Consider the following 144,179-nt stretch of genomic DNA (forward strand, 5'->3'; position numbering starts at 1 on the left):
CATTCTGTACCTCAGCAGCGTCAACTCCAAGAGAACACCTTAGTTGTAGAATTACTGATGTCTTCACCACGTTGCATTTCAATTATTTATAGGTATATCTGCCTTCTTTGAACTCCCTCAGGGAAATGTCTGTGAATCACTTAACTTTATAATGTCAGTAACAAGTATAATGCCTCTCTCATAGCAATAGCTAAATACTGTTGAACAAAGGAATAAAGGAGTAAATGAAATGTTCTATTAAAGGAGACGATTATGGACAAGGAAAACTAAAAGAAGCAATTAATTCTGTTTTTAGTTATTGATGAAAGAATTATTTGATTTCCTTGAAAGATTTTGTTCCTAAACTAAAATACAAAGTGTTTATCTTTTAAAAGTTTTTAACTTATAAAGAAAAAAAATCTCATACCATAGATTATTTGTATGCCCCCAGAAAATAAAAACATCTCTATCTAGTTTACTTTAAACTAAGAACAAAGGCTAAATTGAAAAAATAACATAAAATATTCAACTAAATAATATTATTTTTATTGAAAGGAAAAGGTAAACATACTTGCTTCACTTTTCTCATTGTGTAATTTGTTTTATTCAGTTGCAAAAGAAAGAAATATTGAATAGCCCAGAATTATTCTCTAACCAGACCTTTCAAAATTTAACTTGGTTCTACTGAAAATATTCTAACCAAAGGATTCAGTTCTCTCCCCTAAAGTTCTAGTGTTCTGAGTTTACTCTATCGCTCCTGGACTTCAAATCAATACCCACCAGATATAATTAAGGATGTTCATTCACTCTCCGGAATCAGTAGCCTAGGACTCCTTTGTCCTTACCTGAAAGATCCACAAATAATTTGTTCAGAAACAGAGTTGAGGTTGGCTTGCTTTTCCTGATGAATATTGAACAGGAAGAAAGTAGATGATACCCAGAACAGCAGCAATATTATCTGGTATCTAAAATATTTCAGGAGATCCTGATATTTCGCAGGTATTCTGAGAGTTGCTAGTCTGGTCAGAATTCTTACAAATGTTTACTTATTATTTTAAGGACATTTTTCCTCTATTTTTCCTAGAGAATGGAGCCAAACAAGTACTTCTGAACTAATTGGTCTAATTATCAATTTTTTTTTAAATTGCTTTGAAGTATTCAGATGTGTCTGTGACTTCTGTACTTGTCTTGTGTTTATTTGGGCTTCATGTATTTTAAGGTTTTATTCTGTCTCATACACTAGTCTATGTTCTATTAAACTTAAAATTTATTTTTGTTTTCCTTAGTTATATCCACAGTGCCATAAAGGGTCTATCTCTTAGTAGATACTAAATAAATATTTGATGAATGAACAAATGAATTATATTCATGGTATGGTCCTGAGCATGGAAATAATTTCTTGGTATGGAATTGTTTTTGACTGTTTGGGCTATTATAACAAAATATCATAAACTGGTCATTTTTTCAATGCAGGAATTTGTTTTTCACAGTCTAGAGGACAGTCCAAGGTCAAAGCACCAACAAATTCAGTGTTTGGTGAGAGTCTGATTTATATTTGGCTGTTCTTGATGAGTTCTTTCATGGAGGAAGGAGTGAGGGAAATCTCTGGAGTCTCTAGGATACAAATTCCATTCACAAGGGATTTGCCCTCACGAGCTGATTACCTCCCAAAGTCTCCATCTCCAATAGTATCACATGGGGAATTATATTTCATAATAAATTTGGGAGTAACATTAGCACTCAGTCTATAATAATAGGGAATAATTTCTTTTTAGTGTCTATAATTAATACAGATATTTACAAATTTGTAATCCAGTGTTTGATTTTCTTATTTGGATAAAAAGGTAGGATGTGATGATAATCTCTCATCTCAGCATGAAACAGGAAAAATTGAAACAACATAATTAGCTTAAAAATGTGAAAGAAAAACTGGAATAGTGGCTTGGTTGCTGAAGCTGGTTATGGTCATGCAACAAGGGAATGCAGAGAATAGCCCAAGAATACATAATGATCAATGTCAGTGGGTCTCAGACCATAGTGAACATCAGAATCACCTGGAGGACTTGTTAAACACAGTTTTATGATCTCATCCCAGAGTTTAAATTCAGTCGTTCAGTGGGTTGAATCACATCCCCCAAAAGATATGTCCAATTTCTCACCTCTAGTACCTGTGGATGTGACCTTACTTGGCAAAGCATATCTGGATATCTAATTAAAGTAATGTTTTTGAGAATACTAACATACATAGTTTCTGCAATAAAAGCCCCTTGTTCTCCTTATTTGGAGAGATACACTGCTTTGGGAATTATCCCCAGTGCTTTCCTTACTTGTATTAATAATAAACTTCACCCTTCTATCTCCTGGTTATAGTGAATGACTTTGCACTCACAAAATGGCTGAGTTAGTCAGTTTTTCATCACTGTGGTCAAAAATACCCTACAAGAATAACTTAGAGATGAAAACATTTATTTTGGGCTCACAATTTCTGAGGTCTCAGTTCATATTAGGTTGACTCCCTTTCTTTGGCCCTAAGGTGAGGCAGAATATCATGGCGGAAGGACACAGCAGAGGAAAACTGCTCAGCTCATGGCTGCAGGGAAGCAGTGAAAGAGGAGGAGGCCAGGGATGAGATGAACCCTTCTAGGTCACAGCCCCAGTGCCCTACTTCCTCCAGCTAGATTCCACCTACCAGAAATGCATACAGCTTTTAAATGGATTAATCGGCTGATCAGATGGATTAATCCACTGACAAACTCAGAACCCTTATGATCCAATCATTGCCTAAAAGCCCCACCTCTGAACATTGCTGCAACACATGAGCTCTTGAGAGACATCCTGCATTTAAATCATAACATACATAATCTTACTAAGTCTCAGCTTTCTCATGTATAAAATGCGGATAGTGATACTCTCTCATAGCAATGTTGTAATTATATGATGAGGAAATATATCCATATTTGTCCAGATTAGCAAAGAAAACAGAAATCTCTCTATTCCCTGTAATCAGAGGGAATTTAATTCAAGGAATTGATGAAGCAGGTGACAAAGATGCTAAGAAACAATCTAGGAATCAATAAGAAAACTCAGTTTAGGAATGTCAGGGAGACTATCACCCCTAAATTAGAAGCAAGGAAGGTTTCCAGCACCAGGATCATCTGCTGGAGCTAGAGCCACACAGATTTATCCAATGCAAGGTAAGACAAGAGGCTGTAGCTAGAGGTGTCACTAGCGGTTAGGTGGAAAAGGAATAGGAGGAGAAAATATTGAAGTTTATATCTTCTATACTTCATCTTAACCAAAAGATCAAGAAACAATATTTTATATCTTCTAGACACTTGATCGCTATTCGTGACAATAGCTTTTCATGTGTATATGATGGTCACATATTACTAGCATTTTTACATTCAAAGACTGTTTTCAGTAATAATTTTTAATCACACATGATTAAATTTAAACCCCCTGAATGATTGGACAACCCAATAGTAGTGGTACAAGTAATTGCATATTTTGTGGGGGAGAGATTTGAGTTCTCATTTCCAAAGCAGGCTTAGGATAGCCTGTGGTCAGCTATTCCTATACTTCCTCTCCAGATGTGGTTTGGATCCTGATGAAAGGACTGAAAGTAACAGAGACTTCTCCCTCCTGTTATATTATAAATATAATTTTTCCTCCCTGGCTACTGGTGACTATTCTTATATTGAGAGGCATTATAGGATGCAGAGTAAACTTCATCACAACTTCCCCTGGATGCTTTAAGACTGCTTTCATTAGACAGCACCATCTTAGTCCAGATTTCCTTGGAGAACAATGTCCGAAGCAACTATTATGTGAAACACCTAATGAGGGAGGGGTGAGATCCAAAGAAAGCAACAGTGGGAGGGTAAAGGAAAGGGAAGTGAAGGGAAAAAAGAAAAGTGAGTATGAGTGGACATTTTCAGGATGGCCACAGGTTCAAAAGAAATTTTTTACTTGTTTACTTTGAACATCTGACAAACACTGCATCTTTAGATAGTCGTGTTGCAGTTCACTGGCAGCCACTTCCTTGTCTCTTGTTTTTCACAGGTGAAAGTCTGCCATATGGCAAATTGCTGCTTACTTTTCTGCATTTCCAAATTGTGCTACTTGAACACTTCAGGCAGCCTCTGGAAAGTCAAACTGTAAGAGATCTGCTCAACCTGATCACTGGGTCTGCAATGGTTCCTGCCAAGGTGGACAAACTGGAGGCCATGCAGAGCTTAGCCTTCATACAGGTTGTAAGAACCTAGTTTTATAACCCTGGGCACAGAATGGGCATTGCTGGAGCTACTCTGGCCAAGAAGCTATATCCAAATAAGTGAGGAAGACAGGGCTGAGCAGATCAGAGAAATCATGTAAATTAGACCTGATATACTTGCCAGTGATAAAGGGATACCTGCCTTCTAGTTTTTTTGTTATCCTGAGTCCCTGGTGTTTGCTAAACACCAAAAAAATAATAATAATAACCCCAATCAACAAATGGGCCAAGGACCTGAAGAGACACTTTTCAGGAGTGGATATATAATCAATAAACAAATAAATGAAAAAATGTTCATCATCTCTAGCACTTAGAGAAATGCAAATCAAAACTACTCTAAGATATCATCTCATTCCAGTCAGAATGGTAGCTATTATGAAGACAAACAACAATAAATGTTGGCAAGGCTGAGGGGGGAAAAGGTACACTCATACATTGCTGGTGGGACTGCAAATTGGTGCAGCCAATAAGGAAAGCAGTATGGAGAACTTGAAATCTGGGAATGGAACCATCATTTGACCCAGGAATCCCTCTCCTTGGACTGTACCCAAAGGACTTAAAAACAGCATACTACAGGGACACAGCCACATCAATGTTTATAGCAGCACAATTCACAATAGCTAAACTATGGAGCCAACCTAGATGCCCTTCAGTGGATGAATGGATAAAAAAAATGTGACATATATACACAATGAAATTTTACTCAGCAATAAAAGAGAATAAAATCATGGCATTTGCAGGGAAATGGATGGTGTTGGAGAAGATAATGCTAAGTGAAGTTAGCCAATCCCCAAAAAACAAATGCTGAATGTTTTCTCTGATATAAAGAGGCTGACTCAGAGTAGGGTAGGAAGGGGGAGCATGGGAGGAATAGATGAGTTTTAAATAGGGAGGAAGGGTGGGAAGGAAATGGAGGGGGCAGGGGACTAGCAAGGATGGTGGAATGTGATAGACATCATTATCTAAAGTACATGTATGAAAACACGAATTGGGTGTTAAAATATTTTATATACAGAGAAATGAAAAATTGTGGTATATATGTGTAATAAGAATTTTAATGCATTCTGTTTAATTTTTTAAAATCAATAAAAAATAATAAAATTTAGAATAGAAAATTAAAAAAATAATAATTCAAAGAAAACCACTACATACCTATCAAAAGAGATAACATAAAATAAAAACGACAACCCAAAATGATCACCAATATTTAGAGAAGATGGGTCATTCACATGTTATTGTTGTATGCAAAATATTACAGCCTCTTTGGAAAATAGTTTGGTGCTTTCCTTTAAATAAAAAACTTGTATCTTCCATAGAACCCAGCAATTGAGGTCACATATTGTATAATTTCCTTTGTATAAAAAACTATTGGAACAACCAAAATGTCCTTCTATAGGTGAGTTGTTAATCAAATAAACTTTCAGACATTTATTTCAAGGAAATGAAATGTAATATATGCACACAAAATTTGTTATAGCTATTTAAAGCAGCTTTATTTGTAATCACAAAGAGAAAAAATGAAAAAAAATCTATTGGAAATAGCATACTACAGGGACACAGCCATATCAATGTTCATAGCAGCACAATTCACATAACAAAATTGTGGAACCAACCCAGATCCCTTTCAGTAGATGAATGGATAGGGAAACTTTGGTATATATACACAATGGAACTTTACTCAGCATTAAAAGAGAATCAAATCATGGCAATTGCAGGTAAATGGGTGGAGTTGGAGAATATAATGATAAGTGAAGTAAGCCAATCCCAAATAACCAAAAGCTGAATGTTTTCTTTGATATAAGGATGCAGATTCATAATGGCAATGATGGGGGTGGGGGAGCATGGGAGGAATGGAGGAACTTTAAATACGGCAAAAGGGAGGGAGGGGAAGAGAGGGAGGAAGAGGATAGGAATTGACGATGCAATGAGTTAGACATCATTACCCTAAGTACATGTATGAAGACACAAATGGTGTGAAAATAATTTGTGTACAATCAGTGACTTGAAAAATTGGGCTCTATATGTGTAATATGAAATAAATTGCATTTGTGACATGGTGTATAACAAATTAGAATAAATAAATAATTTAGTAAAAAAGAAAAGTGGAATTTAAAGCCAAATAATAAAAATTATTGTATTTATTGAAATATTTTAAATTAAAAATCGATTGTAATTCAAATTATAAAAGTAATACAAACTTGGTATAAAAAATAAAAATGTATGAAATAGAAAAAAAAAACTATTGGAACAACCAAAATGTCCTTCTATAGGTGAATGGTTAATCAACCTGTGTGGTACATCCATTTCATGGAATACTACTCAGCAGTAAAAAGGAACAAAATGTTGATACCTCCAGAGAATTATAGTGAGGTCACATATTGTATAATTTCCTTTGCATAACAGTCTTGATGAAATTATAGAAGCGGAGCCTGAGTGAGGAATCATTGAACTTAAGACCTGTCATAATCCAATATGATCTCAAAACCATTACTTTAATTACATATCCAGATATGCTTTGCCAAGTAAGGTCACATCCACAGGTACTAGAGGTAAGAAATTGGACATATCTTTTGGGGGATGTGATTCAACCCACTAAACTACTGAATTTAAACTCTGGGATGAGATCATAAAACTGTGTTTAACAAGTCCTCCAGGTGATTCTGATGTTCACTATGGTCTGAGACCCACTGACATTGATCATTATGTATTCTTGGGCTATTCTCTGCATTCCCTTGTTGCATGACCATAACCAGCTTCAGCAACCAAGCCACTATTCCAGTTTTTCTTTCACATTTTTAAGCTAATTATGTTGTTTCAATTTTTCCTGTTTCATGCTGAGATGAGAGATTATCATCACATCCTACCTTTTTATCCAAATAAGAAAATCAAACACTGGATTACAAATTTGTAAATATCTGTATTAATTATAGACACTAAAAAGAAATTATTCCCTATTATTATAGACTGAGTGCTAATGTTACTCCCAAATTTATTATGAAATATAATTCCCCATGTGATACTATTGGAGATGGAGACTTTGGGAGGTAATCAGCTCGTGAGGGCAAATCCCTTGTGAATGGAATTTGTATCCTAGAGACTCCAGAGATTTCCCTCACTCCTTCCTCCATGAAAGAACTCATCAAGAACAGCCAAATATAAATCAGACTCTCACCAAACACTGAATTTGTTGGTGCTTTGACCTTGGGCTGTCCTCTAGACTGTGAAAAACAAATTCCTGCATTGAAAAAATGACCAGTTTATGATATTTTGTTATAATAGCCCAAACAGTCAAAAACAATTCCATACCAAGAAATTATTTCCATGCCCAAGACCATACCATGAATATAATTAATTTGTTCATTCATCAAATATTTATTTAGTATCTACTAAGAGATAGACCCTTTATGGCACTGTGGATATAACTAAGGAAAACAAAAATAAATTTTAAGTTTAATAGAACATAGACTAGTGTATGAGACAGAACAAAACCTTAAAATACATGAAGCCCAAATAAACACAAGACAAGTACAGAAGTCACAGACACATCTGAATACTTCAAAGCAATTTTAAAAAATTGATAATTAGACCAAAAAATCATCTGGGCAATAGAAGATCTACACTAAACTATCAATCAAGCAAACTGACATTTGCAGAACACTTCATTCCAGGGTTGGGGATATAGCTCAGTTGGTAGAGTGCTTGTCTCTCATGCACAAGGCCCTAGGTTCAATCCCCAGCACCAAAACAACAAACAAACAAACAAAACACACTTCATCCCAAAATTTAAAAAAAAAGTACACTGCTTACAGTACATATGGGATATTCATCATGATAGGCCATGTACTAGGACATTCATTTACAAATTTTAAAGTTTGAAACCATAGAGTATATTCTGATCACACAAAAATTAAGTTAGAAATCAGTTCCATAAAACATCTGGAAAATCCCTAAAAATACTTTTAAGATATGGATCAAATAAAAATATGTAACAAAGTTTATGGAATTGCAGGATAATAGTTCATGGGGAAAATATATAGCTTTAAAATAGTTTTGTATGAAAAAAAGGGAGATAAAATGTAAGCCAGAAAAATGAAAGCAGTTAATAAAAGTAATAAAAGGAAGAAAAATGAAGTAATAAAGACAAAAGATAATACAGAAAGTGAACAAATAATAGAAAAATAATGAAATAAAAAGCTGTTCATCAATAAAATTTATACAAATAGCTAGACTGATAAAGAAAAAAAATACAACTACATCAATATAAGAAAAAATGTAACAGGCAGTATACTGTCCTATAGACAGTCAATGCATATATACTGAAGGAATATTACTGTTGAGTTGACACACAAAAAAGAGATACTTGACTCCAAACATCCATACCTATGAATGCAACTTTCTTTGAAAATATGGTCTTTGCAGATGTAATCAAGTAAAAATGAACCCATTAGGGTAGGCCCTCATCCAGTATGATAGCCTTTATAAGAAAAAGAAACCACATGTGAACACAGAGAAACATAAGGAGAATTCCACATGGTGACAGAGGAAGAAATTGATACAGCTACAAGACAACACCCCCAGTGACTGATGGTCAACACCAGAATCTACGAAGTGGCAAGGAAAGATTCTCCCAAGTGTCAGAAGAATTGTACCCAACTGACACCATAATTGTGGACATTGGACCTGCAGAACAGTGACAGAATAAGTATTGTTTTAAACTACCAAGTTTGTGATCTTTGTTAGAGCAACCCAGAAAACTAACATAATTATTTGAAAAACAATATGACAATAAATTTGACAATTTAGACAAAAAGTTTTCAAAAGACAAAACTCACCATAATTGACAGAAATACAATGTCCAAACAGCCTTTAGTCTATTAAATACTGGTATTTCTAATTAAATATCTTCTCCCAAGGGAAACTTCAGGCCCAGATTATTTCATTGGTAAGTTTGATCAAACATTTAAGAAAACACGAATTTTGTCCAACTTTTTTTTCAAAAGAACAGGCTATTCAAAAATATTCCAAATGAATATATAAGGCTAGTGTTTCACCTATATCATAAACAAAAAAAAATGCTTAAAAAGTCTCTTATGAGAATGAACAAAAAGTAATCCTTTCAAAAATATTACCCAAGCCAGGTACATGCCTATGATCCCAGCAACTCAAAGACTGAGGCAGGATGATTGCACACTAGAGGCCAGCTTCAGCAAGTTAGCAAGACTCTCAGCAACATATATATTTTATATATACATATATATAAATATATATATTTAGAGATATATGTATGTATATATATAAATTCTAAGCAAGTCTAGCAATATGAAAAAGGTTAGATTTTATTACAACCAAGTGGGATTTATCAAAGTACAAGTTTTATTTAACATTCAAAAATTAAAAATTTATCAATGCAAATAATCAGATCGTGACTATATTTGTCATATTTTGCTGCTGTAACAAATTACTGAGCCTGGATAATTTATAAAAAATTAATTAGTTCAAAGATTTGGAGGTTGGAAGTTCAAGATTAGGCAGCTTTGTCTGTTGGGCCTCTAGTGAAGGCCCCTTGGCTGTCTAATGTGGTGGATGACAACATGGTAGAAGCATGTGCAAAAGGGAGAGAACACATGATGAGACAGCAAGCCAGAGCATACAGAAGACAGTCTTGTTCTCTCTAACAAACCATTCTCTGGAGAACTAATTCACTCTTCAGACTGGTATTAATCCCTTCCAAGGACACCATCCCCAATGACACAATAAAGGAAGAATCTATCACTAAGCTCTTCCTCTTAAAGCTTTTACCACCCAAACACTGCCACCCTTAGGACCAATAACTTGCCAGCATACAAACTTTTGGGGAACAAACTACTGCCAAACCATAGCAGTGACTTAAAGAGAAAAGCTATGTAATTGTTCCAGTAAATGCAGAAAACAACAACAACAAAAAAAAGTATTAAAAATTCAACTCCCGTGTTACAGTGTCTCACTAATTGAATAAGTGTTTAAATAAAACAGATTTCATATGTGAATTTTTAGGGTTTTATCTTATTTTTTATTTTATTTATTGTGGAGGAGGAAAGGGGAATAAACCAAGGGGCGCTTAACAACCACTTAGCCAAATCCCCAATCTGTTTTGGTTTTTGTATTTGTTTTGTTTTCTGACAGATTCAATGTTGCTCTTAGGGCCTCACTAAGTCGCTGAGGCTGGCTTTGAACTTTTCAATCCTCCTGCCTCAGCCTCCCCTCTATTTATTTTGACACCTTAATTTTGTTGTAATTTACATTAAATAAATTATGTATTTTAAAAATATAAAAAAGTTCAACTCCCATTCATAAGAAAACTATAAAACAAGAATGGGAGGCAATTTCCTCAACCTATTCAAGGAGGATCTCTGACCAAAAAACTACAGTTGACTTAACACATAATAATCAAAGACTAAATGTTTTTCTCTGTAATACTGGGAACAAGACAAGGAAGACTACTATCATCAGTTCTCTAACATTGTGCTGGATGTCCTCACTAGTAAGATAAAACGACAGAAAGAGAAGAAGGAAAGGAAAAAGAAAAATATTCTATGTTCTCAGGTGACAAGATTTGAACGTAGAAAAGAAAAAGTCTGGGGCTGGGGATGTGGCTCAAGCGGTAGCGCGCTCGCCTGGCATGCGTGCGGCCGGGTTCAATCCTCAGCACCACATACAAACAAAGATGTTGTGTCTGCCAAAAACTAAAAAATAAATATTAAAAATTTTAAAAAAAAGAAAAAGTCTGAAGGAATACATAAACGTGCACATAAACTACTGGAATAAGTAAATGTAGCAAGATGATAGGATATGAGGTAAATTTATAACAAAAAAAAATATTTCTACAAACTAATAACATAATTTGAAAAAATAAATACCATTTAAAGTAGCATAAAAACACAAATTTAACAAAATACATGTAAGATCTGTATTTTTAAAATGTAGCACATTGTTGAGAGAGAGCAAGAAAACCTAACTAAAGGAAGAGATAAATCACAGTCATGAGGTAGAGGAAGAAGAGGAAAGTTTGGTCCAGAAGGACCTGTGTGAGGGAATCATAGGAATCTCTGTGCATGGTAAAGGGAAGAATCACTACTGTTTGAAACATGGGTTTATTTTTTTTCCAGGTATGAGTAAAGAACAAAGTGCATATTAATGGAATACAAGTCTTGGAGAACATCAGTAAAGGAATTTTCAGTTCCTTCCTTGTACAACTTAGCTATTCAACTTAGCATATAATCATTTTCATTTTCCTAATAAAGCTGCTTTTCTTTAAAAAAATCATGATCATGAATTTTAACATTTAATATTATTAAGATATCAGATCTATCTAATAAATCTATATTCAATGCAATCACAATCAAAATCCTATCCTTTTTTAGAAAATCCAAAAACCTGAAATAGGTGATACACTTTTGCAAAAGAATAAATTTGGAGGTTTAGTGCACTTGATTCCAAAGGTTAATATAAAGGTGTGGTAACTGAGGCATTATTGTGCTACTGCGGGAATAGGAATATGGATTTCTAAAATGGAATATAAAATCCAGAAACTGACCCACACGGATGGGTCAATTAATTTTCTACAAAGACATTCAAGTATCTCCATGTAGGAAAGTCTTTTCAACAGTGCAACAACTAGATATCTATAAGAAATAACTGTGAATCTCAACTTTTATCTCTCATATACAAATATTAATTTGAAATGAGGATAGGTTAAGAATATAAGTTAATATTTTAAAAGAATATGTTAAACCTATACAAATTCTGGAAACAATTATAGGACAAAATTTCTGTGATTTTTATGTAGAAAGATTTTCAAATATAAAAAAGCATGAAAAATGATAAATTAGGCTGCATTAAAAATTTTAAACTTCTCTTTCTTGAAAGATACCCTTAGGAAAATGAAGAAGTAAGGTACAGAAAATATTCATATTACATGGTTTAGTCGGCTTTTTTACTGCTGCAACTGAAAGACCCAACCAGCACAACTGTAGAGGAGGAAAAGTTTATTTGAGGGCTCACAATTTTAGAGGTCTCGGTCCATAGAAGTCTAGCACCATTCAGGGTGCAGGTGAGGCTGAACATCATCAGGAAGAGTGTGATGGAGAGAAGCAGCTCACATGATGATAGGAAAGCAGAGAAAGAGAGATCTTCACTTGCCAGAGACAAATATATACCCCCAAAGCCATGCCCTCAATTCCCACCTCTCCAGCCACACCCTACCAGCCTTCAGTTACCACTCACTTAATCCTTATCATGGAATTAATTCATTGATTGGGTTAAGACTCTCACAACCTAATCATTTCTCCTCTGAACTTTCTTGCATTGTCTAACACATGAGCTTTTGGGAGACACCTCATATCCAAATCATAACAACATACATCTAAGAAAAGACTTATTTGGATAATCTGAATATTTATATAAAGAACTTTAAAACTCCTTAATTCATAGAGGCAAACCCAATTTTTAAAAAGTAAACAAAACACAAAGAGATACTTTACACAAGAAAATACACATTTTTTTAAAATTTTTGTTTATTTATTTATTTTGAGAGAGAGAGAGAGAGAATTTTTTAATATTTATTTTTCAGTTCTCGGCCGACACAACATCTTTGTTTGTATGTGGTGCTGAGGATCGAACCCGGGCCGCACGCACGGCAGGCGAGCGCAGTACTGCTTGAGCCACATCCCAGCCCCAAGAAAATACACATTTTTAACAAACAAAAAAGATGCTCAATATCATCAGTCATTTGAGAAATACAAATTAAAACATTACAGTGAAACATCACTACACACTCCCCATAATAGCTAAAATTAAGAAGACTAACAATATTGTATCATCAATGATGAAGAGCAACAGGAACACTCATTTGTTGCTCCTGGGAAAATAAAATCATATAACCACAGAAAATAACCTAGAAGTTCCTTATAAAATTAAACATGCCCAATAATGAGACCCCCCAGATATTTCTAGAAACAAAATAAAAACACATGTCCAATGGAAGGAGACCCTCATTGTTATATGAAATTACATATAAGAGGAAGTGAGGGGGAAGGGGAAAAAAACAAGAGAGAGAAATGAATTACAGTAGATGGGGTAGAGAGAGAAGATGGGAGGGGAGGAGAGGGGAGGGTAGGGGGGATAGTAGAGGATAGGAAGGGCAGCAGAATACAACATACACTAGTATGGCAGTATGTAAAAACATGGATGTGTAACCGATGTGATTCTGCAATCTGTATATGGGGTAAAAATGGGAGTTCATAATCCACTTAAATCAAATGTATGAAATATGATATGTCAAGAGCTTTGTAATGTTTTGAACAACTAATAAAAAAAGAAACTAGAAATTATCAAAAAAACATGTCCACACAGAGATTTGCACACAAATGTACATAGCATAGCAACTTTATTCATAGAAGCCAAAAAGTAGAAATACATCAAATGTTTATCAATGAATGAATAAAAATGTGGTTTATCAGTACAATAGACAAACAAAAAGAATGAACTACTAATACATGAAAAAGTATAGATTGTTTCAAAAACATGCTGAGCAAAAAGTCAATTACAAAGAGTACATGAGTCATAAAATGCTGTAATGGCAAAATTAATGTACAGTGGAAGAAAGCATATCACCACTTGCATGGGGCCAGGTGGGTGGTGACAGACAGAAACTTTATAGGTGATGGATATGTCCTACATCTTGGCTGGATAGTGTATTAGAGGTGCATATTTGTTAAAATCCATATTCTTCTTAACTTACAGTGGGTGCATTTTATGATATGCACAGTACAAATAAAAAAAAGTTGATTTTTAAAATGTCAAGGTCAAGAAAAAAAAGACTAAAGAACAGTTCTAGACTAAGTACACTAAATGACAGCACAATTAAATACACTGCATGATCCTGAACATGGAGGAAAAAACTTATAAATGACATTATTGGGACAATTCATAAAACATGAACATGGATTATAGATTAGATCATAGTACTGTATCAATACTAAATCTCCTTATTTTGACCATTGTATTATTACTATATAAGACAAGTTTTTGTGCTTAAAAAATATTTAAACAAAAGAAGAAGATGGCATTTATTATCAAATGGATCAGCAAGGAGAGAGAGAGACAGAAAGGTGGGTGGGGGGTAGAACATAAACCATAAAGCAAAATATAAACAACTGCAACTGATAATTTGGGTGAATGTTATGTGGGAATTCCTTGAACTATCCCTGCAATTATTCAGTATGTTAAAATTTATATTTTATGACAAAATAAAAAATATTTTAAAGATGAAGTAAGCTTTAGATGTGAATAAAACACAACTATATTCTAGTTCTTAAATGTATCATAAAAGCCAGAAGACATTGAAATGATTGAGCCTATTTATCAGGGTTTTTTAATTGATTCTAAGGATGTCTCAGGAAAAAGAAAGGAAGAATAAATCCTCAGTGCCATTACAGAAAAGGGAAACTGCTCTCCACAGACAGGCTCTTCTTTCTCTCTTTTCTACAAAGAAACATGGCATCTGATTTCCTAGTCATGTAATGAAAAAAACATTTTCTTCCTCTTGCAGCTCATCTCTCTCTGCTTCCATAGCAGAAGTCAAAAACATTTATTTGTAAGTAATCACAAATTATGACAGCAAACAAAAACTACAGTATTCCATGTTTACCTTTTATTCTCATCACACATTAAAGCAGATGAAATACCTTACAGTCTTTTTTCACAAATACAGTTGTAGCTATTATTGCATTCAATAGCGACTTCTCTTGTTGCAGATAAAAAAACACAATGTCCTCTTGCAGGAGATATCATTACGGGAAGATGACTACAGAAGAGAAAACGGGGGGAGGGGCAACTCTTTAATTCTGAAGTTTATAATAATATAAATCATGATATAAAATTCTATTGCTTAAATATACAGAATATAGAAATATTAACCATAACTTAATTATGAGATTTTCTTTTGCTGTAGGCCCATTAAATAGAATCATGTCTCTTTATCACACTCATAATCCCCCATGTTATTTTACACTGGCAATTTTGGGATCATTAGACAACATTTAATTTACAATATTACCATGGGATTACAATATACCAAGCATGTTTTTTTTAAAAAAAAAATTATTTGTAGATGGACACAATACCTTTATTTCATTTGTTTGTTTTTTGTTTTTTGTTTTTATGTGGTGCCGGGGATTGAACCCAGTGCCTCACACATGCTAGTCAAGCGCTCTACCACTGAGCCACAACCCCGGCCCAAACATGCTTTCTTATGTCAATCTCGTCAATAAAGTGAAAGACTAAAAAGAATTTCTGTAACACATAACCAGGTCTCATATGTCTATATTTTAAAGGAAAATTAGGATATAGTTAGAGATAAGATTTCTTGATTGAAGTTTTTGTTTGTTTTGTTTCTTTTCCTCCTCCACCCCATATCTAGCAGTTATTGTTAAAACATGATAATTCATTAACTGTCCTGTCTATAGAAGGACATCAGTTTCAGCAAAATGGTGTACTAAGTACCAGAACTACCTTCCAGCAGAAAATAATTTTAAATGTTGAATAAAAAAATTTGAAAACTTTTTGCATAAATTCATGCACTGGTAAGAAGCAAATTTCTATAGAGGCTGAGGCTTAAGTAAAGGTGGAACTGAAAAGGATAAGTGAAGCACTGAGGGAAGATTGTCCCTTAATAGATACAGTAGGCTGAATGATAAATTCTACATCATGGGGATTCTAAATAATGAATGCCACACAAGCTACCTAGTGCTGAGAACTCAAAGGGATATATCTTCAGTAAAAGTCTCTAGGAACTATCTTGAACTTTAGATTTAAGCAGAAGGAAAAAAAAAGAATAATCTCACCTAAGAATTCAAAATCACAAAGCATCCCTCATATAATAAATATTTGATACATTATTTAAAATATTCAAATCTGCTATAGGTTAAGAAACAAATAAGAAAGATAAATGAAACCAAGTAACTTATGAGGCATAGGTAGAACACATAAGATGTTTTGAAGAGATAGGTAAATTAGTAACCTATGAGAAATGTTAGGCGTAGATACAATAAGTAAATCATGTGTGATGAACATAAACAAAAAAGAAGACTAAGCAGACACTAACTATGCACAAAATATACATGAAGCATATCCTCAACATTCACAAGGTCATTCCATCTCCCATTGGTGACACCCATTCTAGCCCTTGCCCAATTAACACAAATTAAACTCATAAAACTGCTCATAAGGTTAATTAGAGAGGTGAAGTTGTAGCCAGGCTTACATGCTACTGTGACTCCCCAGTAGAGAAAATATGTGTGCTGACCACAATAGTTTTTCTCTGTTCAGCCCTCATAACTCAAACCTCAAATCTGGCCCTATAACCCACACTATCATCAGGGAAGGATTCTGCTGCAGAGAGCATCAGGGCATAAAAAGATTGCTTGACCCAGGTTTCAGATGGCCCTCTCCCCATCTTGTGCCTTACTGTATCTATGACAGTCTACCTATATCTTTCCCTTTGCATTGTGCTACGGGTTCTAGGTGGTTTTGATTTACCATCTGATCTGAGCATCTTAATTTTGCCTGTGAGTCTTTCTGTTTTATGACCTCCAGAGCAGTTTATCTAACAGTGTCCTTGGAAAATACAAGTATGTCAAGGTGATTTCAGGTCATTTTTTTCAGGTTTACAACTCAGAGCTCCAATACTTGCCCACCCCAAGTGAAAAGTGGACCAGTTTCAGTGCTGCCAAACATCCAACTAAAGCAATTTTTTTCTTGAGGAAGCCACCATCTTCATCTCAGACCTCAAACAGTTTACACTGCAGCTTAAAGAGGGAAAAAAAATTCCTAAACACCACAAAGAAAATTGTATCATGGCCAGACATGGTGGTGAATGCCTATAATCCCAGTGACTCAGGAAGCTGAGGCAGGAGGAGGAAAAGCTCAAGGCCAACTTTAGCAACTTAGTGAGGCCCTAAGCAACCTCCTTGTCTCAAAATAAAAAATTAGGGGTTGGGGATATGGCTCAATGGTAAAGTGCCTCTGGGTTCAATCCTCAGTACCAAGAAGAAGAAGGAGAAGGAGAAGGAGAAGGAGAAGGAGAAGGAGAAGAAGAAGGAGAAGAAGAAAAAGAAAGAAAATTACATCATGAAAAAAGCCAGCAGAAATAACAGGAAAATACTAGAATTACCAGATATCAAATGTGAAATATGTTTCACTCTGTTTTAAGAAATAAAAGGCAGCTTGAAAATATGAGTGTCTAGCAAGATTATTTAAAAACACAAAAGAGAATTCCTAGAAATAAAAATACAATACTTAATATTTCTAAATAATGAACAATTTTATAGCAGATTAGAACTAAATGTAAACCTAATTGTTTATATACTGCTGCAATTCAAAATGGAAGGTATGCATATACATATGAATGATTGTATCTATATGCAAATTCTTATATTTATGTCAATAAATAGCATAAACAAACATATGTATAAACTAATTATATAAAGAAGTTTCAAATGAATGTTTGGGATATTCAGAATATTCATTATAGCTAAGTCAGATGGTCCAATCATATCACCTTAAAATTTATGATTCATGATTCATGATTTTGAGCCAGGTGTAGTGGTGCACACCTATAATCTCTCAAGCACACTGTAATCCTAGCTTCTGAGAAGAGGATCACAAGTTCAAGGCAAACCTGGGCAACTTAGTAAGACCCTGTCTCAAAATAAATTTTGTGATGGAGGTCAGGGGGTAGGGATGAAATTCTGTGATAGAGTGCTGCCATCAAAAAAGTTATGATTGTTTCATTTTCTGCATCTCATAACACATACTTCTGAGCATCACACTACTATTATTATTAATAACTCTGTATGACACCTCTCTTCCTTTTTTAACTATACTTTCTAAAACACTTTATAACCCATTCTTCTTATTTTCACCAGTGACTTCCATTTGAAAATGTGTTAAATTGTGTGAAATGAGGGAATATTCATTCCAGACATAATCCTTCCAACTCCCCACTAATGGTAGAGTTTGAATGTATTCCAGAAACTCACATTCCAGAAGATGTGTCACTGTCAACCCATTTCCATTTCCTTTCACATTCATCATACGATAATCCAATCCAGTAATTATTTTTACAAGCCTGTTGTTTAAGGAAGGCCTATACAGGAAACAAAAAACATTATGTCACAAAATTCTCATCTATTAGATAAACAAAGAGAATGACAGGTCATACAGCCAGGTGTTCCTGTGACCAGTACTCTGCTAATTCTCCTCTACCTCTCTCTCTTCAATCCTTGCATTTTCATTTTCCAAAGTAATTTTCCACTAGTAGAGTATTTATTTTAAAAGTATAACTTTTATAAATTATTAAAAACATGGAAAATGTAAAAATCTATTTAGCAATAATAAATATTTAAATTGTTAAATCATTTTTGACACTACAAAACTATTCAAATTCCTACTCCAAAAGAATAATGAAGAATATAAAAAAATGATCACCACACAACCTTAAATAAAAGGAATCTTCAAAACAAATTTACTAAAGTAAAGAGTATTATGTGAAAAGGGTGCACATTACAGCTTCAGTATCCTAAGAGAAAGCCTTTCTGTAGTTCAGCACTGAAAGAAGTAAAAGGGAAAAATATTTGGAAGAATCTACTATCTAAAATGTAATATATCAGAGTGATATAGCACTTAATGTTAGATTAAATGACTAAGTGGATTTTAAAATATACATTTAACTATATTTTACCATATCAAACAAAATAATTTCATGACTTGATATCAGGAATTCTTTTATGCTGAGATTTTAAATGATATACACCTTTATATATTCTTATATAAGAACATTAACCAAGTAAATATTGCCTATGTATGCAATGGAAATCATCATGAGCCTAATTGGTAAAACTGTTATCACTTTTATGGTCCTTAAACTCATCTAAACTCATCTCCATTTTGTGGGGCTGGGATTGTGGCTCAATGGTGGAGTGCTTGCCTACCACATTCGAGGCACTGGGTTCAATCCTCAGCACCCATAAAAATAAATAAATAAAGATATTGTGTCCAACTAAACAATAAATGTTTTTTAAAAATCATCTCCAGTTTTCAAGGCGGCCAGAGAGGTTAAGTCATTTACCTGAAGTCACTCAGCTAGTAAGTGGTAGAGATAAATTTGATTCCAAGCAGTTCTAAGTTTTTATTTATTAAACACTTTACCAACCAACCTATATCCCCAGCCCAAAGTTGCCATTTTATAGGGATAAATAACTGTTGGTTTAGGCTGTAATTTATCAAAGGGTTAAATATTATTCAGGGAAGGGAATATTTTTCTGTTACTCTTACAGACTCCTTTGAAAGGGAAATGACTGCAAAGAACCAAATTGCATCCTTAATAATAATGGTTATCATAATAGATTATACAGATAGAATACTTACAGATCATACAGATAGATAGCAGGTTTATAACTTCTTAGCAGGTAGGAATCTCCCAGGAAACTTTCAATTATATAATTTTTGCCCACATAACAGACAGAACACAAAGAATAGGTGAAGGTCCCTCCTTCTGAACTCCTGCCTGTCCTCAGTATCTTAGATCCAAGGGTAAGTGACAGCATCCAAGAGAAAAAAAAAAGTGGATGTGAGTTCATAATACCTGTTCATCTTCATTATTTATCTTCAAAAGGGATAATCCATTGTCTTGGCAAGTTTTCTTACATCCCTCCCATTTTTCTTTGTTCTTGGTAAAATGATAACATTTTACTCCATAACAGGACCAGTGGCCTTCACAGATCAAACCTACAACACATAATGTGAAACTTTAAATTCATTATCTGGTAGTCTGTCAACTAGAGAAATACATTTATCAGTCCTCTATATCTAAATAATATCTCATTGCTATCAGTAATGACAATATGAGGATCACCAAAATTCTGGAATACCAAGAGATATCCATACTCTCATGTTCAATGCAGTACTATTCACAACAGCCAAGATGAAAACAACCTAAAATAATATGTTTACATATGAAAAGATATTGTTCAGCCTCTAAAAAGAAGTAAATTCTTTCTATGTGACAACATGATGATCCTTGAGGATGTTATGCTGAGTAAAATCAGCCAATCACAGAAGAAAAATAATATTTCATGATTCTACTTATACGATATATCTAACAGATAAGAATGCTGGATTCTGGAATGATGTCTAAATATGAGAAACATTTTTTGTAACTTTTTCATTTCTCTTATTTATGTCATAATGTACGGAATTTGTAAATAGTATTCATCTTTTAATAAGAGACAGTAAATCCCACAATACCAAAGTGAGATTACACATGAAAAAGGTCTTTATAAACTCTAAATCCTAAGTAAATATTTAGTACTTGTTGATTAATCAACTCAATTCAAGATAATCAGGTCATTATGCAAGGTAACACTTTACTGCATGAAATTTAACATTTGTATCTCTTGGGTATTTTGATGGCATTATCACAGAATTGCACAAACATCAACCATATGGAAAATCTTGCCGATATACTGCAGGTAACAAGTATTTACACAGGTCATAAATCTATCTACCAAATATCTGAAGCCATAGCAGAATGAAAACACATATATACACAAAAATTATTTTCAAAATAGCATCCAAATAAAAGTCCTTGAGCCCATTTTTGCCTAAATATACTTTTAATGACAGCCTCCATATCCAATGTTAGCAACAGAGTAGGAGTCTGATTTTCCTGCAGGAACAAAGTGCTCTGAATTTTCAGGGTAACTGACATATTTTCACCTTCTGAAAGGAGTAGGAATGTAAGAACAGCAATTGAATTGGGGACACTATATAGGGTTCTACTAATCCAAGTATGGCTTCTGGGGGCCCCAACCCTATACTTGAAATAAGCACACCCAAATAGCTATATCGTATCTAAGAGCAACAAATCAAAAGTTTTTCCAGTAGGCCCAGAGATCACTAGATTATTAGACTTCAAAGCTTCTGAAGGAAAAGAAATAGTGCAATTATTTAAATAATATTATTTAAATAATAATTTAAATCAAGATTTCCTCCATACCTTTATTTTGCAAAAATTCTGAATAGATCTCAATTTTCTTATGACATTTGTTCTCATGATTTGATTCCAAATGAAGGGTTTTATTTTTGAGACTATCATATTCTAAAGACTTATTTATCCAAACTTGTTCCTTTAAGTAGTAGTCATTTTTCATAATGTCGTACTTTTTGCTGAAGTTTCTTAGAATTTCCTGCTGGTGATGTTTTTCTTGAACACACTGAAAAACTAAAATTAACAGCATAGACATAATACAAAAAAGTATTCATAATGAATAAACATTGAAATTTAAGCCAAAAGAAAAAGCTTCATTTTGACAACCAACTCATATTAGTAATTTGACATTTAGAAAGTAACACCTCAGTGAACTGATCATAGAAATGGAATCATCAAATTTCTCAGTATTAGCAACTTTAATGTAAAATAAGAAATAAGCTATGTGAATAAATTTTTGATAACACCTTACCTTTCAGTTTAGTTCATTTTTAATAAATAAGTACCAAAGTAAAAAATCAATCAGTCAATATTTAATACATCTTTTGAGTATGAAAATCTGAACTAAGAAACATGAGGAGGTGGCATAACTATTACTGAAGCAGATGGAATGCCCATAGGACCAAGAAAATAATATTGGAATATGTAATTTTATCTAAGAATAATATATCAATGATTTTCTCTAAAGATAAGACAGAATTTTTAAAAAAGATAAAGTTTAAATTCAAGATAATTTAACATCGGGCTGGGGATGTGGCTCAAGCGGTAGTGCGCTCGCCTGGCATGCGTGCGGCCCAGGTTCAATCCTCAGCACCACATACAAACAAAGATGTTGTGTCTGCCAAATACTAAAAAATAAATATTAAAATTCTCTCTCTCTCTCCCTCTCTCTCACTCTTTCTTTAAAAAAAAAAAGATAATTTAACATCTATATACAGATTTTTTAATAAGCTATTTCCTAATTATATTATTAGAAGAAAAAGCTATAATTTCTTTTGAACAGTTACTTCTCAAAAATGTTTACCTCAGCTTCATGATAACCTGAATACCATGGCAGAATTTCACTCAATCCTCTACCAGAAGAAATATGACCATGTATCAGATTAAGTGTATAGCTCACCACAGCCTCAGAGTCCATGGAATAGGTAAGTAATATTAAAATGACACTGCAATATGTCCAGGAAAAAAAGCCTCACTCAAAGTTCAGAGCCACCTAAGTCTTTCCCTGACTACAGACAGGAACTAATGGATGAAGCATGTTAAAGTCTGTACAATTAGTGTCTAAAGCTCAGTACTCAGATTAAGAAAAATGGATTTCCGTTACTCACTCTTGATCACCAACACTATGACTGTCGTCAACAAAAGTAAACAGAAAATTCCAAGAGTCACTGCAATAAAGTTCCAGGGCACAGAAAACTCTTTAAATGAAAAAAGAAGAAAATAAGCATTACAGAAAAACCTATGGCCCACTACTAACCTTAATGTGAGAGACCATATGAAAAAAGGAACTAAAAATTTTTTCAAAAACATATTATACAAGTTGATTTAAATTGTAATCTAGGAATTACAATTTTCAAGTTTTAGGTTTCTAGTTGACATGCCAATTGTATAAATTTTGCATGTAGGAACAATTCTATAGGATTTCAAAAGCACATCCCTTACAAAAACACCAAAGGCAATAGACACAATTCATATAGAAGACCCCAAGTTGATGTGTACTCCCAGTCCTTGTGATCGTAAACAATCATGTAGAGGAGAGAAAGATAAGTCAGTAGTTTTTTAAATTTTTTTTTTAATATTTAGTTTTTAGTTTTCGGCGGACACAATATCTTTGTTTGTATGTGGTGCGAAGGATAGAACCCGGGCCGCACGCATGCCAGGCGAGCGCGCTACCACTTGAGCCACATCCCCAGCCCCAAGTCACTACTTTTGATAAATTAATAGCCAAAAGTGAATACTCTGAAGCTCAAATGGGATAGAGGGTCATACTTAAAGGAATTTCTAGAAATCAACTTTCTGTTTTCTTTCATCAATTATCTTTTTCTCTAGGCAATACTATATTTATTCTTATGCTTTTGAAGTCCTTGGTATCTGAAGCCTGTATCTCTGATAATCACTAAATCAAAGAAGTAAGTTTTCAACTTAGAGTTTAATTTTGACAATATTTGAAAGGAGAATAGAAATACAGAATCAAAAAATTAGAACTCCTCCCTGATTTGAAAATTTTTGCTGCTTCATTACCATTAAAGTTTGGTAACTATTTAAGATACCTAAAATATCTTTTGTCTGAGTGAAAATATCACTCTTAACATAAACTTTTCATTTCTCTAAGAATTTTATTTCTCTGGAAAATTCAATGTTTCTTCAGACTTCAGTATGTCCTTTACTTTTAAAGCCCTCATAAATTTTTTTGGTCCAATTTGAATCAAAACATCCTATTAGTTTCTCAAATTCAAAAATATTTACTCATTTTCCCATTGTCACAAAATTTTTTAAAGACTTCATTCTACAACTCTATCCTATTTATGGTTCATATTACCAGCAGACAACCAGAAGTGCAAATAGAATTTTTATTCAAATTGCAAAATTTGGGCATTTCACAATAAACATAGTAATTTAGATGCTTAAATATATACCTTTGTCAACAGCTTTTCTAGGACTCTGAGTAGAATCATTCCTTGATCTACTCCGTGATTCTGAAGGAGACTGAAGAAATCTCAGGGTTGAATAAGTCACCTCCTGATTGCTCATCTTTAGAATTAGAAGAGAAGTGTGTTTCACATTAAAAACCTTGCCATATGATGACTTCTATATAAAGAAGAAATGAAAATGTGAGCCTATATAAACAAACCAGGATTTGATGCTGAGAGGTATGTGTACATGTATCTGTGGGTGTGTGTTTATTAACTCCTTTAAGTGCATAAAGCTTGTAGACTGAACCTTATTTATGAAAGAAATGAAACGTCTTTCAAATTTCTGATTAAAGACACTTTACAGAAGAAGAAATACAATAGATCAACAAACATATGAAAAATTGTTCAACATCTCTGGCAATTAGAGAAATGCAAATCAAAACTACTCTCAGATTTTATCTCATTCCAGTCAGAATGGCAATTATCAAAAATATAAGCAATAATAAGTGTTGGCAAGGATGTAGGGGAAAAGGTACACTCATACATTGTTGGTGGGACTGCAAATTAATGCAATCACTATGGAAAGCAGTATGAAGATTTCTCAGAAAACTTGGAATGGATCCACCATTTGACCCAGCTATCCCACTCTTCCATTTATACCCAAAGGACTTAAAATCAGCATACCACAGTGACGCAGCCACATTTACAGCAGCTCAATTCACAATAGCTAAACTACGGAACAAACCTAGATGTCCTTCAACAGATGAATGGATAAAGAAAATGTGTTACATATACACAATGGAATATTAGTTAAAGAAGAATGAAATTATGGCATTTGCAGGTAAATGGATGGAACTAGAGAATATCATGCTAAGTGAAATAAGCCAATACCAAAAAAACAAAAGCAGAATGTTTTCTCTGATAAGTGGATGTTGATCCATAGTGGGGTGGGGGGATAGGGAAGAATGAAGGAACTTTGGTTTGTGTAGAAGGAAGTGAGGGGAGGGGTGTGGTGGTGGGGATGGAAAGGACAGTAGAAAGAGACATTATTACCCTATTCCATAAGTATATAGGGTATATATGTCTTATATACCCTATATACATAGTGTAATAATCTATGTATGATTATATTACTGGAGTGACTCTGAACTATGTACAACCAGAAGAATGAGAAGTTGTGCTCCATTTGTGTACTATGTGTCAAAATGCATTCTACTGTAAAATAAATAAATAAGTAAATTTAAAATAAAAATTCTGTTTAAGTCATTTATGCACCTAGTTAATCACTGTCAGGGTTATTAAAAAATATAAAGAGAAAAATCCATGAATAGATTATGCTCCTATTGGCCCAGCCAATTTTGCTTAAAATGTTCAATATACATATGCAAATATTAGGCCAAATTGTTTCCACCTCAAACCACAAAAACACTTATAAATTGTCAATTCAAATAAAACTGTCAAATCAAAGTATTCTGAAAGCACTTTAAAACTGTTAATTCAAAGCATTCTGAAAAATAAAAATACCTTTGCTTTTTAAAATTTTTTCCATGTTCTTGTAAGAAGACAAGAATGGTATGAATATGCCTTGTATACAATCAGAAATATGAAAAAATATCCTCTATGTGTAATATGAAATGTAATACATTCTGCAGCCATAGGTAACAAATTAGAATAAAAATAAAATTTATCTAGCTTTAAGACCTGCTTAATATACATAAAAAGCTTACACATGATATGGCATACATACAAAAAATACTTATATTGCATGACTATACCAGTGTTTCTTCAAGTATATTGCAGACACCATCAGCAAAATAATTATTCAAGGATTAATATTGCAAATTGTTTTAGATTCCAGTGCCCTGTACAAAATGTCATAAATAAAAATCTCTTGGGTTGAAGCCCAAACACCTGCATTTTCAATCCCAAATAATTTCATGTACATGAAGATTTTCTGAATAATTTTCTAGTGTGTGACAATGACAGAAAAAAGTCTATGTAAAAATAAAATTTGTCAATAGGCATTCATTAGTTAACATGAGTAAAAGATTCAATCTAGTAATGGATATCAATATAGAAATAAGTAGTAAATATTTAAAATTTACTTTGCATCTTAATCAGTTCAATAAGAATACATCCATGAAATAGCAAATACAAAAAATTGCACATGTAACTGTATTCTTTTCTAAGTTTTTTAATGTACAAATTTTTCTAAATTGAATTATTCATGTTTCCTCTAGTTTCCTAAGAAAAAGATCTTTCTTTAAATTCTTCAAGATGGATAATATTTAAATCATTAGACCCAAATTAAAATAAAAAAACTTCCCAAATCCCTCTTCCTTTATTTTGATAGCAAAGAGCAAAACTCATAGCATATTGAGAAAGAGAAAATGGTAAACTTCAGTTTTCATATCTTTCAGAGTTAATGCAATTCTAATGCAATCAATAAATACTTGCCTACCAATCTCAATCTCATGTCCAGCCATTTGTAATTAAATACCATATCTCTAGAATAAGTGGGATAAAGTACAAAGCTCTGAGGAAATAAAGGTAGATGTTACCTGTATTTGTGCCATGTAGTGATGCAGATGGAGGCAACTGAACCAAAAATGAGGAATAAGTAGGCCTTTTCGGTCCTGGATCCCTTAAAGACAGTAAGACAAAAAACAGAAATGAATTACTTCTAAATGACACTCCAACTCAAAAAGTTCAACCCCTCCTCTTGACCAAAGTGATAAAAGGAAATCATATGGTAAAAGCCGATGTTAACGGAAAAGAAAGATGGTCATGAGTTATATATTCCTCCACTTGAATTAACCAACAACTTGGTACTCTGCAAAATATTCAAAACATTCAAAATCAGCATCTTTGGGAAAAACAAGAAAATATATTTTAAAAAATCCAACTACTAGTAAAATGATATGACTAAAAAAAATCTACATATAAATATATATGTATTTGTGAGAAATGTTATATCTAAATTCTTTAGCTCTTAATTTATATTATTAATTAATATAAATTAATTAATTTAAACATTAGTCTTTCTGTTAAAAACTTCCTCTTGTTATTATTTCTCTTACTACTTGGGAAATTTTTCTTTCTTTTTTCATTTATATTTATTGTAGATAAACACATTTTAGAAATTACTTCAAAACATCTACATTCCCATCATAAAAAATTTCGATGTGTATTCTTATAACTTTTATCCATGTTATATTCACTATTAAATTTGATATCTTTCCACACACAGCATTTTTTATCAATTTCTAATAAACAATAAGTATTTCCTCATTTAGAAATATTTATCTAAAACATGATTTTTAAAACCATATATAATTATTTTCAACATGGATATAAAACATTTCAGTAATACATTACTATTGGATATTTAGGTTACCTCCAATTTTTTTTTGTTTGGGGTTTTGTTTTTTCTTTTTCTTTTTTATTTTTTTGCTGGTATCAAAAAAATATTTTGAGGTCAAAGAGTATTACTATCATTTTTATATATACATAACATATATATAACATATATATATACATATATATATATATAATACCATATTATCATTAATCTTACTCTTACTTGAAAAAATTTACCTCTACAAATTTTCAGCAAGGCCTCCCATTTTCACATATGCAGAACACTTAAAAACAATCCATTAAGGCTGGCAATGTAGCTGTCATACAGCACTTGCCTAACAGCCATAGAGCCCTGAGTTCAATCCCCAGAAACTTGAGAAGAGATCCAAAAAAAAGGAGAGAGAAAAGAAATTCATTTCTATAACTATTATTAAGAGCCAGATGAAGTTCATTTCCATTTGATCCGGCTTTTAAAATCTTCTGACTTTGGTTCTATGAAACCAATTTAAATTGTTTTTCACTGTCACTCAGCTTTGCTTCTGACACCTCCATTTCCCCTTCTCCTTTCTCCTTGTATGTGTGTTTACCTAAACTATATGCCATAAACCTAAAAAAAACAAAAACAAAAAAAATTAAAATAAATAAATTGTTTTTCAAATCAAATGATGGTTGCTAATAGAGTGTGGGGATGTGGAGTGAGGGGGAGAATAGAAGGCAAAATGGATTATGGAGAGACAAACCCCATCCATACTTTGTTTAGTTCTAACCAAATCCCTTGCTTATTCTTTTCTTCCTTCACCAACCTCTAGTCAGCACTGAACCATTATTCTTCAGAGGGTCTCCATATTCTTCACTTTGGTCATTCCTCCCATCTTTCCTCCAAACTACTTCAGACAGTATACTATATGTTCTAACCCCTTGGATATAGTCTAAGTTGTGCTACCTGTCTTTTGTGTGTGTGTGTGTGTTTTTTTGTTTGTTTGTTTCCACCTGCCCTACTTGTGTCCTGAGACAATCCTTGGTCTCTGAATTACTACTGAAGTCTGCCACTTGTCATCATGCCCCAGAAGTCAGATAAAATATCTACCAGAGACTCATTTAATTCAATAATGTAAGCAGAGTTTTAAGGGTAAACCAGAATATTGCTGCTTGGCATTTTCTTCTCCCTCGCTAATCCTTGGTTTTCTCAGCCACATAAAGAAGATCCCTAGCCTTCTATCTCAAAGTCAAAAAAGTAAAGAAGGAAAACTCTGCTGAGAAAAGATAGAGAGTGAGGGTAGAGGAAGTTATAGTGGTAACTGAGAAAGTGGCAGAGACACTGTGCATAGCCATATTGAAACCTCCCAAGACTGGCAGTTGTATATTATTATCCCTGCTTTACAAATAAAGAAACTATTATTAAAAGGTTACTTGACCTAAGAACACATTATTGCCAATTCTTTTTTTTTATAAAGATATTGACTTTTTTTTTAAAAAGGGGAGAGAGAGAGAGAGAAAGAGAGAGAGAGAGAGAATTTTTTAATATTTATTTTCAGTTTTCGGTGGACACAACATCTTTATTTTACGTGGTGCTGAGAATTGAACCCAGTGCCCCACCTTGCAATTTTTGGCATCCACAGCCCAATTGTCAATTCTTGACCTATGTTTAAAATAAGTCTTGACAATATAGGACATGGATAGACTATGAATTCAGAATGGACTGCAACAAAGCATGAATTTAGGCATCAGGAAAATGTGTTTGAATACCAGTTCTAGCTCTCTTGTGTTCTCTAGTTCTTAGTTCAAGTCTCTTAGCTCTCTAGGCCTCAGATTCAACACAGTAAAATGGTAGTAATATTTGCCCTCCAAGGTTGCTGTCAGAATTAAGGCATATAAGTAAAGTGCTTGACTATAACCTAGTATATATAGAGGAGGTACTCACTGAATTCTAAATATTATTATTACTTGGATTCCAAGATTCAAATTCTTCCTAGTCATAAAAATTTGAATAAATCACTGAATCTGCAAAACTCAGTTTGTTCATGTTTTATTTGAGTTTTGCCATTTCATAGCCTTGGAAGAATAAAATGAAATTAGCACTGCAGATGGGATTTCTTGGACTTCAAAAAAAGATGGGATTTTTTGTTTGGTTGGTTGGTTTCCTCTCCTAATTTCTATAAAGTGGAAATACCAGCACTGCAACCCAGAAATGCTAATAGACTGCTGTGGTTCGAATATGGTTTGTCCCCACGAAAACTCATGTTGAAACTTGGACCCCAACACACTAGTATTGGGATGTAGAAAGCAGCAGGAGGCGTTTGGGTTATGGGATGGAGCCTCATGAATAATTCATGCCTCTCTCTTTGGCAAGACTAGTTACTGTCACAGCAGGTTGTTTGAAAACAAGTTCACTCCTGGTGTTCTGTCTTCCATGCACTCCAATTGTCCTCACTTTCTGTCATGAGTTGAAACATCATGAGGCCCTTACCAGATGAGACCACCTGATCTTAAATTTCCCAGCCTCCAAAACCGTGAGCCAGAATAAAATTCTTACCCACTCCCAGGTGTTCTGCTATAGTAACATAAAATAAACCAATGCACACTCTTTATCCAACCACATCAAACCTGGAATGCAAGTATTTGTAAGAACAAGGTAAGGACAGCACATAATTTAGGAACTGTAAAACATACAGCAGTATATCACTACTACTTTAGAAATCAGATCAGGAAATTTATATTATATTGCCCCATGAAGATATTGGTGATATTAAGGGGTTTTGCCCATTTTAATTTACATCTACATAGCCAGTGATGGGTGGAGAGTCCTCAGGATGGAGGCTAAAGAAGTCAGAGCACTTTTTCTTATACTTCTTACATATTGCCTCTATGGTGAGTACCATATCTGTCTTATTCACTATTGTAACAGCAGCACAAATAAGAGGCATGATGCCTACCAGTGTGCTTGATGAGCAATGAGATAAATGTTGAGTAAATGACTATAAAATCTAGATTTTTTTTCAGTTTTAGAACAGAATGATACAAGTGATTAGAAAGCTACATTGTGTAACGCTCCCCCAAACTCTTTTTCTTACTAAGCTCTAAATTTCTGAAAAAGGCAATTTTTTTTTAATGAGAAGACAATTAACTTTTGAAGTAACTTCAGTGAGAACTGATTAAAACTCCTAACATGACTCTTGATCAAAGCAGCACAAAACTGGAAGTACTAAGCTGTATTATAACAAAACTAATAAAAGATGAAAAATTGGAAGAATGTTTTGAAAGCTCTAGAACTTCGTCTTTCAAATTCACTTTTGCATAAAACATATACATATAAACATGAATATGTAGTCATTTATTTTCTGGCTGCTTTGGTGCAAAAGCTTTTGGTTTTTGGTTTTGGTTTTTGTTTTTTTGTTTTTTTTAATTTGGGAAACCACATATTTTACCCATTCCTTTCTGGTGATACAGTTAGCCAGAAGCTTTGCACACAGCTTATGGTCACACCTTCAGACCTTCCGGTCACACCCTCAGACCTCAATGGTTTTTATCATTTCACAGCTCTATGTAGTTCTTCCTGTCCCAGGCTGAGGTGAAAGATGTCTACCAGCTCACAGGGAATGATGGTCTGAACTACCTTATTGAGAGGAATAACCACTCCTGACCAAGCTTCCCATTTTGTATACTCATCCTCATGACTAATATTTATACCACTGAAAAATACTGTTTCTGAGCTCTTAGAGTAAAAAAAAAAGGGGCCTCTACTTTGAGATTTCCTGTTACTCTAACCACCTGTCCTTTTTTTATTTAAAAAAAAAAAAAAAGATTTCACTGTTCTAGATTTAAATACTCCATATTATCCTAACGGGACCATGGGACCTCAATCAGTAAAAGTAAACAAATAAAGACACCTTCCGAACTAAAGAATAATAATCAAAGAATGGCAAATAAGGATTTCAGATAGATACTTGGGTTCTGTGCCACTAATGAATAAAAAGTCAGTGCACAGATTGACAGAGAAAATAGTTAAGTACCAATCCATAATTAATATTTTTGATTATTAAATCAGTGTTCAGTAAACTATATCACACAGTGCAGAGAAATGAGACAAGGCAGATACTAAAGACACTGAGCAGTTCTTCCAACTTTACTGTTCTTCACTTGGGGAGTTTTCCAAGGCAAACTCTGAGCTCACCTTCAAATCCTTTTACTTTTGGCATTTTACTATTTGGGGGGATTCTTTTATTCTAGCTCTTTATTCATTAAAGCTAGGAATCCAATTATTAAAATAATCATTAGGTATCAGTGGTTGGATTTACAACACACACACCACATTCACAAGTCTCACCCATTTTAAACCAAGATAAGGTAGTCAAACAATAGGATATCTAAAATGATCTCAGCTAACATTTGTATTCATATTAAAAATGTCCACCTGAATAAACCTAGTTTGATCTGTTAGCCAGCTTTGCATAGCTGTGAGCAAAATATCTGACAAGAACAACTTAGGACTTAAGATTATTTCGGCTCACCATTTCAGAGGTCTCAGTCCACAGTCAACTGCATTGCTCTGAGCCGTACGTGAGGCAGAACATCATGATGGAAGGGCATGGCAAAGAAAAGTTGCTCAGCTGTGACAGCCAGGAAGCAGAGAAATCAAGAGGAAGAGGCCAGCTACAGAGATGACAAACTTTTCCAGGGCATGCCCCCGGTGACTTACTTCCTCCATAAAGGTCTTACCTACCAGTAGTCCACGGATTAATCCACTGATGAGGTTAGAGCCCTCATGATCCAGTCATTTTTCTAAAACCACACCTCTGAACATTGCTGCATTGGGGACTATGCAGATTGTGACATGAGACTTTGGAGGGACATTCCAGATTTAAACCCTAACATTATTCATAAAACGCCTGTCTTGCACTGTTAGAAGCAGAGGCATAGAACATGGAAAGGCAATAAATAAATAATAAAGCGTGGCAGATCATAAATGTTCCCATATTCTCTTGTTTTGTACATGCTGCTTTGGTTGAGCAAAGTGAAAGAACTCTACTCAAGACTATACATGAGAAATTAGAATCACAGTTACACCACATCCAAAAGACACATCCTTATCTGTTATGTTCAAATTTGAGATTCTGTGGTGTTGTGTATGTACATATGCAAAGATTTGTGGTAATGAAAAAGGTTTCCACAGCAACAAAAATGAATATCAGCTGCCTTAAGAGTAAATTACAAAAGCAAATAATCTGAAGGCAATAAGACTACCAGGTGCTGGCTACTCTAAGGCCTTGAATGCCAAACCATCAATTGAAAAAGTTTTATAATTTTGAGAAATATCTGTATCAAGGGAGGAGGTAAGGGGGAACATGCGTTGGCTGACCTAAGTGCAGAATGTAAATCTAATTTCAAATAAAACTAGTGATATACAAAAAATTTAACTTTTAAATGAGCATTGTCTTTCAGCAGCTTATAATCAAGTAAAAGCCAGTTCAAACACACAAGGTATAAGAAAACCATAGATAAAAATACACGCTATTAATCCTAGTCACCTATTCTCTGATCTTGATCTGAGTATGAGAAATCTTCATAGATAGTGGGGATAGAGCAAATTAAGTAAATAAATACTAGAGAGAACTTAGAGAATAGTTCAGAGTTCATATGTTAACTTTTTAATCTAAGGAGTATTTCTCCCTAACCATGCTCAATCTTGAGTGGACTGGCTTATTCAACAAAAGCCTCAGACTGCCATTTTGAGAAATAACCAATAACTGTGAGTACCCTAGAAGTTCAGAGCATTTGTTCCTTTCTCCTTGTGTGGACATGTAAGTGAAAGAGAATTATAACATGTTCTACACTGTACATTCATTAAGGCCTACAATTTGAACAGGAATATTTATTTCCATACAGTAAAACTGAAGATGATGAGTCTTATCTTGCACAATGTAGATAAACTGGCTTTCCACAACAAACCTGAAGAGCCATGCATTTTACTTTATTTGTAGAATATATTTTGACATATTAGACATGGAGTATCACTTCCCATTCTTGTGACTGTACATGATGTAGAGTTACACTGCTTGTGTATTCATACATGAACATAGGAAAGTTATGTCCAATTCATTCAAGTCATGCAATTTTGAGCAATGAAATCAGCTGGTGCACCACTGCCAAAAGTGTAGCCACTAAACATGTGTTTACTTGCTACTTCATCAAAATTAAACACATATCCCACACACAAACACACACATAGACCAACAGCCACTTGATACCACAATTACAAAATTTATAAAACACCAGATTATGAAATCTATAAGATTTATTATAATCTAGAATGACATGTCAGTGTTTACAACATTCTAACTATTTTGTATATTTGAAATTTATTTTAATAAAATGTAAAAACAAATTCATTAAATCACTCTATAAATTTAATTATACTAGGCACATCTCAAGTAATCAATAGCCACACATGGCCAGTTGCTACCGTACGGATTGCACATAAACAGAACATTCCCATTACTGTAAAGTTTCTTAGAACTGCTGTGCTCCAAGCAAGTTAGAAGCCTGGCAAGCCTTCAGAAGCTCTGCCACTATAAAGTCACCAGTCCCTGGAGCAAGTGAATAAAAATAACTATCTTGACAGCACAAATTTTAGATTAGGGTTCAGAGGGAGAAGAAACAGAACACCAGGGACCCAGTTACTAATAGAAATAATGAAAGATGAAGTCTAACAGAAAGCAGTTGAAGGGAACTGGGAAGCATGATTGGAACCTGTGTTCATTAGGAGTTAAATAAGTATATAAACACAAATTTAATACAATTTGTAAAGCTAAAATCTCATTCAGTTCTTAGACACAAACATATGAATAAGAAATAAGGGCATAATCATATGCAGGTGCTAATACACAATGAGGCAAGGAAGGGAAGAATAGAAGTTCACTGGGTTAGACGAAGGGGGATGAAGTGACAGGAGCGGAGATGGAAATAGAAAAGACACTAGAAATGAATTGGACATAACTTTCCGATATTCATATATGAATACACGACCAGTGTAAATTCACATCATGCATAACCACAAGAATGGGAAGTTATGCTCCATGTATGATATGTCAAAATATACTCTACTGTCATGTATATTTAAAAGGAACAAATTTGAAAAATGATAAAAAAAAATATATAAGGACATAATCAAAGATGAGTCTGACTACACTTTTTTTTAACTTTAGAAAATCATTGTTTACACCAAAAAAGTTTAAATGTGAATTATCTTGAGGGATTTGTAATAAATGTATAAAATCCAGAAATTTCTGTAAAAAGTTCTATAAGCACCAAAAAATTAAATCCCACCAGGTATGGAAGAAATAAGAGATCTGTAATTGCCTTTAATAGATGGAAATTTGGCCACATATTTCTACCCTAAGAATTTCTGCCATAAGATATATCAACTAGAACAATTTCTTATTATCTTTAAAAGTGAATCAGAGATATAGTCTCCTGAAAACAAATAGAACAAAATAAAATCACTATCCAGGCTTTGATGCTTTATTAAAACAAAATTTCAACAAAAGTGACTTTTACTTACAGAATTTAATGTGTATGGGATGTCTAACCCACTTGGTCCCAAGTGAAAAAAATCATTAAGTCTATTCATTTATTTTCAATATTCAGTTTATGTACAAGAAAAACGTTTTGTTTCACATTCATAAAAATCCCAGTATTAGAAATGGCAAATAAACCCTCCCTTACCTATCCCTTAATTAAATATACAAACAGCTTCAAAAACACAATTTAAATTGGTTTAATCTTGAAGTGTAATCCAATGAGACTGAAAACTAAACATTTCAAGTCCTGTACCAAATAGTAAAATACTCGAAGGCCTTCAGGATCCCTAAAATATAAAAAGGTGAAAGTTACTTTTTAGTCCTAATGAAACATAATTTTATAAATTCCTTAAACAATATAAAAAATCTGTAACAATTCAGTTAATGGAAGGGAGAAAGGAAGAATCTTGCTGACAACTAAAATGACAAACTGAATGACAACTAAGAAGAACAAACAATTCTATTTTTTCTGTAAGGAAACATGTAAAGTTTTTTCATTAGTATCATATATATATCTTAATATTTATTTTTCAGTTTTCAGTGGACACAACATCTTTATTTTATTTTTATGTGATGCTGAGGATCGAACCCAGTGCCCCGCGCATGCCAGGCGAGCACATGACCACTTAAGCCACATCCCCAGCCCTTATTTTTATATTTAAAGTGTTACCTCCTTATGGAAAGTAATAGCTATGCATCACAAAAACATGTAAAGCAAAAAAACAGAATATTTATAATACTATAATGCTACTACTCTCATGCAATAATGATAAATATTTTAGTGTTTCTATGTATTTTTTTTCCCATAACTAATCATTCTCTGTCCTTTTTTTTCCTTTTTTTTTCTTTTGGTATTGTTTCCACAGCATTAAAAAATAAAACACTTCACTTATTATTTTCATTAATTTAAACATTTTCTCCTTGATAAACATTCAGATTATCCCAATTATAAACGTTTCAATGAGCATCTTGATGTGTAATATAGCTTTTCCAGTATTTGAGAATACTTCCCAAAATAGACACTCAGAAATGAAATTACTAGAGCAAAGATGAATGAAAAATATTAATAGTTTCTGCAGCATATTACCAAAATGCAATGCCACATCCTCACCAACTGTAGGAAAATACATTTTAAAAGTATCTGGTCGTTCTTTGTGAGCACAGCTTGTTTGTGTCCAGTGGTTATTATGCATTCATTCTTTTTCCTTTCCTCAAATAAATTTTTATGTAAAGCACATATTATGTGTCAAGCCCTATAATAACTGAAGATACAAGATTCTCATGGAGCTTACACTCAAATCAGTAAAGCAGACAAACAAGTTATTAAGGTAAGAGGGAAAACAGTAAAAGCACTTTGGGAACATTTTGAGAAAAAGAGGGGAAGGAGAAATGGCCTAGATCAGCCAAAGGCAGGAGACACAAAACTTAGGAAGGATAGGTAGCTAAAAGCATTCTTACACTATACTGGAAAATATATTTTCAAGTATTAAACCCATGAAACAGAGTAATAATATATGAGTTAACAAGGCTGATATAATCCAATAAGGATTTTCCTTTAAATTTTGTAACATTATATGCAGATTTTTCTATAAATAGTTTAAAAAAATCTGGGCATTACTATATAATGTTGGATTAAGATAATATTTGACACTGAAATACCTTAACTTCTTTGATAGATAAGATACCAAGTCTTTAATAACATAAAAATCAGAATTATCTCTGCATAATAAATTGATAGGATACTACTGAAATAGTAATATGGCTCACAAATGGACTATAGTTGTAAAATGAGCCTTTTAATAATTTATTAGATAAATGTAATAATTTATGTTAATTTAGCCAAAATGTTTTAACATACTCACTTTGACTGATTTACATCAATAAGAGAACCTATTTTTGATGTGGTAAAAGAAATGTGTTCATCTCCAATTACAATTTCAAGTTCCTAAAAAAAAAGAGAGAGAACTATAATTAATATAAAATCTATCCCAGAAATATCTGAATTCTTGCTACAAAAAGATCCCATTTTTAGCTACAAGTTTTCTAGCATTCAACAGAACAGAGGGGAAAAAAAGAAAATCTGTCAGGCGTCACTTTCCTTAAAACTAAAAGCCTCACTGACTAGTCACTGACTGACTAGTTACAAGCACTATCTCCAATTTTAGAACAAACCAAGAATTGCTTATAGAAGATACTATAAAATAAATCAATACAGAAATGTTTATTATAATGCCAGTAAACACTAGAGATATAACTGGGCATATTTAGTAAGAATAATTATATAGTCTTAAATACATTTTTATTTTTCTCATTTATTTTTTCTCTTTTTATTAGTGCATTATAGTTGCACATAATGGTGGGATTTGCTACTACATATTCACAGATACAACATAACAATATAATTTGGCCAATTGTCATTTGCCACAGTCTGGCTGGGCTGCGGCCCTCAACAGTCATTCCCTAGTTTCCTTTCCCTTTCTTCTTCCATCCCGCTGGTCCCTTTCCTCTACTCTACTGATCTCCATTCTATTTTCATGAGACACAAACCCCAACACATCTTTCTTTTCTCTTTTCCTTTCTAGTTTCTAAAAATGAGAAAACATGCAAACTTTGACCTTCTGAGTTTCTTATTTCGCTTAACATAATGGTCTCAAGTTCTATCCATTATCCTGCAACATATTTTCTTTTTTCTTTATGACTAAATATGGCTTCTTTGTGTATACATACCACATTTTCTCTCCATTCATCCACTGACAGACACCTAAGCTAGTTCCATAATTTGGCTATTGTGAATTGTGCTATTATAAACAGGCATGCATGTATCTCTGTATTATGCCAACCTTTATTCTTTAGGATAAATACTGAGGAGTGGTATAGCTGGATCATATGGTGGTTTCATTCCTAGTCTTCTGAGGAATTTTCATACTGTTTTTCATACTGGTTATACTAATTTAGAGTCCCAGCAACAGTGTAAAAGTTCCTTTTTCTCCATACCCTCTCCAGCATTTATTATTGCATAAGCCCATTTTTAACATAATAAATATAAATATATTTTCCCTATCTACAAGGTTCTACAAATAAAATACATAACATAAATAATAGCTATCAGTTTGGTACCTAATGTTTCAGGACCTGCTGTTTGAACTTTACATTTTTTGTAATCCCTAAAATAATCTTATAAGTAGGTCTTATTAGCCTTATTTTATAAATATATAATTTATATATATAAAATTCATAAAACATACAAAAGATTTATAACCACTAATAAGTGATACTACTGACTATAAGATTTTTTTATGCTTTATTTATTTTTATTTTTTATTTTTAGAGTGAGAGAGAGAGAATTTTAATATTTTTTTTTTAGTTCTCAGCGGACACAACATCTTTGTTTGTATGTGGTGCTGAGGATCGAACCCAGGCTGCACATGCCAGGCGAGCGCACTACCGCTTGAGCCACATCCCCAGCCCCTGACTATAAGATTTAAAGACTAATACTCTTTTCTGAATTCACCAATTAAAATTAAGAACTGATAAAACAAATACAATACAATATAGTTAGTGGTTCCTAGTGTGTATAAATTTTTCTCTATATTGTTTATCAGCAAATCTAAAACTCATAATTAAGGGGCTTCTCGGTAACTAGTTTCTAAATTAAATTAACAAACAGATGTCACTAAAGAAATTCTAGTTATATATGTAATTAGAAAACCTAATTATGCAGAATTTATGGCACATTCCAAATGGAGAATAAAGATTTATCACAAAATTTTTGACCTAAGGATCCAACAGGTAGTTTATGGAGTATGTCTACTCCTCCCCCACTAACCAAAACCCATGAATACATGCTCAAGTGGGTAGATGAAAAACTAGGTTTTTTTCCCTGAATCTAAAAGATAAAAAATGAAAGTTGCTCATGTTGCTGTTTTGTAGTATACATGTATAAATGCATAAAACTAAAGTCTAAATTTACTGTTTAAAAGTGATAAAATGGATAAAATAAACTCTCGACTATTATCTTTACTTTCCTAAACAATGTTCCTTTAAATAGACGAGTTAAGTTACTGAGTGTCATCATGTTAGATTTCTCCACACTGTTCCTCTAGTCAAAGAAGGTGACATAAAGTACAACTTTAGGAATACACAAAAGTGAAATAGAATGTTTCTTCCTTTCATGGGTAGTATCCAATTTTCCAAAAGTTGAAAAGACTTAATCCAGAAAGCAAATCCTTTTACAGAGTGAAATAACACCTTTAAGAATTCTTCAGATGCCCTTGACAAACATCAATTATTCTGAAGGGAATATGAGAGGCAAATACAATGGTCCATTTGAACAAAGAAACCCATCAAATCTTTTTCTGGAGCATAAAGGTGCAAATAACAACTCTTATTAAAAAGTTATAAATCTGAAGAAAGTGAATTTTATATAGTCATGAGAATCCTAAGTCTCAAATTCCACAAATACAACTTGTACTTATTTCTAATAAGTAAATAACATATAGTAGAAACCATTCATAACAGAATGAAAGCATCATAACTGTGGTTGGAGTGGCTATGGAAAATACTATTCAGAAAGTTATCTAAATTTAGAACTATGTGCTGACTCCTTTACCACAAGGAAATAACAGAGAAAATGAAGCTAAGTGAAATAGAAGTAGACTATTTACCAGATGCCTACTTAAGTGGAAAAAACAAAGAATCAACCAGTAACCAGTATAGAAATAAGAGAAAACAATCATTAACAAAACTTAACATTTATGTATGGGAAGAATCACTAAATACAAACCTGTCGTCCAACCCTGTCAGGGGGAGGCCACAGGGCATCATCTTCTTTTGTAATTTCACTGTCATCAATAATTCTCTTCAGTTCTTCCATTACACTCTTATGTACATATGCCTGAAAATAAATTATAATAAAATTTCATAATGTCCAACTATATCTTTCCATAACTCAACAGGAAATTTTAAAAAAGAGTTACAAATTCTGAATTTTCAATTAGAACACCACAGAAAAATTTAATTGTGATTCCAAAAGAACAGGATGACAATCATTTACTCTCCTCAAGAATATTTTTTTCTTTACTCTCTTGTCCTTTCCTTTAATATTTACTTCTTCCCATCACAGGCCCCTTTAAAATCCTATATTCTTCCTTTGTAACACGGCGTCAAGTACCTCTGAATGGTTAATGGTGACAACACAATATCTAAGAGGTAAAAAGACAAATCCAAGTCCATATCACGGTTAGTACTCTGAACTCTTTTCAGACTATGTTTACATCATGATTATTTATTTTAAATAATGAACAGAATAAAAAGACAAAGTTAACTGTAAAATGACTTAAATGATAGATTCAAATATCTCATTATTTAGATTACTTTTGTTTACAATCATATCTAATTGAAATGGAAATTTTTCAAACTATAAATTGGCTTTTTCCTTAAAACATAGTCTTAGATTAACTTTTGTAAATTCAACAAAGAGGAAAATGGACCAAAAGCAAAAAAATTAAGACATATGAAAATCTTACCTCTTTCCTGATCATGACATCATTTTTGTAATTGCTATTGTTGGCATATCTAAGCTTTCCTGTGGGGAATAGGAAAAAATTCAATGTATAATAGCAAACAATACTAAAAAATAGAAAATAAAAAACTGTGATTTTGAAGGTAAAGACCATTTTACACTATCAATTTTACTACTATTTCCTCCCTCATAGTGTTAGACCCATGCAGGTCATAATAATAAATACTTATGAGTAGCCAAATTTTAAAATATTCTGTGCTTTTATATATTAATATATAATAGGTCACTTTTAAGGCCTATTTAAAAGCCATCATGAATTAGAAAGAGAATCTGAAAAAAGAACATTTCCTTTAAAGTTTAATGTATCCATTTTGGTTCTAAGTACTTTGCCCAGAAAATTTAATGCATAAAACAATTCTAAAAAGTTGGTTTTATTCTCTCACCTATTCACAGTTGAGCAAAGTAAGTTGGCCAGGGTCACACAAGATTAAGATCTAAATCTACTTTCCTTAATGCTTTCTCTTATCTACTAAAATGTTCTCTTTTAATTATTTTCCTTCAAATTAATGTGTACATATTTATAGTAATTATTTTAGAATATGAGTAGGTGCTGGGCATGCTAGCTCTCTCCTATAATCCCAGAGGTTTCGGAGGTTGAGAAAGGAGGATCCAAGTTCAAAGCCACCTCAGCAACTTGGACCTTATCTTAAAATAAAAAATAAAGAGGGCTATGGCTCAGTGGTTAAGCACCCCCAAGGTTCAATTCCTGGTAACAAAAAAAAAAAAAAAAACAGAACTGTAAATAAGATGCACATAAACTATGTGCTATTCCTCAACAAAACTGATCAGTTTATTAGCTGGTTTATATTTAACTGTAATCCATCACAACTTTTTTACTGGCTACTGCCCACAATCCCACAAGGCTACTCAGTTGCCCAAGCACAGCTATGATGTGATCCTGATCCTCTACAATGACAGGTTAACCTAAAGAGATATACCATTTGGGAACTGCAATTTTCATGACTCATTATCATAACTAATGTTAAGTAAGTGAAGCGATGTGGTGGCAGACTAAATGAACGAGAATCACTGTTTTAACATGAAATTTCCCTGATAATACTAGGGTGATTAACTTATGTGCCTAGCTAAGTTATTTGGACAAGCTATATGGTGTCAATAAAAATGCTCAAAGCTGAACTGTCCTATTGCAGGTAGACAGAGTTCAATATACAGTAACATTCTTAAAATATCAAAGACAGTACTGCTGTACACTACATGCTAATGCTACTCTCCCAGTCGGATTTGTTTCCTCCCCTCAGAAGCCAAGAAAATCTCTTATTCCAAAACTCATCTCACGTTGTCTATCATTTAAAGCTTTTTCTCACTCCCTCCGATAGTCCTAACTTCTCCCTATCCCACCCCTCTCTACATTTTTGGTATTCTTAATGCATATGCATGGTGAAAAACTGTATTTAAGTACTTAAAACACGTCCATTTGTTTATATGATGGGCTCCTCTATAAAGACCTTAATACACACCGCCTGAATGAATAAGTAGTCCCATTTTATGCAACCTTGGAACAACACTTGAGGCCGGTTTTCTTAACAATGTTAAAACTTATAAGTTGATAACGATATGGCTTTTGAAGTCCCTTTTAGTGCGCGGACTGTAGGATTCGGACTAATGTAGGTTCAACTTTTCAATACGTGGCATCGTCCGCTTTTCTGAATTAATTTACAGCAATTCTCTTTTATTCACAAAACAACTTAGGCCTTCTATAGCCTTAAGCGACACACACACACACACACACACACACACACATTTTATTTTTTTTCTTCGCCAGGAGTAGTGGCCATTGTATCCCATTCATGCCCGAGGTTCGCTCACTCTACCCGCCTCGCCTCCTCGTCCGCCTCTCATCCAGATTCCCCTTTCCCACCATTGACCCCGTCCACTGCTCACCGTCCGGCCGAAACTCGAACTCGAGAAACTCGTGTCCAAACTTGCCCTTGTGCCCTACGTAGTAGCGCAGGTAGAAATCACTAGCCATAGACATTTTGGTCTCCCGGAAGCCCGCCGAAAGCTTGGCCAACGTGCCGCCTGGCGCTTGTCAGTGACGTCAGTCACACAGATAAGTGCGTCACTGCAGCCGCGTCTCTTCCGCCTCCGGAACTCCGGGAGAAAAGCTTGAAAAAAACTCCTAGCGTGAGAGGCTCTGGAGTGCGGGAGGGAGCTTAGCAGCTGCTAGACCTTCGGTTTACCAAGATCGAAACGCGTTCTTTTCTAAACGAAGTAGAGAGTACATTACATTAACAAAGAGCAGAAGTGTTAAAATGTAATAGCTTTTTTTATGGACTTAGAAGCCAGGTTTATGGAATCGATTTTACTTTTCGGCCCTCCTAATTCTTAAGGCTTCCTCCGTTATGGGTGTGGCTTCTGTGATCTTAAAATAAGCTTTCCAAGAGCCTTTTACTTTTTGAGTCTCACGACCTTTGCGGCATCCTGCGAAGTGAGTGTGACTTTATTTTCCTATAATTGGTGAGATGAGTGAAAATACATTCCAGAAATAAAGTGACAGAACCAGTCTTTAATAGAACTTCTGAGATATCTAATTCTTTCAATAAGGTTTAATTTGTGGTGGCCTGTGAAATTTTGGCAGTTTGATCTAAGGTCAAATAATGGTTTTGTCCACATTTCTTGCCAGGTATAGTTAAATTGGGGAAGTGAAAGAGTGCTCCAATGTGGATTGGTTTTGAGGAATAGGAAAAGACAGTGAACGTTTACGCTTAATCTTCTCTTCAAATATTATTGATCATCCCTCTGTTACCAACACAGAGAGTAATCCTATCTGGTGTCTGACAATCTTCAGTGGAATTTAGTAGAAAATGGTTGTCAGAAGATGTAGAATTCAGTCCCAACACTGTCACTACCTAATCTTGTACAATTCACTACTATCTCTAAGACTGTTTGATCATCAACCAAATGAATAGCACACAGCTTTGCCAAGGAGATCAAATGAGATACTTGACAAAGTAAGCTTTGAACTTTGTGTAGTTTTAGCAAGTATTCTTTATGTACCAGAAATGAACACTAGTAATAAAAAGATAGAGGCATTTACACCTGCAAGAAAGCAAACATGTAAAGCAAACAGTACAAAGGAGCAATTGCTGTTATGAAGAATATGTATAAAACATGCTGGTATATTACAACAGAAAGAAGGTGCCTTTTATTATAGAGTTTGAAGTTTATAAAATAGGAAGTTATCAAAGAAGGCTTATGTAGGGAAGTGTTATTTGAATTGGGCCTTGATAAGTTGTGTGTATGTTCAGTCATCTGGAAAAGTATTTCAGGCCTGGCCTAAGCAAAGGCATAGTATTATAAAAGTACATGTTTAGAGAAAGCCAAGAAATGAAATGTAGTTAGGGAACTAACTAGAAAGGTAGGTTGGGCAGGTTATGTGGTGTATTAATATAAGAAAGTGTTCAGTCCTTAAAACATAAAAAAAATAAAGCATATGCCTTACTAGTAGGGTGACCATTTGTCCAGGACTGAGTAATGTCCTGGGATTTGGGTTTTTTGTTTTTCAAAACTGAAAGATCCCAGGAAACATGGTATGAATTGGACAGCATTTACCATGAAAATAATTCACAGAAATTTGAGCACAAAATTCCACAGTATCTTTGAAAATATCAGTTATAATCCATTTGGATGAATTCTGTGAAAAGCCTCATTCAATATCTTAGATTTTCTAATGTATTTCCTTCAGGTTTTGGCATGTGTACCCAGGTTCATCTTCATGTCTACCTAAAATAAATATAAACACCAGAATTTGAGGCTATGAAATAGAGGTTATAGGATGCACAAAGTTTTTTTAAAAATATTTATTTTTTAGTTGTAGTTGAACTCAATATCTTTATTTATTTATTTTTATGTGGTGCTGAGGAGCGAACCCAGGGCCTCACATGTGCTAGGTGAGTGCCCTACCGCTGAGCCACAACCCCAGCCCATAGGATGCACAAAGTTTTAAGATCTTTGTAAGTGGACCAGTTACTGTCTTTATCCCATAAAAAGTTTAGACTAGTTCTTTATAATCCTGCCTGTTTTTAAAATGAAATATGAAACTATATTAACTCTTCCTATTTTAAGCCTAAAATGTACAAAAATAGATACCTCTTGTGATAAATATTACAAAGCAATAAAGCATTTGTTTTTTGTGATCTGAGAGGGCATACAACAGTGATATAGAAATATTCTGTATAGATACTGAGCACTTAAAATGTAGCTAGTATGAGTAAGGAACTGAATTACTAACTTTGATAAATTTACATTAGCATGTTTAAATAACCACATATGGCTAGTGGCTACCATGTTACAGTTAGCACAGTTACATAAGAAGCTCTTCATATATTTTTAGTTGGCCTAGAAATAGTTAAAATATTTTGTGAGCTTTTTTCAATCAAAATTGCTATTGACTCCAAATTAGAGTACAGGTATTCTTATCACCACAGTTTATAAAAAAAAATAAATGTTTAAGCTGCCTATTTGAAAGCGAAATCCTATTTCTGGGCTGGTGTTGTGGCTCAGCAGTAGAGTGCTCACCTAGCATGTGCAAGGCCTTGGGTTCGATCCTCAGCACCACATAAAAATGAATAAGTAAAATAAAGGGTATTATGTCCAGCTACAACTAAAAAATAAATATTTTTTTAAATCCTGTTTCTGCCTTTGCTAACACAAATGGTAGTCAATTTCAAAGCACCTTGTGAAATAGTTTTGAAGTAGATAAGAAAGAAACATTCCCAACTCCAACTGAAATTGAGACTTAATAGTTTACTCAAATATACAGTATTTGTTGATAAAATAATGATTTCCCAATAGAATTTTTAAGTTTATTACTTCCAGCTTTGTGGGAATGCATCAAGTGAGGGGGTTATGATCAGAGATGTTTGTTTCTTACAATTGTTAATTTAATCTTTAAAATGTTCTGTTGTTGGGGCTGGGGATGTGGCTCAAGCAGTAGCACACTCGCCTGGCATACTTGCGGCCCGGGTTCGATCCTCAGCACCACATACAACAAAAATGTTGTGTCCACCGAGAACTAAAAAATAAATATTAAAAAATTCTCTCTCTCTCTCTCTCTCTCTCTCTCTCTCTCTCTCTTAAAGAAAATGTTCTGTTGATCTTTCCTACATCTAAAATTGTCTTTTTCTATGATATTTTTATGCCTCCTCTGACCTGCCTCTTTTTTTCCTTTTTTGCTTCTCTATTTAAAATGATCAAACCAGTCCAACTACCAATTTTCAGAAGCAAATTCTAATTGTATTGAGATAAACACTAGAGAAAATTGTCTCATGTTTGTGTGTGTGTGTGTGTTTTCAGTACTTTTGATTCACTTTAAGTATTTACAGGAGTTGTCTAGGGCTATCTCAGGTAATAGATCAGAGTACTAAATCAAGAATAAGAGGACTACAATTACAGTAAAGTAGTAGAGCACTTGCCTAACTTGCTTCAGACCCTGAGTTCCATCCCCAGCATCATCAAAGAAAAAGAATAAGGGTAGGATGTGCCCTAAAAGAATATATGAGAGTGTTTTTAAAAAAGAGGCTGTAGTGAAGTATTTTGTATCAGTACTTAATTCCATCCACTCACCTTTCTCTTCTCTTTTCTGTAACAGACTTCCATATGGATTTTAGCCATATCTGTCTTTATACCATTTAATGGTATTATTTTTAAATAAGAGAATCATCATCATGTAGAAATGCCAAACTTCCTATTCCATTGTTTATCAGATATGTTCATGTTAAACACTAGATGCTTTTTCTAGATTATCATGACATGATGATATGTATTTAATTCCATAATTAAAACTAGGAATTTTTGGTAACCTATAACAATATTATATGCTTAAACAAGATAACCTCTAACTCATGCCCAAAACAAATAAAACCCATTAAATTAAGAATAATAGGCTATCTTATGAGCCTTCCATTGTATTTGCTACTTGTTTTTATTTAAGTAAGTATGGTAAAGCAAAAAAAGAAATCTTTTCAAAATTATAACACGATTAATAAAATTCAGTTAATTTACTTTTTATCTTAAGATGGTTGAAAACGTCACTATTCAGCAATTTTAATAGGATGCCTGATTGTTGCATAAAAGCCACTGCTGTTCTGCATGAGCGTGATACATTTCCATTAGACAGTTTATCTAGGTGTATGTTTGCTCAGTTCCTAACTACTGGAATTTTTTTAATCATAAAGCATAGTTTGGAAAAATAGGCTGGAGGAGGGGGCATTCAAAACAATAAAAATCTATATATGGATTCAACTTGATTATATGGTAAATATTTTAATTCCATGATTACTTTGGCTGACAGATCAAAGATACCAAAAATATAATCTCAGAAATATAATATTTGTTTTGAAAAAAACCCAAACAACTGAAAGAAATTCCCGGTTTTCTTGGAGCCAAAATCACTCTAGCCAGTTTTCCAGGTCTGTATCAAAAAAAAAAAAAAAAACAATTAATTTGGAGGTCAACATTTAAAATACCAATTGTTGGGCTGAAATTGTGGCTCAGTGGAAGAGTGCTCGCCTAGCATGCATGAGGCACTGGGTTTGATCCTCAGCACCACATAAAAATAAAATAAAGATGTTGTGTCCACCTAAAACTAAAAGTAGATATTTTAAAGAAATACCAATTATCTGCTTCTTTCCTTTCAACCGAAACAAATACCAAAACATGTCATAAGGCAATATCTTTTATTATATGCTATTTTCCCTTTAACACACAAGCTGTAGCCCCATGTATGTCATTGCAGTTCCTTAAATAAAAACTAAATTTATTTATTGCCTCAGAATTTTCATACATATAATTCCACTCATGAAAAGTTCTTCTCTTTTTTTTTGGCTTTCCTACCCAAACCTGAGGTCTCAGTTTAAATGTCATTTCTTCAAAGGAGATCTTTACTTTATACTCCCTTCTCTTATCCCATACTTTTTCTTCATAGCACCTAATTTGTAATTAGCAGATACCCACTTAACTAAATATATAATGTCTCTTACTTGTAAACTGTAACCAAAAGCTATTTTTTTTCATCTAACACCTAGCCCACTGTCTGTTACAGCAAGGATTAATTTTTTTAATAATAGAATAAATAAATACTTTTGTCAATTTGATGTAAATGAACAATTAAAAGTCAAAAACAGTATTCCACATGGTTTTAACAGTGTGTGTGAAGCCACTCCACCTCCTTTCTCCCTACTGCCATTTACTACCTATTTAAATCCTCTCTACTCACTATGGTATTCCAACAGGGGCAACAGTCGTTCTTCATTTAGATGAGCATTACAATTCCATCAGGATTCCATTTTCTACAATATTTTCAACTGCCAATTATCTTTCCTACAGCAATCTTAGATTTCCTTTCTAGGGTACTCAGATTTTAAAGTCACAGATCACCAAGTTCAACAGAATATCATTGTGATATTTTCAATATTCTGAAATACTAGAGGATTACTATCATCACCTAAAAGCTCAAATAAAAGTGATGACGTCTTGATTAGAAGTTCGTTGGACTAGACAAGGGGAATTAAGGGAAGGGAGAAAGGATGAGAATAAGGAAAGACAATATAATGAATTGGACATATATTTCCTATCTGCATATATGAATATACAACCAAAGTAACTCCATGTCATGTGCAACCACAATAATGGGATCCTAACTGCAATAAGTTATATTCATTCTGTATATGTATAACATTTGAAAATATACTCTACAGTCATGGTACAAGTATATCATGCCATTATCTTTAGGCATGTCCTGCTCTGCAGTATCACAGATTGAGGTTCTCTTCTTGGCCACAGTAGATTTTAGGTTAAAAAATATATATATGAAAGTTCCTAGGTTAGGAAAGGCAAAATAAAGGAAACTATATATATATATATATATATATATATATATATATATATATATATATATAATATATTTATTAAGCGCATATTATATACCAGATACTGCACAAATACTTATTGATCCTCATCACAATGAAGTGAGATAGTCTTCCCATTTTACATGCAAAAAAAATCTTTTTCTGACATTGTAGGTTGTCTCTTAAATTTTCCTATTAACATGAATTTCCAGTTATTTGCTTCTATTTTCCTTATTTTAGAAAATTTGGTAGTTACATATCAGAAAAGCCTACTTCCACTCAATAAATATTAATTTAATAAAATAAGTTTCACAGTAAATCAATGGATCTTGAAAATTAAAAGTTAACCATCCTGTATCATATCACATTCTTGACTAGCCCTTTTTAATGACCATCTGAGCTACTAAGACTTCTTGCTTGGTTTCTACCTTTGTTATTACACACACACACACACACACACACACACACACAACATTATCATCATTCATCTCACTTTGATTTTCTAGGTTTACTGTCCTTAGTCTTGTGGAGAATGGAAAATAAACCTGATGAACAATACTTGTTGGATGTTCTTAATCATAGAACAACTCCTCCAGCTTCTGATCAGAAGTAGTACCCAAACAGGGTTCACTTGACTCAGAATTAGATAAAAAGGGGACCATTTTTCTTATATCTATACTCAAGGAGAACTCAGAAGCTTTCCTTCAAAGTTCTTCAACCCTGCATGTAAGGACCAGGAGTGGGAAATTTTATGTCCCCTCACGCTTCCCTTTGAAGGAGATTTTGGTCCACAGTTATACTATTGAGCAAATAAAAATCTTAAATCTCCTCATCACCTCTTTTATTAGATTTCTATTTCTTCATTTCATTCCTAGTTTCTTTGAACCTTGTAATAGTATAGATAAAAATATTGTTAAGGAGTAAGCAAGCCTAGGAGGAGAAGGACTAGCCTATTTGTGCTATACCCCAACAAACACTGAAGTTTTTTGTTCTTTTAAGTTGCAGATTTTTCAAGCCTCCTTTGCATTGACACATTCTCCACTTCTACCCAGGGTTTTTAGGACTGAGATAGAAAAAAATGAGACTGACAGTATTTCTCAGTTCAAGGGTATGTGGTGTGAAGAGCATCAACCAGCATCACTTCACATTTCTAGCAAAATATGTAGGGAAATAACTAGGATCTATGTCCTTTATCTTCTTTTCCCACTAGAGTGTTCTTGGAGGAATTGGTTTCAAGAAAATAGAATCACATATAAATGTATCCAGCTGGAAGCCTTCAAAGGATGCTGTAGCTGTAGGAAAGGCTTTCTATACTGATACCAGCCACAGATGCATATAGTTCAGGCACCACCAACTCTGGTACTTGCAGAACAGCCTTGTCATCAGCAGTTCTAGCAGCACCTTCTAGGCGAAAACGCAGCTCTCTGGGTAAGGGACGATTGTCCTCACTCCAGCGCCAACAGGACTTCATAATATTGTACCTGAGAAGGGGACAAGAGAAACAGGTAAATGTATAAGAAACATGTCTCGCCAGGTGAGGTGGCACACGCCAGGCAATGTGACACACTTTCGCAGCTTGGGAGGCTGAGGCAGGAGGGTCATGAGATGAGTTCAAAGCCAGCTTCAGCAAAATCGAGGTGCTAAGCAACTCAGTGGGACCCTGTCACTAAATAAAATACAAAATAGGGCTGGGGCTGGGGCTCAGTGGTCGAGTGCCCCTGAGTTCAATCCCTAGTACCAAAAATAAAAAATAAAAAAAGAAAGAAACATGTCTCCTCTCTCAACACATCTTAACACACACACATACACCCCCCCAAAAACAAACAAATAAACCCTGCTATTCTTTGCCCTGTCTCATTCCCAGAGACCGATAATTATTTTCATTTTTTTAATGTCAAGTGTCTTAATGTCCTCTTCTCATTGGGACTTCTTTTGTTTCTTTCCATGTTTTTTTCATTGGTGCCTGGGATTTCTTTTATAATAGAAAAGACTAAAGATTTTTCTAACTACAGAGTATGATGGGACAGTTTTTTTTTATTGTGCATTGTTCATTGTATATTGTAAATAGTGCACACAAAATGAATGGCTAGAACAAAACATTTTTTTTTTACTCTGTAACATGGGGTGGAAGTTTTAATTATTGTACTATATTGCTGCACACTTTATGTTGATCTTTATGTTATTTCAGATATTCATCAAAATGTTATGTTTAAGGTAAGATACTTTGTCAGTTAAATGTTTCCTCTAGTATCAAGGACAACCCTTTACACACAGAAACCTACAGGAAATATTTGGCAGCAGTTTCATTATAGATACCCAGCTAGCATTACTATACTGTGCATATGTGTATATAGTTAAGATATTTAAACTTCATAATCTGCTTCATAGAGTAATTATTTAGAGCTTAAAAATTTTACAAATAATAATCTAGAAATGTTCACTAACATGTTATGTGTGCCGTCTTCTGAAACACAGTTTAACTTTTTCTTATGTTCCATAATAGTCCCCTTTTGAAATTCATTAATAAAAATATTCTGCATGTAATTTTAAATTTTCTTATTTTATGCCTTCAGAGTGGTTTGCCAGTGGTTCCTTTCTGCTGAGAATATTGGATCTTGCTTCTGCCTTTGTAATTTCTAGTCTCTTCCCTTTTTCAGGTTAGTTCTATCATACTGAGAGCTGAGAAAACAGCAGTAGTTTTTAAAAGTTAAATAATGAATAAGAGCCAGTAAACTCTGAATGAATAAATCTAGTACAATTGATTTTATGAGAGCTATCTTTGAACTGAGGCTGGCAGACGATTGGCATTTACACAAAGCAATAATGTACTTAGATTTCATTTAATCTATTTCCTGCCTATTTTAGGAGATCCCTACAGAATTAAACAAATTTTATCAAATTAGATTCCTAATATAGTTCTGGTTTTTCCTCAATATTTTGTGTATGATAATGTGAGTGTATACACACACATACATGATATGTATGCATACATGATATATTAGCAAATGTGTTTTACCTCATGGGTTTTGTCTAAGTCCATGCATTAGCACCTAAAGACAACTGAGGATCATCTGAGCCACTTTGAAAAGAGAGTGATTGATAGGAAGCAAAAAATATTTACAATTAGAGAAAAGCAGACCTTCAAAATTCACTTACATAGTATGTGTACAGCTACTGGGTCTCTTCATGATTTTTCTCCTCTGAAGATACTGTAGAATGCTGGTAGGAGGGACTTCAGGATATGGTGGTGCCCCTGTCAATATGAAAAGAATGAGAGTAGCAAGGGAACTTTAGTGTCATAAAATATGAACTTCAAATAACATTACTTTTCATCCACTTGGGCTAATTGTTAGCAAAAGATAAATCCATAGGGAAAATACTAGATACAAGAGAGTTGTACCCTGCTGTTCTAGTAAGGATGTAGCATAGTGAATTTGGGGAAATGAGAATCTTGAGTCTTTAGGAAAGTAATAAAATAATGCAAAGTAAGAAATAAGACCTTTCCTCCACTCTTCATAAAATGGAAAGGTGCTCCAGTTTCTTAGTTGAATCGATTAATAAGTCTGAAGAAAACATGTTTACACAAAATCAGTGTAGGAATTATCCTTTGGATAAGAAAAAATCTCTTGGAATTAATATTGCTGGATTGAAAGAATGGAAGAGAGCAAAAGAAAGTTAAGAGAAGGGAAGGGAGGGAAGGAGTAGAGTAAGAGGGAATCATCACTTTACAAGACTTCTCAGAAATCAGGCTTGGAAGTCATATCAACCCATTTAATCTTCAGGCCTGTTCTAAAACACTTTCTCAAAAAAAAAATCAACACCCAAATAAACATATTTGTATATTTGCATCCAGTCACACACTATTGGAGATCCTGCTTACCTAGAGTCACCATCTCATAAAGCAGGATCCCAAAGGACCAGCTGTAAAAGAAATAAAACCATCTACTTAACTTCTATTTTTTCTTTCCTAGAGAGTTCACTTAAATATAGAAACCTTCAGTAACAGTACCATAAAGAAGGTAATAAAAAAGAATGAAGGGGTATCTGATAAAATAAACAAAGTAATAATGCATTCCTGGCTAGGTGCAGTGGCTCATACCTATAATCCCAGACGAAGGATGATTGCAAGCTCAAGGCCATCCTGGGCAATTTAATGAGACCTTGTCTCAAAAATAAAAAACAAAAAGGCTAGGGATGTAGCTCAGTTGTAGAGTGCCCTGGGTGCCACAGACAAAGGAAGAAAGAGAGAGAAACATTCCTGTACAATTCCCTTAGATTCTAATTTCTTTGAAGATTGGATGTATATTTCTTCTATATTTAACATGAATAGATGTTTACTATTATTTGTGTGTGTGTGTGTGTGTGCGCGCGCGTGCACACACACAATCACATAAATCCACTCACCCATAGAGAAATTTCTTTTGCATATTTTTTCATTCTTTCCACCCCTTTCCGCTAAGGTTTTAGTCTTGTTCTTAGCACAAGCCAAACAAGGTTATCATATATCCTCTATTTTCTCAGTAAATCTAATTGCCCAAAACTAGGAAAAATATTAACAGAGCAAGCTTTATATGTTGTTGGAATGAGTATTTGCTTAAGCAATATGATTTGAAAGATGTATATAATACTATAGTAAAAATCATTAAATGAGTAATTTTTATGACTAATTTTAGTCATAAAATAGATATATTACCACATGTATCTATTGAAAAGCAGATATTAGTAAAACATTGATGGAAGTTTTTAACCAAAATCATATTAACTTATGTACTAAATTTCCTCTACCACTCATGACACTCATAGCTATTAGGATACTCTACATTCCATCTCTGAGCTTCTTCAAGCACTTGAGTTATATGGTTACCAAAAATAGTCAATTGTGATTCTTTACAAGCCTGTTTACACCAATTGTACATGTAACTGTAATTGTGTACTATTATATAAGCAAATAAATACTATAAAAGATGATGAATATAAATATTATCTCTGTGAAAAGTAAGTTGAATGCCTTGAAAACAATCTATAAAAGTATACTACTAAAAAGAAAGCATTATGATGAGAATAGGGTCATGCAAAGTTGTGGTGAATAAGAAGCACTAACCTTCCACTATTTGATCCTGTCCCTGCCCTATCTTTGACAAGGGGGACTCCAGCTCTGGTACATGTGATCTCCTGGCATTTCCTGGAATTTGCCAGTCTTATCCAAATCTCTAATGAATGACTTGTACAAGAATCTGTCTGTGCCTTATGAAAATCTCTCCGTAAGCCAGATGCAGTGGTGCATACCTGTAATCCCAGCAACTCAGGAGGCTGAGGCAGGAAGATGAAATTCAAAGCCAGTCTCAGCAACAGTGAGGTGCTAAGCAATTTAGTGAGACTCTGTCTCCAAATAAAGTACAAAATAGGGTGGAGGATGTGGCTCAGTGGTTGAGTGCCCCTGAGTTCAATCCCTGGTAACCTCCCCCAAACAAAGAAGGAGAAAAAAGAAAACAAATAAAACTTTGGCTTGTTGAGGTATTGTAAAATTTTGTGGGTGAGAATAGTAGAAAATTAAAATAATAATAATAACAAGTATGCAGTCAAATTGTTGTGCAAATGTTTTTAAGTTTCTCACTGCACTTAGAACCATCCCAAATTGGAACCCAAAGTTAGTCATTAGAGGTGTTATTTAGACAAGAAACAGGACATATGACTTCATTTAGAAGCCCTGTTCTCCCATAATGCAACTTTTCCCCTTCTTCAAAAGATTTATAAATTGTAATGCTGTCATATGTAACAAATTAGAATAAAAAGAATTTTTTAAAATTGATAAAGAAATACACATGTATATGTTTTAAGTTAAAATTAAGAATTGTGGGGCTAGGGATGTGGCTCAAGTGGTAGAGCGCTCGCCTGGCATGCGTGCGGTGCGGGTTCAATCCTCAGCACCACATACAAACAAAGATGTTGTGTCCACCAAAAACTAAAAAATAAATATTAAAAAAAAAATTCTCTCTCTCTCTCTCTCTCTCTCTCTCTCTCTCTCTCTCTCTCTCTCTCTCTCTCTTTAAAAAAAAAAGAGAATTGTGGTCTGAGTATTTTTACTTTAGGGATTCTTTACTTAACTAGTCTTCTGATTAAGTGGGCTCACACCCTTCAGGTTTAAAGCAAAACTACTAGATTAAGTCCTCAGATATTGGTGTGAGTAATCTTTGCAACTTTTTTCTTTCCTAATGTAAGCTTCTAATCCAATACAGAAAGAATGCTTGAAAAAGCATTCAAAGGGGATTGCAAGCAGAGACCAAACATGTACTCTGTATCATAACATTTCTTCTTGAGAGTATTTCTGACTTCTGAGTATAGATCACATTTGTAGACATACTTGACAATACAACCAATAATAATCAGGGAGAACACTCAGGTCATGAAGAGAATATATCCAAAGGGTAGGAACAAACCGTACATGTCTCCTCTGATGCCAGCAGGTCTCAGGAGAAGACGCTCTGGGGCAAGCCACTTGAGAGGGATGGTCCGAGCAGAAGAGATGGCTCCAAGGGCATGTACTTCATAAGCCAAGCCCAATCCACAGAGTTTAGCAGTCAGATCACTTTGGATCAGGATATTCCTGGCTGCCACATCCCCATGGAAAAGATGCTTATCCTGCAGAAATTCCTGACAGCATAGGTCAAAGATGATCAGCTATCTGAAGGTCACTGCTCAGCTTGCAGATAAGAGACTACTAGGAAGCCTCAAAAAGATAAGGGCACTTCCTACTCTAAACAAGTCTCATCATAATGACATCAATTCCAAAGCATGTTAATGGATCAGATATTTTACCTTATGTTTAAGATGACCAAACTGAGCAAATAATCCAAATGACATTAATGCTGGATTTATTTATTTAGTTAGTTTTGTAGTGCTGAGAATCAAACCCAGAGCCTCATGCATGCAAGGCAAGTGCTACTACACCCTCATCCCTAATACAGGATTTTGAAAGTATTAATTCCAAATTCCATCTGCAATAAAATGACTCTCTTTCTGTTAAAATATTTCAACGTCTTATATGTATTCTTTATTCAGCAATTGCTCCTTTGTGCTGATGTTTGCATTACATGTTTGCTTTCTTTTTTAGAATACAGGTGCAAATACCTCTACCTTTTTATTACTACTGTCCAACTGTTTCTGGCACATAAGAAATGCTTGTTAAAACCCATGTCATATTAAATTCAAAACTTACTTTATATACTTTATCTCGTTTGACCTTCCAAACAGTTTTGTGAGCTTAGCCAACCTGATTGCTATTTATCTATTTGGCTGATGATCAAACAGGCTTAGAGATAGCGACTTGTCCAAGGTTAGGTAGTGATACTGTTGGAATTGAGTACCACATCATCTGACTACCACTTTCTAGTAAGTCCCACTGAAGATTAGTTGTCATCTACCAGATATCAACCCAGTTAGATATTAGGAAGGGAGTAGAATTCATAGCAAAATTAAGTATAATACTATTGAATTTATGTAAAATTTTATTGTCTCCCTAAAATAACTGGATTAACTGATTTAGGAAAGTATCTTTTGGATAAATTTAAATGATTACACAAAACTACAGAGTAACTAAGTGATAGTAACTAGAGTAAGGTATTCTAATTCACAGAAAATACAACAAAAACTCTACTAATAATTCTATTTTTTATTTAATGATCCATTTTAGTTTTTATTCTACTAATAGTTCTTGAGTCAAGTTCCAAATTAGAATTGCCAGAAAGCTTTTTTAAAACATAATATTTTCACCCTGAATTCACTAAACCATAATTTAGGACAAGAAATCTGATAACCTATATTGTAAAGAAGTATCAAAATTATTCTAGTGCAGACTTTAAAGCATTTGAGACCCACTGTGACTGATGGCCTAGAATTGCTGGGATCTTTTCTCCTCCGGTACAAATCTACTCAAAGTTGATGGAGAAATCAAGAAGTTGTACATGGCTAAAAAGATAGAAGTTCCAAATTATGATTGCTAAACAAGGATAATATAAAAATTTTAGAGTGAGCTGTAATTTCCAATTGTTGATGAAGAAGCAAACAGTGATGACTATTTCTCTCTCATGAGGTTTTAGAACAAAAAAAAATTATATGGTCATGAGAAGAATTAAGGAATGTGTTGACTTTGAGTTTGTTAAAAGTAACAACAAATAGTATGATATTGCCTGTTATAGGAAATACAGGGCCCTGATGAATGCATTGGTTTCATCAATTAGCCTCATAAGGCACCTCAACAATTAAGGATCATAAGCAAGGTAGATTATAGTCTGACATCCTAACTTTACCAAGGGATCATACCAGCTAAGTGCTCCATACGCTGAAGATAATATTAAATATATGGTGTGTACCCATCCTGTCCATTGAGAGCTTCAGATACAACTCTTGCTTTTTTCTCACCTTCCCAACTTCTTTTTTTCCTTCACTTCCTCCTGATTCTGCTTAGATCCCTGGTATATTTCACACATTAGGGTGGCAAGATATATCAAAGAGTTAAAATGGTAGCTTCACAGAACCTCGATTTTCTGTAGCAAATGCTAATTTTAAACACAATTATCTGAGTGATTTCATAGCATAATCTAAATTTCCTGAATGATTCACATAAAGATAAATATTTCTCTTAAACTCAGAGTTCTAAAACCTTTTTATTTAGGTTGTTTTAAAAGAAAAGAGTGATTCTACTGTCTCCCCTTCACATTCTTCCTCTTTCACTTGTTTCTTATTCTTTTTTAAGTATGTGCACTCCCTATCACATTCATTATCAAATCAAGTTTCCAACCAAACATGTTCCAAACCAGTTTGTCTTGTTTTCCAGATATAAATTTGTACACTTCTGGCTCTGTAGCCTTTCATCCATTCAGTTTCTCTTCCCATATCTTCTCCCAACTTGCTCCCCAAATTTCCCCTTTCACATTAGTTCTTAAAAGTGTACATAGATAAATAAGAATATAAAGCAAATGGGCATATAGCTCTTGGCACTATCTTTTGAATATTAAAATTGAGTAAACTTTTAAAATCTTCCCTGTTCCTTCCAGAAATCCTAAGCTGACTACCTCCTCCCTGGAAAAACCAATTCTGTAGTAGATTATCTAAATGATTTCACAAAGAAGGAACTAAAATTAATTATCAGTGTATGACTATAATTGCCCCTGATCTCTATCTAATTTAAAATATATGCCCCATTTGGGAATCTGAACATGGGAACAATGACACCAAATACTAGGCTAATGAGAAAAATCCCCACCCTTGGTTTTTATTTTGCCTAGTCTTACCAGACCCAAAAGGACCTGTTTTCCAATGTGATAGACTTGCTTTTCTGTGAGATCATAGAGAAGACCGTCCATGGTCATCACATCCTAAAGAGATAGAGAAAAAACATTATATCAAAGTGGCATTAACACATTTGATTTTTTAAAAAGTACAACAGATATAATCTGAAATACAAATATATGAAGGCTAAGGAAAACACACAAAAACAAAGGATAAAAAGTCAAAGAGAGATTGATAGGAGAAGTCTTCAGGCAGAAAAGTATCATGATTTATTGGATTGGAAGACTAATGAAGAATAGAAATGAACCCTGGGTAAGAATGACAAGCATATATAAGGTTATCCACTGTCATGTTTCTGGAGTAGTGTGTCTGTGTCCATGTGGTTAACAGCACATCACCTCAATGCATTCTATCTTTTACAGAAGGCCTATAAAGCACCAATTTCCATGGAATATAGAGTGAGCAAAATAAACATAGTTGTTTCTGCCACTTATTTTGTGTAGATGTGTGACTTATAATCAAATAACCCTAAGTGAATTAGAAGCAAATAATCATAAAGAAATTGGTACAGATGTTTAAGTACCATGAAAGAACTGCACAGAGGGTTAAAAGAGTATATGATAGTAGGATGAAGAGAACTGATCAGTTGGAAAGATGAAGAATAAGTGAATATTACCTGCAGAGAAGAGAAAGAAGTAGTTCTGTGTCAAAAGAAAATTATATGAGAAGGACATTAGAATTCCTTTTTCATATGTGTTCAGTTATACAATATAATCAGTATATTGTAAAGATTTATTAATATTGAATTTGCATGTCAGCAAGTGAGGAACTAGGGAAACAGTGGCCTTCAGAAAGAGGACTATGTAGAGAACTAGGAAAATTATAAGGAAAAGAAATGCCATCTAAGTCTGGAAAATTATGAACATTTTTGGGGGGATGGGTGGGTCCCAGGGATGGAATTCAGGGGCAATCGACCACCAAGCCATAACCCCAGTCCTGTTTTGTATTTTGTTTAAGGGTCTCACTAAGTTGCTTAGCATCTTGCTCTTGCTGAGGCTGACTTTGAAATCTCAATCCTCTTGCCTCAGCGTCCTAAGCTTCTGGGATTACTTATCTCACCGTGTCTAGCATGTTTGTTTATTTTTTAATGTGAGTTTGAGGTATAAAAACATAAAAGCTGAATGCTTTCCTCCTCAATACTAGAACACTAGAATAATGTTAAAGAAAATACACTTAAATAGTAACAACAGAATTAAAATCATCATAACAAAAATAGTTGTTATATAATTGTCATTATAATAATTTTTACATACATAATGTCTCTGATTTTTTGAGCAATGCTCATTCCCATTGAATTTGCATGTCAGCAAGTGAGGATAAATAAATAAATTTAATAAATAAATAAATTTATTAATTAATTTATTTATCTTAATTAGGTATGACAGCAGAATGCATTTTGATTCATTGTACACAAATGTAGCACAAATTTTCATTTCTCTGGTTGTACACAATGTAGTCATACCATATGTGCAGTCATACCTAGGGTAATGATGTCCATCTCATTCTATCATCTTTCCTGCCCGCATACACTCCTCTTTGCCCAAAGTTCCTCTATTTTTCCCATTCTCCCCACCCCCATTTTGGATCAGCATCCACTTATCAATGAGAACATTCAGTCTTTGGTTTTTGGGGATTGGCTTATTTCGCTTAGCATGATATTCTCCAACTAAACTCCAGGATATATAAGCAACCCAATCAATAAATGGGATAAGGAGCTGAACAGACACTTCTCAGAGGAAGATATACATTCAATTAACAAATATATGAAAAAATGTTCAACATCTCTAGTAATTAGAGAAATGCAAATCAAAACTACTCTAAGATTTCATCTCACACCAGTCAGAATGGCAGTTATTAAGAATATAGACAACAATAAATATTGGCGAGGATGTGGGGGAAAAGGCACAGTCATACATTGCTGGTGGGACTGCAAATTGGTGCAGCCAATATGGAAAGCAGTATGGAATGGAACCACCCTTTGACCCAGCTATACCACTTCTCAGTCTATACCCAAAGGACTTAAAATCAACACACCATATAGTAACACAGCCAAATCAATATTTACAGCCGCTCAATTCACAATAGCTAAACTGTGGAACCAACCTAGATTCCTTCAATAGATGGATAAAGAAACTGTAATATATATACACAAGGGAACATTACTCAACATTAAAAGAGAATAAAATTATGACATTTTCAGGTCTCTGACTTTTTGTAATAATTTATTATTCCCATTTTACAGATTTAGAAACTCAGGATCAGTGAAGTAACTTGCCAAAAGTTACAAGCTAGTAGGTGGGATCAAGAGTTCAAACTATAAACACACTGCCCAATATGATAGCCATTAATCACATGTGTCTATTTAAACTTACATTAATCAAGATTAAATAAAATTAAAAACTCGGTTTCTCAATTACACCCGCTACATTTCAGGTGTTCAACAGCACATGTGACTGGGGGCTACCAGTGAACAGAGCAGATATGGAATACTTCAATAACTGCACAAAGTTCTCTTGGACATTGATACTCGGTTACTGTTATACTATTATATTGTCTCCATGTTTTGTCACTTGTGATGCTAATTGATATGTGAACAGCTAATCAACCAGGTCAAGCTTTGCCCCCTAACACCTCTACTCCACTGCTCACCCGGCGACAGGTCCAGAGAAAGCTGAGCAGGTCCCCCTGGGCCACATCCTCCAACACCATATAGAGTGGCAGCCTATCTGTGCAGCAGCCTTCCAGTTGTACTAGGTTCTTGTGTTTCCCCAGGTACTGATAGAACTGGATTCGTCCTACAAAATCCTGCACCTCATGGAGCCCAGCAGGTTCTGCAGAGGATAGAAGAGCCAGGGCAGTGAGTAGTGAGCTCAACCAATTAAGAGGAAACAAGGAGCAAAAAACCATTTCAGATGGTAACTCTCAAGACCTCTCAGAGGAGTAAGTGCAGACAAAAAGTAAATAGAGGACCAGATGCTCAATGTCACTGACACTTTATCAAAGATATCATAGACTACATCTTAGAAATGAATAGGCTTTCCTCTTCCTAAATAGGCAAATTTCTATTCTTATTGAAACACTGGAACTATGTGAGCATTTTGATTAATATTCTTGTTTATCTTATCCTTTTTCTATTTTATTTATTCATTATTACCAGTCCACATTATGAGTATCAGCAAAAGAGAGAGAGAGGTGGGGGGAGAAATGCAATATCAGGAAGGAGTATCAAACAGGAAAGAGAAATTTAAAAGCAACCTCAGAATCCTAGTCCAAGAAACATCTAATATGAAACAGTCTGTTTTAACAGTCTTAGTAGGTAAAGATGAGTTAGGGATATAAAGACCCCGAAGAATATCATTTTTGTCTCAAGCTTCCACTCTTAATTGCCTTCTTCTATACACAGTTGTGATCATAATATTTGTTGGAAAATATCTTAATGTTTGCAAAGCTGTTGACATTTATTGTTAGGGGTTCACAAGTGAAAAGTAAAAAGGGAAGGGAAGTCTAACACTTCTCCTTTTACCTTTTAAAGTCTTGAGGACAATATTTTTGGGCTTAGCAGGGTCCCCTGTACACATCTTGGCTCGATAGATGATCCCATAACTGCCATTATAGATCTGCTCCAAAACTTCTGAGACTTGCTCTCGGGGCACCTGCAGCTTAGACAAGGCAGATGTGGAAGCCCTCAGAAAACTTTCCACTGATGTCTCCTTAAGTGGCACCAGCACTTTTCCTCCACGTCCTGTTGCTTCCCAACTTGGACTCCTAGACGGAGGCCCAGCAGCACTGCCTAGAATAAAGAGATAATATCAACCACCAGTTTCTTGTTCTGAGAACTCCAGAAAAGCCTAGAATGAACCAGCCAGGAAGTTCTTTTAGCAGTTTTACCTCTGGTCAATGGAGGAATATCTTCTGATGCTGCTCTATTAATTGGTATCAACACCAAATTTGTAGAACCTTTATAATAATCCCCTTTACTTCTGGGAAAACTCAGGATGGACCCTTGTAAAGTAGTGATAACATTTTCTTTCTGTCTTTCTCAGGATTATAATTCTATATTCTCCATGAGTATGATATGGAGACAAGGTAGTTCCTGAACAGGTACAAAACCACAGATATTTAAGGGCAGTGGTAATTGCCAGTGGAGACTACCATTTAAGTCAGTCATGTGGCTTCCAAATTTGGAATAAACGTATAGATAACTTCTCTACCATAGCTGTGGCTTATCCTTTCTTCCTCAAATTATCTTAAAAGTCAAATTATTCCATATTTCATTGAGTATTGGTTTAAGTCTTCTGATACATTCTGCCTTCCTTAGCTGGCATGAACTTTCCTCTGGAAAAGAAAGGTTCATTCTTCTCATTAAATTTACCATCACTCATTAACCCGTCCCTTTATTCAATAAATATCACTAGCTATATACCAGATACTTTTCTAGGTTTTGGGAATAGGTGAAGTCATAATTCAACAAGGTTACCTTCTCGTGATCAGGCAGAAAATAATGAGTTAATAAGTGTAGTAGAGGAAATGACGAAAGAAGAAACAGCAGTGATGCTACTTTATCCACAAAGATTTCATTTCAAGAAAGGCCTTTCTGATACAATGACATCGGAGAAAGGTATGGAAGCAATTAGGTAGCAAACCACATTGATGTCAGAAAAAGTACTGTAGGCAAAGGGAACAAGATGTTCAAAGGCACTGAGAAAAGAACATACTTAAAGTATTTGAGAAATAGCAAGGAATCTGGTGCAGCAGAGCCAAGTAGGATTGTTGGAGAGTTGTAGGACATAAGGCAAGAGAGGCTCAGATCATATAAGGCCATGGGAAGAGCTTTGACTTTTTTCATTCTGAGCAAGATAGAAAGTTATTGAGGTATTTCAAGGAGAGAATTAACATACTGATGAATGCCTTAAAAGAATCATCTGGCTTCTCTGAGGAGACACAGGCAGGGCCAAAAGTAGGTAAAGCTGTTAGGAGCATATTACTACAGCCTATGAGAGATGAGATTGGCTTAGGTTAACTATAAAGATAGAGTTGAGTGTATCTGCTTATGGGTTGAATATGTGAAAAAAAAAGAGGGAGTCACAGATACCTACAAGGTTTTAGATGAAAACATAGAAGGCTGGGCTTGCGATTTACTTAGATAGGGAGGATGGTTTTAAGGGCACACTTATAAGGTAATTTCAAGACCTTGGTTTTGCGTGGATGTATGACCGATGTGATTCTGCAATCTGTATACGCGGTAAAAATGGGAGTTCATAATCCACTTGAATCAAATGTATGAAATATGATATGTCAAGAGCTATGTAATGTTTTGAACAACTAATAATAAAAAAAAGACCTTGGTTGTGAACATATTACCTACAAGATATGTATTATATTGAAACTTCAAAGTAGTTGATTTAATGTAAGAATCCAGAGTTCCAGGAACCGTAATCAGAATAGAAAAAGCATTTGAATCTATAAGAATGAAAATGATATCATATAAGCATAAAAGTGATTTTAATTTTTTTTTCTAAAAAAGTACTTCAAGAAAGAAGAAGCATGAACGTGTTTCAAATGCTTTTGTCAGGTTAAACAAGATGGACTTGTCAAAATAGGTACCATTAATGAGCTTGGAAAGAGTTGCTTTGGAGGATGATAGCTATAACAAAAAGTATTATTTGGGGGTTCAAAAGAGAATGTAATAAGCAGAAGGGGTGAGTTTATTCAATTCCTTTGAGAAGGTTTCAATAAAAGTGAACTTATGAAACAATTGACATAAAATTTGGACGAATACTGAGGATCAGCCACTATAGAGTTTTATATCACTGTCAGGATTTTTTCTCCTTCTCTATACTCTTAGCTTCCTCCATGAGCTGATTCTCTTTCATTGCGTGTTCAATGATACTCCACAAGAACCTCTAAGCCTTTCCTACCCAGTACTTCAAAGTCTAGAATGAAGGCCACCCTTTCTCATCATATATTTTTGAGGCATAGAGTAGGGATAGAATAGATCATAGAGTAGAAAGTTATCCTTCAAGGATGTTAATAAAGCCCTGAGCTTTATCTTTTAGACCTTCTTCCTTAAGCCTTAGACATTCACATAGTCAAAATTTGCTAGTTCAGTTGGACAAAGAGTACAGAAACAGGTCTCATGAGGCCTCTATTTCCATTTTTTTTTTTTTTAGTCAACAGGCACATGTGGAGTTCTAACTCCTGACCTCCTAGAGAAGAGGTCTCTCCTCTCCACTCCAAAGAGTCAGCCCTTGTCTCTGCCATTGAAGGTACCTAAACTCTTGGACTTGAATCTGTTGAGATATGGCTCATCTTTTTCCTAATATCCATCTTTCTTGAGCCCAAAGTTTGAGTTTTACCTCGAATTCCAGGACGCTGCTGTTGGGATCTTTGTTCTCTTATAAAAAGCCACAAGATGACTGCAAGAAGGATGAGGAAGAGGCCAACCAGGAGAGTCGGGACAATGATCACTTCATACTGCTGCTCCTGGACCACTGGGCAGGCAATTCATAGCAAGGAAAGAAGATTAAGAAGCCTGACCTGATGCCACACAACTTTCCCTACCCATCAGCCTCAGCCCATCATAGGTGAAATTGTCAGCTCTTCTGCCTTTCACTGTAGTTACATTTAATGTATGTAATAATGGGAGCAACTCTAATCAGAAGCCCCAGTGTTCCTGTTTCTTAACACATCAACTGTGTACTATGCTTTTTCTGTCATTTTCCTACTGAGAGAGAGGATGCCACATCTGAATCTCTGATCAGCACTCTCCCTGCCCTACCCTGCAAAGATAATGAATGACCTCTGTCTACATTCTTTTAATACCACTTTATTCATTCCTACTAGAAATCAAAGCATCTTCCTTCTAGAATCTATACAGACTTTAGTCTCCATAATCCTAAAATCAAAGGTCAGGCATTTGTGGCATCTGAACTTACCACACAATTTGTCGCTGAGACTGCATTCCAGTAACATCCGTGCCATACCCCTCTTCTCACCCATTGCTACACGGCTGCTGCTTCTCTGCTAGGCCCACAGAAAATGCCCAGAATTCAACCACAACTGTGAGTAATTTCCAAGGATTGAATGATTCTGGGGGAAAAAAATGAAGCACACATAGGAATTTTAAATGTCTCTATGGATCACTAGTTCAGTAAATAGCACCTCTCTGAGCCATCCATTTATATCAGTCCATCTGCCTGATATTCAAATTGGAAGAATCCTTCATTTCCCCCTCTGGCATTTTCCCTGTTATACAGCTTTACTGCCCTGATCTAATCTTTTCTTTCATCCTATTGTTACCAAAATTATTTTAAAGGCCCCCTTCCTAACTCTTTTGCTACTATGCTCAAGTACAGGTTCATAGCATCTGTCCTGAACAATTGTTTCTCATGGGTTATGTAAGCAAAATCAACATCCCCTATAGTCTTTAAGTATGTCATGTTTTCTTTAACTCTGCATCACATTTTTTTGTTCAGCATAAGAGTAAGATTTATTCAAGTGCAAATAGAAATATCTCCCACAAGGTGAGAGAGACTCCCAATTAGGGGTTGCTCTTTGCATCACATTTTTAAAACAACCATTTCATTTTTATACAAAATTAATTAAGATAGTGAATAAACAGGGTCAGATGTCAAGAGAGATGAGTTATGTGTTTGCTTTCTTTCTCTGAAACATCTGCACCCTCACAATCAATGAACAGATGGCATATATCAATAAAAACTATTGAATCCCTCCGCTCTCAGGGCTTCAATGAGACTCCTCTGCTCATATCACAGACCTGCTCACATTCTGACCAGGACATATATTAAAGTGTCAGTACCAAGCCATCTTCTCTTTCTCCAATTGTCTATAAACAAAAAGAAAATATATTCAAATGTTTCAAAAATAATAACATAAAATGTTAGAGCTATATTATGTTGTCTTCTATTATTACATTACATGCTGCACTTTACTATTGATACTAATGATCACAGTGTTATTTATTGAGACAGAGTCTCTCTGTGCCTGAAAGATATCTCCCAGCTCCCACCTCACAATTTTTTTTCACTCTTCCTGGAGCTCTATGAGCTTATAAGCAGAGATCATAGGTTAAAAAACACTCTAACAATTCAGGAGACAGGAGTTTGGTTGACAAAAAATTCCAGGTAAACAGGGGTAGCCAAAAGGTAGAAAATTACACCTACAGAGAAATTATTATCTGGGTTTGTACACAGCAAGGTATTTAAGAAGTCAATGAATAGTTGGACAACAAAGTCCACCTCCTCTAGTTTATAAGCCTCAAAGGCGAGAGAAAGATAATTGAGAGTGTCCATGGTTAACAAGACCCTATAGAAGGAAAGGAACTAGCAAAATCACAGAGATCAGTGCCTGGAGAGGGAAGAGCAAAGGAGAGAAATTCTTAAAATTAAACATTAGCTCAGTAGCGTGAATTCAGAAGCTAATTGAAAATTTCTCACTGCTATTGTCATTTTTATTTTATTTTCCTCTTGCTTCATTTTCAGTGTATAATCAGATGTGATTATTTTCATTCAGGGAGCAGCCAGTTTAACAAGTGCTCTATGCATAATCTTTCTATCATGGTACAAATGGAAAAAAAAGGGTCAGTCAGAAGCCAGCTCAGACTTGTGAGCTCTGCCCAGAAACCAAACTACACACCCACTAATACACACTGAAGGAAGTAATCTGAAGCCCTGATTGCACAGTACCCACTCTCTGTACTGCTCATGGTTATACCCCACAAATATAAGTGCATGGCCAAACACACCTTCTGCCAGTTACTCAAACCTATGGTTTATTTCCTGGATAGCCCAATTAATACAGAGCACCCACCGTTAGGTACAGTATGGCCTTCTATCACACTTCCTGAACCAGTTTCTTACCATCATCTTTATTTGTTATAGGGAGTTTAAAGAGGCTAGGCTTATGAACACCTAGCAGCCCAATGAAAATGGGTGCTAGAGCAAGGAGATAAATGTACAGGATAATGAGGTCCACTCAATGACGTTGCTTTCCAGATATTTGTATAATAAGTTCTTCCCAATGCTTACAGCTTGTAGAATATACCAAATAAGTCCAGAATTTTTAAGATAAGCACACCCGACATACCCACTTCTCCACAAAAGCCTACATGGGAAAGCTCACCACACAGAACCCACCAAGCTCATACAGCAGAAGATGCTTACATTCACCACCACTTTTCTCTCTGTAATTCATTTCAGGTACCACATGACATTGTCTACACACTCAATGTAAAGCTGAGAAAAGGTATGCCTTTATGCCAAAATCCTCTAGGGTGACTTTTCCTATAGGCCAGAATCCAGCCTATCTAAGGCTAGAGATGTAATTCAGTGGTAGAGCACTTTCTTAGCATGTGTAATTCCCTGGGTTCAACCCTCAGCACTGGGAAGAAAAGGAGGGAGGGAAACAGGGAAGGAGTATGAGGAAAAAGGGAGGGAAGGAGAAAGGGAAAAGAAGAAAGAGAACAGGGAATCTAGTCAATCTAACTATTAAAAGAAAAGAATGCTATCCTCCTGGCCAACACTTCTGTACAATCTGACAACTAATACTCTGTCCCCTTCAGTGATATCTAGACAGGTTTCCCACTATACTAAAAAAAAAATATATATATATATATATATATATGTATGTTGGCTATTACTTCTTAGCTAAACATAAGTATGTGAAGCATTATCTCACAGTAACATGTATAATAAAATTCAGAGTATTGGAATTAAGGGTCTAGGTAAGCTGTGAAATTGTTTATTCTGATAACTCAAATATGTCTATATATAGCTTTCCACTAGTTTACACATACCTATATCTACAGTGCCAAATCTCTTTCGGCAGGGTTCTAACTAAAACAATATTATTGCCCCACTTGTAGATATTATTCCTTAGCTTTTTCATCTCAATTGCTTCAGGTTTCTCTTAGCATTTTCTCTTAGGTTTATCTCCCCTCTTAAATTGAGAATCCAGAGGAGGAAATAACACAATGAGGAAGGAGATACCAATAGGAAGAGAATGAGAGTGAAATGAGGAATGAAAGCCACCTGAAATATTTGCAGTTGTCTAAAGTCCACAGAAGTTAATGATTATAATTAGAATGGAACTAAATATTAATATTAACTCTCCAGACTTTCATACATATTCACAGTACAAGTGTAATGACACACTGCATTTCTGGGCCTGTTTTAACACACACAAAGATAGTTCTATTTGCAACAGTAACACAACTTTTATTACATACATTTCTGTTCAGTTAGTACAATATCATTTCCCAGACACAATCACCAATTAACCTGTGAGTTTCCAGATGAAACTTATATTCCCCAAATACATCTGCATATCGCATTTTAAAAAATCAAATCCATTCTCCTGAATTCTGTTGTGAAAAAATTCCCCAAATGACCTCAGAATGACATCTGGTCCTGTTCCAGGTGACTCAAACTGTTTTGCCTGCCTCACCCAAGTCTCACCACCTGCTTCTCCACTCAAGGGGATCTGCCAACCATGTTCTCTTTAGACAGACAAGAGACCTACACTCCTAGGTGGATGCAATGCTGGGTCCAGGGAGATATTAATGGTTATGGGCTGTGGGGCAGAGCCCTGCAGGCTAACAATGGGGAGAGTAAACCATGGAGGTGACAGCCCTCTGTCAGTCTTCTTGCATAGCCACTCAACCTGTTCTTCTCCTCCCTATTTCATCCTTACCCATGAGCCACCGAGCATTATTTGCTAACTTGGAAGTGAGATTGAGAAGAACTCAGATGTAGAGCATTCCAGAATTACTTATCTACAACATCCTGTAAAACAAGTTGCCCTTCTGCTGTTTTTAGATCTTATGTGCATATATTGAGCATTTGCACTGTGCTAGGTATTATGTTGGAAAATATCATACAAAGGATGAAAGGTAGAAGCCAAGGGATATATGATTTCTATATGATTAAATTTTAGATCAGCCAGTGAGAAAAATTAATGGGCAAATAAATGGAAGAGCAAGCATACTCTTGCTTGGTCTAGGTCTTTTATTTACAATCCCAATGTTCCTTAAACTATTATACATATGTATTTGTCATTCAAATTAACAAAACCAAAAATGTCAAGAAGGAATTACATCAGAATCCATAAGAATCGTGAAAACCAAATTTTACCAACAAACACATCATAATTTAGGGAAAAAAACACATGAATAAAATCTATCTGTATGTATATTCTTTAAAGTTCTTACAGGACACAGATGATGTCTGCATATCTATCTTCAAAGCATATTTTTTTAAAAAAGTAGAATCAAAATTCTTTCAGTACTCACCAAAATATGGAGCCTTGGATTGTTTTCTCCATTCATTTTCCTGGGTCTGACCCTCAATCCTGTTTCTATCTTCTGCTTTTTTTAGTGAAAAGACCCAATTCCCAGGATTAGCACTCTTTCACTATGAGCAAAAAAAGTCAGGAATGGGCATCAAATCCCAAGGGACAGAACACTGGCCAAGGAATTGGGATCCCTGGCTGGATTCCTCAGTACCCTGGGCTCCAACTTTCTACTAAAACAAGCCTGTGAAGGGACAAAGAGTAAATGGAATGGTCACTGAACTGGTGATCCTGAGAAGCAAATTTGTATAGATAAGGTGTATTATGCCTGAGGTGTCTTCCAGTGTAAAAGAGGTGGAGAGAAGGTTACCTTATCCTCCAGCTCTGTGCAGGCTTGAAAGATGGTGATTGCTCCTGACCTTTACCCTCCCCCACCTTCCTAGAGATCAAGGGCTTGAAATGAACTTCGAAACCTAAGAGAATGGGTTCAGCGATGGTGCCTAAGATTCCTAACCCTGTTTAAATTAAGGACTTTTGACAATAAGGCTGAGGGTTACCAGCAGTTCTTGCTTCTTCTTTTCTTTTGTCTACAGGAATTCCTGAACCCCATGTGATATACAGACGAGATAAGGAAAGCTAATTTGTGTCCTGGAACCTTACAAAAGTTCACTTTGTAGAGAAGTGAAGTAATTACAAAGCAGACAGCCTGCATGACATCTAGGTAGAATGAGACCAGTGCTCACAGATGCCACAAACAGTGTCAGAATTTAAATATGATGATGTAGATGAATGCATTTAATTTTCTCAGGGTATTACACAAATTCAAAAGTTTATTTTTATTATAATCACCATTCTATTTCAAACCTCAAAGGCGCAGAAATACTAAATCTTAAATTAGATATTCTCATGACAATTATTAATTTTCTTTTCCTGTGATGACTAATCAACAATTTCCCCAGGCCCCCATTTTCTCAGCCCAAAATAAGAGCTACCAATAATGGAGAAACCTAGAACACACAACCATTGCCCACCTTAAACACAATCCCCTCCCTCCATCTGTCACCTTCTTCTTACTGATGAACACACCTGCACATGCTGCCTAGGGCTTCTTTCAAACACATTTTCCTTGCTGCTGTGACTTGCACTGTATTTCCAAGGATTGGCTCGCCACTTTGAGATTCATCCTGGTAGTTTCCTTCTAAGGGGCACCTCTGGTTCTTTAAAAATCTCTTGATGGTTTTCCCCATAAGTGAGGAGATCTATCTTGTTTTCTGGTCACTCTTCCAATCTGTCTTAGCACACTTCCCTCCTGCAGAAAAGAAGTCTGAAACTGAGGGCAGGAGGACAGCCTACAAAAGATTTTAAGAGTACATATGTATGCGCACGCGCATGCACACACACACTTTTTAATTCTCTCGTAAATAAGCCCCAGACCAAGCTGGCAGAGAGACAGGAGGACAGGAGATTTCACAATCAGAAAATCAACTCAGCTGCCCTTTACGTCAGTGTTGTTTCATATAAGGTGTGTCCCAGTAAAGATTCTGTATATAGAATATAATCCCAAGTAAACAATAACAAATGCCTGGCCAGATGATAAGGGACACCTTTGAGAACACATTACCATTTCATGCAACATAGTTCAGAGCCAAAAGCTCCCTCTTCTTGGGGAGCTGGTTAGGCCAGGTGACTCTGGGTGAGCACTCCAGGAGCTAGGGGAGGGGGACCAGCACTAACTTGTGCTGTGATAGAAGAGTTTGAAGTTCTAGTGCTGGTTTGGTAGGTGATTCATTGAGCATCTAGAGGCATAATACCTGACCTTGGCACGCCTTTTCCTCCTACTTTAGGGTATAGGAAACCTGAATCTCTCTGAGGGCAATAAAGAAGTACAAAGAGCAGCAGGAAGTAGATCATGCTACAAAAGGATCAGACCAATCAATCAGCTCCCTCAGCCAGTCACCCCACCTCACTTCTTCCCTCCAAATGCTTTTGAACTTGGGAGGCTTCTTTTTTCAGCATCTTCCTACCCATGTCATGGCAGTCCCAGAATCTCAGCAGTATCTATCTATTCCTACCCTTACCCTGCCTATAATTTTCTTTAGTGCTGTTGTAAGAAAAGGGATTTAGAGTTTGACTTCTAATCAAAACTCACTTCTACCATTCGTTCTGATTTCGTATAAGGTGATTTAACTTTCTGGGCCTCTGTTTTCCCACCTGTAAAGTGGCAATGGTGATATCTACCTTCTGGCCCTTCCAGGACTATTGTGAGTTACATGACATAATTAATGTAAAATACATAGTGCCTTGCCAGGACCACTGCAGACAATCTATGTGTCAATCTTTCTTTTAGTCCCTTCCTTCTCCATCTGCTTTTGCATGGAACTACACCAATCAAATAAATAAATAAATATTATATAACATATATAATATTATATAACATATTTATATAATAAAACAAAAAACTCATCTAAATATTTATAGTATTTGTGGATCTAAGTATATGCATTTCTGCATATGGAGAAGGAGGTAAAGTAATAATACAATTAACAAGGATTTTAAAACCTCTCATACTTCAGCTTTGTGTCACTTGACAACTTAAGTTTTGTAGTTGCTAGTCTCTGATCTGGACAATCATGTTGAGTAAGAGATTTACACAAGATGGTTAAAATAGCATAATGCTGTGAAGAAAATGGAAAGAATGCTGTATAGTGGCATATTAACCAGGGAATAACTAACAACACCATTTCTTCTCTGCTTAAATCTCTCAGCTCCTTGTAGCTAGTTCCGCTGATACCACGGATATGCTGGATAATTTCCACATAGTTCCTAATCCAATCCTGAGGGTAAAAAAATGAACCAAGAGTCTCATTCCCTTCCTTCCCATTCTTCTTACCATATTCCCCAATTTGGAAAGATATAGCATGGACCCGCTTTCATAAGATCTGCCAGTTATTCTTACTTCCCCTCAAATTTGGAGTTCTGTCCTGAATGCCGCACAGGTAGGCCTTGTCTTCTCTTTGCCTAAATCGACCCTCCTAAATAAAACTGGAATTGTGCCCTATACTCCCATTATTGAGCTCTGCTATTAATGGAAATACCTCCAGATAAATATAGCCCTGCTAGCCTTGTGTCTGATGACTGACCATTGTCCTGCCCCCATTCTACCTCACTCTCACTAACACACCTCAGACTCATTGACCCTGTGTTCTGCCAACCACACCTAAAACCTTAGTTGAAAATTCTTCCCTGCATTGTCCTCCTCTGCCTAAAGTCTATCTCCTCTGCCAACAGTCTAGTTATTTTACATCATTTACTCTGAGGGGTCTAAGCTTCATGCTAAATCACTGAGCCAGAGGTTTAAAAAAATCATAAGAATTCATTATAAAATGGTTTGCTATGAATGAGAAATGTTTTGCTATAAAAGGTGAAAAGGGAAGGATGTCAAGAGAAGTTTCCCTAAATGGTAAACAGAGACAAAAGACGAGTAGGAACTGACTAGATAAAGACATAGTACAAAGGAAAAGGAAAGACAGCACCCAGGCCTTGAATCAGAGCAGAGCTGCTATGTTCTCAGGTGGAAGGTCACTATATCTGGACAGTAGCAAGAGAGGGGAAACAAGAAGAGATGGCCTATGTCCCCGTAGGCCAGGTGCAGATAATGAAAACTTTAGGTCATGCTAAGCTTTGCTTGTTTTATTCTAAGTGCTGCTAAAGAATCTTAAGCAGAGAGTGACAAAATCTTTTTTTTTTTTTTAATAGTTTAAAAGAACATTATTTTGGGGCTGGGGATGTGGCTCAAGCGGTAGCGCGCTCACCTGGCATGTGTGCGGCCTGGGTTCGATTCTCAGCACCACATACAAACAAAGATGTTGTGTCCGCCTAAAACTGAAAAATAAATATTAAAAAATTCTCTCTCTCTCTCTTAAAAAAAATAAATCAGCTTATGATTGGTGCTGACAGAGGAAAACAAAGTTAAAAAAAAAATAAAAGAACATTATTTGGAATTCTACTTAGCAAGAAGAAGGATCAAATTACATACAACAGTTGGAAGGAGCTTGAGGGCATGTTGCTGAGTAAGAAAAGCCAATCTCAAAGGTTCCATAGTGTATAATTTTATATATTCAACATTTTCAAAAATGACAAAAGTAGGGAGACAGAATAGAATAGTGGTTGCCAGAAGGAAGTGAGAAGGTGTGACTATAAAAGGATCACATGAGAGACTTTCTTTATGGTGACAGACAATTCTGTTTCTTGATTGTTGTGGTGGGTATATGAATCTATATGTGCAATAAAATGTCACAGAACTACCCAGAAAGGTACAAAATACTGAGTGCATGCAAAAACTGAAATCTGAGAATGCTGTGCAGTTCAGTCAATGATATTGTGCCACTGTCATTTCCTTGTTTTGATAAGGCACTATCATCATATAGGTGTTACCTCTAGGGGAAGCTGCGTGATGGGCGCACCCATTTCTGTATACTCAATTTGGCAACTCTCATGAGTCTATAGTTATTTCAAAATTAAAAGTTAAAAATAATATTACTTTAGTATCCATTGAATAATAAATTGAAGGTGATAAGAATGAATACAATAATACCAATTATGAAGCTCATAGTTTCATAAAGGCAGCAAGAACAAATAAGAAAGAGAGATTAGAGCTCTGCAGGAGATTGAACCAACAGAACACAGTGTTTGTAAGAGGTGGAAGGGGAAAAGGAGAAATCAAAAAGAAAGACTCATAGGCATCATTTGTTGTTCTTAACGTTTTGATTTGAGATAATCAGTGTGACTTCCTAATGATAGATATAATCATTTGGAAGTTGTGGGTATAACTCAGTGATAGAGAGCTTGACTAACATATGTGAGGCCCTGGGTTCAATTCCCAGCATGGGAGAAAGGAAGAAGCAAGAAAGTTGATGGTATAGTTTTTAAGATTCATTGGGGAAGTCTGTGCTGGAGATAAATAGTTAGGAGTCATTAGATGGTATTTAAAAGCTTGGAAACTGATGAAAGGGAAAATGAGAAAAAAATGAAAGAAAAGAAAAGGAAAAGGAGAGGGGGAAGGCTAGAACAGAAGGCACAGAGTTCCAACATTTTGGGGTAACATGAAGAAGAAATCCAAAAAAGGAGCACCAGGGAAAGAGGAGGAGAACCAGGAGCTCTCACTGTTCAGAATCAAAGGACAGGAAGGTGTGTCAGAAGAACATGGAAGACAACTGGTCTGACAGGTGATGGGAGGTAAGGGAAAAGATAACCAGTGGATACAGGCAAAATGGAGATCATTCATGATCACAGAAAGAGTGGGTACAGTGCTGCAGTGCGGCAGCAGGGCCAAAGAGTAGGGTGGGTCCAGAAATTAATAGATGGGGACATTGTGGAGGCAGCTATTCTAAGATACTCAAGAGCTTTATGAATGAGAGGATTGAGATGAAGGGTTCATAGAGGGCTTTCACAGTTTATTTGTTGGAAACTTTGGGCTTCTTCAGATTCATAGTTCTCAAACCTGGCTGCATATTAGTGTCTCTCAGGGAGCTTTGAAAAAAAAAATACTAATGCTGGTGTTCATGCCCCACCCCTCCAATAGATGATAATTATTATTGTTATTGTTTGGTTGTGAGATGTCCCCTAAAATCTCAGGTGTGAAATAATGCAAGAAGGTTTAGAGGAGAAATGATTGGGTTATCAATCAATAAATGGGCCAAGGAATTGAACAGATACTTCTCAGAAGATAATCAATCAACAAATATATGAAAAAATGTTCAACATCTCTAGCAATTAGAGAAATGCAAATCAAAACTACTCCAAGATTTCATCTCACTCCAGTCAGAATGGCAGCTATTAAGAATACAAACAACAATATATCTTGGCGAGTATGTGGGGGAAAAGGCACACTCATACATTGCTGGTGGGACTGCAAATTGGTGCAGCCAATATGGAAAGCAGTATGGAGATTCCTTGGAAAACTAGGAATGAAAACACCATTTGACCCAACTCTCCCACTCCTTGGTCTATACCCAAAGAACTTAAAAACAGCATACTACAAGGACATAGCCACATCAATGTTTATAGCAGCACAATTCACAATAGCTAAACTGTGGAACCAAACTAAATGCCCTTCAGTAGATGAATGGATAACAAAAATATGGTATATATACACAATGGAATACTATTCAGTGCCGCAGTCTGGCTGGGCACAAATTAACCAAGCCGCCACAAAGTCTTGTAGGTTCAAACAGCAACTCTTTATTCCCGAACTCTCACCGGCACTCTACACACACTTCCCAGGAACCCACTCCCTCCACCGGCTCTGAGCACAATTCTCTCAGAACCCGTAATCCCCGAGCTGGGTCACCTTTCAACCATTCCCTCTGGCAAAAATGCCAGGAGTCATTCTGACTAAACTGTGGCTCTCAACAATTCAGCAATAAAAGAGAATAAAATCATGGCATTTGCAGGTAAATGGATGGAGTTGGAGAATATAATGCTAAAGGAAGTTAGCCAATCCCTAAAAACCAAATGCCAAATGTTTTCTCTGATATAAGGATGCTGATTCATAATGGGTTTGGGAGGATGGAAGGATTAGACAAATTCTAGATAGAGGATAGGGGAGAAAGGGGAGGGGAGGATAGGCACCATGGAGGTAGTAAAGACGGTGGAATGAGATGGACATCTTACTCTAAGTACATATATGAAGACATGAATTGCTGTGAATATACCTTGTAGACAGTCAGAGATATGAAAAATTGTGCTCTATATGCGTAATATGAATTGTAATGCATTCTGCTTCCATACATAACAAATTAGAATAAAAAATCTAAACAAAAAGAAAGAAATGATTGAATTATGAAAGCCTTAGCCCAATCATTGAATTAATCCCCTGATAGGATTAATTGAGTGGTAACTAAAGGTGGGTAGAGGGTGGCTAGAAAAGATGGGTCATTGGAGGCATGCCTTTGGGGTACATATTTCATATTTTTTTTAATATTTATTTTTTAGTTTTCGGCTGACACAACATCTTTGTTTGTATGTGGTGCTGAGGATCGAACCTGGACCACACGCATGCCAGGTGAGCGCGCTACCACTTGAGCCACATCCCCAGCCCCCATATTTCATATTTGGCAAGTGGAATCTCTCTCTCTCTCTGATTTCTGATCATCATATGAGCTGTTTCCTTCTGCCACATTCCTCCACCATGATGTTCTGCCTCACCTCCAGCCCCAAGGAATAGAGCAAGTTATCTAAGGACTGAGACATCTGAAATCATGAACCCCCAAATAAACTCTTCCTCCTCCTCAATTGTGGTCTTTTGTAAATATCATGACAAACATATTTATTATGCATATTCCTAGGCTTCAGTCCCCTTTCAATTTTGTTACAAGTCTCAGAAGCATAGCATAGCCATATTGAAATCGAATATACCCATTTTGCCATTAATTAGCTGTGTGCTCTAAAGGAAAGAAAGAAAGGAAGGAAGGAAGGAAGGAAGGAAGGAAGGAAGGAAGGAAAGAAAAGAAAAAAGAAATCTTCTATGGAAATCTTGTATGGGGCTGGGATTTGTGGCTCAGTGGTAGAGGGCTCGCCTAACATGCATGAGGCACTGGGTTCGATCCTCAGCACCACATAAATGTAAAATAAAGATATTGTGTCCACTAAAACTAAAAAACAAATATTAAAAAAAAAAGAAAGAAAAGCTTCCCAGGAGATATCAACATACAACTGGGGGGCTGGGGATGTGGCTCAAGCAGTAGCGCGCTCGCCTGGCATGTGTGTGGCCCAGGTTCGATCCTCAGCACCACATACAAAGAAAGATGTTGTGTCTGCCAAAAACTAAAAAAAAAATATTAAAATTCATTTATCGGGCTGGGGATGTGGCTCAAGCGGTAGCGCGCTCGTCTGGCATGCGTGAGGCCCGGGTTTGATCCTCAGCACCACATACAAACAAAGATGTTGTATCCGCCGATAACTAAAAAATAAATATTAAAAATTCAAAAAAAAATTCATTTATATAAAAAAATACATACAACTGGTATTGAGAAGTTCTAAAATAAATTATTCATTATATTCATTAAATGGAGTTTAGACAATGGATTATTTATTTATTTATTTATTTATTTATAATTTGTTTTTAATATTTATTTTTTAGTTTTCGGCAGACACACTTGTTTGTATGTGGTGCTGAGGATCGAACCCAGGCTGCACGCATGCCAGGCTAGCGCGCTACCGCTTGAGCCACATCCCCAGCCCCTAGGCAATGGATTATTCATTTGCTCAAAAATAATTTAGATCCTTGCTTCATCACCATGCAATCTAAATTTTAGTTAGAAAAAGAATTTGTTTTTATTTAAGGAGAGAGAGAGAGAGAGAGAGGGAGAGACAATTTCAATGTTTTCGGCAGACACAACATCTTTGTTTGTATGTGGTGATGAAGATTGAACCCAGGCCCCACGCATGCCAGGCAAGCGCGCTACCGCTTGAGCCACATTCACCAGCCCAAGAATTAGTTTTTAGAAACTTAGAATATTAATATTTAAAGCTGGATACAGTGGCATATGTCTGTAATCCCACTTAGGAGGCTAAAACAGAAAGATTGTGAGTTTAAAGCCAGCCTCAGCAATGGCAAGGTGCTAAGCAACTCAGTGAGACCCTGTCTCTAAATAAAATACAAAATAGGGCTGGGGGATGTGGCTCAGTGGCTGAGTGCCCCTGAGTTCAATCCCTAGTACATATATGTATGTGTGTGTGTGTGTGTGTGTGTCTATGTTTGTGTGTGTGTACATATATACATCCTATACATATTAGTATTTAAATAATATGAAATTGCTAGTGACTTCTTAAGCTTATAATAAGGCATAGAAAAAAATCACAATGATCACAATTTATAGACAAATAAAAACAGTGATTTTAAACGGAAAATATCCCTGAACACATAAAAAATTATTGCACACTTCTTTTCTTCTTCTTCTTTTTTTTTTTTTTTTTTTTTTTTTGTAAACATACAAATCTGCTTCAAAATGATTCCAGGAACTAAGGGGAGGAGAAGTATATGGAGATATTAATGAAACAAGATTGTGTGCAGGTGTGCGCGTGGGTGTAATGTGTATGGGTATTTGCCTAAGTAGAACTTTGTTATTCTATTACAACTTGCTTGCTATCTTAATACATCACACTGGAGCACAGCAGCAGGACCAACCTCTGTCACCTGCCTTTGTCCTGTACCTCCCCTGCCTGAACCTGTATGCATGCAAAATATACTGTTTCCCAACAATTCTTTCTTTGTGGTCTTTTGTAAATATCATGACAAACATATTTATTATGTATATTCCTAGGCTTCAGTCCCCTTTCAATTTTGTTACAAGTTTCAGAAGCATAGCATAGCCATATTGAAATCGAATATACCCATTTTGCCATTAATTAGCTGTGTGCTCTAAAGCAAATTACTTAAATCTCTCCTAACCCTTAGTTTTCCCATTTGTTAAACATGGTTTGCAATATTATCTAATTCAAAGACCCACTTAAAGAATTAAATAATTTCATATACATAAGGCATTTGGAATAATACCTGGTATACCACATATAGTAAATACAAGCTATTACTAATTATTCCTTTAATAATTATAAAAATAATTCTATAATAATTACTTTTAGCATTATTATTATTCTCCTTTGAGTAAGACCTTCATTCTCTGCAATATCAATATCATAACATAATATCACTACTAGAATACTCATATTTCTGTTTTTGACACAGGAATGAGAGAACTATTTCCTGATGTCTAAATTTAATGTAATCTTGCAGCAAATCTTACCTAAGCTTCTAGTATAATTTTTTTCACCCCCCTTGGACCAAGCATCTACTTTTTTATTTTTAAGTTTTAACCTGTCATATTCATTTCTATAAATAGCTTCATAGTTTTTGAATTTGAAAAATGTTATGCTTCTTAAAGTCAATAAGCAAATTTTAGACTTCTTTCTCTAGACTTTAATGTCCAATACTTAAACCAGTTGTTCTGCTTGAGGAGTTTTTACTTGTTATTCTTTGTATTGGGATTAGATTCAGGGGTGCTCTATCACAAAGATATATCCCCAACACTTTCCCCACCCCCCAAAATAGGGTCTTACTAAATTGCCTCCTGTCTCAGTTGCTGGAGTCACTGATTATAGTCATGCATCATCACACCTGGCTTGAGAAATTGTTGTTGTTATTGTTGTTTTTTAAATTCCATTGACAGTTTTCTGAGGAATCTCCATACTGCTTTCCAGAGTGATTGCACCAGCTTGCAGTTCCACCAGCAATGTAGGATTGTATCTTTTCCCCTACATCCTCATCAAAACTTATTGTTGCTTGTATTCCTAATAATTGCCATTCTGACTGAAGTGAAATGAAATCTTAGAGTAGTTTTGATTTGCTTTTCTCTAATTGCTAAAGATTTGAACATTTTTTTCATATATTTGTTGATGGATTGCATTTCTTCTTCTGTAAAGTGTCTGTTCAGTTCCATAGCCCATTTGTTGATTGGATTATTATCATTTTTTTTTTTTTTTGGTGTTAAGCTTTCAGAAAACTTGGAATGGAACCACCATTTCACCCATCTATCCCACTCCTCAGTCTATACCCAAAGGACTTAAAATCAGCATACTACAGTGATACAGTCACATCAATGTTTATAGTAGGTCAATTCACAATAGCTAAATTATGGAAGCAACTTAGATGCCCTTCAACTGATAAGTGGAAAAAGAAAATACGGTATATCTACACAATGGAATATTACTCATCCTTAAAGAAGAATGAAATTATGGCATTTGTAGGTAAATGGGTGGAGCTAGAGAATATCATGCTAAGTGAAATAAGCCAATCCCAAAAACCAAAGGCCAAATGTTTTTTCTAGCTGATGCTGGTTCATATAATAGCGGGAGGGGAACTAGGAAAGAATGGATGAACTTTGGATTGGGCAGAGGAATCTGAGGAGAGGGGAGGGGATATGGGGATAGGATGGTGAAATGAGACAGACATTATAACCCTATATACACGTATGATTGGTGACCAGTGTGACTTTGTATCATGTAGAGCTAGAGGAATGAGAAGTTGTGTTCCATTTGTGTGCCATGTGTCAAAATGCATTCTGATGCCATGTATAACTAATTAGAACAAATAAAAATAAATAAATAAATTCCATTGTCTAGGATATATCTCGAATAAATTAAATCAGAATCAAATTTTCTGGGAATGAGAATTGAATATTAATATTTATTTAAAGACTCCAAGGTAATTCCAATATGCAACCAAGTTGGGAATGCTGCTTTAAACCCTAGTTATCTCCCTTTCTTAATTAATGAAGAGGACATGCATGAGAATCTGATTTAATGGATAAGATTTTACATTGGCAACCATTAATCTAGTGTATTCTTTCTCCCTCTCCCGCTCCCTCTCCCTCCCACTCTCTCTCTCATGCCTTCCCTCTCATTTTTCTATGTAATTTGGGGCAAACTTATCACTTCTGGATTTTATTTCTAATCTATAAGACAATAAATCATTATCCTGCAGCACATAATCCAGGGCATTCTGACTAGACAAATGAGAGAAAACATGAAAGTACTTTAAAGTTTTAGAACAAAAGTATTTCAGAAATCCAAAGTAGAATTACCTTCTCTCTTTTTCTATTCCTGCTCCTCCACATATACATATACCACTCCTGTCTTTTCTGAAGAACTCTGCTTTAAGAAGTTAAACTTTTTTTCTGCAGTAAATGATTGGCGGGTCTATTAAACAGTCAAAGCTTTGGTGTTTTAGAGAATTTCAACACTGTACTCATTACTACCTATTGGCCATACTTTTTCTCCTCTTTTATATTATCACTTATAATTTTTAGGAAGACAAAGATGAATGAATCTAAAGAGAGGTGATATAAGATGTGCACTTTGGAAAAAAATCTGAGATCAAATAAACTTTAAATAATGCTATATTTGTAACTGTGTGATCTACAATAGGACAAGCCTCTGGTCTTAATTTTCACCTTGGCTTCAACTGCCTTCTGTCCTATAATTCATGTTTTCCTCATCAGGATTATTTATCAATAGAAAGTTCTAGAAAAGATATAAGATAAAAAAGAAGAGTCCTCTCCTGAAATTGGCAAAGAAGTCATGAGGCCTCAGCTATGCTCCTGAGTCCATGGCATCCTGTGTGACCCTAACCAAAACAATACCTTTGTCAGAGGGTTGTATGTGAAACCTTATGAAAAATATAAAAAGAAATAAAAATGCAAGACATTATCATTATTTATTGATAGCTCATGGGAGTATCCAAGAAACCAGAAAGAAACATACAAAAATTAATAGCTTTCCTGTGTACCAATAATAAATTTGCTGACAAAGATATCAGAAAAACAATCCTATTCATAACAGCCTCAGAAAAGAAGTACCTAAGAATAAATCTAACCAAAGAGATGAAAGAACTTTACAATGAAAAATATAGAACATTGAAGAAACAATTAAAGAAGACACAAGAAGATAGAAAGATGCCCCACGTTTATGGATAGACAGAATTAATATTGTTAAAGAGGCCGTATGACCAAAAGAAAAATACAAATTCAATGTAATCCCCATCAAAATACCAATGGTATTCTTCACAGAATTAGAACAACCAAAAAAAAATTAACTTGGAGAGTAACAGACCCAAAACAACAAAAGCAATTCTAAATGAAAAAAAGCAATGCCAAAGGCATCACAATACCTGACTTAAAATTATACTACAGAGTTATAGGAAAAAAAAACTGAATAGTAACAGCATAAAACCATCACAGAGACCAATGGTACAGAAGAGAAGACACCGAGAAAAACTCACACAGATATATCATCTTTTCCTTGATAAAGATGCTAAAAATATATGTTGGAGAAAGGAGAGTCTTTTAACAAATGGTGCTGGAACACTGGTTTTCCATATGTAGAATGACTCCAGATCCTTAACTATCACCTGCACAAAAATCAACTTAACAGCTGCTCAGGAGGCTGAGGCAGGAGGATTGAGAGTTCAAAACTAGCCTCAGCAACTTAGCCAGGCACTAAGCAACTCAGCAAGACCCTGTCTCTAAATAAAATATTAAAAAGGTCTAGGGACATGGCTCAGTGGCTAAGTGACCCTGGATTCAATCCTGGTACTAAAAAAAGAAAAAAATCAACTTAAAGTGTATCAAGATCTAGGATTTAGAATAGAAAGTATGCAACTTCTAGAAGAAAACATAGAGTCAACACTCCAGCAAATAGGCACAGGTAATGACTTTTTCAATAGGACCCCTAAAGCTCAGGAAATAATGCCAAGAGTTAATAAATGGGATGGCATCACATTAAAAAGCTTCTATACAGCAAAAAAAAATTAAGAATATGAAGACAGAACCTACAGAATGGAAGAAAATCTTTGCTAGCTAATCTTCTGAGAGAGGATTAATAACTAGATATATAAAGAGCTCAAAAAACTTTTGTATCAAAAAATCAAATAATCCAACTAATAAATGGGCAAATAAATTAAACAGACACTTCTCAATAGAATATATAAATACCCAACAAATAAATGATGAAATATTCAACATCATTAGCAATTAAGGAAATGCAAATAAAAACTACACTGAGATTTCATCTCATACCAGTCATAATGACAGTCATCAAATATACAAGTAATAAATTCTAGAGAGGATGTGAGAAAAGTGAACACTTTTACACTGTTGGTGGTATTGTAAATTAATACACACACTATGGATATCAGTATGGAAGATCCTCAAAAGATTAGGTGTGAACAACCAAATGACCCAGCTATATCACTATTTGGTATTTATCCTAAAGAATTAAAGTCATCATACTACAGTGATACATGCATACCCACAGTAGCACAATTCACAATAGCCAAACTATGGAACCAGCCTTGGTGTCCATTAATGGATGAATGGATAAAGAAAAAGTGGTATATATACACAATGGAGTTTTATTTAGCTATAAAAAATGAAATTGTGTAATTTGCAAGAAAATGGGTGGAACCATTATGTTAAGCAAAATAAGCCAAACTCAGAGGGTCAGGGGGCATATGTTTCCTCTCATACATGGAAAATAGAGAGGAAAAAGAAAAGTAAAGGGGCAGGGATCTCATGAAAAGCAAAGGGTAATCAGTAGAAGAAAGGAATCTGGGGGCTGGGAGGCAGAGATAGAGGGGTAAAAATGCTGGGGAGTGATCTTGTTCAAATCATATTCTTACATTGTGTGCATGTATGAATATGTAACAACAAATACCATCATTATGTAGAACTATAATGCACCAATAAAAAAATGTAGAAAGAGAAAAAATAAATAAATAAACCACCCTAAAAAGGTGGATTCAACCTTACATTTTGAAGTAAAAGACTAAAAACATCTCAGTCAAAAAAACAGCTTCATATCTGTATAAGAGGACAAAGAGTAATGAGTAAACTGCCTGAATTCCACAGGAAACCCCTCCAAAGTTTTTGCTTAATGTGGATTTACATTGAACAACAAAGTTTCATTAAGTGCTATTCACCACTCCTTGCATCACCTCTACATAACTCCCCTAACATGTTTTTGGACCTTTCTCCAGGATCCAGCTGAAAACACTAAATTTAGGTGTTATAACCTTGACCCATGTGATCTCTCTCTCTTCTTCCACTAAACGCAGACTCCATTTATCAGCGTGGAGAAGATTCAGACAATCAAGTGAAGCAATCTGCTTTGGACTCTACCCTGCTCTGCTCCTCCTCAATTGACATTTGTGTTCAGTACAAGTTTTCTTGATAATGCTTTTGCTTCCCACTGTTGCCAAGTACAGTATTTTGAATGTGACTTTAATGAGAAACATTTATTTAGTGCTAACCCCAGGTTAGATTCTGTTCTAAGCACTTAGCACATGAAAAGTCATTTAATTCTCACAAACGAAGAATCTGTGGCACATTGAAGATGGAATTAAACCAGAGACTCTGCATCTAATAGAAAAAAAAGTAGACCCTAATCTTCATCATGTGGGATTAGGCCCCATCTTCCTTAATAAGACCCCTATAGCACAAGAATTAAAACCAAGAACCAATAAATGGAATGGAATCAAACTAAAAATTTCTTCTCAGCAAAAGAAACAATCTGTGAGGTGAACAGAGAGCCTTCCTACTGGGAGCAAATCTTTACCCCTCACACATCAGATAGAGCACTAATCTCTAGGGTATGTAAAGAACTCAAAAAGCTAAACACAAAAAAACAAATAACCCAATCAACAAATGGGCCAAGGACCTGAACAGACACTTCTCAGAAGACGATATATAATCAGTCAACAAATATATGAAAAAATGCTCAGCATCTCTAGCACTTAGAGAAATGCAAATCAAAACTACTCTAAGATATAATTTCACTCCAGTCAGAATGTCAGCTATCATGAAGAAAAACAACAATAAATGTTGGAGAGGATGTGGGAGAAAAGGTACACTCATACATTGGTGGGACTGCAAATTGGTGCAACCAATATGGAAAGCAGTATAGAGATTCCTTGAAAATCTGGGAATGGAACCACCATTGGACCCAGCTATCCCTCTCCTGGGTCTATATCCAAAGGACTTAAAAACAACATATTACAAGGACACAGCCACATCAATGTTTATAGCAGCACAATTCTAGATTGCCTTCAGTGGATAAATGGATAAAAATATGTGGCATATATACACAATGGAATTTTACTCAGCATTAAAAGAGAATAAAATCATGGCATTTGCAGGTAAATGAATGGCACTGAAGAAGATAATGCTAAGTGAAGTTAACCAATCCCAAAAAAACAAATGCCAAATGTTTTCTCTGATATAAGGAGGCTGATTCATAGTGTGGTAGGGAGGGGGAACATGGAAGGAATAGATGAATTCCAGATAGGGCAGAGGGGTGGGAGGGAAAGGGAGGGGGCAGAGGATTAGCAAGGATGGTGGAACGTGATGGACATCATTATCCTAAGTACATGTATGAAGACACAAATTGGGTATCAACATACTTTATATTAAACAGAGATAAAAAAAATTGTGATATATATGTGTAATGCATTCCACTGTCATTCTTTTTTTAAAATCAATAAAAAAGAAAAAGAAAAGAAACTGTGGCACAGAGAGTTTATACTTTGTTCCACATCACACCATTTTTAAGCAGTGAAGATGGGATTCTAAACCAAGTCATTTGGCACTGGAGTCCATGTCCTTAAAATTTGTACTATACTGAACTATCTCTCTAGTAGATCCTCAAAAGCACTTCTTTTTTTTTTTTAATTAGAATAACATTTAATATGATTTTGTTTATTAAATGAGATATAATTCATATACCATAAAAGTCACCATTTTAAAGTATACAATTTAGTAATCTTTATTATGTTCACAAAGGTATGCAACCATTTCCACTACCTCATTTTAGGATATTTTCATCACCCCCCAAAAGATATTTCTACCTCCTACCCAGTAGCAGTCGAATTTTCTTCTTTTTTTCCCCCATACTGGGAATTGAACCCTGGGATGTTTTGACATGGAGCATCATTTCCAAACCTATTTATTTATTTATTTATTTATTTATTTGACTGGTTTTGAGACAGGATCTCATTAAGTTGCTTAGGGCCTTGCTAAATTGCTGAGGCTAGCCTCAAACTTGAGATCCTTCTACCCCAGGCTCCCCAGTACCTGGGATTAACAATGTGCAGCACCATGCTCCACCAGAACTTCATTTCTCTCTGAAGCTAAATAATATTGTAATGTGTGAAAACATCAGATTTTGTTTTTCCATTTATCAGTTGATAGACACATGAATCGTTTTCACTTTTCACCACTAAGAGCAGTATTGCTATGAACATTTACATACAAGTTTTATGTGAATATAAATTCTCATTTCTATTTGGAATTATAATTCTATTTGGAATTATACTTCCACAAAAGTGGAAGTACTGATATGATAACTTTATATTTAAATTTGAGGAACTACCAGTTATTTTCCAGTGATTGCATCATTTCACATTTCTAACAGCAATTCATAATGGGTCTAGTTTCTCCAAATCCTCAACACCCTTTTTTTTTTTATATAGCCCCAGTGGATAGTGTAAAATGGTATCTCATTGTGGTTCTGATTTTCGTGTAGTCTGATGATTAATAATGCTGAGCATCTTTTCATGTGTTCATTAGCCATTTGTCTATCTTCTTTGAGTAATGTCCATTCAAATCATTTGCTCATTTTTAAATCTGGCTACTTGTCTTTTTATTGTTGAGTTCTAAGTGACCTTCTCTACCCTTTTTAGACATATTATTTGATTTTTCTGTTTGTTTTGTGTTGCTGTTGTTGTTTCATTTTGTTTTGTTTGTTTATTTTTCAGTACTGGGGATAAAATCCAGGTGTGTTTTACCACTGACCTACATCCCTATACCTTTTTTATTTTTTATTTTAAGACAGGGTTTCACTAAGTTACTTAGGGCCTCATTAAGTTGCTGAGACTGGCTTTGAGCTTTTAATCCTCCTGCCTCAGCCTCCCAACCACTGGGATTAGAGGTGTGAGCCACCATGCCCAGCTAGACATGCTATTTGCAATATTTTAATCCATTATGCATGTGGTCTTCTCACTTTTGATAATATCCTTCAAAGTTTTGACAATTTTGTCTTGGATTGCTTGGGCTTTTGATGTCGTATCTAAAACATCAATATCATGAAGATTTATACCTATGTTTTCTTCTAAGAACTTTATAGTTTTAGTTGTTACATTCAAGTCTTCTATCCCTTTTGTATTAATTTTTGCATAGGGTATGAGGAACAGATTCAAATTCTTTTTTTTTTTGCATGTAGATATCCAGCACAATTTGTTAAAAAGATTCTTCTTTCCCTAATGAGCTGCTTTTAGCACCAAAACAATTAGTCATAAATGTTAAAGTTTACTTCAACCTCCTGCTTCCCTTCTATTGATCTACAGTCTTGTTTACTATAGCTATATATTAAGTTTTTAAGTCAACTAGTTTAAGTCCTCTACTTTTTCTTTTTGAAAATTGTTTGGGCTATTTTGAGTTCATATGAATTTTAGAATCAGCTTGATCATTTCTGAAAACAAAAACAAAACAGCGGAGTTTTGAAGGAAATTATGCTGCATGTGTAGATCAATTTGAAGAATACTGTCATCTTAGGGGCTGGGGATATGGCTCAAGTGGTAGTGTGCTTGCCTAGCATGCATGAGGCACTGAGTATGATTCTCAGCACCACATAAAAAAATAAAATAAAGATATTGTGTCTACCTAAAACTAAAAAAATAAATATTAAAAAAAAGAATACTGTCATCTTAACAATTTCAAGTCTTCCTTACCTAAGAACACAGGATGTTTTCCCTTTTATTTAAGCACCCTTTTAGTTTCTTTCAAGGAAGTGTTAATAGTTTCCAGTATACGGGTCTCATGTAGTTGTGGTTGATGATAACACTGACAGTTCCATAGCCTCAAAAGGTTAAACTAGAATTTGTGTGTGATTTGATGAAACAACAGAATGGTCTATGTCTTAATGAATCAGTCCCAGAATAATTTTGGCAATTATGACCTCCTAGAGACTGGCCAGAAATGCTATCTATTCGATTACCATGGTGTAATATTAGGGTGTTAGTGCTCTTTCTCCTAATGGAGTCCAAGGCACCATGATCTATAACTCTCTTGGTATCAGAACCCAGTTCATTTTTTCTGACAGTCCTAATATGATCTAAATTTCTCTGGTTGCCATGAAATGGTGGGACCAGAGAGATGTCCAAAGTATTCACATCCACAACTTTCACCAACATGAATACCTCTATTTATCCCCCACAGAAACTAGTGTTTCCTAAGCAACCCAAAGTATGTTTGATTAAAGTGTTAATAAAAGCTCACAAAGATGTGGGCCCCGATATTGATGCTAAACCTATACTTCATGTATGAAAATACACCAAATTTAGCATGGAGAATTCTACACCAGGGTTCAAAGAATTTCTTTTGGGGAGTAGTTTGCATAACACACTATATAAATATCTATAAATCCATAACCTGTCAACATTTGTGGCCTTGCTGACACTATCAAATATGTTATCTACCTATAAGTAGATAACCTAAGCTCCTACTTTTATTTTAAAGTTAGCCTGCTTCTATTTCCTAGTCATTATTAACTCAGTATATTTAAAATAATCCACTTTAATATTGGCCCAAGAAAAGCAGCTTAAAGGGATAAGTGTGTTGCTAAAGAAGGGAGTGTGTGGATAATTATAAACCACAATTGGTTTATCTTTATTTCTTCCTCCCAACCCTACAAAATTGTAATATTCTTCAAAATTATCTTCATTTTTTTTGTAGTAGAAAATCATTCAGAATAACTCATGGATGTTTAGAAAATAAAATTTAAATGAAAAAGTGACTTGCCTGAATATAGAAAATAAATCAGAGATCTCATCAGGAGATGTGAGACTACCTGATTATGAACCTATCACTAGACTATCCTTAAGTATGGATCAGGGATGAGGAAAAGAAAGACAAGGAAGTCAAGGTCACTTAGGGTCATGGGAGCTGTGTGGGCTTCAAGAATTAATTCAAACACATCAGCTCAACTCTCAGTGTCAGAAAGCCATTCCATCTATACAATGCAAATGTAACAACCACCTCATATTTTCTATGCTCTATAGTCACACCTCCTGCTAAAGAAACAAAGAAACAAGAAAAAAATAGTAACCCTGCTATCCATTTCTTAATATTCCTTCTAAAGGAAGATTTCACATTATGAAAAGCAGTATATGCTTCAAAAATGCCACAGAATTCTAAATATGCACAACCCCTTTGGAGTGGGGTATGGAAGCACATGCCTATAATCCCAGCAATGTGGGAGGCTGAGGCAGGAGGATTACAAGTTGAAGACCAGCCTGAGCAACTTAGTGAGACTCTGTTTCAAAATAAAAAGTAAAAGGGGCTGGGGGTGTAGCTCAATAGTAGAGGGCCCTTGGGTTCAACCCCTAGCACTAAAGGGGGGGAAAAAAGCCCTTTTAAACCAGACCAAAAAAAAAAAAAAAAAACCTAACCTCCCATTACTGAGGACACTGAAGCACAGTGCTTACATTCCAGAGAATGAGGAGGAAGATCCTAGTTCTTAGAGTTGATTAGCCCTTAAGCTAAGACTAGCATTCTGGGTTCTGAATCTCCACATGGTTCTCCTTCTGCTATAATTTCCCATTCATAAGGCTGACTGGATATTTAATCTTTTGTCTATTCAGCCAAATTTGTAGGGATGAGAATGAGAAGGAAGATCCTACTTCTTAGAGTTCATCATGTGCATATACTTTAACAGAGTCTTCTGCCTACTGGGACTTTGGGATATGCATGTGTCTGAAACTATTCTCTGAAAACCTCTGTCCCACATATTGAATGTATATCACGGTTGTGTTTTCATTGTTGGGGCTTTAAGAATACTCTAGTGAATACTCTGCTCCTCCAAGGTATGAGCCCCAAGGAAGGTTAAAGGGATCAGACATTGTGACCTGTGAGGCAAGATGCAGAGGCAGGAGGCAGAGCAGCCACATGACTTCTGACCAGACTGGATTTGTGGAATCTCACTGTGAATCTGATAAAAAACAAGATAATCAAAACAGATTTTCAGTATTCCCTTTGCTCCCTTCCCATTAAACCACAAGCCAAGCATGCCATTTCTACTAGGACAAACAAATGTATTCCTGTTGTTTTAGCCAAAGGCAGCATAAATTTGGACCTAGGCTGAAGAAGACTCAGAGAGCACCTAGGTGAAGGTCAGCTGGGAGCTCTGCCTGACTGGGCCAAACCATCCCAATGTGACTTAAGAAGGACTTTGGGAAAATGGATCTTAAGCCAATTTTGCTGATATAAACTAGGGGCAGCATTGATATACAATGGATGCTGATAGCTTATGATTGTCTGAAAAATAGAAAAGTACTTGAGACACTTCTCTAAACCCCAATTGTCGTCTCTGGCAAATGTTTTTCAGTTTAGTTGGTAGTACAATATGAATATAATAATGTCTTCTGGGGTTATTCAGTATAACACCATGCATTTATCCAACAATGCGGTAAATCATTCAACATCTGAGTGCATAGCTAAAGCTAATAACTTCAAAGCTTTTGCAGGAAGCACTTGATTTCAAATGTGAATATTATGTGTTTTGTTGTTGTTGTTCCAGTTTTAGTTTTCCCAAGTGGGCTGGACCCAAGAACACTCTACCACTGAGCTACATCCCCTGCCCTTTTTATTTTTTATTTTGAGACAAGGTCTTACTAAGTTGCCCAGAATAGCTATGAACTTGGGAATCCTCTTGTCTCAGACTCCGAAGTCACTGAGGTTATAGGTAAGTGACATCATGCCTGGCTTATATGTGTTTTATTGAGATTTTTCTACTTCTATTGTGTACACTTTGAAACATTAGTTCCCTTAAACCTTTAGCATCTACTACTATGTGTCTGATATGGTTTGAATATGGTTTGTCCCCTATGAAATGCATCTTAAAATTTGATTCCCAATGTAATGGTATTGAGTAGTGGTGGGAACTTTAAGAAGGGAGTAAGTCATTAAAGGGGAGAAATGCTTTTCTCACAGGACCAAATTAGCTAAGACAAACAGGTTATTGTAAAGAGAAGCTATCCCTCACTTTTAACCTTTTGCATATACCCACTTACCCTCCCAGAGCTCAAGGCTCTCACCAAATGCATCTATCTGATCTTGGACTTCCAACCTCCAGAACCATGAGTTTTTATAAACAAATATTTTGTATAAATTACCCAGTCTCAGGTATTCCTTTAGAGCAACAGAAATAATACTAAATGTTCTTACCAGAATTCTAATTTAACCTAGAATTACATACATATAATAATTTGGATTTAGAACACAATTTTATAAATAGAACTATATTTCTATGTATCCTATTATCTGACAATTTGAAGAAACACGTTTAAATATGTAAGGGTTGGGGAGCCACTTAACATGGCTTAGAAAAATTAAAGAAGATTTCCTTTCCATTTTTAGCCTATAATTGAAGACACAAAAGTTTAAAATTACACATCTAAAAACTGAAATCACAGCCAGATGTGATGGTACATGCCTGTAATCCCAGCTGATTGTGAGGCTGAGGCAGAAGAATTTCAGGTTCGAAGGCAGACTCAGCAACTTAGGAAGGCTGTAAGCAACCTAGTGAGAGCCTGTCTCAAAATAAAAAATATATATATATATATATATATATATATATATATATATATATATATATATATATATATATATATATAAAGGGCTGGGGAAAATCTTCATCACGTCAGATTAGGCCCCTACTTCTTTAACAAGACTTTTAAAGTGCAAGAAGTAAAATTAAGAATCAATAAGTGGGATGGATTCAAACTAAAAAGCTTCTTCTCAGCAAAAGAGATAATCAGTGATGTGAAGAGAGAGCTGACAGAGTAGGAGAATATCTTTACCACATGCACACCAAATAGAGCACTAATTTCCAGAATATATAAAGAACTGAAAAAACTTAACACTAAATGGGCTAAAGAAGTGAATAGACATTTCACAGAAGATATACAATCAATCAACCAATATATGAAAAAAATGTTCAACATCTTTAGCAATTAGAGAAATGCAAATCAAAACAACTCTAAGATTTCATCTCACACCAGTCAAAATGGCATTTATCAAGAATACAAGTAGCAATATATGTTGGTGAGGATGTGGGGAAAAGGTACACTCATACATTGCTGGTGGGACTGCAAATTGGTGCAACCACTTTGGAAAGCAGTATGGAGATTCCTCAGAAAACTTGGAATAGAACCACCATTTGATCAAGCTAGCCCACTCCTTGATCTATACCCAAAGGACTTAAAATCAGCATATTATAGTAACACAGTCACATCAATGTTTATAGCAGCACAATTCACAATAGCTAAATTGTGGAAACAACCTAGATGCCCTTTAATAGATGAATGGATAAAAAAAAACTGTGGTGTGTATATATATATATATATATATATATATATATATATATATATATATTACTCATCATTAAAAAAAATAAAATATGGCATTTTCACATAAATGGATGGAGTTAGAGAATATCATGCTAAGCAAAAAGTAAGCCAATCCTCAAAAAAGCAAAGGCAGAATGTTTTCTCTAATTAGTGAATGCTGATCCATAATGGGGGTGGGGGATAGGAAGAATGGAGGAACTTTGGATTGGGCAAAGAGGAGGGTGGGAAGGGGAGGGGGCATGGGGTAGGAAAGTTGCTAGAATGAGATGGACATCATTACCCTAGGTACATATATGATTGCATGAATGGTGTGACTCTATAACGTGTACAACCAGAGAAGTGAAATGTTGTGCTCTATTTGTGTACAATGAATTGAAATGCATTCTGCTGTCATGTATAACTAAGTAAAACAAATTTCTAAGATGTGTGTGTGACGGGGGGAGTTGCTGGGGATGTGGTCAAGTGAGAACACAGATCAAGTTTCAGGGGAGACAATGTTCAGAAGTTGGAATATAAAAGAGCCTAGTAGTAGCTAAGTAGAGTATGTACCAGGAAATTTTCCTGTTCCCTGCAGATTCCACCATACAAAGTGGCATAAGGTTTTTATACAATAAAGAATAAATGAAAGAAATGGAGAAAAAATAAAGAAAATGGTATTGACATCATGATATAGCTGGACTCTCTAGTGCCTAACTCAGCAGGCATTTAGGGAAGGAAACTGCTGGAGAAGGCTTCTCTGAGCTGAGAGAGTAATAGGCTACTTCAGGGAAGGAGATTATAAGTCAGGAAGTGGATAAGAACATCATTCATTCTTAGTGTTCCTTTCCTTATCCAGAGGTGACTATCCTAAACTCTAACTCATCTCCCCATTATTATGAAATTCTGAGTTGTTAAATAATAGAATACTCCTTTTTTCAAAGCTGGAAGGATCCCTGGATATTTATTTTACAGTACCTCTACCTTCATTTTCTAAGAGGAAAAAATTATAAAACAACCAAAGACCATTGAGCCAAAGCCTTGCTCTCTGGTCACAAATACAGTGCCAGAACTTAAAAACATATTTCAGGCTCCTGGATTCAGGTCAGGACTCTATCCATTCAACACTGATGTCTGTGTAATTAGCAACTTTACTTTTGTACAAATTCATTCATTTTTACTTTCTTTATTTTTCTAATTAGAAACTGCCTAGGACATGATCTACTAGTAAAAAACATTTACTTCCCAATTTATTTATTCAATACTTAATACTAAATTTGTCTATCATCGTGTTTCTTTCCTACCAGACAGTAATTTTTTCTTTAGGTCCCTCATTAGTCATCTTCTTTATGTTCTCCCATTAGCACAGCCTAGAAGTGGACACAGAGCAGTGGCCAGTTCTAAATTCAGAAATTATGTTGGGGAAACAAACCAGTTAAACCTAGGCTGGTGGGGAAGACAAAATTGAAGTATTAATGTTAGAAGAAAAAGCATTAAACTTTCATGGGAAGAGTTTAGGGGTTTTGGATAATTTTTTTCATCACTGTCTCCCCAGCACCTAAAATAGTGTCTGGCACATATCAGAATTCATATGCCTGTTGAATAAAAATGTAAATTCACCTATAAAAGCATATACTTTATTAATTTGGTATTTCTTGTATAACTTTCAAAAGGAATTATTCAGGGGCTGGGATTGTGGCTCAGTGGTAGAGCACTTGCCTTGAATGTGTGAGGTGCTGTGTTCAATTCCCAGCACCACATATAAATAAAAAATAAGGGTTCATCAACAACTAAAATGAATAAAATAAATAATTCTTTTTAAAAAAAAAGAATTATTCATCATTCTGTTCAAGGATAAAATGCTTAAGTGCTGTAAGTTTGAAGCAAATGAACAGAATAACAATCTGGAAAAAAAAGTATCATTGGATCTAAAAGAAGTTTTTATAGTAAAATAACCTATAGAAATTAACTGGGCATAAAGGATTAAACTGCAATGCCAAATATAAAAAGTTTTGAGCCAGGTGCAGTGGTGCACGCCTGAAATCCCAGCGGCTCTGTAGGATGAGGCAGGAGGATCACAAGTTCAAAGCCAGCCTGAGCAAAAAGGGAGGTGCTAAGCAATTCAGCGAGACCCTGTCTCTAAATAAAATACAAAACAGGGCTGAGGATATGTCTCAGTGGTGAGTGCCCCTGAGTTCAATCCCTGGTATCCAAAAAACAACAACAAAAACAAACAAAACAACAACAACAAAAAAAACCCCAGCTTTTAATGTGCTACCCAGTGAGCATTAGGGTACCCTGCTTCTGTCTGATAAAGACACATTTTTCACTCTGTCTTTAGGGTGAGTGCTGTTTTTCTTCTTTTTAAAAGGGAGAAGCACAGCAGCAGGTAAAATACCAAACCCCAGAGTAAAACCCAATGAAGGACAAACTTTCAGAGACAGGACAGGTACAACAGGTAGATTAATGCCATTCTCAAGGTGTCTGTCTTCATTTCTGGAACTGATGAAAGCATCAGTTTTTTTGGTTTTTGGTTTTTGTTTTTCTCTCTCCACATTTTTTTTTATTGGTGCATTATAGTTGTACATAAAGATGCAATTTATTGTTACATATTTATACATGCACACAATTTAACAATATAATTTGGCTAATATTGCTCCCCAGCACTCCCCGCCCACCACCTGCTCTTCTTCCTGCCCGGAGGGAAAGCATTTGTTCTTAATAGGCTTAAAATAACAAAAGAAAATTAAAGATATAGATGAAATTAATAAACTAACCTTAGCAGAGGAGGTTGTCTTGAATTATCTAGTTATTATCAATGTAATTGCAAGGACATTTACAAGTACAAGAGGAAGAAAAAAGGGTCAGTGTGAAGGGATGTGAGAGTCAGTAGGCCATTCCTGGCTTTGAAGATGGAGGAAGGGAGCAGGAGCTAAAAAGAAAAAAAAAAAAAGCCAGTAACCTTTGGACACCAGCAAGGCCAGCCAGGAAACTGGTTCTCCCTGGAGCCTCCAGAGTTCAATCTGGAGAACATAGACCTGCCTACCCTTGTCTGACCTCTGACCTCCATGACTGTAAGATAAAACAATTGTGTTGTTTTAAGCCACTACGTTTGTGGTAATTTGCTACAGCAGCCATAGAAAAGGGATATACTCAACTTAAAACCAAAGTTGAGAAAGCTGCAGAATCATAACTGCCTATGGAAGCCTGGAGCACATGAGCAGCTTGGGAAGGTGGGGTAAGTGTCTGCAGAAGACAATCAAAGTAGTCTAACTACCTTTGAGCATGTATATACTTAAAGACCTACTCACTGTTATGGGTTGAATTGTGCCCCTCTCATTCCTATATTGAAGTTCTAACACCCAGGACCCCATAAATGTGACCTTATTTGAAGACAGGGTCTTTAAAAAGAAAATCAAGATAAAATGAGGTAAGTACGGTAGGTTCTAATCCCCTATGACAGATGTTCAGACAAAAAGAGACAAAAAAATTCAGAGACAGACAATACAGGAGGAGAACACCATAGAATATGAAGACAGCCTCTACAAACCAAAGAAAGGGGCCTGGAATAAAATCCCTTTGCGTATCCCTCAGAGTCAACCCATCCTGCCAACACCTTAATTTTGAACTTCTAGCTTCCAAAAGTTGAAACATTAATTTCAGTTGTTCAAGCCACCTGGTTTCGTGGTCCTTTGCTACAGCAGTCCTAACAAACTCACACAGTAAGGGAGGTGCAGAAGAAAAGTTATGATTTTCACTGAAACAAACACTTTAGGATGCTTCATTAAAATACATGATCTCTCGCTGGCTCTGAGTGGAGGGATGCTAGGTAGGCAGCACAAAGCTGTGCTTGCTTGCAAGTGCTTTTCAGTTTGTGTGCTGCACAGTGTATAAGAGCTGAACTGCTTTATTTCCACAACTATGGGTGGCTCTCTCTAGGTCGCGGTGGGGGCGGGGGGGGGGGGGGAGAAAGTGTGGTCTCAAATTTATGAAAAACTCAGATGGGGAGAGGATTCATTAGAGAAGGAAGTTAAAAAAAATCACACAAATGAAAGAGAAACTAAGGAGACAAAATAGGAATGAGGTCAAGTAATTGGTGGGGGAAAAGAAAAAGAGGGAAAAGAGGTTAAGAAGCAGATTTGGTTAAGGAGAACAGCAGCTCACACTGTACAGTTTATAAACATGGTTACAGATATTATCTCATTTAAATATCACCACTACCCTGTGAGGTCATTTCAGTATTATGTATGTTTCACAGAGGAGGACGATGAAGCCGAGGCACTCATCTGAACAACTGTGCAGTCCTCCGACAAGGAATTTCTGTACCCTCATCCCCCTCCTTCCTTCCATCTCCCGCCTGTATGGGAATAGAGAGAGCCCTCTTGTCCCAGGGTTTACTTCCTGCTGCTCTCTTCTCCAAAAGTGCTGACACAGGTTTAGTCTTATAAAAACACAGAAGCCAAAAGCCTAAAGATGCTTGTTCTGAAGAAATACAGGTTAATTCACCTGGGGATTATTTGTTCACATAGAACACAAACAGCAGATCACAACCATTCCACTCCCAGCTTCCTCCCCTGGTCTCTTTCCCAACCTCAAAGTCCACCCTTAGCTGCATCATTGCTGATCCTCTTCCTCCCTCAAACCCCCAAATACCCGTTCGCTACCGTGTCCCTCCTCCGGTCAGTCCGGTTTCAGATGGAACTGGCCCAGTCAGGGGAGTGAAAAATGACCGGTTCAGGCTGAGCAAGGTGTGCCAGCCTCAAGGAAACGCTTTCCAGTTTCCCCTTCCCACCGTGGGGCGTGGCTGCCAGCAAAGGATGGAGCTGGGGCGGGCTCCCCACAAAGGGAAGTCTGAGGGCGCTGAGGTTTCCGACGCTCACCACACACCAACCAGCAGGAAACCTCTGGTGAAACTGTCACAGCTGGACTTGTTGCCGAGCTACCTACTCATTTCCTACTCCAGCGAATGTTACAGGGGCAGGTGCAATGGAGAAGCCAGTTCAGGTGAAACCAGTCATGATACGACACAACAGCGCCACCTCGCGTCCCAGCCCCTAGCAGCTGTTCTCGTAAATGCAAGAAATTGTCAGGATTAGATCGTCAGCGCTCCCTTAGTCCCAGCCAGACCCCAAAGCTTTGCCAAGTGTTAGAAGAGTATTGCCGCGACAATAGTAAGCTTGTAAGAAATAAGTGGAAATATAATCCACAATATCTAGACTCCAATAGATAAATGGATTTTTTTAAATGTGGTATTTATACCCAATGGAATATTACTCAGCCTTAAAAGAGAATAAAATTATGGCATTTGCACGTAAATCGACGGAGTTGGAGAATATCATGCTAAGCGAAGTAAGCCAGTTCCCAAAAACCAAAGACTGAAAGTTCTCTCTGATAAGTGGATGCTAATCCAAAGGGGGGGGGGCAGGCTGTAGGAAGAAGGAAGGAACTTTGGACAAAGGGGAGGGTCAGGTGAGGAGTGGGTATGGAGGCAGGAAAGATGGTGGAATGAGATGGACGTCATTGTCCTAGGTACATGTATGATTGCACATGCGGTTCGACTCTACATCGTGTACAACCAGAGAAATGAAAAGTTGTGCTCTGTTTGTGTACAATAAATTGAAATGCATTCTGCTGTTATATATACCTAACTAGAATGAATGAATGAATGAATGAATGAATGAATGAGATAAGTGGAAATAAAGATCGCAGGAGTAGGTAATCCATTAAGCCTTTTAAAGACATATTGGTCATAGGTAACTTGAGTAGATGACCAATTTGTTCAGCACTGATAGTGTACCAAACAAAGAAACATCCACTAGAACAAAACAAATTTGTGTGTAATGCAGTATGGAGTATTTAGAGATTAAGTACTTCAGTTCTCTGGAATTTTTTGCTTTGAAATTTTTATTTCCTCTAGAGCTTTTTTTCAGGCAAGATGAGAAATTGGGGTTATAGATCAGTAGTTGAGGGCTTGCCTAGCCCATGAAAAGTTTTGGGATCCCCAGTTCTGTTTAAAATAAATCAAACAAGACAAGTATGGTGATGCACACCTGTAATCCCAGCAGCTCTGGAGGCTGAGGCAAGAGGAACACAGGTTTGAAGCCAGCCTCAGTAATTTAGAGAGACTGTAAACAACCTAGTGAGACCCTGTCTCAAAAAAATAAATAAATAAGAAAATAATAGGGCTGGCTCAATGGCTCAATGGTTAAGCACCCCGGGTTCAATCCCTGGTGCCAAAAAAAAAAAAAAAAAAAAAAAAAAAAAAAACCCTAAAAACTGAAAAAAGCTGGGGCTGGGACCCAGTGGTTAAGTGCCCCTGGATTCAATCCCTAAAATCAAAAAGGGGTAGGGGGCTAGGGATGTGGTTCAGTGGTAAAGCACTCCCAGGGTTCAGTTCTGGGCACCTATATACATATATACAAAAATAAATTTAAAAAATTTAAGAAGCAGTATAAATTGCACTGAATTTTACATTTTAAAATGACTACTAGATAATTTTATGTTTTGTAATACTACCTCAATTTTTAAAAAAGGGTAAAGTTCCATCCATCAATTGTTCTTTCCATCCTTTCAGTCATAGTAAATAAAAGCAAAAGTAACTGATATGAACTTCACATCATGTGATCTATTCTACCTCCTATCTTCCTTTGAGAGGAGAAACTGGTTTATTCATTTTGTAACTCCTGCAGCATATTGCTAGACACTCATTTGATATACAGAATTTTGATTAAAAATCTACCTATTGTCAAGGAGTTATAGAAGTTATAACCTCTCATACTAAAAATATATAAGGAGACAAAATTTTATTCTCAAACCTTATTTAACAATTCAAATAAAGTGTAAATTTTAAGAATTTTTGACAGAAAACATTGTGAACAGAAATGTTCAAACACAAGAACACCTAAGGTACATGCAAGATAAGAAAGTCCTACTTACACAGCAGATATAACTAGGAGATATATATTTGTGGCTTGTCACACACATTATACTCATAAATAAAATGATTAGAATACCCATTATTTCTCATATCTATCCAAGTAATCACTTCTTTATAATTTCAAATATCACCTCCATCTCAAATTTATATATATTGGACTCATTTTCAGCAATGTTTCAGTCCCCATATCTCTGCCAGATGGTTATTTCTGTCTTGAAATTAATTCAATAGGCATTTTTTTTTTTAGTGTTCAGTGTCTATTCTGCCTACATTAAGTACTGAACAGTAGGAAGTCACACTAAAATATACACTGGCACCCTCTTCATTATCTGGCTTATATGAAACTAAGCTACCAGATCCTATTCTCCTCTAACTCCCATATGGCAACTCATTCACGTGATTTAGTATTTTCTTTCTTCTATGACTTCCCAACTGTGAAGAAGGATACCAACTTGCAATCTGTTGGGGTAGACACTCCTGGAATCTATTCATGAGGAATTCCTGGGAAATCATTTATTGGAGTGAAAAAGAAAGCTAAAGCATGAAGACACTGTCGATTAACAAAATAGTTTATGGTGAGCACAGTGGTACACACCTGTAATCCCAACTACCAGGGAAGCTGAGACAGGAGAATCACAAGTTCAAGGCCAGTCTGGGCAATTTAGGGAGCCTCTGTCTCAAAAAATAACATTTAAAGGGGGTTGGAGGTTGAGGATGTAACTCATTGGTAGAGAGCCCCAGGATTCAATCCCCAGTATCTAAAAATAATAATAATAACTTGGAGCTCAGCCTTGAGTCTGTCTCAATGTCCTTGGCCAAGCCCTTACAATTTATAACTGAATCCTAGTGAGGAGATTATAAGTACAACTTTAGAGCTTACACACACACACACACACACACACACACACACACACATACACACACACAAATGGGTACACAGAGTAGTACTTCTATGAAACTGTTTCAAAGAAACAACACAAAGAGTCAGATGGAGTCATCAGATATACCACTACTTCACCACTAGAGGGCAAGTGGTGGCTGTCAGTAAATGACAGTTTTGAATCTTGAGGCTTTTCTGAAAGGATTGCAAAGGCAACAAAGGATCAAGACAATTTTGATGGAAGCTGTGAATAGCCATCAGTAGAGACACTGCTGCCTGCTTGGCACCTTAAGTGAGATTTCCAAGCTCCTGAGAGAACCACAGACATCACCAGAGAGAATTTAAGCAAGACAAGGGAAATGGTGGGTTCAGTGCAGTTGCTAGAGATTAGGCTGGTGATAATTACTGATGTCCACTAGTGCCTAGAGGACTCCCAGGGATAACTGGGGACAATTGCAATCAACTAAAGGAAATGTGGGATATTATTTTTCACTATGACCTCATGCTCACCCCAGACAAATATATTCTAAGGAATGTTGATCATAGATAAACTTCCATGTATATGCTGTTCCTTTTCACTGCATGCCAGTCTTACATTGTATCTTAATTCACATTGTATATTAGTTTCCCATTAGATATGTAACAAATTATACAACCTGATGGTTTAGACAATACTAATTTGTAATTTTATACCTCTGGAAGCCAGAAATACAACAAAGATCTCCCTGGGTAAAATTAAGATACTGATGTGATTCTGCAATCTGTATACGGGGTAAAAATGGGAGTTCATAACCCACTTGAATCTAAAGTATGAAATATGAGATGTCAAGAGCTATGTAATGTTTTGAACAACCAATTTAAAAAAAGAAAAAAAAATAAGATACTGGCTGGTCTATATTCCTTTCAGTGAAATATTGGAGAGAATCTGTTTCCTTCCCTTTTCAGCCATCTAAGACATATCTCTCATTGTTTGGTTTGATACAAACACCTACCCCCTGTAGCCATTATGCATGGTGGAACATCTCTAATGGGTCACTGTCTCTAAACTTCAGCTCTCTCTAAACTTTCTCAGGGCTGAAGACCTACTACCAGGCAGTCCACCCCATAGCCCATAGCTCTTTCTTCCATCTTCAAAGTTAGCAGTGGCTGGTAGAGTTCTCTCACATCAGATGTGTAAGGACTGTTCTTTCATCGCTTTATGTGTGTCTTTCTCTGACCACAGCTGGGAAAGTTACTCCACTTTTCTGAGTTTGTGTAATTACTGAATTGTGCCCACAAGATAATCTTCCCTTTAAAGCTCCAATATCTTATGTTCATCTACAATGTCCCTTTTGCTACCTAAGGTAACTTAATAACAGGTTCTGAGGATTAGAATATGGATACCTTTGAGGGGTCTTAGTTCTGCCTACCACACATTACTTGTAGTATAAAGTCCATTTCTCATAGTTCTTCATAACCTGTGTTTCCTGCAAATAAATAAACACTGTTGACCATAAAAGAAGGGTTCCCCCTTGCCAACTACTTTTATCCTGGTCTATTACATACATATTCCCAAGGGGGAAAATGTGATGATTTGGGGCATTATGCCAACTATCTGGTTCCATTCATTTTCTTTTTCCCTTGTTTCCCATGATTTTCACAGAATCATTCAATGAAGTTAAAGATCACTGACCTACATACAGCTCGGTTTCATACCTACCTCAATTTGAACAGGTTTTTGATCCTCAATTTTCTCACTTGTAAATGAAAAGGTTAGGCAAGATCAGCTGGGTGTGGTGGAACATGGCTGTAATGTGTGGGCTTAGGCAGGAAGATCATGAGTTCAAAACCAGCCTCGGTAACTTAGTGAGGCCCTAAGCAATTCAGAGAGACCCCATCTCTAAATAAAATATATTTTAAAAGGGCTGGGGATGTGGCTTAGTGGTTAAGTGTTCTTAAGTGCTCTTGGATTCAATCCTCAGTACAAAAAAAAAAAAAAAAAAAAAAAAAAAAACACCGCCACAACAAAACGGTTAGGCAAGATTAGCCTCAGGTCTTTGTTCAGTTTTATATTTCATGATTCTCTAATCCTTAAAGACAAAAAAAAAAAAATTCATCTAGTCCAGATTCCTGCCTCCTGGAGTCATTGCTCAGTAAAGCATCTCTGGCAGGTAGCCACCCAGTCCTGTATAAACTGTCAAAGCTGTGGGCCTGTCAAGGGGCAGTTCATTCCATTCATAACAGCTGATCAGAAGGAAACTTTTCCTCATACTAAGTAGAAAATGTGACTTGATCTCTCTAACTCCTGATTTCTTTATGTGTAAAATGGAGATGACATTGATGCAATACACGCCTATAATCTTAGGAGGCTAAGGCAGGGAGATTCCAAGTTTGAGGTCAACCTCAGCAAATTAGTAGGACCCTTTTTCAAAATAAAAAATGAAAAGGGATAGGGTATAGCACAGTGGTAAAGCACCCCAGAGTTCAATCCCCAGTACCCCAAATGTTTTTAATTAAAAAATAAAAGTGAATGAAATATCTTTTACACATCTTAAGAAGTTCAAATGAAAAAATTTCTTAAAAATTGAAGGTACTACCAGGTGCAGTGGCCCACGCCTGTAATCCCAGTGACTTGGGAGGCTGAGGCAGGAGGATTGCGGGTTCAAAGCCAGCCTCAGAAACAATGAGGCACTAAGCAACTCAGTGAAACCCTGTCTCTGAATAAAATACAAAATAGGGCTGGGGATGTGCTCAGTGATCAGTGCTTCCAAGTTCAATCCCAGCACGCCAATAAATAAATAAATAAACTACTTAAGTGATATTTTCATATTATCAAATATTAGTAAGAATATCTAGGTTTCTATTTGTTTATACTTGTGCAACCTGTAGTGGGTTGTACATTTGTCCTTTTTTTTTTTTTTTTTTTTTTTTTTGCGGTGTGGTGGTGGGGTTCCTGGGGATTGAACATAGGAGCACTCAACCACTGAGCCACATCCCCAGCCCTATTATGTATTTTATTTAGAGACAGAGTCTCACTGAGTTGCTTAGTGCCTTGCCATAGCTGAGCTGTCTTTGTGCTTGCAGTCCTCTTGCTTCAGCTTCCCCAGCTGCTGGACAGGCATAGGCCACCATGCCCAACTGTACATTTGTATCTTAAATATTTTTTTCTTATCAATTTCTTTTCTTTTCAGGTAAAGCATTAAAAATTATCCTGAATAAAACTCTGACATGTAGCTTTCTGGTTATATGACTGAAGTCTGTTCAACCTCAAGTTGACTTTAAAAAGAAACACTTTTTTGCGTGTGGGTGTGTGGTGGGGTTTGAACTCGGGGACCCCTTACCACTAAGTGACATCCCAGCACTCCTTTATATTTTCTATTTTGAGATGGGATCTCACTGCAGATACTGGCCTTGAACTTGCCAAACAGTCTTGCCTCAGTCTCCCAAGTAACTGGGATTACAGGCGTGTGCCACCACACCCAACTAGAAACACTCTTGTATGATTTCCACCTACTTCATTAATAACAGTGATAAGAATAGGTTTTTTTTAAAAGAGAGAGAGAGAGAGAGAGAGAATTTATTTATTTATTTAATTAGTTTTTTGGCGGACACAACATCTATGTTTATATGTGGTGCTGAGGATCGAACCCGAGCCGCACGCATGCCAGGCGAGCGTGCTACCACTTGAGCCACATCCCCAGCCCAAGAATAGGGTTTTAATATTTAAATAATTCTATAAAATTTGATAGTAATTATTTCATAACACTCTTTAAATAGTTATTTGCCTTTATAAGGGGCTATAAGCTTCAAATTAAGAGTGTACATCCACTTAGCTGTGCACACTGATAGCTGGGAAATGCCCTATAGATGTTTTTCATTTTTATCTGCCTCCATTTCACCCTATAAAATGTTAAGTACAGTCTACTTTCAAAATCTCTTTCTTTCTTTCTTTCTTTCTTTGTACTGGGGATTGAACTCAGGGGCACATCCCCAGTCCTATTTTGTATCTTATTTAGAGACAGGGTCTCACTGAGTTGCTAAGCACCATGTCATTACTGAGGCTGGCTTTGAACTTGCAATCCTCCTGTCTCAGCCTCCGGAGCCCCTAGGATTACAGGCGTGTGCCACGGCACCGGCCCCTCTTCTTTTCTTGCCTGGATTTCTTTAAGGGTTTTCTAACTGGCTTCAATTCATTGTTCTTATTCCCTCTCCAATGATTTTTTTTTCCAATAAACAAAACCTTACCATATAATATCTCTCCCCATATAAGATTTTTACATCATTACAGAATGAAATTCCTAATGATTGAAAATCTCATAAGAATTTACCTTATCTCCACATTGCAATATTCTTTGGTCATACTAATTATTCATAATCCCTAAAACAACAATCAAAAAACCCAAGAAGTACTAAGGCCTTTCAACCAACAAGGGAACTTGCATATTCTGTTCACTATGCTTGTGACCATTCCCCTCCTAACTTACTTACAAAGTCCTTCTACTTGGGATCCAGCTTACCTCTGAGAAGTATACCTTCTCTGAGTTTCATTTTGAATCTTCTTCAATGCAGACTCTTCTTCTTTCTTCTGAGCACCCAGAGTGTTTCTCATTTGTTCCTTCTATGTTTCTTCGATAGGCTGTTCTTGATGGCAGAGACCCCAATTAATCATTATATGCAAACTCTAGTAAAGCACTGGCAAATGTTTGTTAAATATGAGAAGATCAGAAAAAGTTATGATATTAAAACTGAATTCTCAAATATTTTCAGGTTCATCATCTTCTTTGATCCCTCTAACAGTTTTGTGAGATAGAGAAAACATTTGGAAGAACACACTTATTTTTTACTGCACTATAAGGAAATTGAGACTCTGGTTGTGGCTTGTCCACTATTACACAGAAAAAAGCTCCAAGGTCAAGATCTGAATTAAGGTTTTTCTCTTTCCAAGTTAAGTGCATTGTTAAATATATATTTGTACCCAAATATGCAAACATTGCTAGTAAAAATTAAGTACAAAAATACAACTGTACACTAAAGTCTCTAAGAAGTAATCAAGAAAAGTGTTGAAGTTAGGAAAAAGAAATCCCATTGAGGATTCATTTATATTATGTCATTAACAGTGCAGGGGGCTGAATAGAGTTCAGAAAGAGAAAATCCAGCATGTAATTTGTCAGGTGTGTTCTAAAATAAAGCGTGCTTTTATCGGATGATCTGAACACTTTGCATAGCATAAAATTGCCTTCTTGCATCAAACAAGATCTTTGGTGTTTCTTTGCCTGCATCTCCTTGGCTTCCCAGTGTCTTTCAAAAAGTTTAAACATGTTCCCAGACCAGTGTACATGTCATTTGCTCTCCCGGAACACTCCAGACTTCTGCACAGCTAACTCCCTTGCTTCCTTCAGGTCTCTGCTCAAATGTTATCTTATCAGCGAAGCCTTTCCTGAACACCCCACCCAGCTCCATCTGGACACATTCAGCAACCCCTAGCTTTTCTGTTTCTCCTTTAGGACTTATCCCTAGACATTCTATACAATTACGTGTTTATTTATCATCTCTCTTCCCTAACTCCATAAGTACAGGATCTTGTTTTGTTCACAAATGTATACCCAGAACCTGAAACAATATCTGGCACATAATAACCTCTCCATAAATATTTGTGAAATGGATGAATGAATGTATCACTGATCTGTGGTTTGTATTTCCTTCTGATTGAAGTATGAATTATAGCTGTGCATGTTTTTTAAGCAAAAGATTTGACTCTTTTTATAGATGCACTGAACCTTATTGCTATTTGTTTCTCTTAGAACTAAATTAGTTGCACATCTCAGAATCAAATCCTTGGCCAAATTCTTGGAGACATGATCATTCATAGCAGCTGGGGGAGCCTGTGGGCTTTCTTGAATCATGCCATTGAAACTCTGAAACAGAGTCACCTTCAACAATCTTAATGAACAATAAATAGATATTTAAGTCCAGTCAATAGTGAAAAATGTAAGGGAGTTATGACACACTTTAAATACTATCTTTTTTACTGGAAATAGAGACAAAAAATTGGGAAAGATCTTATGAAATTGACAGATCCCAATGAGCAGAGGTTCTTTTAGGTCAGATAGCTATTTCTTGGCTTTGTCCTGCTATTATGTAAGAGGTGTGTGTGTGTTTTCACGTGTGCTTAAACCCAGGCCTCTTTTTTGACAAATATCTCAGGGGTCATGAAGGGGTCCACTAATATTTCAAAGGAAGACCCGGAGGTCAGGCAAAGTGTTGCCTAGTCCAAGTCTCCGTGGGCTGCCCCTGAGAAACCAATGCTTGAAGTTGCCAAGGTGAAAGTGAAGCTGGACAGAGACCCCAGGTATTAAGAGATTCCAGTAACATGGACTGTTAGCTGAGCGCAGGGGGAGCTGAAGAGACCACCAGGCTAATAGAAAGCCCATTAGCACTGCAACCAAGCCCTTAGGAAATAATACCTCACAGTCATGTATGTGTCTTGGTCACTGTTAGGTGGACTCAGGGGGACTCTTGGTCTTATTTTGGCCCCAGTTTTTCTTCTGTGCCCTAGTCCTTCATTTTGAAATGAGAATAATTATTCTGTGCCACTGTAGTTTGAATACACGAAACCTGTTTTTGATTTTTACAGGGGATCACAACCAAGAGTTTGTCTTGAATCTTGGAGGAGACTTGGATTTGGACTGGACTTTCAGGCAGTGCCAGGGCTGTGGAGACTATGAGATTCTTGGAGACAAACTGAATGCATCTTGCTCATTGAGAATGATATAAGCTATTTAGGAGACATGGGCAAAATGTTATGGTTTGGATGTAAGGTGTCCTCCTAAAAGCTCCTGTTGTTAATGCAAGATTAATCAGAGGTCAAAGGAGTAGATTGTAAAAGCTAAAACCCAATGAGTCCATCCTAGTTTGAATGAATGACTAGGTAGTAATTGTAAGAAGGTGGGACATGTTTTGAGGAAGTGGGTCACTGGGGGTTGGCCCTGGAAGTGTTGTTCTTCCTATGGCCCCTTCTTATCTCTGCTTCTGAACCCCCCTCCCCATCTATTGATATCTTTCCTCCTCTAGGACCTTCCCCCCATTCTGAAAATGTGAGCCCCAAATAAGCTTTTTCTTCTCTAAATTGTTCTTGTCATATACTTTGGTCACAGTGACACAAAAAAACAACTATAGCAAGGGGATGGGTCCTTTGGTTTTCTATCTCCTTTTTCTCCTTCCACACTTCTGGCTCTAACTTGTCCTCTGTTGCCATATTAGCCAACAGTCTCAAAACACAGACTTCTGAGAGTTGCCTTGTTAGTTACCAGATTCAGGATCTAATAGACTTCAGATAACCCATTTATGCATCAGGAGTTGGTGGAATCTCTTTCCTGCAGGCAGTCACAAGAGCCAGGAGTGACAGAATATGCAACGTGAGTGTGTGTATGTGTGTGTGTGTGTGTGTGTGTGTGAGAGAGAGAGAGAGAGAGAGAGAGAGACACAGACAGAGACAGAGACAGTCAGAGAAAGCCATCACGTGTGTATTCGCTTCCCTAATGACTTGCTGGAGCATCATGGGAAATGTTGGATTAGAGATGCCATCAGATGATGGGAAGATAGGTATTTAAATAGCTGTATTCTTTCTAGAAAGTAACTAAGTATTAACTATCATAAATTTAATATATTTTTAATCTTTGATCCAATAATCCAACCTATAGGACTATGTAAAGACAGGCAGAAATTTGTAGATAAGGGGGTTTACCATCATTAATAAGATAATTGTTAATGGTCTTAATAATCTAAGTGTCATAGATAACCTGAACTAATGGTCACTAATAGATCATCACCAAAAGAGTTAATGAGAAAGTGGTTAAGAATTGGAGAATAGCCATATACATATTTCTTGTAGGCTGTGACATAAAATTTAATAATGCCACTTTCTTTGATGTGACATCTACATATATATTGATGAGCCCATTTATGTATGATCCATAGATAGATAGATAGATAGATAGATAGATAGATAGATAGATAGATATAAAGAAAGAAAAGATATAGAAATTTACTAAAGTCTTTTTCTGATGGTTATCATTCATCCTGGATGTTGGGATAAGGGTAATTATCTTCTTCTTCCTACTTTCCTGTATTTTTCAAAGCTTATACAACTATTTTTTATGATGAGCTCTTCTTCCAACTGCAGTAATAAGACAAAGCATGAGCTGTAACAGGTGGAGATGCTCAGTGCACAGGGTTATTATACAATAGAATAAGTTTTTTAAAGAGAAAGAACTCTCCTTGGCTGGAGAGTTCAAACATAGGATGTGCTTCTGCCTTAGTGGGATAGTTGTGAATGGAAAAAGGAATAAGTATTATTTGCTAAAGTAAATGAGTCTCTTCCCAGTATCACCTACTAATGTTTTTCTTTTGAAGTTTCCAGTGTGGAGGGACACTGGGCATTTGAGGCCTTGGACTCCATGGAAGACTCATCCTTCAGCAGAAAACTGCCCTGACATGGAGCAGTTTCAGAATCCAAATCCAACCAGAGCCTCTCTGTAGGCTATTTCCCCTATGAGGACAGCATTGATGGTGAGGATACCATACCCTGTGAAGTGTTGACTTCTGCAGGTTCTTCTTGCCACTTCCTCCCTCCTGTCCAGGGGGAATGGGGAACCAAAAGTGTAAAGAGACCCATGAGGAAATGAAATCCAATTCAGGACAGTACAGAGAAGCTTGAGGAAGAAGCAATCATTGAGGTCTTGGATGCCTATCTGGGCTGGCACTGTGAAGACTTGGTAGCTAATGGGGTTCTGGAGTGTAGACTACCAGAGGATGGACAAGTACCCACAGGAGAGGATAAACCAGATCCTCTGGGACCTGGATGATCTAATGAAAAATCTGAAGATATTTCTAGACAATCAGAAAGATGACAAAGACGATGAATGACCCTTTGCTCTCTGATTCCCCTCAGGAGGAGGATCTCCAGCTGTCCAGCAGTGTCTCTCCTATATGGATCAGATCAGTCATCAAGAATATGAAACTTGTCAGGACTTGCCCAAGTGGAAACCACCAGAAAATGGAGACATTGACCAGTTCCTAGAAATGCCTCCTAGACTTGAGGACAATGAAATTGTTGAGATGTGCCGAGAGCTGCCTCACTACAGGGCAAGGGATTGGCACTGTGGGGGTACAGGTCGGACAGCATGGAGTTATTCTACCTGCTGTGAAGCAGAGATGGAGCCCAAGGTCCGAGCAGATGAGCAATGGGAGAAGGAGGACAGCAAGGAAAGGAGCTGGGGAAGAGGTATGGGGGAAATGCCAAGGAGCACTGAGACAGGCAAGAGAGGGGAGGAGCAAAGAGAAGAACTAATGATAATACAAGTGTGTGTGTGTGTGTGTGTGGTGTGTTATGATTAATGAGTACTGAAGTTTATCATTTATAATTGGCTATTTTTGAAAAAAATTAAATTAGATATCAATGAATGACTAGATATTGAGTCCATTGCTGCTGACATTGTATGCCCCTAACTCATCTTCTTTGTCTAGGCAGATGCAAAGCCAGGAGACTGGCAGTGAAGAAACCTCCTCAGTCTCATCAGAGCAGTCAAAGGAGGAGGATGCACCTTCAAACAAAGAAAGCACAGGCTGTGTGAATTTTGTGTTAGGCTTCCTGTGGCTCAGCAAGCAACTAATCCCCTCCCTGCCAGGGAGAAAGCACCCTGGGAGGGCCAACGAGGGCCCCCTTCTGCTAGCACTACAGAGAAGACATTTTGTTGGAGGCAACAGAATCTTACCTCAAGAATCCCTCTAGTTAGGAAACTATATATACTCAGAATTTTAATTGTTTTGATAGCCCCTTTTGTACAATTATCGTGGTTTTATGTTTTCCCAATGAACAAAACAAATGTTCTTATTATCCATATCTCTTCCATCCTAACATCTGGGCCCAGGTTGAATGTAAGTATGTTGACTAGAAGACTGAAATAGATTCTCAGGACATTTCAGGGAGTGTTATGCTTCCTAAACAGAAGGCATTTTTTTTTTCTCTCCCTCTCCCTGTGTCCCTTCTTACTATATCCCCCCTATTTGATCTATTATTTCATGCATTTTATCCTCTTTTATCATTAACCCATACCTGCACTGTCAGAAGGCAGCAGGACACCTGTGACTCCCACATAACAGGATGGTATTGGTGGAACTTCTGGGTCTTAAGCAAGTGGCAGTGGGCAGTGAGTCACTGGGAAGTCCATTTCAATCAATGGTGTTCAGACTCTCAGAAAGCTGTTCTGATGATCCTGGGGAATCAGACTGGTTTCCGCATGTTATTCTAAAATGTTCTGCCATGTTGTTTGGTTCTAGCAAGTTGGCTGGTGTAAGTGGCCCATGGAGGAAGGTGAGAGCTGGGAATGCTGCTTAACTATCCTAAGTCTGGCTGTCTTCATTCAACAGTTGAGGAAGGTAATACCACAGGCCTCACAGTGTTGTTTCAAAATGAATAAGATAAAGCAAGCACTTGGTAAGTACTGTGGCTGCTGGTGGTGGTTATGTTCCTGAGGATCTTCCCCAAATACTTTCTTCAAGGGATATCTAGGAGAGAGAGTTGGGGTCAACTGTCATCGAGCTAATTCCCGCACTGAAACCATTTTACCAAAACTTAAGGTTTTCAGCAGATCTTGATTTGGCAAAGTCCTCTCTCAACTCAATGCACTGTGCTCTCTGAAATTCCTTTGCACATATTATTAAAATTGTTCCTACAGGTCAACTTCTTTGAGGATGACTGGACTCATCCTTCTTCTGACTCTTCCTGTGTTGCCAATTCACCTCCCATGGCCGCCATCATCTTACTCACCCACAGGTTCCTTCAAACGTCCTCCTCATCCAGCTTTTACTACCACCCCATGTGACCTTCATTGTTCACCCTGTGAAAGCCTATGAGTGTTTAGTCTTAAAGGTCTTCCTTTCCTCAATTTCAACCTCCTTATCTCCTTCCTCCCTTCCACAGACATCGAGCATATAGAAACCTTATTAGATTAACATACCCAGAAAAGATGTCTGAATCTTTGGGGTCAAGGGGCTCCTTATTTAAGAGTTAAAGCCATGAGACGGGACACAGTTTCACACACCTGTAATCTCAGCAGCTCTGGAGACTGGGTCAGGAGGATCGGGAGTTCAAACCCAGCCTCAGCAATGACAAAGTGCTTAGCAATTCAGTGAGACCCTGTCTCTAAATTTAAAAAAATCAAAAAATAGGGCTGGGGATGTGGCTCAGTGGTTGAGTACTCCTGAGTTCAATCCCCAGTACAAAAAAAAAAAAAAAGAGTTAAAAGCCATGTAAACATATGACCATAAAGGGTTATAGGTGAGAGTAGTCGGCACCAGGTATATAAAGGGTACTAAAGAAAAAAAAAGTGGGCTGGGGATATAGCTCAGTTGGTAGAGTGCTTGCCTCGCATGCACAAGGCTCTGGGTTCAATCCTCAGCCCCACAAAAAAAAAAAAAAAAAAAAAAAAAAGAAGTAATTCAGCATTCAAAAAGAATCACATAAAGTCCATTTACACTGGTATTTTTTTCCTGCACCTTTCAATGTTAAAATACATATAAAATCAGGCTGGGGATATAGCTCAGTTGGTAAAGTGCCCTGCATGTTCAAAGCCCTGGGTTCAATCCCCAGCACCACAAAAGCAAACAAACAAACAAATAAATAAATAAATAAAACATATAAAGTTTACCACTTTAACAATTATTGTGTACAATTCAGATGTATTAACTGTATTCCTATCTCCATGTTTTATCCCCAAAGTCAAGCAATGTATTAACATGAAATAGCATTAAAACACACATAGAGTAAACATTTAGATGAGAACAGTACCTGTGAGTGAAGAGGGAAACAAATGGAATAGCAAAGGGGAAGATCAGGTGCCTAAGTTATCTATAATGTATTATTTATCTATAATGTATTATTATTTAAAAATAATGGATAAAATATTGCGAAATGTCAAGGTCTAACAAAATGAGTTGCAATACATGAATGTTTGTTATATCATTTTCCATACTTTTGTATATTTTTCTTTTACCTGGCCTCAGTTTATACTTCCAGAGAAGTTGCAAACACACTGAATGGCATCTATATATCCCTCAGCTCACTGCTCCAATGTTGACATCTTACACAACTAGCCTAGTGAGCAGACCATGATGTTAACTTTGGTGCAATACCATTAGCTAACACAAAGACAGTACTGGAATTGCCCCAGTTCTTCCACCAATGTCCTTTTGCTACCTCTATGATCTCATTAGAAATACAAGTTGCACTTAATTGTTCCTTCCCCTTAGTTACCTGCAGTCTATGATAGACCTCAGTCTTCCCTTACCTAAGTTCATGACCTGACAATGATCAGATATTTGGCCAAATGTCCCACAGCTGGAGTTGTCTGTCATTTTACCATAATTGAAGTAAGATGATGCACCTTGGCAAGAACCCCCAGATACTCTGTTGAGCCTTCTGTCCATTGAATGCCAGGTTCAGGATGTCTCTTTTTATATTTCTAAATTATATCATAATTTCAAAAATGGAAACCAGGTGCAGTGGTGTATCCTGTAACCCCAACTACTCTGGTGACTGAAGCAGGAGGATCACAAGTTCAAGGTCAGCCTGGGCAACTTGGCAAGACCCTGTCTCAAAACAAAATGAGGTCTGGTGGTATAGGTCAGTGGTAGAGTGCTTGTTTAGTGTGTACAATGTTCTAGGTTTGATTCCTGGCACTGCAAAAGAAGGAAGAAAGGAAGGAAAAAAAGAAGGAAAGAAGGAAGAATGGTACAGTATGTAATCTGCAATCTCTAGAGAAGCAGAATAAGTAGGAGCTGGTGGGCTAGGTGTGGTGGTGCATGCCTGTAAACCCAGCAATTTAGGAGACTGAGGCAGGAGGATTGTAAACTCAAAGCCAACCTCAGCAACTTAGCAAGGCCCTAAGCCATCTTAGTGGTCCCTGTCTCAAAAAAAACAAAAAGAGCTTAGGATATAGCTCAGTATTAAAATACTGCTGAGTTAAATCTCCAGTACCAAAAGTAAGTAAGTAAATAAGATTAAACAAATAAATAAAAAGGGCTGGGGTGTATCTCAGTGATTAAGCACTCTTGGGTTCAAAACCAAAAAATAAAGAGTTCTGAAAAATAAAAGATTAGGTATGAGGGTTTGAAAAATGGATTTATGGAAATGTTACCATAATCTTATTTTATTAGTGAAATGATCTTCCTCACCTATGAATTTTTTCATATTTCCATACTTAATAACTTAAAAGTAAGCACTTTAAAAAATTAACTTTTTATTTACTTTTTAAATATTTTAGTGCTTGGAATTGAATCCAGGGGTGTCCTGCCTTTGAGCTGCATCTGCAGCCCTTCTGATTTTTTATTTTGTGACAAGGTCTCACTAAATTGCTGACCTTGAATTGTGATCCTCCTGTCTCAGCCTCCCAAGTTGCTGAGATTGCTGGTGTGTGCCACTATGCCTTGTAAAAACTTAACTTTAAAATAAAATTTTATTTTATTTACTTTGAAATTACATTTACGATTACATTTACTTTGAATGTACATATCATGTGACAATATGTAACTAACATGAACTGTTTTGATACCAGGACAAATTTTTTAAAAATTTACATAATTAGTTGATGAGATTGAAATGTTATATCTATATATATCCATATCACCTGTATCTATATATGTTCATATAATAAATAATTCATAAATATTTATATTTATATATAAATGTTATATATTCATGTATATTATACTCATATGTATAATACATATGCAAAACAAAATACTTTTCTTCCACTTGGACATTTTTTCAGCTATTATAGTATTGACAGCAAATATCAAATTGAACTAAACAGACATTAAAATCACATATGCCCAATTATTGACAATACTTTTATAAATAATGAAAAATTAAAAATCACATTAATGATATTATAATCTTAGAAATTGATTACACTAATAAACATTCCCTGAAAACTATGTGGTCTTTAATTTCTCCTTGTTATGTTTTATAACATATGCTATGAATGCAGTCATATATGTTAATAAGTCAAAAATATGAGCTGGGCACACAGTGGTGCATGCCTCTAATCCTAGTTACTTGGGAAGCTGAGGCAAGAGGGTTGTAAGTTTGAAATCAGAAACTTAACAAGACCCTGTCTCAAAATAAAAACTAAAAAGGGATGGAGATATAGCCTATTGGTTAAGTATCCCTGGGTTCAATCCTCAGCACGGTCAAACAAAATAAATATTTTTATTTATAACACACACACACACACACACACACACACACGAATCAGGGGGCATGCCCCCTTTTTAAAATTGACAAAAATTTTAAGTTAGAATGATTAAAAGGACAGATGACTCCTCTGAATGGTAACTATATTGTCTGAAATTAAAATACTTTATTTAAAAGCACTAGGACCATTTGTATCGTGAGAAAAATAGTACACCTGGCTCTTTATTAATTTCAGAAAATTTAACTCTGAGATTTGTGAAAGGGGAAAAAACAAGAAACAAAAACTTCCTTGACAACCCTAAACTACAGATGCACAAACTAGCATGGTGAAAAATGAGATTAGGAAACAAAGTATAAAACAAAGTTTAAAAAAAAAAAAAAAACAGGAAACTGGGTTTATCTAAAACTTTTCTATTAGTCAAGATTCTCCAGAGAAACAGACAAGTAGGATATAGATATTAATATAAATACACATACATAATTATCTCTCATCATCCATGGGGGATTGGTTTCAGGACCTCTGCAGATACCAAAATTGTGAATACTAAAGTCTCTTCTATAAAATGGCATATACACATATGTATAATACATATGTAAAGCAAAATAACTCATGCATATCCTCCTATATACTTTAAATTATCTCTAGATAATTACTCATAATATGTAATACCATGTTGGATGCTAAGTAGTTGCTGTATATTATTTAGCAAGTTACTAGAAAAAAAAATCTCTACATGCCTCCGAGTGCAGTTGCAAGTTTTAAAAATAATTTTAACCTCAGATTAAACTAATTTTAATCTGTAGAACCTGCAGATATAAAGTTAACTATGTGTGTGTAAACAGAGACTTTCTATAAGAAATTGGCTCACATGATAATGGAGGCTGAGAAATCCCACAGCCTGCCATCTGCAAGCTGGAGACCCAGGAAAGCAGTGATGTAGTTGTCAGATTCCAAGGGTTTGAAAACCAGGGGAGCTGACAATGTAGCTCCCTGTCCCAGACTAGAGATAAGATGTCTCAGTTCAAGTAATAAGCCAGGAAGGAACACATTCATATTTCCTCATCTGTTCTTCTATTCAGACTCTCAGTGGACCTGATGATGCCCAATGCATCCAAATGGCCAATTTACTGAGGGAGGGTAATTTACTGGGTACACAGGTTCAAATTTAATCATTCAGAAACCTTCTCACAGACACACCCCAAAATGAGGTTTAATCTAAATGTCCCAAGGCTAGCAAATTGACTCAAAATTAACCATCACTACCTACTCACCAGTCACATTCATAAAAGGTGATATTGACATAATAACCATTATCCCAATGCCCACCAGTTGCTACTTATTGGGGATGACAGAAATGATTGAAAATTACACACAGGAGCAGCAGTCATTTAAACTTAAAATGAAACAACCTCCCCCCACAAAAAAAAAGGAAAAAGAGGAGAAAAAGGGAGTAAGCAGAACAAAAGTAGGGGGGAAAGGCCTGTAAATTTCAGTGTGTCAAGAACATTTCTTCAGGAATTCTTAGCCATCAGTTAACTTGATTTACATTCAACTTTGGGGTTATCTCAAATCATATCTACCAAAAAGCATCTAATATCACAGTTTAAATGCATTTCTAAACAGAAACTAATGAGCTGAATGATCAAGGTTCAGCTTCTCTACCTATTTTGGTTGGTTGTACTTACCACACAAAGTTGCACCACACACAGACTACCCAACCCATTGGCTATTTCCCCCACTAACTTTTGCACTACAATGATATTCAGGTATATATTAGACATTTCAATCAGTGCAATAAATAGAATTTGCTGGTGCCATCCTTAGGTGTGGCCACAACAAAAACACAAAAATATAGTGACATATTAGAGTTGAAAGAGAATTGGGGATGATTTTGAAGTGTCTTCATCTTGACCTCCAATTGAAAACTAGTGATACATACCTCTTGCTATTCAGGTAAAGAAGTCGAAAACAGGATCTTCAGTGAGTGATCTGAGGTGATCATTGAGAGTGATCTGATCATTGAGAGCAGGAGACTTGAACCTAGACCTTGATTCCTAGGCTTGTTCTCCATCTAGCCTCCTTGCTATGGATTTGAGCTTTGTAATGAAATTGTGTGACCAGCAGCTACAATACTCTCATTTCAGAAATGGCAACAAAAGCGACTAGCCAGTACTGTTGTGACAGCCTAAAACACTGAGATCATGGGTACTTAATGCATTTTTCATTTACCAAAAAAAAAAAAAAAAAAAAAAAACCCAACTTTGTAAGAGATTGCAAAATTCATAAATTAGTAACAAAATTGACTTTTTTCACAAAGTTTATAATCCTTCATTTTGCTCCAGTTTATTAAACTTTTAAAATAATCTAGATTTAGATTAGATCTACATGAGTCTACAAGGCAAGTTTCAAAGTAAGGGAGGTGCTAAGATCTTGCACCTGACTGGCTCAAACTAGTCTTTTAATAAACTCCCTCAGCATATGGCCCCAGGTTTCTTTGGTCTTCCCCCACAACCAACAGTATCAAGATCATGGATCAGCCAGACACAATGGTGCAAACCTGTAATCTCATGAACTCGGAGGCTGAAGTAGAATTGCCTGAGTTGAATGCCAGCCTCCACAACATAGCCTCATCAACTTAGCAAGACAGACACCGTCTCAAAATTAAAAAAAAGATCTGGGGATTATACATTGGTATAAGTCTAATAAAATGTGTACGGGGGGCTGGGGATGTGGTTCAAGCAGTAGTGTGCTCACCTGGCATGGGTGCGGCCCAGGTTCGATCCTCAGCACCACATACAAACAAAGATGTTGTGTCTGCCGAAAGCTAAAATGTAAATTAAATATTAAAAAAAAGGGGCTGGGGATGTGGCTCAAGCGGTAGCGCGCTCGCCTGGCATGCGTGCGGCCCGGGTTCGATCCTCAGTACCACATACAAAGATGTTGTGTCCGCCGAAAACTAAAAAATATTAAAATTCTCTCTCTCTCTCTTAAAAAAAAAAATTAAAAAAAAATGTGTATAGGACTGACTTACTGAAAAATGATACTGAAAGAAATAAAAGATCTGAATAAATGACTAGCCAGTACTGTTGTGGTATTTTTTTCATGGATTGGACAATTGTCAACTTTCTCCAAATTGATAATAAATTTATTAACACATTTCCTTCAAAGTGATGGGAAGTTTTGTACCAACAGAACATAATACTAACCCCAGCAAGGCTTACACAAGTATGGACAGTTCTAGTTCAGCAAAGGCAAAGAAGCAATAAAAACAACTAAGTAGTTTCAAAAATTGGTGCTGGAACAATTGGACATCCATAGGTTAAAAAAAAAAAATGGAAGCACAACCTAAATTTCATTGTTACAAAAATTATCTCAGGAATACAAAAGAAAATCTCTAAGACCTAGACTACATAAACAGTTGCTAGCCATGATACCAAAAACAATCCACAAAAAAAAAACAATCACTAAATTAGACTTCAATAAAACCAAAAACTTCCTTGAAATGTGGACAAGGCTTCTGAATTAGGAGCTGTGCAAGAATGATGAGGCCTGTATCAAGAGCCATGTGGCAGTGTCCGAAAACAATCTGAACCTTCCAAAGATGACTGAAAAAGATGGATGCTTCCAAACTGGATACAATCGGGACAACTGCCTTGTGCGAATCACCTCTGGGCTTCTGGAGTTTCAGGTCTACCTGAGGTACATCCGGAACAAGTTTCAGGAAGGCAATAACAGGGACAGAGCTGAACATGTGCAGTTCAGTTCCAAAGCCCTGATTGAGATCCTGAAACAAGAGGTGAAGGATCCCAATAAAATAGTCTTCCCTAGCCCAACTGCAAATATCAACCTGTTGGCAAAACTGGAGTCACAGAATGATTGGCAGAAGGTCATGACCATGCAACTCATCTTGAGCAACTTTGAGGATTTCCTGCAGTTCACCCTGAGAGCTGTTCGGAAAGCATAGTGGGCATCTAAGCTTATTGGTTCATGGGCATTGCTTCCTATGGTCAGAAGACATGTCCTGTCCACTGGATACCTACCTTATCTTGTTCTCTACGAAGAACTGACAGTATGACAGTATGAGTGTTAGGACACTATTTTAATTATTTTTAATTTATTGATAATTTAAATATGAGATTTGAGTTAATTTATATGTGATTTATATTTATAATTTTATGAAGTGCCACTTGAAATATTATTTTATATAATGGTTTTGAAGTGATAATATAAAAGTCTAGGCAGTTTGAATATCCTGCTTCAGAGCCAGATCATTTCTTGGAATGTATGTTTACCTCAATAAAATTGCTAATTTATACAAAAAAAAAAAAAACCCAAAAAACTTGCTGTGGTCAAAAGGATGGAGACAAGCTGTCAACGTATAGAAAAATATTTACACATATTTAACAAAGGACTCCATCCAGATTACATGAAGAACTCTCTAATAATAAAAACAATAAAAAGCTTAACTGAAAAATTGATAAAAGATATGAACAGACATCTCATCAGATGTCAAACAAGTGCATGAAAATATGTTCAACACCACTAGCCATTGGGGAAATGAAAATTAAATAAGTATCATCACAGAATTGAGTTAAAATGTACAAAATTTAAAGTGACAATGTCAAATGCTAATAGGAATGTGAAGTAACTGTGCCTCTCATATATTGCTGTTGTGAATGTAAAAATACACCTGCTATGTTTTCTAGCACTGTCATAACAAAATGCCACATACTGGGTGGCTTAAACAACAGAAATTTATTTCTCAGCTCTAGAGGCTAAAAGTCCAAGATCAAGGATTTGGCAGGTTTGGTTTCTTGAGGCTCCTCCCCCTGGCCTGCCAATGGCTGCCCACTTGCTCTCTATGCAGGATGTTTCTTCTTAAAAGGACACCAATCATATTGGATTAGGCCCTACCCTCATGGCCTAATTTTTACTTGATCACCTCCTAGAAATCCCTATTTCAAAAAATAGTTATATTCTGAGGTACTGAGGACTGTGGGTCAGGACTCCCAACACATGAATTTTGTGGGGGACACAATTTAGCTCCTAAAAGACACTCAAGAAAATAATTTAGGAATTTCTCAGAGTGATACACATATACATGAATTATTCCTAATGTTTCTGTTGCTCAGAAATCCTATTCTTGGAAGGTGGGGAGAAATGCTGAGTGATAATGGCCAAAATATATTTTCACATTATGTGCATGTATGAATATATAACAACAAATCCCATCCTTAGGTACAATTAGAATGCATCAATAAAAAATGTAGAAAGCAGGGGAAAAACATTAAAAATGCTATTCTTAACTGATGAGAAGTGCCTAGTCCAGGAATTCGCACAAAAGTTGCCTAGAACCCTATGTGAGACTTCATGACTTAGATCAATGCATGAAAGGATGACACTAAGGTAATAAAAGTGGTGATTTCTAGAGTTTTATATCACATGCTTCCACTCAACATCCTTTTTGATACAATATTGTCCTATGGAGGTACAAGGAGCAATCTGCTAACTAAGCTCCCTGTGTCATGGGACCAGCATGGATCTCAGTCCCATTATAGCCTCCCATCTATTATTCTGAAAATCTGGGTAGTTCTGGAACTAGCTTATCAGATAAAATAAAATGCTTTCACAAAGCCTTTTGGGGAAATCACAAAGCTGATCACTGTTATTGACAAGACCATCTAATTTTCAGATTTATATAACAGCACATATTTCTAATGAGTTTATTAAACATGTATGCTATAGCACACACATTTCTCTGAGGGCAAGAGATTTTTATTTTCCCTTTCAACTGAAACCAACTGCTAGTTCTCAGAAGCTTGAACATATGTCAGCTACTTGTTCAAAAATCCCAAGCATAAAATGCTAAATACCACTGAGAGCAAAAGAACTTTCAATAATGGTTTCTTTACAATAAACCCAACAACTCCTACATTACCATTACAATTGAAATCCCTGGGGCATAAAAGCACCCAGCATCATTCTTAGCACATGGTTGGTTTTTCAGTTATGTGGTGTTACTAATAGGTATTGTGACACCAAAAATAAGCATAACGTGCTGGCTTCAAAACACCAACCATAGTGAAGTATGACAGGTTTCTTAGTTGATGTCTGGCTATGCTTCCACACAGGTGGTCTGTATTTTTCGATGAGAATTCAAATCCCTGCTTCCCTAGTCTAATTTACTGTAGACCCATGATTACTTACATCACATTCAATTTGTGTTTAAGAATTAGACTGGTATTTACTGTCAAAGCTTAGATTCTTTCGCCCAAACTCATCACATTGTTTCATTTTCTATAGAAACAGAATAGCTCCAACACTGAAATGGATGGAAGTGTGAGGGTGTTAAAATAATAAAGTTTTCAATTGCAATTTTAAAACCTTCAATATTCAATAATAGATTAGCACAATTATTAAGAGCAATATAACAGAATATTATACAGCAAATACAAATGAGAACTATACACATGCTAACAGCAGAAAATATGTTTGGTGAGAACACACAGTGTGCCAGCAAGTTGTATGGTACATTTATATTTTAAATACTCTATACTAAAATTGCTTTAAAATGATCAGAAACAGATGAGAAATTTAGAAAAATGATTGTATCACACACAACTATTATATGGACTTTGTAACATCTATTTATATACTACCTACAATGTCTTAGGTATTATAAGCAATCTAGTTATGACTTAAAAGTATACAGGTGTCCTGGAACCACTTCCAAGCATATATCTAGAATCGGCTACATACAGATACAATACAGCAGTTTGGTGCTATAAACCTCAGACTGAAAATTCAAGAAGTTAGATTCAACTATAAACAATTATTAAGTAGGGGCTGGGGATGTGGCTCAAGCGGTAATATGCTCGCCTGGCATGCGCGGAGCACTGCGTTCGATGCTCAGCACCACATAAAATAAAATAAAAAATAAAGATGTTGTGTCCGCCGAAAACTGAAAAATATTACAAAATTCTCTTAAAAAAAAAATTAAGTGTATCTGAAGCTGTTAACACAAAGGCCATCAAACTGTCTCAATGAAGATTACTCATGAGATACAGAGCCAGGTAAGATAGTGCATGCCTATAATAAGGAGGAGGCTGAGGCAGGAGGCTCAAGTTTGAGGCCAGCTCAGCAACTTATTGAGACCCTGTAAATAAATAAGGCTAGGGATGTGCCCCTGGGTTCAATCTCTAGTATCCCCCCCCACAAAAAAAAAAAAAAAAAAAAAAGATTCATGCCTACTACCCAACTTGAACATGAACTTGCCAATTCTCAGCTATACATTTCAAAAGAAATCTAATTTTCTATGATCTCAAACTCATAACTAAAATGTATTAAATAGCCCTAATTCACCTATAATTGGCTTTGAATTTGCTATTATTAACCAAGTTAGGTGAATGAACAAGGGGAGAAGGAGAGGAAAACATACTGACATAGGAAAATATACTCCAGTTACACATCTTTTCCTTTGAAGGGTAAAAATTTTATTTTTGAGGAATTCATACTGCACATTTTCAAAGAGAGTCACATAAGAAAGCAAAAATGTTATCCTCCCCTCATCCTAGAAATAAATAAGAAGGGCATAAAATTTCTTTTTAAATCATGACACTTGTAAGTTTAGCACCAGCATCCAAAATCAACAAAAAAGGGAAAAAAAGCATTTACTATATATTTCAGATTTCTTTGGTTGGGGTTCTCCCCATGTGGTATTAATATTTCTTCTTTCAATTCATATTACCAAAACAGTAAAAACCAGGAAAAAAATATAAACCTAGTGGTTGCTGAAACTGGGGAGGTTGCTCTCTCGTACTCTGTGCAGGCATTCCCGGAATGGCAGCTTGCTGGAAAAATATGCTGACATTTTCATTTCGCAGTTGTTAGTTTCTCAAAGAATAACAGTAAACATTCTAATGTCCAAATCTTGGTTAGTCTTCCACTTTATTGCTTAGATGTTTCTTTGGTGTTGGTAAGGTCGTGGGTGTGCTTTCTGCTTTACTTTGAATGGTCATTAATTCTTTAGGTCACCTGGAAAACATTAAAATCAAACTTATAAAAGTGTCAAAAATAATCAAGTTAAACAATCAAAAGGCAAAAATGATTTTTCATAATTCTAAAAACATGTCAAAGGTACTAAACAAGATGTATACATCTTAAACAGATTTGTAAACTGTTACTTGTTAATAAAATACTTTTCTAATAAATCAGAAAAGCAGAATAGTAAAAAAATATAGAATTACCACCATGAGGCCTTAACAAATAGTTTAACATCCATAACTCTTCATATTATAATATTTTAGTGGCTGCAACATACCTCCTAATACATATCTACCATCATTAGTTAGCCTTGTCCCCAATGTCAAATTGTACATAGTAGAAAGTTGTTTCCTGCCACATTTTGGATTACTTCTTTAGGAACAATGCCTACAAATAATACTATTTAGTAAAAGGCTAAAGCCATTTCAAAACAGTTGATAAATAAAATAAAGGTCTATCAACAACTAAAAAAGAATTAAAAAAAAAAAAAGCAAGTGATCTTAAAGAAGGAATTTATAAAAACCCCATAATTTTATTTATAAAATTTTAACAATGTCTTAATAAATAACATCAGGTTTCATTATATCCCTTTTAACTAAAAACTAATGAAAAGGGCAACAAGCAAGAAATATATAAAACTCCAGAGGTGACAAACATCACAGAAAGCAGAGGATCCATAAGCCACTCAAAATTCAAGATCTCCTAGCAAACTCGGGCTGCAAAACAGTATGTGCTGGATATGTAAACCCTTTGAATGTTACAAAATACACTGTACTGCCTCAAAATAAATAATGGTTACCAAAGGAAAAAAAAAAAGAAAAAAACCAAGCCCATGTCAGGGGCTTGAAAATGATCAAATTGGCCCCTAAGTGCCACGGAAATCAGTTTTCTTAAAGAGGTATTAACAGTTAAAAGCTGTCTAGAAAAAAGTTGAATATCAACTGTCTCCATGTATACACCCCCAAAACTTATCCAAATAAGGTCAATCCCAGAGATAGTGAACCACCAAAACAATTTTCCCCAGAATCCCAATGGAGACAAGGGGTTGGCACAGATGAATCACAGAACTAGTTTAAATTTCTGCTACTACTGAGAAATCAGTGCTATTTAAAAGAAAATACCAACTCAAGACTGGGCCGCCCATGCTCTTACCCTGCTGGTGGTGAAGGTGCCTGGGGAGCTGGGTGTCACTCAGCACTGCTCTGCTCGGTGGCTGGAGCAGGGTTCTCAGTTGGTGCTTCACCTGCCTTGGTCTACAACACAAAACAAACTGTAAACTAAAATGAATCCACCCTGATGCTGTGGGAAGTTTAAAGGGTTCTGGCACATTTAAGAAAATAACCATGCAAAATTTAACTATTCATATGTATGTGAACCAAAAGATTAGTACTAGGGAAGGGTGGCTTTCAACTGGTCATTAAGCACCACTAGTGCTCCATAATATCTACTGTGTACATACAACTGCTTTCAACTCATGCTTAAAGGCAGCTTCCCTTAACATGAGAGCCCCATTCTTACATGCTAAAGTTTGACATAATTAATTAACAATGATGCAGCAATATCCCTGATGGGCTGGCTTCTACCTCTTTGCCATCTTGTGAAGGAGCATTTGGAGGACGGGGGCGACGCCGATAGTTATAGGGACGCCGGTATCCACGGCGAGCAGATGGCTGGTTTGGACCATTGGCTGCTTGTTGATTCTCTTTATCTTCAGCCTCTCCAACAGCTGGGGCAGGTCGTGGGCGAGGAGGTCCCCTAGAGCAGGAATACAAAGCAAAAGGAACAAGTGCCACAAGACAGGGATTCTCAAGAACATAGGGCTTATTGTTAAAGGTAGAAAGTGAAGTGATTAGTACTTACTGCTAGAATCATTCACAGGCCAATACAGCAAATGGAACAAAATTGTAGTTAAGAAAAAATAAACAACTTATTTCTCCATTATTTTCCTCTTTCATTTGAATACATGTTTGAGTGAACAAACATACACTGAATTTCTACTATGATTCTATCGGGTACATTTGATAGGCACTAAGGATAGGAAAATGGAAAAAAGAAGAGGGATCTGATCGGTCCTTCATGCATAGTCTAGTGGGAACTCAGGAGATTAAACACAGGCAGAAAACATTACTGTCTGCCAAAGCCAGTGCTAGTATATTTTCACACTGAATATTTAATTTCAATTTTAATTCTGTGAGCTAAATTTATAGTTAGAAAACCAACAGGTGAAGAGATAAGTATTTGCTTGAACGATTTTGAAGTGCTGCTGCTTTTATTATAGATCAAAAAAGGCCAAACATGACTTTCCCAAGATCAGGCAGTTAGGGATTACTCTAGTTGGAACACTATGAAGAGACTTTTTAAACTTTTTTAGTATTATGATTATGCCTAAAACTGTCATCTTTTGAGGAAGGAGACATAGCCTAGTATAAATTCATTCTTTCCCAATATAATATACTTGCTCTTTTTTTTTGGGGGGGGGCGGGGTAAGGGGGCTGTGCCAGGGATTGAACCAAAGGGCGCTTAACCACTAAGCCACATCCCAGCTCTTGTTGCTTACAGCCTCACTAAATCACTGAGGCTGGCTTTGAACCTGCAATTCTCCTCAGTCTCCTAAGCCACTGATTATAAACCACCATGTCCGGCACTTACTTTTCTTTCACTAAATAAATCCTTATCAACAAACTTCGAGGTACAAATTGAGTACCCCTAATCCCCAAATCCCAAACTCAAACTTATCGAGTGCTGAAACAACACTCAGACTTTGGAACATTTCAGATTTTCAGATTAGCGATGTTCAAACCTGTAAAGTTTCCAAATAGTCCAAAATCTGAAAAACTATGAAATTGGAAACACTTCTAGTACAAATAACAGTCCTTCACTAATATTAATACTAGTAATAATATCCTTTATTTGTTGAGTGTACCATACTAATTATCATAGATGAAACAGTACATTTAATCTTACTGGTCACTGTACACTTCTTAATATGCAAATTACAGATCTGGTAGCAACAAATTAACAGAGTCCAGGAACTTGCCCAATGACATACAACTACTAAATAAAACAATGCAATTTAAGTTTAGGCAATGATCCACAGCCCAATTTAATCCCACCAGATCACCTGAGTTATTAAAAATACTCTAACACTCAATTCTTTTTCATTTTTAACACTTCCATTGACTTGCTCACCAATTAATTTCTGTTTCTCATTTAACTTAATGAAATTAAGTATTAATTTATATCCCATGAAAGTTGCAGAATACAAATAGTGATTTGGTACAGCGATAACTAAACATTCTAGGTATTCAGAAGAGGAAAATTTCACATCACTATAGGAAAACACATGACTGAGTCAGACAACTCAGGCATGTGTTCAAAACAGCCACATCTTCCAAATATGTAATTAATCCACAGAACAAACCCATTGTGCCTGCATCCATTCTACTGTCACTCACAAGTCTTTGAACTGGTCATCATTATTGTGGAAAATGTTACGTACCTACGGTACCTTGGGCGATAAGTTGGATTTCTATGAACTGGTCCCGGAAGCTGTGCTCCCTCAGGGACTCCATCCTTCATCTCTCCAATCTCACCAGCCTACAGAGGGCAATGACAGCGGAAAATAAGTGTCATGCACAGAGATTAAGAATAGAGCCACAGTGTAGTTCACAAATATTTTTTAAAGTAAAAAACAAAAGTGCTTAAATGCAAAACTGGGCAGTTTTACTGAACTATTTATTATTATTATTATTAGAGGTTTGTGAGCGATAGAAAAGAAGGATTCTGGGGCTGAGGATGTGGCTCAAGCGGTAGCACGCTCGTCTGGCATGCGTGCAGCCAGAGTTCGATCCTCAGCACCACATACAAAGATGTTGTGTCCGCCGAAAACTAAAAAAAAATAAATATTAAAATTCTCTCTCTCTCTCTTAAAAAAAAAAAAAAAAAAAGAAAAGAAGGATTCAGTCCTGAGAGCTTTCTGTGTTATCTCTGGGCAGCTTAATTTACAATATTTACATTTTGAAACCTGATACATTCAAGTCTTTAATAAAATCTTATTTTATAAAGGGAAATGGAATGCCACACTTGAGCAGTGAGACTTTTTCAATTGTTTCAAACTCAGATCTACAAACTCCACAAGATGGTTTTCCCGGTAACATTAAAGGTCTCTATAAAGGTTCATCCAAATCTTATCCATGGTCTGGAGGTATATTTCAGTGGTAGAGAGGCTACCTAGCATGTGCAAGACCCTCAGTTCCATGCCAGCACTACAAAACCAAACCTCAAAACCATGCTTTCCCTAATGATTTCTTCACAGTTTTACCATCTGTGTTAAGTATAACAACTACAGAGAAAAATACCTTCTTGTAATTTATTTTAATCTGGGGAAATAAAATTAACATTCTGTATACCCTCTAGGAGGAGGAAAGAAATAAACACAAAACAACAAACAATAACCCACTGATGCTCTGAGTCTTTTTTTTTTGTTGTTGTTGTTGGTGGGTGAAGAGTCCTGGTGATTGAACCCAGGACTGCTTTACCACTGAGCCACATCCCAAACCCTTTTTATTTTCAGAGGCAGGGTCTTCCTAAATTGCCCATCTAGCCTCAAACTTGTGATCCTCCTGCCATAGTCACCCGAGTTACAGGGGTTACATGCATGCATCACCATGCCTGGCAGCTCTGAGATTCTTTACAATATAAGCATACAAATCAATCTTATTTGGCAAATTACAACCCTTCTACACTTCAAAGGCAAATACCAACCTCCGTATTTCACTAGGAAAAAAGAAATAATTAAGAAGAAAATTTCTGCATTGTTCCATGTGTATTTATTTTCTCCTCTCCTATTACATAGGTAAGTGGTTCAGGCTTGTATCTAAACCAAATCCTCTATATTCTCAGCTAGAGTATGCTAATTCTATTCATCCTCTCCTTCTCTCCCTTTACTATGTAAATTTTTTTCCTTCTTTACTCTATAAATGTCCCTTCAAGGTATATAATGCACTGAAGTACCATCTATCTTTTTTCACTTTTAAAAAATTTTTTTGAGAGAGAGAGAGAGAGAGAGAGAGAGAGAGAGAGAGAATTTAATATTTATTTTTTAGTTTTCGGCGGGCACAACATCTTTGTTTGTATGTGGTGCTGAGGATCGAACCCAGGCCGCACGCATGCCAGGCGAGCGTGCTACCGCTTGAGCCACATCCCCAGCCCACTTTTTAAATTTTGAAACAATCTCATACTTACGGAAAAAAGTTGAAGTACAGAATCTAATCCTCGGGACCCATTAAAGTTTTACCCATTAGTCTTAAGTAATATCCTTAATAGGAAACAAAAACCCCCACCTGTTTAGAATCATGTGTTGAATTTGTCTTTTTTTGTCTGGAACATTTTGTCAATCTTTACTTGTTTTTCAGGACTTTGACAAGTTTAAATATTTTGTAAAAGATCCCACAATTTGGATTGTGTGGTGTTTCATAATGACTAGACTTAGTTCATGCATCTGAGACCAGAAAGTCAGAGGTGACACAGCATTCTTCTCATTGTATCCCATTAGGTGGCAGATGGCTTCAATTTGTACCATTACTGACAATGTTCCTTTTGCTAAGTGGTAAAGGTAGCATCTGCCAGGATCTTCTGCTAAAAGTTGACCTGTTCCTCCTCTTTTTTTCTTTTTTTTTGGTACCAGGGATTGATCCCAAGGTGCTTAACCACTGAGCAACATCCCTAGCCCTTTTCATATTTTATTTTGAAACAGGGTCTTGGTAAGTTGCTTAGGGTCTCACTGAGTTGTTGAGGCTGGCTCTGAACCTATGATCCTTCTGCTTGAGTCTTCCAAGTTGCTGGGATTATAAGTGTGCACCACTGCATGGAGCCTGTTCCCATTATTAATCATTTTAAAGGGATGTATTTTCAGTCTATAAAATCTTGATCTTCAAAATTTTCAATATGGGGGCTGGGGATGTGGCTCAAGCGGTAGCACGCTCGCCTGGCATGCGTGCAGCCCGGGTTCGATCCTCAGCACCACATACAAACAAAGATGTTGTGTCCGCCAATAACTAAAAAATAAATATTAAAAACTTCTCTCTCTCTCTCTCTCCCTCCCTCTCTCACTCTCTTAAAAAATTTTTTTTCAATATGTTCATTTATTATTTATATCTGTATAGACTCATAGTTTTCCATTTTATTCAATGAGTTATATTCTGTTACTATCATTACTGGCCAATAGGAATCCCTTCAGGTTGGCTCATGTTCTCTTGACATGTCTCCAACATTCTTTGAAAAATTTCCTTGCTTTCTGGCACAAGATGTTCCAGGCTTGTATTTTATTTTCTCTGCCCTAGTTCTGAAATCAGTTGTATCACCAAAGAAACTTCTATTTAAGAGTGGTGGTAATTAGGAGGAAAATAAATAAAACTTGGGCCCAGGTATGCTCAATGCTGTTAAGAGCATTCCTACTTTCAGAACCTTTTAGTGGAAAGAACTAAAGAAATGTAGTTACCTGTATACATGCGAATATATGTAATAAGTACATAGGTGGGTGGGTGTGTAAAATAGGTAATCTCTTTATTAGCCCCACCTAATGGCTTTAGAACCAAGTTGCTGGTGAGGTAAATGGGGTAACACACCAGGGGGAACTCACCATTGTAAAATATGAAATTGTAAAACACAAAATTCTTGTCCTGATCTCATCTTCCTGGAGTCACTACCCATTTCTTTGAGCTCCTTTATAGACAAATATATTAAAATATCCCCCATTAGTACCACTGCCACCCACAGTAACCACTCCAGGAGCATAAACTTCTTTCCATTTACTATCTCAGTCCAATCAAACTTTGCCCTCCCCATACCACAGACCTCCAAACCTAATAATTCCCTCTACTGATGAACAGCATCTAAACACATATCTTTCCTAAAATACTTGCTCTGAGGTTCCTTCCCAATGTCCTTTGCCAGACAATATCCCTCATCTTCCTAATCTTTATTACTATATGTCCCAGACTCAGTCCCAAGATCATTTTCTCACCTGCACTCATAGTTAATCTCATCTTGCTTTATAGCTTCAAGCATTTTATGACTCCAAATTATACCTGCAGTCCCATGTTTGCCCTTCAGAGGCTACCTCTAGCTTGGCGCATGATCTTCTTTGGTAGCTGAAAGACCAAGGTTTCCTTAGGTCTTTTCAAACACCACTCAGAGAGCTCCAGAGAGTTTGTCAACCTTAATACTAAAACTACACAGGGTCTGGGTTGCTTAACACCTCGATTTTGCTGAGGCTGGCTTTAAACTTTTGATCCTCCTGCCTCAGCCTCCTGAGAGACTGGGATTATAAGTGTGCACCACCATGCCCAGATTGAATGTAAATTGTAACACAGGGGAAAGATCTCCAAATTTTTTTCATCTTTCCCCCCAAATCCAACCTTTTTCAATATTCCTACATTTGTTCAGGTAAAAAAAAAAAAAAAAACCCACAAAGGTATTGTTTGTTCCTTATAACACACATTTATTTTTAAAACATGTCCCAATCCTGACCACTCACTCCCACCTTCTACTGCCAGTCTCTAACCCAACCCACTACTATCTGTGCTTTGGGAAATCACAGTGGCTGACTTCTGCTGTAGTCTCCCATAGTCTGGTCTCCATGAAACAGTCCAATAACTACCCAAGAATTTTTCTTTCTTTTCTGATCAGATCCCTCTTCTGGCTTCTCATCATATTTCAAGTAAGACAAAAGTCCTTTACTGTGCTCTATCAAGGTGCCCAATTTCCCCTAAGATCTCATACCTACCACTCACACCAACCACAAGCCTGCCTTTAGTTTCCTGAATAAGACAAAACTGCTCCTTCTTCAAAAACTTTGACAAAAACATCAATTAATATTTAAAGCATAAGAGTCTAGTGGAATGAGAGAAAAGGAAAACATGAACAATTTAAATCAATTTCTACCACCTCTTAACAACATCACCTTGGATAAAAATGTCAGTTTTTTCAAAAATATTCAAATCTTTTCATTTGCAAAAAAAAATTATATATAATCTATGTATATATGGAAACCACTGCCAATTTCATAAATCTAGACGTCTATTTTAATAAGGTAGAGAGGACAGAGTAAGAACTGATTCCACACATCTGCCACTTGGTAGATGCCAAATAATGTCACTCCCTTTCCTTCAAATATTTTCTTAGGTGATAATAGTTGGTATTAGCTCAATGAGTCTACTTAATTTCCAAACATGTAGTTATTGTCTTTAAAAATGAAATCATTTTAGTTACTTATAGATCATGCTATTTTGTGTTCTGAAGCCTAACATAATTGTTACTGACCTGGATACCATCATTTCCCCTCACTGCACCCAATAAATTTCATAGTATTGTATACAGAAAGGAATGTTGTATAAACTTTCTATTTATCAATAGCTTTTAACATCCTACATATCAACCTATACTTTTAGCATATTACAGTGACAACCTTGAAATGACATAATTATAAGGAACTTGGGAATTTTCATTTGTTGCTCTTGATTTGACTTTAGGAAACTTGTCACTTAATACCCAAACTTGTTGCAATGTATAGCAAAGAGGTAAAAAGGGAAAATTGTTGAGGATATCTAAGATGGCTTCTACTTCCAAAATGGAATGGGTGAAAAGGTCAGTCTGCATTAAAAACAAGCACATGCAGCTAGATTATTGAGAACAAGCACGTATGTTCAACTAGCATCTGCAATGTTCTACAGAGCATTAAGGAGTCACTTTGCTGGAATCTTTAATTCCTAAGGTTAAATATACTTTTTTTTTTTTTTGAGGTGCTGAGGATTGAACCCAGGGCCTTGTGCATGCAAGGCAAGCACTCTACCAACTGAGCTGTATCCCTAGCCCCTCAATATCCTCCTTTTACAATGAATGGAAAATAATACTATATTCTCATAAAATAGGATATGTGTGTGTGTATATAATGGCAATAATAATAACACACCAAAAATATAGATATTATAATCTCACAATCTCAATTTTTCCTGTCCTAATTTCCTAGAAGCCCACAGTTGCCCTAAAGAAACCTACTATGTCTCATGTACCCAAGGTCTCCATATATGTAAGTCTGCTTGTTATTTTTAGCACATTTGTCAGGGGCAGCTGTTGAAGAGTAGAAGGGAAAAAAACAAGAAGCAATGTAGAAAGAACACAGTCATGCATGATGGGATAGGAGTTGCAAAGACCAGACAGAACATAATGTTCAGTCAAAACATTTTCGAAAGACAGGGAGAGGAAAACCCTAGGACACAAAGGAGGAAAAAGTAGCTAGTGATAAAAATATGACACTTTACCCCTGGTTTTCCTACTTCCTGGAAAATGCAAAGTTGGTTTAAGAACAGTGAATTCATAACATTTCTACTAATAATATTGTGTAGTTTTTAAAAAGAGAGAATAAAACATCCAACAACTTCTATTTTGTTAGTTTTTTTAAAATCAGGATCACCTCATATAAATTTGGTATTTTATAAGTGTTTTCTATTGCAGGCATAATGTTGCATGCTTTATATGACTTGGTCTGTAAAATATAGCTTTCTTGAAACATCACAGATCATAAGCAGCAGTGGTAAGATTCAAATTCAGATCGTCTGTACCTTTGGAGTGCGAGCTTGTAAACATACTACCTGTATCCCTACTTTCTCTTTATTTTTCCTATAAACCAGAAATGCTACCCTACCTTTCTATTACAGGCATAGCTCATGTGGTTGTGCTTTTAGAGATGTTTCTAGAATCAATGCTCTGAAAAAGCCCAATGAGGGCCTTGCCTCAGCTTTCGTAGCATCAGGAAGCCACAAGCAAGGTTTTATTTCCAGCTCTTGGCGTTGGAGGAAGAGGAGGAGGAGGAGGAGGAGGAAGAGGCAAAGAAGGATGGAAGGGTGAGGACTGCTGAGAAGTTCCAGGTGCAATTTTACCTGCATTCTGTTGGGATGGGGAAAGACCCGTGAGCGACGGTCAAAGGTCTGTCCCACGTGGTAAGGCGGGAACCGCCGCTGCCGGTACTGAGGGCGATACTGGGGGCGGCGCAGCTGACTCCGGGCCCCAGAGAACTGCCCGTCAGTGGCAGGGGGGTCAAATCCTTCACTGCTGCCGCTCCCTTCCTCCTCCTCCTCCCCAGCGTACTAGCGAAGCAAAGAAACAGAGGTTCAGAGGAAGTTTCAGCAAGAGAAGGACCAAAGAACACCACACTTAGGATGATTAACACCAAAAGCAGAAGGAAAAAAAAATATATTCCCAAAGCAATACAATAATCCCTTTCAATATACAGACAAAATGCATTTAGCCCAAGTTATCATGGGATTCCCTGGGATAAATTACATTAAGGTTAAAGTAGATCTATGCAGATGAAACACCAAGCAGAAAAGCAAGAGCAATAAATCTGTAACAAATTTCATAGTCCTCTAATTAGAATGGGTGACCAGCTGACCAACCACCCAAAGGACATCTACACAATTTGTAATAATTGGCTCATTTAAATATGTCTCTTCCAACATTTACCATCCATTGGGACAAAGGGGAACATCAAGAAAATCTACATTTTTATGATATTATGAGAATACTTTTTTTTGCAGTACTGGATATTGAATACAGGGACCTTAGCTATATCCCCAGTGCCCCTGCAACCTTTTAAAGCTTGAGACAGCATCTCCTTAAATTGCCAGGGGTTGCCTTAAATTTGCAATCCTGCCTAAATCTCCCAAGTCATCAGGATTACAGGCATGCGCCACTGCTTCCAGCATGAGCCTGTGTAACCTAAGAGGAATATTTCCTAAGATGCTTCTCAAAATGTGGTGGAGTCTTTGAAACCTTCCAAAGTCAGCAAAATCAAAATATCCTCATACTAAGGTACTATTTTTCTTTTCTCCATTAATCTCTCATAAGTGACTGGGTTTCACAGGTTACAATGACATGCAATCTATGGGCAGACAAATACAGAATAAATGAGAGTTCACCAATCTATTAAACTATACAAAGGATATGTAAATGTGTAAGGCAAGACCACTCCAATCATAATAAATGTTAGTTACATTAATGTATAATGAGTTATTTTAAATTTAATTTCTAACATGATTTTGTGTGTGTGTGTGTGTGTCGGGGGATACTGGGGAATTGAACCCAAGGGTGCTTTGCCATGGAGCTACATACACCCCAAAACCTTTTTTTATTTTGAGAAAGGGTCTCGCTAAGTTGCTCAGGGAGGGCCTCACTAAGTTGCTGAGGCTGGTCTTGAACTTGTGATCCTCATGCCTCAGCCTCCCAAGTCACTGGAATTACAGGCATGTACCCCCACACATGGCCTAACAGTATTGATATAAACACACTTTAACTCTAGGATCCTCAAAAAAAAAAAAATCTAAGTGCATAAATAGATCCCAAAACCAAAAGTTTAAAAACCAAGGGACTGCTTTATATTTTTAGAAATATTAGTTTTAAAATATTTTAACAAATATTACTATTTGTCATCACCATTTCTAAATAGACCCCTATTAATAAAGGGAACCATTTTACATTTTTGTTTACGTTTTAAATTACTATATCACATCACCATTAAAAAATTAAAAAGAACTTTACAATAATAATAAAACCACCTGTGTTGACCATACTCGACAAACAATGAACAAGTTGTCAATATTTAGATATTACAACAGAAAACTTCCACTTATAAATACTTGGAAGAATTTCGAAATTTTTATTTCTAAGTATTTTTTCTAGCTTATGGAGGAAAAAGTCTTGAAAAAAAATTTTTACTTGACAATTTTTCTGGCACTTTTACTTCTGAATCAACTAGGAGTCAATTTAATCACAGATAGAGTTCTGTATCTGAAATGAACTTGTAAGTTAACATGAGGCAGTAAACTGCTACTATAGCTCATTCCTACCACAACAATCTGGCTAATTCTTAAAAATCAAGTACAAAATAAAAGAAAAATATAGGAACAAGTGAAACATCCTAACAAACATGAGGAAAAAAAAAAATCAATTTAGCCAGGGTGTGAATATGATAGAAAAAGAAACAAAAGCATTTAAGTAGAAGGTATGTCAATTCTCAATCTGCAGGTTTTGTTCTGATATTTTTCTGAAGTTTCTTTGCAAGATATAGGTAGCCCATCCTGTGCTCACAAAACACCCTGAGTTTTATTCTATGGTGTTGAACCTTGGTTCTTATTCTAAAAAGATAAAAATCTAGATAATTTTATTATCTCACATTATCAATTCATAATAAACTCAAATCTAATAAGGTCTTTACAACCTTATAAGGGTTCTTTATGCAAGTCTTGAGACCACCCCTTTAAATTCAGCCTCCGTAGACAGGGATCAATCTAAAGAACCAAAAACCTCATTGCTTCTTCACTTTAAAATAGTAATTTTATATTCATAATCATTGTAATTTGCATCTTGGCTTTCTAAAAATATTTTATATATTATGATGCATTAAATCTCTACATAGAGATTTGTTTTATATATAGTGTGATTTTTAATTCAATAAATAATCAGTTTACCTGTGTAAAATAAATAAATAAATAAATAAAATAGTAGCAAAATGTTTCACTAAGTAAAATAGTTTAACTGAGAAAAATCACATTTTGTGGCCAGCACTTTTGACTGCCTATTCTCTAACTATTCATCATTCTTCCTTGCTAACCAAATACTAATTTTCTTTGAGGTCAACAGTGTCAGTTTCAAGTAAGGAACAACAGATTTTAAGAGATGGGTGGCAATCCCATCCCCTATGCCAGCAAATGCCACGTGACTAGGTTTGGCCAGAGGAAAGAAAAGAAATGAAGATAAAGCCTTTATAATCTTGGCACTGCCTACTTTTTAAGTCTCCTTATTACAAAAATGTCTGTTACTTGCAGCCAAATACATCCTGATAAAACTGCTAACCGGCAAGTTTCCAAGTGGGGGAATCACTTGTCTTGCCTCCAGGAGAATATAAGACATTTGTTTCCATTTCATTAAGTGGTTTTGTTTTGTTTTTGTGATACTGGGATTTGAACCCAGGGCAACTCCACTACTGAGCTACATCCCCATCTTTTTAATTCTACTTTTGAGACAGGGTCTCACTAAGTTGCCCAGGCTGGCCTGAACTTGAAATCCTCCTGCCTTAGCCTTCCAAGTCACTGGGATTATAGGGGTTTGCCACCACAACTGGCTGAAAAAATTTCCAATCACTAATTAGAAACAGATTCAACATACATTACGGGGAGGTCCACGGCGTCTGCCATAGTAGCCACGTCTATAACGGCGCCGATCAGCAGCATATCGACTCCCTTCCACAGGAACCCCATCTGGGCCAGTCACATTGGCTGCTTCAGCACCCTGAGGAAGAAAATGAACAGACAACCTCCAAATAAATATTCCTCAATGGTAGAGAAATGAGATAATATAATCTTCCTAAAATGCTGAAACTTAGGTTACCCCAAGAAGTACCAAGAGAATCCCTACTCAAGTAGCTCTGTGCAGCACTGAGTTATTTAATTTTATTCCAAGACAGGGTCTTACTAAGTTGTCAAGACTGGCCTTGAACTTGATCCTCTGCCTCAGTCTCCCAAGTAGACAGGATTGCAGTGATGTGCCACACCAAGTCAGCACTAAGTTACTGAAAGTAAAACTTCTCCCACCTTGGCACCAACAAGAAAGGATCTTTGATTAAGTAAAACAGTCTCCACACAAGCAATTCCTCTTTATACCTTCCTATTGTGCTTGAAATAGATAAGCATTCCTATCTCAGGAGCCAAAGTATAAAATAATGCTTCAAAAATGTAAAAGTAAAATTGTAACAAAGGACATTAAAAATAGCCTATCAGACTTTATATGCATGTGGAAAGGGCAGGTGCATGGGAGTTAGTCAATCAGTTTATCATTCATTCGGCTACTATGATTCCCTGTCACAGCAAATTTACAAAAAGACTACTGATTAAAATCAAAACATGAGGAACATTTAGTAGTATTCTAATTAAATAAATAATGGCATAAAAAAATTCTTCAAGATGACCCATAGGCTTTCTGGATTGACAGCCTCTGAAAAAAACATGGCTATCAAAACACCTCAGTTTTCTGAGACCCAAAGAAAGAAGAGTGATTATATTCAATGTGAGCCTTCTTTTATTAAGAATAAAATATGCTTTACTATATATAGTAGTGCCTACAAATCAATCCAAAAACTTTAGTCTTATAAATTTTCTGCCCTAAAGCATTTTTTCTTTCTTTTTTTTTTAGTACCAGGGATTGAACCCAAGGGTGCTTAACCACTGAGCCACATCTCCAGCCATCCCCAGCCATTTTTATTTTGTCGAGACAGGGTCTCTCTGAGTTGCTAAGGTTGGCTTTGAATTTGTGATCCTCATACCTCAGCCTCCCAAGCAGTTCGGATTATAGGCGTGCACCACTGTGCCAGGCAATTTCTATTTATTTTTAATGCCATGTAACAAATTATAAATATTTGGTTCCAAAATCAAACGGGCATTTTATAAATTGGGGGAAATTAGCTTCTTTCACAATCAGTGTTTATCATTTTTTTAAAAAAAATATCTTTATTTTATTTATTTTTATGTGGTGCTGAGGATCGAACCTAGCATGTGCTAGGCAAGCGCTCTACCACTGAGCCACAACCCCAGCCCATTCATCAGCATTTTTTTTTTTTTTGAGAGAGCGAGCAGACACAACATCTTTGTTTGTATGTAGTGCTGAGGATCGAACCCGGGCCGCACGCATGCCAGGCAAGCGCGCTACCGCTTGAGCCACATCCCCAGCCCAGTGTTTATCATTTATTAAATAAAATTTTTAAAATGTCTTATTTAATTTTCTGAAGAATGTTAGGTGAAGAGAGACACACCTGTAATCCCAGTGACCTTGGAGACTGAGGCCTCAACTAAAAGATGCTGCCTCAAAAAAAAAAAAAAAGGCTGAGGATAGAGCTCAGAGGTAGAGCACCCCTGGATTAAATCCCTAGAACTACAAAACAATAATAACACAAAGAATGTAATGACATTTAATAATGAAAAATATTTCTACTTAAGCCAGGCTCAGTAGCTCAAGCCTATAATCCCAGGTACATGGAAGCCTGAGTCAGGATAATCACAAATTTGAGCTCAGCCCGAGCAACTTAGCAAGATTCTGTCTCAAAAAAAATAAAAAATAAAAAGAGCTGGAAACACGGATCAATGATAGAGCATTCCTGGGTTTCATCCCCATTATCACCAAAAACAATTAAAAAATAAGAATGTACTACTATTATTCCTTTCATTTATTTTTATTTTCTTGGTACCAGGGATTGAACCCAGGAGTGCTTAACCATTGTGCCACATCCCCAGGCCTTTTTCTCTTTGTTTTGATACAGAGTCTCACTAAGTTGCTTAGAGCCTCCCTAAATTGCTGAGGCTGGCTTTTAACTCATGATCCTCCTGCCTCAGTCTCCCAAGTCGCTGGGATTATAGGCATGCACCACTATGCCCAGCTGCTACTATTATTTCTGCTTAAAAGTCACTTACTCCTCTCATACAAAAAAATCCAACAAATATTCATAGGAAATCCAAAGGCCATTTTTTATGCCACAAAGCTATATGCCAGTATAGTTTGTAATGCAACCACAATTTCTCACCTTTTCTCCTTCAACCACATCAAACTCTACAGTTTCTCCATCTCCTACACTACGCAGATATTTCCGTGGGTTATTCTTCTTGATGGCAGTCTATCAAAAAAACAAACATTGCATTTAAGATGTATTTCAATATTAAAGCAAGTTCATCACTATCAAATTTACAGATTGAACCTGATTGAAGCAACTATTGTCCTATTATTACTATTATCATTCTTCTACTACTCTGAATCTCCAAAACAACAAAAACCTTACAAAACTACAGTCCATTATTTTCTTGGTTTATTGTTCTTCAAAATTCATCTTGGCAAGTGGATTAAAGAGAAATACATAGTTATTACAAACTTGTTTTGCTCTGATCATCATCATATTGGATAGATTAGTTACGTCAAACCATTAAGCTTCAAAAGTCGAAGTGCAGCTTCATACACACAAGCACAAATTTTAGGTACAGATGCTCTGTAGACTAGACAAAACTGTAAATGTTAAAAGAATGTATAAAATGTGAACATGTGGTGGGTGATGAAGAACAGAAAAAAACAATAAAAAGAAATGCCAAGGAGATAAATATTCCTTTTTGGGGGAGGCATTGGGGGGTACTGGAGTTTGAACTCAGAGGTTCTTTACCATTAAGCTACAACCTCACAAAGTTGCTATGGCTGGCCTTGAACTAGCAATCCTCCTGCCTCAGTCTCCCCACGTTGCTGAGATTACAGGCATGCACCACCTGATAAATATAATTACTTCAGGAATCAAAATATTAGTGATAATCTGGCATCTCCCCTGCCATCCCATTTTGTGGATAAGGAAATGCTGGGCTGACAATTAAGTGATTTATCTGAAGCCACAAAGCTAACAGCCCTGATGGGGAGAAGGCAGTAGAGAAAATTCAGATCCCTCTACTGTACCTGTATGAAATTCATTGAATATTTTTCCCATCACTTCATTCACTTGATAATTACTCCCTACAGGTTTTCCAATAACTCATTAAAAGCTTAATGAAGATGTTATTCTGCCTAAATATCTGCTTATGAAAAGGCCCCTTTCCCTTTTTCAATCAATGAAAGGGAGAGAACATTTCTCTTGCAACAAATTTCCATTTCTTTGGCTGGTATCCCTAAACAGTTAAAGGGGCTCTGGAGTTTGCATGGAACTAGGTCAACCTTATTTTATAAAGCGATTAGGCATGTGTAATCCGGCCCTTCCCCTACTCTGAGTAGGAGGCAGAGGGGGGGAAAAAAAGATTGAGCCAATAGGGCAGAGACCTCACCCACAGAGGAAAAAAGGCAGCTCAGGACAGGATATCTGCGCACGCTGCACGAATGTTCAGCCATCCCAAAAACAGCCCCTCCCTACCGGCTTGTTCCCTTTTTCCTGTTAAACTGGGCAGGCCTCAACACAGAGGTGACTCACCACACAACCTCATGGGGCTGGAATCAGGTCATAAACTCACAGGCAAATAAGCCGGCCACCAGCACAGAGAAACTCCTTTACTCTAACAGTCACTGAATGGAGCTCTTACCCAGGAATGTCTATGAACCTCCAGATATTACAAGTGACACTTTATTTTCAGTATGCTATACTGTATCTCATCCAAAAAAAAAAAAAAACTACTCAAATTATCTATGTAAAAATGAAAATATATCCAATCAAGCAGAAATATAAAGGATAGAAAAACCACAACCAGAGAGCTTTTCAGATACTGCTATCTCCACAAGCAAATTCCATCCCAACACATACACAAACCTAAATAGGACACAAAAAATACAGAAAACCAGATGCTTGAGACCTACAGGTAAATGCACTGGCATTTGGTACCTACTGCCATACTACATGAAAAACACTTATTTCAGGCAATTCACTGAAGGCTAAACATACAAAAAGAATAGCCAACATAGGTACAACTTCTCTGTATTTTAAAGCAAGTATTCTAGGACACATAATAGGATAAATAATATCCTAGTCTAATAATGTAAAGAAAGAAAGACAGCTATAGCAGATGCCCCTCTTGTATATACCTCAGCCATTTTCTACATTTCCTTCATAAGAGAAGGTGGATCTTCTGACTTGGACATGTGCTAAGCATGCTTATATTAATAGGAGAACTGCCTTGGGAAATTGGAAGTTTTCTCACATCTTGGATACACACACTCCAACCATCTGATTCACTGTGCTGTTTACCTCAAGTTATAGGAGCTTTAACCAACACCCATGCAAAAGCCAGATGATTGCAGTCAAACACTGAAGAGAACCCGCCCTGTAAGGAGAATAGGGCTAATACAGAAACAGAACGGTTTTTGCTAAGGGTGCAGGCTTTAAAAAACTGGTTCAACTAAACTACTCCACTCATCTGCAAAATTAAAACTGAAAAATAATTAATGATGGGACAGGAGAGTTTATCTGCACTCTTAAAATGTCTCAAACACAGAAAGAGTTTAGAATACAATAAGTTGTAGGATTCGCTTCAGAGAAACAGCAGCAGTTTATAAACACCCTTCCTCATACAACATACATAATATTTACAATTCCTCTTACCTGATGTACAAAAACATCTTCTTTGGTGTCATTTCTGTTGGGAGACAAAAACTCACCATTAGAGGTACTAAATATGTGGATAAACCTAAAGAACAATGTATCATGACTTCAGATCTCAAGACCTTTACAACATAAATTTTTGTGTATCCTCTAAATTTTGACACCTAGAATCCATCCTCATTAAAAACTAACTCTGCAAAAATACCCATCCTACCCTTCCACATTACCACAGTGCTAAAGCCAAACACAGGACTCAACATACAGAAACATCCCTTTCCTCTCATCTCTTCCTAAATCACATGGTATGTAACCAGAGCCCCAGATTTTCCTCCCAGCAAAAGCAAAGCAAGACAGTCAAAAGGACAGGGCACAGCTGTGAACTAGGCTCTCCTTACACTGAAACTTAAAACAACCTTCCCACCACTCCACCCCACCCTACCTCACCAAAACAGACAAAGAAGAAACTAGAAGAATTTGTGTAAAGAGGGAGGGATGCAGGAAAACTACAATGTTCTATTAAAACATCTTAATTCTCAAGAGCTTGGTGTATCCTCAATCCTGTATGGTTATGAGTTACCATACTTTAAAGAAAACTAGTTTCCTCTGAGGACCTGGACCAGACCCGGGTACAGATCCAGCTCAATTACTGTTACTGACTAGTGTGTGACCTAAGGAAAGTTGCTTGACCAGTCTCAGACTCCATTTCTCCATCTGTGAAATTATGGATACTCATTTATTCTTCCAATTTCTGATGTTTTTCTATTAATGATTAGACACTTTGAAATCAGTTGTTAGTGCTCTAGACATATTTTAATTAAAATTCAATGACCAGTTGCTTAAAAATGAGAATATAGTGCTTATAAACCTTAAAAATGTATACAACCCATTAAAAGTATGGTAAAGGATTTATAACTGCAGGTGCTACAACATAAGTGTAAATTTAAAACACAGATGTACACATACGTACCGATTTATAAATCCATATCCATTTCTGACGTTGAACCATTTGACAGTGCCAAGGACTTTGGTGGCTAAAATGGAATTAAGCAGATAAATTATATCTGACCTACAAAGAGATAAAGCTTATATCACTAAGATCTTGATAACATTATACAAAACCTAAACATACCTGAGTAAACCATTAACAGCTTAATTCCAAAATAAATTAGGAAAAGAAAATGGAGCAAGATATCATAAGGAGTTACTTTTCAGAAAACTAAACCTTTCTTCTTTGTTCAACTTTTCATTAAAGTTGTAAGCCAGAGTGGTCACAATTCTACACAGTAATTAAATTCTGCAGTAATTAAAAATTAAGAAAATGTTGGGAGAAAAAGTGCTGCTTAAGATTCAAATTCCAAGTATTAATGCAGAAAAATTCAGTAAGTGTGAAAGAGGAGCAACCTTGAGGGGGAGTGTAGATAAGTGAATGACCTTACCACACCATTTTCAGACTTGAAACACTAAATAAACCTGGATAAGAAACCCCCTAGTTTATTGTTACTAGGCAGTCTATAAAACAGTCATCTTCTAGTCAAATGGGAGCCTACCAGGAGTCAAGAGTATTAATAGAACTGATGCTGTCTCAATCCAGTTCTGTACTTACCACCCTGAGACATGATGTAACAGGCTTTTCAAACCACAGTGAATAATTCTGGCTGTTTCATAGTTTACCCTCCTCTCTTCAGTAGGTGGGAATTAAACTTGACATTTTCTATAAAATCCCCCTTTAACTTGATTATTGACTCTACATTCTGTCATGAGCAAGACCATTTCTATAGAATGACAAATTTTAGGTTTAAGAGAAAAAGATCTAAACAAATTATTAACTTCATGTAACTGTATTTTGTAGATATTTACTTTAACTATTTTAAATATTGTTCTTGGAATCAGTTGAGAATGTCAAATTTAATGCCTCTAAGGAAATACCTATGTGTAAATTCAGGAAATGCATAAAGAATTATCTAGATTCAATGAAACAGAACCTGACAGAAGATTACAATTTAAAATAAAAGTAGAGAATGGAAGTAACAATTAACATTAATCCAAGCTGCTGCACTATAAAATAAATAATAAGGCTTCAGTTTTTAAAATTCAAAACTAAAATAGTAATTAGAACTTGCTACGTTATGTTGTGGGCAGGGTTAGTTCTGAGTTGTTAGACTGCTAAGCTTGATATTTTAGCTTTTTTTTTGGGGGGGGGGGTGCAGAAGTCATTCAGCCCACATTGACTAAGCATTCTCTAGTGCAAATTCAAATCTTTAGTTTGAGGCCATTCTAATTAGAGCAGCCAGGAAGAAAAAACATTTGATTTTTCAGATGCAAATGTACAAAGAGGCCAGTTTGATAATTTTTTTGGGCTTCTTTTCATTTGCTCAAAAATTAACAACCTAGAAAAATAAAGATAAGGATTCTTAATTCAGCCAGGAGTGATGGCACTCAGCAACTTGGGAGGCTGAGGCAGGAGGATCACAAGTTCTATGCAAGCCTCAGCAACTTAGCAAATCCTATCTCAAAATGGCTGGGGATGTAGCTCATTTGTAAAGTCAATCCCAAGCACCCCCACCCACAAAAATCCAAATTCTATCACTATTTCCAAGGACTTTAATCAAACAATATCATTCACTCTTTCTTAAAACCATAATTATAAACATACTTCATATATGCAAGGGGAAGAGTGTTACAAAGCGGGGCAACCTTGAGGGGAAATGTAAATGAAGTTACTATAAGGCTTCCATAATGTACAAGGAAGCTTTATTTCAGCCAGGCATGGTGGCCCAACCCTATAATTCCAGGCACTAGGAGGCTGAGGCAGGAGGACTGCAAGTTTGAGGACAGACAGCCTCAGCTATCAGAGAGGCCCTTGTCAGATGCAGTGGCATACCTGTAATACCAGCAGCTCAGGAGGCTGAGACAGGAAGATCAGAAAGCTCAAAGCCAGCCTCAGCAATTTAGTGAGACCCCATCTCTAAATACTGTATTTAAAAAGGGAAGGAGGGGAGGAGTAGGGTGGGGGAGCATGGGAGGAATAGATGAATTCTAGATAGGGCAGAAGGGTGGGAGGGAAAAGGAGGGTGCAGGGGATTAGCAAGGATGGTGGAATGTGATAGACATCATTATCCAAAGTACATGTACGAAGACATGAACTGGTATTAACATACTTTTACACAACCAGAGATATGAAAAATTGTGCTGTATAAGTGTAATAAGAATTGTAATGCATTCTGCTATCATTTATTTTTAAAAAATCAATAAAAAAAAGGGAAGGAGATGTGGTTAAATGCCTGGAAGAAAGAGAAAGAGGCCCTAAGCAATTTAATGAGACCCTAAATCAAAAAATAAAAAGGGGTGGGAATAAGTACCTGTGGTTTTTAAATCCCAAGTACCAAAAAAAAAAAAAAAAAGGAAGTTTTATTCTACCCATGTAAATGTTTTCCCAGGACTATGTGCTCTACAAACTGCTGAAGTTAAGGCCAGTGAAAAACTAGAATTAGAGAATCCAAGAACAGATATCCATTTCAGTCAGCACTGTGTCTAGCACATTTTGGGCATCCATGTGTTTGCTTGGCAAAGGACAGAAGATGGCAGAACACACTGGACAGAGAGAAACAGTGTTGAAGTGTCATGTGGAAGGCTGTCCTTCATTTTGAGACAGTTTGGATCTAGCTGGGGGAAGATAAAAGACTTCAGAGTCCTCACCAGGGGATCTGGTAGGAACAGAACAGTAGTTGGTAATTGATACGCTTTCTTCATCTTTAAGGATAATATCTGCTTTCCTTATTTAAGAAAGGTACAGGATTAAATGAAAAAAATGCAAAAGCTTCTGTTGAAAATAGCATATTATTAAGAACATAACAATGCTCTGGATGACATGAGTGTCTCTCCCGCAAATTTTGCATTGGAGGTGTTTCAAAAAATACTCAGTGGAA

General features: G+C 36.0%; 4 protein-coding genes and 1 pseudogene across 8 annotated transcripts in view; 1 reads left to right on the forward strand and 4 right to left on the reverse strand.

Moving 5' to 3' along the window:
• Positions 1 to 14,384: 14,384 nt before the first annotated feature.
• LOC143396710 (killer cell lectin-like receptor 2) lies at positions 14,385 to 26,612 on the reverse strand. 3 transcript variants are annotated; one of them, XM_076852660.1, is made up of 7 exons: positions 26,533 to 26,612; positions 23,975 to 24,089; positions 22,667 to 22,756; positions 21,348 to 21,572; positions 19,935 to 20,077; positions 18,331 to 18,437; positions 14,385 to 15,095 (listed from the first exon to the last, which is right to left on the reverse strand). In XM_076852660.1, exons 1-7 carry the CDS (start codon positions 26,545 to 26,547, stop codon positions 14,978 to 14,980), a joined length of 813 nt encoding a protein of 270 aa, XP_076708775.1. In that variant the 5' UTR covers positions 26,548 to 26,612; the 3' UTR covers positions 14,385 to 14,977. The 3 variants fall into 3 exon arrangements, with proteins under 3 accessions (XP_076708775.1, XP_076708774.1, XP_076708777.1); XM_076852659.1 differs by having other exon boundaries at positions 23,975 to 24,146; XM_076852662.1 differs by lacking the exon at positions 22,667 to 22,756 and having other exon boundaries at positions 23,975 to 24,146.
• A 7,127-nt stretch (positions 26,613 to 33,739) lies between these two features.
• Magohb (mago homolog B, exon junction complex subunit) lies at positions 33,740 to 42,530 on the reverse strand. Its single transcript, XM_076852663.1, has 5 exons — positions 42,392 to 42,530; positions 40,434 to 40,492; positions 39,692 to 39,802; positions 36,771 to 36,853; positions 33,740 to 35,195 (listed from the first exon to the last, which is right to left on the reverse strand). Exons 1-5 carry the CDS (start codon positions 42,483 to 42,485, stop codon positions 35,096 to 35,098), a joined length of 447 nt encoding a protein of 148 aa, XP_076708778.1. The 5' UTR covers positions 42,486 to 42,530; the 3' UTR covers positions 33,740 to 35,095.
• Positions 42,531 to 49,633: 7,103 nt separating this feature from the next.
• Positions 49,634 to 64,704, reverse strand: Styk1 (serine/threonine/tyrosine kinase 1). 2 transcript variants are annotated; one of them, XM_076852664.1, is made up of 9 exons: positions 64,641 to 64,704; positions 64,062 to 64,196; positions 61,229 to 61,495; positions 60,355 to 60,536; positions 57,648 to 57,731; positions 54,800 to 55,008; positions 52,238 to 52,278; positions 51,514 to 51,610; positions 49,634 to 49,838 (listed from the first exon to the last, which is right to left on the reverse strand). In XM_076852664.1, the coding sequence occupies exons 1-9, from the start codon at positions 64,702 to 64,704 to the stop codon at positions 49,634 to 49,636; spliced, it is 1,284 nt and encodes a 427-aa protein (XP_076708779.1). The 2 variants fall into 2 exon arrangements, with proteins under 2 accessions (XP_076708779.1, XP_076708780.1); XM_076852665.1 differs by lacking the exon at positions 61,229 to 61,495.
• A 52,950-nt stretch (positions 64,705 to 117,654) lies between these two features.
• LOC143398368 (interleukin-6 pseudogene) lies at positions 117,655 to 118,017 on the forward strand (annotated as a pseudogene).
• A 3,506-nt stretch (positions 118,018 to 121,523) lies between these two features.
• Ybx3 (Y-box binding protein 3) overlaps positions 121,524 to 144,179 on the reverse strand; it is a 24,460-nt gene continuing 1,804 nt past the window's right edge. Inside the window, exons 2-10 of one of the 2 annotated variants that reach the window (XM_076854123.2) lie at positions 141,221 to 141,284; positions 140,254 to 140,287; positions 137,722 to 137,811; positions 135,318 to 135,440; positions 132,035 to 132,241; positions 125,596 to 125,693; positions 123,680 to 123,851; positions 123,249 to 123,349; positions 121,524 to 122,087 (exon numbers count right to left, since the gene is read on the reverse strand). In XM_076854123.2, the coding sequence (XP_076710238.1) occupies positions 123,284 to 123,349; positions 123,680 to 123,851; positions 125,596 to 125,693; positions 132,035 to 132,241; positions 135,318 to 135,440; positions 137,722 to 137,811; positions 140,254 to 140,287; positions 141,221 to 141,284 (854 nt within the window). In that variant the 3' untranslated portion in view covers positions 121,524 to 122,087; positions 123,249 to 123,283. The remainder of the gene's footprint in view (positions 122,088 to 123,248; positions 123,350 to 123,679; positions 123,852 to 125,595; positions 125,694 to 132,034; positions 132,242 to 135,317; positions 135,441 to 137,721; positions 137,812 to 140,253; positions 140,288 to 141,220; positions 141,285 to 144,179) is intronic. The other variant, XM_076854124.2, reaches the window with a different exon arrangement.

This window comes from Callospermophilus lateralis, chromosome 4 (assembly GCF_048772815.1).
Source record: "Callospermophilus lateralis isolate mCalLat2 chromosome 4, mCalLat2.hap1, whole genome shotgun sequence".
In the NCBI taxonomy this organism is placed as follows: Eukaryota; Metazoa; Chordata; class Mammalia; order Rodentia; family Sciuridae; genus Callospermophilus; species Callospermophilus lateralis.

Bases quoted from the DNA above. Each gene is read 5' to 3' on its own strand.
- LOC143396710 (XM_076852659.1), bottom strand. The intron at 22,757-23,974 runs GTATATATTTAA...TTTCATTTAAAG, and splicing joins TAGAAAAGCTGTTGACAAAG to AGTTTTCTGTGCCCTGGAAC. The intron at 15,096-18,330 runs GTGAGTTTCTGG...TCTCTTCTGTAG, and splicing joins AGTGACACATCTTCTGGAAT to TCATCTTCCCGTAATGATAT.
- Magohb (XM_076852663.1), bottom strand. From the start codon at position 42,485: ATGTCTATGGCTAGTGATTTCTACCTGCGCTACTACGTAGGGCACAAG. The intron at 39,803-40,433 runs GTAAGATTTTCA...ATTTATTTTCAG, and splicing joins ATGTCATGATCAGGAAAGAG to GCATATGTACATAAGAGTGT. The intron at 35,196-36,770 runs GTGAGTATGTTA...TTTATATTTTAG, and splicing joins ATTGATGTAAATCAGTCAAA to GGATCCTGAAGGCCTTCGAG.
- Styk1 (XM_076852664.1), bottom strand. From the start codon at position 64,704: ATGGGTGAGAAGAGGGGTATGGCACGGATGTTACTGGAATGCAGTCTC. The intron at 64,197-64,640 runs GTAAGTTCAGAT...TTGCCTGCCCAG, and splicing joins TCTCAGCGACAAATTGTGTG to TGGTCCAGGAGCAGCAGTAT. The intron at 61,496-64,061 runs GTAAAACTCAAA...TCTTTATTCTAG, and splicing joins GCAGCGTCCTGGAATTCGAG to GCAGTGCTGCTGGGCCTCCG.